The sequence below is a fragment of the Pseudoliparis swirei genome, chromosome 20, assembly GCF_029220125.1.
Source record: "Pseudoliparis swirei isolate HS2019 ecotype Mariana Trench chromosome 20, NWPU_hadal_v1, whole genome shotgun sequence".
In the NCBI taxonomy this organism is placed as follows: Eukaryota; Metazoa; Chordata; class Actinopteri; order Perciformes; family Liparidae; genus Pseudoliparis; species Pseudoliparis swirei.
This window is the reverse complement of record NC_079407.1, coordinates 12,624,558-12,762,581: the sequence shown is the minus strand read 5'-3', so window position 1 is coordinate 12,762,581 and position 138,024 is coordinate 12,624,558. Positions and strand designations below refer to the sequence as shown.

At 44.4% G+C, this 138,024-nt stretch overlaps 13 protein-coding genes, 1 long non-coding RNA gene and 5 pseudogenes across 15 annotated transcripts; 17 read left to right on the top strand and 2 right to left on the bottom strand.

Moving 5' to 3' along the window:
• Positions 1–7,882: 7,882 nt before the first annotated feature.
• On the top strand, positions 7,883–9,028 carry LOC130210778 (claudin-4-like). Its single transcript, XM_056441264.1, has one exon. It carries the CDS (start codon positions 7,977–7,979, stop codon positions 8,598–8,600), a length of 624 nt encoding a protein of 207 aa, XP_056297239.1. The 5' UTR covers positions 7,883–7,976; the 3' UTR covers positions 8,601–9,028.
• Positions 9,029–12,278: 3,250 nt separating this feature from the next.
• On the top strand, positions 12,279–14,366 carry LOC130210777 (claudin-4-like). Of its 2 annotated transcripts, XM_056441263.1 has the most exons (2): positions 12,279–12,521; positions 13,212–14,366. In XM_056441263.1, the coding sequence occupies exons 1-2, from the start codon at positions 12,429–12,431 to the stop codon at positions 13,752–13,754; spliced, it is 636 nt and encodes a 211-aa protein (XP_056297238.1). In that variant the 5' UTR covers positions 12,279–12,428; the 3' UTR covers positions 13,755–14,366. The 2 variants fall into 2 exon arrangements, with proteins under 2 accessions (XP_056297238.1, XP_056297237.1); XM_056441262.1 differs by lacking the exon at positions 12,279–12,521 and having other exon boundaries at positions 13,119–14,366.
• A 2,536-nt stretch (positions 14,367–16,902) lies between these two features.
• Positions 16,903–20,607, top strand: LOC130210940 (claudin-4-like). Its single transcript, XM_056441480.1, has 2 exons — positions 16,903–17,574; positions 19,774–20,607. The coding sequence occupies exons 1-2, from the start codon at positions 16,934–16,936 to the stop codon at positions 20,162–20,164; spliced, it is 1,032 nt and encodes a 343-aa protein (XP_056297455.1). The 5' UTR covers positions 16,903–16,933; the 3' UTR covers positions 20,165–20,607.
• A 99-nt stretch (positions 20,608–20,706) lies between these two features.
• Positions 20,707–21,808, top strand: LOC130210768 (claudin-4-like; the record flags this gene model as incomplete). Its single annotated transcript, XM_056441257.1, has 1 exon — positions 20,707–21,808. A coding segment is annotated over one exon (666 nt), but the record flags the coding sequence as incomplete, so codon positions are not given.
• Positions 21,809–22,778: 970 nt separating this feature from the next.
• cldne (claudin e) lies at positions 22,779–23,589 on the top strand. Its single transcript, XM_056441768.1, has one exon. It carries the CDS (start codon positions 22,813–22,815, stop codon positions 23,443–23,445), a length of 633 nt encoding a protein of 210 aa, XP_056297743.1. The 5' UTR covers positions 22,779–22,812; the 3' UTR covers positions 23,446–23,589.
• A 6,495-nt stretch (positions 23,590–30,084) lies between these two features.
• On the top strand, positions 30,085–31,269 carry LOC130210960 (claudin-4-like; annotated as a pseudogene).
• A 1,178-nt stretch (positions 31,270–32,447) lies between these two features.
• Positions 32,448–33,215, top strand: LOC130211134 (claudin-4-like; annotated as a pseudogene).
• Positions 33,216–33,261: 46 nt separating this feature from the next.
• On the top strand, positions 33,262–35,675 carry LOC130210972 (claudin-4-like; annotated as a pseudogene).
• A 969-nt stretch (positions 35,676–36,644) lies between these two features.
• LOC130210945 (claudin-4-like) lies at positions 36,645–37,417 on the top strand. Its single transcript, XM_056441486.1, has one exon. The coding sequence runs from the start codon at positions 36,751–36,753 to the stop codon at positions 37,411–37,413; it is 663 nt and encodes a 220-aa protein (XP_056297461.1). The 5' UTR covers positions 36,645–36,750; the 3' UTR covers positions 37,414–37,417.
• Positions 37,418–38,690: 1,273 nt separating this feature from the next.
• LOC130210872 (claudin-4-like) lies at positions 38,691–39,971 on the top strand. Its single transcript, XM_056441371.1, has one exon. It carries the CDS (start codon positions 38,696–38,698, stop codon positions 39,329–39,331), a length of 636 nt encoding a protein of 211 aa, XP_056297346.1. The 5' UTR covers positions 38,691–38,695; the 3' UTR covers positions 39,332–39,971.
• A 994-nt stretch (positions 39,972–40,965) lies between these two features.
• On the top strand, positions 40,966–42,929 carry LOC130210857 (claudin-4-like). Its single transcript, XM_056441351.1, has one exon. The coding sequence runs from the start codon at positions 41,052–41,054 to the stop codon at positions 41,679–41,681; it is 630 nt and encodes a 209-aa protein (XP_056297326.1). The 5' UTR covers positions 40,966–41,051; the 3' UTR covers positions 41,682–42,929.
• Positions 42,930–42,932: 3 nt separating this feature from the next.
• On the top strand, positions 42,933–43,756 carry LOC130210856 (claudin-4-like; annotated as a pseudogene).
• A 5,136-nt stretch (positions 43,757–48,892) lies between these two features.
• LOC130211068 (claudin-4-like) lies at positions 48,893–52,601 on the top strand. Its single transcript, XM_056441668.1, has 2 exons — positions 48,893–49,439; positions 51,321–52,601. The coding sequence occupies exons 1-2, from the start codon at positions 48,933–48,935 to the stop codon at positions 51,942–51,944; spliced, it is 1,131 nt and encodes a 376-aa protein (XP_056297643.1). The 5' UTR covers positions 48,893–48,932; the 3' UTR covers positions 51,945–52,601.
• Positions 52,602–53,555: 954 nt separating this feature from the next.
• LOC130211150 (claudin-4-like) lies at positions 53,556–54,447 on the top strand (annotated as a pseudogene).
• Positions 54,448–55,598: 1,151 nt separating this feature from the next.
• On the top strand, positions 55,599–56,842 carry LOC130210650 (claudin-4-like). Its single transcript, XM_056441119.1, has one exon. The coding sequence runs from the start codon at positions 55,628–55,630 to the stop codon at positions 56,261–56,263; it is 636 nt and encodes a 211-aa protein (XP_056297094.1). The 5' UTR covers positions 55,599–55,627; the 3' UTR covers positions 56,264–56,842.
• Positions 56,843–57,346: 504 nt separating this feature from the next.
• Positions 57,347–58,630, top strand: LOC130210649 (claudin-4-like). The gene has a single exon (XM_056441118.1). It carries the CDS (start codon positions 57,594–57,596, stop codon positions 58,455–58,457), a length of 864 nt encoding a protein of 287 aa, XP_056297093.1. The 5' UTR covers positions 57,347–57,593; the 3' UTR covers positions 58,458–58,630.
• Positions 58,631–59,729: 1,099 nt separating this feature from the next.
• On the bottom strand, positions 59,730–62,547 carry sbds (SBDS ribosome maturation factor). The gene is made up of 5 exons (XM_056440981.1): positions 62,298–62,547; positions 61,346–61,475; positions 61,062–61,262; positions 60,395–60,559; positions 59,730–60,272 (listed from the first exon to the last, which is right to left on the bottom strand). Exons 1-5 carry the CDS (start codon positions 62,423–62,425, stop codon positions 60,147–60,149), a joined length of 750 nt encoding a protein of 249 aa, XP_056296956.1. The 5' UTR covers positions 62,426–62,547; the 3' UTR covers positions 59,730–60,146.
• Positions 62,548–63,856: 1,309 nt separating this feature from the next.
• On the top strand, positions 63,857–136,714 carry tyw1 (tRNA-yW synthesizing protein 1 homolog (S. cerevisiae)). The gene is given in 17 exon segments (XM_056440550.1): positions 63,857–63,969; positions 64,203–64,330; positions 64,716–64,826; positions 65,123–65,224; positions 66,197–66,391; positions 66,570–66,836; positions 69,504–69,623; positions 75,053–75,185; positions 81,001–81,053; positions 81,148–81,266; positions 82,146–82,255; positions 89,584–89,761; positions 90,873–91,008; positions 104,362–104,472; positions 123,874–124,041; positions 136,408–136,448; positions 136,450–136,714. Coding segments are annotated over 17 exon segments (2,214 nt in total). The 5' UTR covers positions 63,857–63,905; the 3' UTR covers positions 136,628–136,714.
• Positions 73,203–106,253, bottom strand: LOC130210367 (uncharacterized). The gene is made up of 3 exons (XR_008834794.1): positions 106,185–106,253; positions 105,828–105,945; positions 73,203–73,455 (listed from the first exon to the last, which is right to left on the bottom strand). It is a non-coding gene; the product is annotated as an uncharacterized LOC130210367 (long non-coding RNA).
• Positions 136,715–138,024: the final 1,310 nt, after the last annotated feature.

Here is a 138,024-nt window from a genome sequence, read left to right as displayed (position 1 = left end):
TGAGCTAACAGGCCTCGTTGTCAGTGGACATGTTCGAAGCGTTGTCCTCATGGAGGATATATGGTTAAATATTATTTTTTTAAACTAGTTTCAAAAGCACTTGTTACTCTTGTATATCTCCATGGGATATAATATTTCACATTTCAAAAAATAAATACATACCCAGGAATTGAGATCTGTGTAACTAATCCCCTCATATGGTCATTTTTTGAGAACCTCAAAGGTTAGAGAGAATATTTAGTTTTAGGCCAAAACACAACTTTCTTCACAAATCAATATAACAAAAACTCTAAATTACTATGATTTTACTTTGTTTCATTTATATTACTGTTAAATCCTTAGCTGGAAATTCTCACATGGAAATATGAAACCAAACAAGGAAAGTGACTTGAAAAAGATACAGAAATATCCTTTTTGTTTTTACCTTAACCCAAGCTGAAATGACTTTTTATCTGAGTCAGCATCATTCTTTTAGCAACATGTGCACCAAATGAACCAAAGAATACCTCAACAGGTGGGGCTACGTGACCCTCTTGTTGCTCAACAGACAACAGCCGAGCTCTGTGTCATTCAGGCTTTCCTCTAATTAACAGAGGTCAGCTGGGGTCACCGGCCATGAGTGTCTCTGTTATCTTGTGGTTAACCCCCTCAAAAGGCACACATGTAAACACACACACACACACTCACACACTCATCCTCCCACACAAACGTAGACACACGCTCTGGAACGGAGAGCAAAATAGGAAGGAAAAGCTTTTTCAAAAACATCAGCTTTGAATAATCTCAGTTGGTTCAGCGACTATGGCTTTTTAAGAACTTAATATTCATCTCTGGTAATACATTTTTAAAGTTGAGACATGCCGTTAAAAAAAATGCTTTTACGTGATGCTCTGGTTCAAAATTGTGCACCTAATTAACAATATATGCAAAGAAAGCAGGTTGTGTGTGGAGCCACAGTTGTCTGTAGCACTTTATGGCACTACCACATTGAGCGGCCCTATCAAATGCAAAGGATTCGATTTGAATGTGTCTCGTAACTCCCGTTGCACCCCCCCCCCCCCCCCCCCCCCATCCCTACTTGTAACCAGGCGGCAACCTCTGGTTCTGCCGAGTACTGCCAATTTGGAAGTGAGTTAAAACGTTAATTCTCTCTACTGACCAGCAGGGGGCGACTCCTCTGGTGGAAAAAATAAGACCGATTCTATAGAAGTTTCTAAGAAAATAACTACTTTTCTCTTGATTTATTCCCTCAGTAAACATTTTAAATATGAGTTTATGGTCTCAATCTCTAGTTTCAAGTCTTCTTCAATACAGCGTGATTTTCATTTAGTTTATTATGACCCATTTAGAGTCAAACAGACCATAAAGCGGAGTATGCTTTAGAGCGGGCTTACTGAGAGTGACATTTCACTGCTACTACCAGAGACATATACGGGGTCTCTACGTCACTCCTCCACATTCCAAATATGGTAACTTCTGTTCACTGGTTGCAAAAAACAACAACATTGTGACGACCGTAATCCAAAATGCGACGGCAAAATCATCAGAAACGATTCATAAGATCTGTGAGGTCTATGAGGAAAGATGTTGGACATAAGACTGAAACTGTGCATTATACAATAGGTGTATGTTTTAACAGGCAGAGGGAGCCACTGTTGCATTCCCCTGTGTTGTGGTAATTATGTTCATCTGGTTTAGCAGAAACACGTTCAAATCCAAGCTCTTTAGTCATTGGTGGATGCATTTCTGATAAGCAGATAATTCATAAAACATTTTTAAAACGGTTTTCTTTTTACGAATACAAATTCAAGTTGACTCTGTTTAAATGTTCTTCCACATACTTCATGTGAGTGCTTATCCTGATCGTACTGGAGTTTATGTCTTTTTATTTGAATTAGTTTCATTATGGGAACATTGGGTGCATTTCTGGGGTACTTGCCATGCTCGCAAACTCCCAAAATGTAAGTGAGTAAGTTCGTAAATATTTAAAGTTTATTTATATTGCACTTATCACAGATAAAGTGTCACAAAGTGCAGTACAGTAGTCAATTAAATCAATCAGGCAATAATGGACCAAAACATATATCAACAGAACACAGCAGAGTACAATGCAGTAAAAGATGGTGCAATAAAATAAATAAACAAACAAACAGATAAGATTTTAAAAATGTGGCAGACTTGTCATGCTTGGTGAAAATAGCCATCTGATATGGGCGTCAAATGTGTGGTTTAAAAAATGGCTCTTGAGTTCCTACAAGAAATTCGGCAGGCGCTCTGCCTACTTACATTTTCCGCCATTTAGAATTTTGTGAAAAAGACATAATTTCATAATAATTGTTTTGTTTTTCAAATCTCATAACTTCAGAACTATTCGGAAACTGCTCCAATCTTTCAGCACTGTCGCAATAAACAGCTCACCATTCTGCAACATATACAAAAAATTCACACGCGGAGCTCGTGGTGTGTAGTTACTCTGTAATTTGCGAAATATGACTTGAAATTTCAGCAACTCAGACTCCATCTTGAGGCAACAAGCGTAACCCTAACCCAATGACTTTAGTTTCTAAAACACGCTGGTAATACCTCACTCTATCCGACACACAGAGACTGGTTCTCATTTTAGTTTGGCCCTTTGCAATTCTCTTTTCACTGACTATATGATTAGACTTTTGAATCAGGTTTTTTGTTTTGGGTATAATCGTCCTGAATTGACCTAGATTTACATTAAAATCTATAAATTCAGCAACAGCACAACCTTTCCTTTGTAAAACCTTCTGTTGAGCGTATTCTTTATGATGAGTAGCAAAGCCATGTTGAGTGCCCTGTGCAGTAACGTAACATACGTTCATGTGTGCCTGTGTACATTGCGGTGCTGTTGTGCGCATGCGCAGAATAAACGGTCAGTGTCGTCTGTCCTTTTTCTCCCGTGAATGCTAGCTACTAGGAGCTACTAGCTAACCACTTTGGTGACTCTGTAATAACGAAGAGAGCTGCAGGAATGTCTAACGCTACACCTTCCAAGTGATGATGTAAAGTAGAGACTTTTTAAAATCATATAAAACCAAACAAGACTGACATTCCTGCAAAATCATGCATTCAATTCAACTGCATGCATGATTTACGGGGAGTCAAAGCCCGCCCACATACTTCTATCTCATGCAGGCACCTGCACAGACATTTTGGGGGGCAGGTGCTCAAACCCAAAAAAAGGGCACCCAATGCCAAAAAAAATAATTCTGACAGAGTTGATGCATTAGCAGCATTACAGTGATGATGCAATACATCCTTGACCTGCGTTTCCTCTGGCAGCATCAGACCGCTAGCTTACATTTTCTTTATGAATAAAGATGAATTATTATATAGCAACAACAGTCGGCCTACAAGAGTTCTGATTGGCTAATGGGTCGTCATGCCAGCCACGTATTGCCTTCCTCGCTGGTCTGATACAGATCCGTATTGCCCTCTTACGTCATTTTCAAAATGAGCGAAATTGATAGACAACAGCCAAGAGCAGTGGTCCTCAAACTCGTGAGCGTCGCGAAGCAGGTCGGGGCGAAATTCTCACAAGAACTCAAATAAATGCCCCGTCGGAAATTAAAACACATTTGGGGGGAGTTTATGACAGAGAGAGTAACTTTTATTCTTAAATACTGATGAATGAAAAAAGTGGGCTCCAGCAAAAAGGGCACTTTTCTCATCCAGGGCAAAGGGGCTGGTGCTTGAGCACCACTAGGGCTCTATCTGTGCACGTGCCTGATCTCATGCACATGTGTGTTGTAATATATTATAGATATTATCTCTGACTAACAGGCCAGTCTTTATCCGCATCACACATGGACATGTAAGGGAGTTCAACTTCAGTTGTTTTCCTTGCAGGTGCACCTTTGAAATAGACATGTCGTCACTCGCAGAGCGCAACCTGCTGAGCATTCACCTGTCATGGGAACGGGAGCGAGTCAGACCGGTTTCCTCCAGGTGTTTACTGGAGGTTGCTGTTGCTTCACAGTGAGCTTTCCACCAGAATATTAGATTTTGATTTTGTCTCCATTCAGTGAGTTCACTCTTTGTTTTCTTTGGATTTTGTTTGTTTATACGTTTATTTCATTTTTATATCATTACAGCAGATATAATTGAAGCCCAGATGTAAAAGAACATGTAGCCTATACGGAAGTGAATTAATAAAAAGTGAAGAAGCAAAAGTTGTTCCTGTGTTTTATTTCAAAGCAAAAAAAAGCCCTGACCACTGTCTCCAACGGTGAGCACCAAAGGAGGAACTGAACGGTCTGATGAACTTGTACTTCCATTTTATGCAATATTTATGCAATGTTTTTAATAAACTGAAGGACGAAGTGTTCCTTAATGTGTTGATAAAATTATCCTTCTTCTTCAGAAAAAAAAATATTTAAAAGAGAGAGAGAGAGAGACTTTAGAGTACGTTGAAAGCACATCTTATATTCTACATCTTATCCCCTCTGACTGACCTGCACATCACTTATTTCTTCACTTTAAAAACACTTGTCACTTTAAACTTACACTTACAGTACACTGTTTAAAGTACTGTTACCTGTTAGTCTTAATTGAATATTTAATATTCTTCTAAATATGTTTAAATTCTTGCACAATGTTATCATCCAATGTTGCACCACCCACCATGACAATTTGCTTGTATGTGAAAATATACTTGGCAATAAAAGGTTCTCATTCTGATTATGATATATACTGTATATATATATATCAGTGTGGGTCATGTGTGTGTGTTAACAAATCTACAGCACTAAAATACATCCAGCAGCATAAATAGTAAAACATCGACTGGGAACCTTTTACAGATTAATAAATACTTTTACTTTTGACACTTAAATAAGTATTCTTTTTTCCCGTCCTCGTCTCTCTCTTCTATTGAAGTTTTCAGGTTTCTGTTTGTGTCATGTGATCACGCATCATGTCCAGACACGCATGAGTCACTCAGGATCGCACAACCACAATCACCTGCTTCACCTACCCAGTGAAACTGTGACTGGTACCCACCCACACACACACACACACACACACACACACACACACACACACACACAGACACACAGACACAAACACACACAAAATATTCCTCCTCTGACGCCTGAAACTACGTCAATTTTTTTATTACCCAAACAAATACTTCCTCATCATGTTTCATATGTTTGGTACAGTGAAGTAACGACAATGAACTTGTGATTTAGCTCCACATGCATAATTTTCACTTTATTGTATTCTAAAATAATAGGTTTTCTTTGTAGCTGCTCAACAGGGAGTTCCTCATCATATTTGGAGATTGGTATAATATCATATCTGTGCTGTACAGAGTTTCTTCAGATTGTACTACAACAATGAATCCATGCTCAACAGTCAACCATCAACAATATGACTCAAATCAGCGATATTGCCACTTTGTATCTTTTATACAAAGATTTGCACAACAAATAAAATCCATAAATCCACCACACAAAACTATTTTCTCTGTTCTTTCACCCAAAATATAAATGACAGAATACAAGGGAAACAAGGCAATTTAAGTATCCATTCAATGATGGAAGAACGATTTACCAAAAACAAAGGCCTTATAGTTTAAAAGCGTCTATTCATCTGATCAAACCCCCTCCTCCCCCCCCCCCATCACACACACACACCAACTTTTCGCAATAGCTACTGTATGTACTTGTAGATTGTACAAAAGAATAGCTGAAATAATGGAAAAGAAATAAAGCCAAATAAAGACACCGAACGCTTGTTTGAACTGTAGGCTGATGTTGATTTAAAAAGATCTGTTTTATTGATATTCCGGCTGATCCAGCGAGTTTTGACTGAAGGGTTGGACACCTGAGTGAGCGCCGAAGCCAGCCGTTACCCGTCAGGTCTGGGCGTGCCTCGAATGGCATGCCGACACTTGTTACCGTGGCTCCCTGCGGCCTTTTCTCACGGCTGCTGGAGTCTTTTCAGCCGCTGCTGAACACTTTGCACTGTGCAACGTGGCCTCGATGGAGGAACCTTGATGGAGGAACCTTGATGGAGGAACTCAAGGATTTCATTCACTTTCTAGCAATTTACCAAACACTGAAAGTTTGCATAATTAAAAAATGTACTTTCAATAACACGATTGTGCATAAACTTCTGCATTTGGCATGACTTTATAATTATTCAGCTGATTCAGGGGGTTGTCGGTGTGCTGAAGTTGCAGCAGCATGTATGCAAATCTTTCGAAGACATGAGACTAATCTCACCCTGAAACCATCTCTCCTCGGATTCCTAATTGTAGAAATTCCTCCCTGCCTCCCTGTGTGTGGAACCCAATCTCCACGGCCAGGCCCCGAGTAGCTTTAATGATCCTACCTCGGATAAAATAGAGGCATTATAGTCCTAACGGTGGTTTTGGCCCTTAAACACTGCCTCCATTCATTTCTGGAAGAATCTGATTTTCTCTCTCTCTCTACCTCTTTTTGCCCCCTCTCACCATTCTCTCTTTTTACAACAGTGTGTCAACAGGAATCACTTGGCCTAGAGTGTCTGCCATTTCCCCCGAACATCTCCCCTCCTGATACCTCCTGATACCTCCTCGCTGCTGCGGCGAGCTGTCGATAAATCGAGGCGGACCCCTGGACTGCAGAACGCGCTGACGGAAGGAGGCCTGCAACCCTTCGGCCTCGAAGGACTGACATCATCACAAGGTCAGCTTTATTCTCTTGGTTGTTTTCCACCACACTGCACATACTCATATCAAGCGTTGTGGACGATTGTTTTATTTTCATTATTAATGGAATTTGTATTACAAAATCTTGTTTTTGTGTTCTACAAATTACAAAAATATTTTATTTTCTTGGGCCATTGATGCTCTTCTGTTCATGTTATAATACTTTGCGAGTGAGCCGTTTAAATCAGTGTCAGATTTAACATGTCCTCGATTCTTAAATGTATAATACATGTGTTATTGGGCAGGGGGACTGAATAATAAGAGAACCATCTCAGCATTGAGCAAAGCAGCTTCATTTTATAGTTCATAGTTGATCAAAAGTAATTAAATTATTATGGATAAAACTGTTCAATATGTGTTTCCGTTTCCCTGACGTACAGCGGTAATAAAGTCGTTTCAGTAGAGGCCAAGAATCTGAGACATATTCACAATGGTGGACCTTATTAAATCCTGTGCACCACATATTTAGTCATAAGACTAAGACATATGTAATGATACTAATGTTCTTGCCCACTTATTCTGACATTTTCACTGTGTGCGATTGGTGGTCGTTTGTCTATTCCACTTTTTGTGTCAAACTGATTGAAAAAAAGCCAATGACAAGCAGAAACTGGTTCATCAGAGGGTCAAATGATGAAAAACCTTGAAAGTCTGAGAACAACTTTGCTGTGTCTCAAGTTTGAATGTTATAATACCTGCTCCATTACAGCCCGAAAATACTCCAAAAAGTAATATTTTAAGTCACTGTTACCAACGTACATCACACAAAATGTGTATTAACAAAATACCAGACCTATGAAGCAAACTGATGGCTTTTTGCAAACTAAAAGTGAAGTCAAATAGTTCAAAAGCAAAGTAGTATTTTCATTCACTGTACAGGACATAAGAGGAAACAGAAATAAAAGGACAAAAAAAGCTATCGAATGGCTTCTTTGTGGGTGCGGCTGAGGGCCTTTTTCTGCTAAACCAATTTAAATATGTGTTAGTCACAGTGTGGCTGTTCCACCTGCAAAGAAAACTGACATGATGACACATGAAGCGGGCTGGGGCGGGTAGTCGTCGCGTCACAGCTCCGTGCAACAATGTGTGTGTGTTTGTGTGAAGCCCCTCCCGACTTATGTATATAAAAGAGGCGCTCTGACCTCCCTCAGACATTGACTCTTGGGAATCTCTGGAACAAGACTTCACTGACTTCAAGCGACACCTTTGGACCTTGTTCCTTTTTTGATTTGGGACGACTTAGCAAGAAGACATGGTGTCTGCCGGCTTTCAGATGATGGGCACTGCCCTCTGCATTATTGGCTGGATCGGGGTCATCATAGTCTGCGCCCTCCCCATGTGGAAGGTGACAGCATTCATCGGCACTAGCATCATCACGGCTCAAACCACCTGGCAGGGCATCTGGATGACCTGCGTGGTCCAGAGCACGGGCCAGATGCAGTGCAAGGTCTACGACTCCATGCTGGCCCTTACCTCGGACGTCCAGGCCGCCCGCGCCCTCATGATCATCTCCATCCTGCTCGGCGTCGTAGGCATCCTTCTCGCCATCGCGGGGGGAAAGTGCACCAACTGTGTGGATGATGAGGCGCTCAAAGCCAAAATCGGCGTGGCGTCCGGTGTGATCTTCATCCTCACCGGCCTTCTGTGCCTCATCCCTGTGTGCTGGACGGCAAACACCATCGTTCAGAACTTCTACAACCCGTTGATAATGAGCTCTCAGAAGAGGGAGCTGGGAGCTGCGCTCTTCATCGGCTGGGGGGCCTCAGGCATCCTCATCCTGGGTGGAGCACTCCTCTGTGCCAACTGCCCTCCCAAGGATAAGTACTCCGCCAAGTACTCTGCTACCCGTCCAAACGCGCCCAAGGACTTTGTCTGAGGGAGTAAGAGCCAAAGAGACTGAGGGGGAAGACATGAGTCAAATGCTTTGAGGTCCATGAAATGGATTCACGTTGCATTTCAATTTCACAGGGATTTTATTGTGCTCACAGTTTAGTTTGATGCTTTCATATTGACTTACAGCACTTTAAGATGTGTCTCATCAGCGCCAACAGGGGGAGATGTGCACCACGCCCAAACCAAGTGGACCGAGTGATACACTGCTTAATCAGTGGGAGAGAGACAAGTGTAGACATCTTTGTGTGTACTTGATCCGCATTTAACTTGATTTGAATTATTGTTTTTTAAAATGTTTTTTGTTGTTGTTTTCATCCATTATGTTCCCTTTTACATATTTCATTTCAAACTGTTTATTATATGTGACTGTCTGAAACTGTAAATAAAGATTCTTTTTTTTATCAACACTGATTGATCATGCTTTGTTTTGTTCTTTTAGATTTATATATTATTAAACTGCTCCATCTAAAAGTAAACGGCGGCTTCAGAATAAGGCCGCACTCTACTATCAATTAAATCTGTGGAATATATTAAGGTAATACAAACATTCTTCATATTATCAATGTTCCCCAAAAAATAAATGGTATGTAAAGTGTAAAATAAAACCCATAATTCACTACCCTAAAAAAGAATTATTTAAAAATGTTTCTGGAGTGTAAGTAGAACAAAGAAGTGAAAAAAACTAAACTTAACTGTTAGACTATTTTAAAATACAACATATACTCATGAACTTACATGTTTCTAATAACTGAGACATTACCGGTCTAACACTGCCCCTTGCTGTAAAAAAAAAAAAAAAATACTGTAGAGCGCACCGATTCCATTTCTTGAAAAAAGTTGGTTGGCTACTCATGTTGTTTAAAAAAATGTTTTAGCTTGATCATAGTCATACTTCATACTTTTAATTCTTCATCAGTTAGAGAATAAACAGTTTGTAGACAAGGACATTTTTTCTTTTATCTGACCTTGAAGCTTTAGATTCAGGCAGGTCAGCACTACTAAAGGTCACCAGGTCTCTGTTTGTGTGTAAACTCCTCTTAGCCTAGAGGAGCTGAGGACCCCACGTAGGACATCTGACTGAAATGGACAAATAAATGCTGTTCTGGGTATAACAGGAACTTGCTTTTCAGTTAGCAATGTGGATAGAGCGCTTAAAGCGAGCCGATTGCCTTTGTTCAGCGAGAATAAGACATATTTCCCTAAAATCGCTTGGAATTATTTTTTGTAATGCATGGCTGTGTTGGGTTATGTTTTGCTGATGCTTTGTTGGAGAAGAAATTGAAGGATATCATGTGAATCTGCCAGTTGTCCTTTTCTGGAAAGCTACTCCGTTCGTCTCATGAAGCTAACGACAGCACGAGCCACAAAGCTGCCGCGTGCTCGTACCTTTTGCCGGATATTATTATTGATGATTAATCATAACGTTGTTGTTTGACTTGTGTTCAGAGCATGTACAAATAGCGTACATATTATTGTAGCCCAGGCTCTGCTGTTTAATATAAAGTGCAACATTATTTTATATGTTCATTATATTTTTTCGGGATAAGTCCTATGTTTCTCACAAGCCTAGAAGGAAACTGGCATTCATTCAAGAAAGCTGAGGGAGTTCCCTAAAAGCAGGTGACTGACGTCAATATTCTGAGAGGAGTTTTAGATCTACCTAAAGTGAACCGATTCTGAGATTCATAACCTGTAGAGCTTCTGATTGGTGTGTTAAAGCAAAGAAGGGTTGGACACCTGAGTGAGCGCCGAAGCCAGCCGTTACCCGTCAGGTCTGGGCGTGCCTCGAACGGCATGGCGACACTTGTTACCGTGGCTCCCTCCGGCCATTTCTCACGGCTGCTGGAGTCTTTTCAGCCGCTGCTGAACAAAGATTGCCCCACTGTGCAACGTGGCCTTGATGGGGGAACTCGATGGAGGAACTCGATGGGGGAACTTGAGTGCTTCATTCGTTTTCTGCCACCATTAATTACCAAACACTAAAAGTTTGCATTATTCAAACCCTTAACTCTATTCAAAAAAATTTAATTACTCAGCTGATTCAGGGGGTTGTCGGTGTGCTGAAGTTGCAGCATGTATGCAAATCTTTCGAAGACATGAGACTAATCTCACCCTGAAACCACCTAATTGTAGAAATTCCTCCCTACCTCCCTGTGTGTGGAACCCAATCTCCACGGCCAGGCCCCGAGTAGCTTTAATGATCCTACCTCGGATAAAATAGAGGCATTATAGTCCTAACGGTGGTTTTGGCCCTTAAACACTGCCTCCATTCATTTCTGGAAGAATCTGATTTTCTCTCTCTCTCTACCTCTCTTTGCCCCCTCTCACCATTCTCTCTTTTTACAACAGTGTGTCAACAGGAATCACTTGGCCTAGAGTGTCTGCCATTTCCCCCGAACATCTCCCCTCCTGATACCTCCTGATACCTCCTGATACCTCCTCGCTGCTGCGGCGAGCTGTCGATAAATCGAGGCGGACCCCTGGACTGCAGAACGCGCTGACGGGAGGAGGCCTGCAACCCTTCGGCCTCGAAGGACTGACATCATCACAAGGTCAGCTTTATTCTCTTGGTTGTTTTCCACCACACTGCACATGCTCATATCAAGCGTTGTGGACGATTGTTTTATTTTCATTATTAATGGAATTTGTATTACAAAATCTTGTTTTTGTGTTCTACAAATTACAAAAATATTTTATTTTCTTGGGCCATTGATGCTCTTCTGTTCATGTTATAATACTTTGCGAGTGAGCCTGTTTAAATCTGTGTCAGATTTAACATGTCCTCGATTCTTAAATGTATAATACATGTGTTATTGGGCAGGGGGACTGAATAATAAGAGAACCATCTCAGCATTGAGCAAAGCAGCTGCATTTTATAGTTCATAGTTTATCAAAAGTAATTAAATTATTATGGATAAAACTGTACAATATGTGTTATTACAGCGGTAATAAAGTCGTTTCAGTAGAGGCCAAGAATTTGAGACATATTCACAATGGTGGACCTCATTAAATCCTGTGCACCACATATTTAGTCATAAGACTAAGACATATGTAATGATACTAATGTTCTTGCCCACTTATTCTGATATTTTCACTGTGTGCGATTGGTGGTCGTTTGTCTATTCCACTTTTTGTGCCAAACTGATTGAAAAAAAGCCAATGACAAGCAGAAACTGGTTCATCAGAGGGTCAAATGATGAAAAACCTTGAAAGTCTGAGAACAACTTTGCTGTGTCTCAAGTTTGAATGTGACAACACCTGCTCCATTACAGCCCGAAAATACTCAAAAAAGTAATATTTTAAGTCACTGTTACCAACTTACATCACACAAAATGTATATTAACAAAATACCAGACCTATGAAGCAAACTGATGGCTTTTTGCAAACTAAAAGTGAAGTCAAATAGTTCAAAAGCAAAGTAGAATTTTCATTCACTGTACAGGACATAAGAGGAAACAGAAATAAAAGGACAAAAAAGCTATCGAATGGCTTCTTTGTGGGTGCGGCTGAGGGCCTTTTTCTGCTAAACCGATTTAAATATGTGTTAGTCACAGTGTGGCTGTTCCACCTGCAAAGAAAACTGACATGATGACACATGAGGCGGGCTGGTAGTAGTCGTCGCGTCACAGCTCCGTGCAACAATGTGTGTGTGTTTGTGTGAAGCCCCTCCCGACTTATGTATATAAAAGAGGCGCTCTGACCTCCCTCAGACATTGACTCTTGGGAATCTCTGGAACAAGACTTCACTGACTTCAAGCGACACCTTTGGACCTTGTTCCTTTTTTGATTTGGGACGACTTAGCAAGAAGACATGGTGTCTGCCGGCTTTCAGATGATGGGCACTGCCCTCTGCATTATTGGCTGGATCGGGGTCATCATAGTCTGCGCCCTCCCCATGTGGAAGGTGACAGCATTCATCGGCACTAGCATCATCACGGCTCAAACCACCTGGGAAGGCATCTGGATGACCTGCGTGGTCCAGAGCACGGGCCAGATGCAGTGTTAACTGTTCGACTATTTTAAAATACAACATATACTCATGAACTTACATGTTTCTAATAACTGAGACATTACCGGTCTAACACTGCCCCTTGCTGTACAAAAAAAAAAAAATACTGTAGAGCGCACCGATTCCATTTCTTGAAAAAAGTTGGTTGGCTACTCATGTTGTTAAAAAAAATGTTTTAGCTTGATCATAGCCATACTTTATACTTTTAATTCTTCATCAGTTAGAGAATAAACAGTTTGTAGACAACGACATTTTTTCTTTTATCTGACCTTGAAGCTTTAGATTCAGGCAGGTCAGCACTACTAAAGGTCACCAGGTCTCTGTTTGTGTGTAAACTCCTCTGAGCCAATAGGAGCTGAGGACTGAGGTACCACATACCCTCATGCCCTGTGTCCTCTTCTTCTCAGACGACAACCTATAAATACGAGCTCCACCGTCCCACTCCTTCTCTCTTCTTGGATTTTTAATGAGCGAAGATCAAAGCCCAGCAAAATGGTTTCTCAGGGGATTCAGATCATCGGCATATCGATGGCCTTGATCGGCTGGTTCATGGTCATCGTGGTGTGCGCCATGCCCATGTGGAAGGTCACCGCTTTCATCGGGGCCAACATCATCACGGCGCAGACCATCTGGCAGGGCATGTGGATGAACTGCGTGGTGCAGAGCACGGGCCAGATGCAGTGCAAGGTGTACGACTCCATGCTGGCGCTGCCCCAAGACCTGCAGGCCGGCCGCGCCATGGTCATCATCTCCATCCTGACGGGGGTCGTCGGGGTGTTCTTGTCGATCGCCGGCGGGAAATGCACCAACTGCATCGAGGATGAGCAAGCCAAGGCGAAGGCCTGCATCCTGGCTGGCGTCCTGTTCATCGTCTCGGGTCTGCTCTGTCTCATTCCCGTGTCCTGGTCCGCCAACAGCATCATCACCAACTTCTACAACCCGCTGCTCATCGAAGCCCAGCGGTACGAGCTGGGGGCGGCGCTTTATATCGGCTGGGCCGCCTCTGCACTGCTGCTTATGGGAGGGGGGCTGATGTGTTGGAACTGCCCGCCCAAACACGAGCACCCCCACTACGCGTCCAATTTCAGACACGTGAAGTCGGTCGCCACATCAAGGGAATACGTGTAAGATGGTCAGCGCATCCTGACATGGACTCTTGAGGTCACGGGAGTTGCAACCGAGGGAAATGATTTCAAAATAAATTAACGTATATTCACCGGCAATGTAGATATAGCATGAAATCACATGCTTGCCACAGGCTTGACACCTGAGCTTTGATTGCTGTTGTTGCTTTGATAGCCTGTGTGTCAAAGGGACCTTTCTCCCAGCGGACATGTCGTCTTTGTCACGCGAGTGTAGCCGACAGCACAAACAAGGACTGCATCCCGTTTGGTTGAGCCAGAGGGGCCCGGACATTGTGCCCTTTGGTTTACTGTCGCACCTTCATGGATCGGATCATCCATGTGAACTTCTCCTGCTGCAATGAGAAACCGTGTTTGCTGTGAAAACAGTCCGTCTGACACCCAAAACAGGAAGTTGGCTTTTGTCCTTGCCTGACATTGTCATTTTAAAATGGAAGAGCCTTTTAAAGGAACGTTGAATCCATGCTGTTTTGTTTTTTGACTAGGATTTAAATTATGATCATAATAATTTTTTGTAAATATTTTGTCAGTTATGATGGTAACAGGACAAAAAGGCAAACATACTACATGCAGGCATCTGTCTCAAAGAGAAGTGTCATTAAAAACTAAAACGTTTAGGTCGGGAAGAATCTATGCATTTTGTATCTGTTGTCTGCTTGTAATATTCTGGTACTGTAAATAAACTCTATACTAACTGGATGATCACTGTTTACTTGCGTCTGAGGAACGCAAAGCATGTAATAGTATCATAACGGATTAATAAAGAGGGAACAGGTCAACATGACGAGGTATGCGGAGCATTGATTAACTCGAGTTGTCATGTAGTTCCCCTGGAGACAAGTGATAGAAGATAAATCACCTCCTTAAACAATACCATTGAAGGTCGTGTGCGGTTAGAGAGGTTTAGTTTAACCTAAAGTGAACCGTCTCTGAGTTTTAACACCTGTAGAGCTTTTCATTGACGTGTTATGGCAAAGTGAACACTTTCCGTCACTGGATTTCACTGTGGAACTGATTGTTTGTGTCACATTACCTGACAAGGTGTGTGAAAGATGGAGCGGGTTTGTTTACCCGACAGAGGTATGTGCCTTAGGCTTTTGTTGTTTGTTTACACAGAGTGATGTCGTCAGTTGACTCCACTGGCTTCCTGTGTCTCATCCTTGCGGCGAGGTGATTATTATTAATACTGAAACCGAGTCCTCCTCCTCGGCTCGGAGCTTGACCGCGTCGCATCTTGATCTTGGCATGTGCCATGTTGAGGTCTGCTTGCTGTCCATGTCTTTAGCCACTTGCCAGCCTGCTGTACAGCATTCACTACATTCAGCATCAGTGACACTGGTGGAGTCCTTCCAACAAAGGAAGACCAATTTATTCTGTGTGTCTTATGTCGGATCGATTTTTGGGCACCGTGATTTTAACAGACCAGGTGTGTCTGCTTTGGTTGCATTATATTGGAATGCTGTGGTTAACAGCTTTAGTTCAATTCAATAGAATATCTTATTATCTTGAAAGAACAGAACCATCTTGAACCACACCATATATATATATACAGTTCAAAAGTTTGGGGTCATCTAGACAATTTCGTGTCTTCCATGAAAACTCACTTTTATTTATCAAATGAATTGAAAATTGAATAGAAAATATAGTCAAGACATTGACAAGGTTTGAAATAATGATTAATATTTGAAGTATTAATTTTGTTCTTCAAACTTCAAGCTCAAAGGAAGGCCAGTTGTATAGCTTATATCACCAGCATAACAGTTTTCAGCTGTGCTAACATAATTGCACAAGGGTTTTCTCATCAGATATTAGTCTTCTAAGGCGATTAGCAAACACAATGTACCATTAGAACACTGGAGTGATAGTTGATGGAAATGGGCCACTATACACCTATACGGCAAAATTATATGAATTTCAATATGCAATTATATGCAACTCATTGGTTATTTAAACTAATTTGTATCAAAAGTCCAAGTTGGTCATCATTTTATGTCAAAAAATTAAATAAATTATTGATTCGGTGGTCCGATGATTTGTATTTAATCTCAAATATAAACTAAAACTCTAAAAATAATAAAGCTTCTTTTGAGACTGATTATTTGGGAATTGAACTGACCTCTGAGAAACAGCGGGCGCTTCCAGCCACTACACCCTGAAAACACCTTGACTGTTCTTCACACCTCATACCAACGACTGACGATGATTCGGTTAGTCGCAGCGAAACAAAAGTATTTACTCAATGAAACACATTTATTTTGGTTAAATAAATCTAATCTAAATAAATCCCAATCTAATAAACATTTTGTGTTATTTTTTATTACCCATTCGTATCTAAATATCTATTTTATGATTTATTCAAGTCAAACAATATTTAAATGCTGTGTCACCTAGAAGGCTTGATCGTTTTTGAGTGTATGGAGATATTTCATTAGAAACCAGACGTTTCCACCTAGAATAGTCATTTACCACATTAACAATGTATAGTGTGTATTTTTGATTAATGTTATCTTGATTGAAAAAACAGTGCTATTCTTTGAAAAATAAAGACATTTCTAAGTGACCCCAAACTTTTGAACGGTAGTGTATATGACTCATAAATACAGAGAAGCTTTTCCTTTAAAATTGCCTCTGTTATAGCAACAGTGTAAATATGAAATGATCTTTTATGAACAATATAAACCAACTCTTAAAATAATAGCATGACCTTCACAGTGAAAAGAGATACTCTCATTATCCTTTAGTCTTCACTCTTCAGTTGCCTTAAGATGTGACTGTGATTGTAAATTAGCACATTAAAGAGGCTGATTGTGAACCATCAGCTGGTCGTAAGTTGATCATCTTTCACAGCTTTGAGTGGGTTTCAGTACCTTTTGAAGTCCCTAAATGGCTGCAACTGCATCCACATCCTTACTGCAGGAAAATCTGCATATGAGAGTGTGTTTCCCAAGGACAAAAGCAAAGCATTGTTTATAGAAATGGCTGGCACTCCTCTAGCTCAAGGAAACAGAATCTTGTTTGGCCAGAAGAACTCACCCGACGACCAGACCGCCCTCCTCCTGTGCGCTTCTCTGACAAACAAGGGAGAGAGCTGCGTCACTCCAAAAGACGACCAGACCTGTGCGCTGAAGCTCGTTTCTCTCCTGCCACAGACGAAGCCTATTCACCATGGGGAGGATTGGCAAGGAGGTGGCAGGTCAGGTCATGAGCTTCATAGGCCTCATTGGGGTCTCGGTGGCCTGTGGGATCCCCATGTGGAGAGTGACCAGCTTCGTTGGAGCCAACATCGTGACGGGCCAGAACATTTGGGACGGCCTGTGGATGAACTGCGTGATGCAGAGCACCGGGCAGATGCAGTGCAAGCTGAACGAGTCGTTGATGAGTCTGACCAGGGACCTCCAAGCCGGCCGAGCGCTGGTCATTATCTCCCTTATCTTCGGCTTCATCGGCATCATGATCACCTTCATCGGAGCCAAGTGCATGGGCTGCCTGGACAAGGATTCCTCAAAGGCCAAGGTGGTGATCATAGGCGGCTGTTTCATCATTGTGTCCGCCGTCCTCATCCTGATCCCCGTCTGTTGGTCCGCGGCCATCACCATCGCAGACTTCCAGAACCCCTTGACCATTAGTTCGCAGAAGAGGGAACTTGGAGCGTCCATCTACATTGGCTGGGCATCTGCTGCTGTTCTTCTGATCGGTGGGATCACCCTCACCACGTCCTGCCCTCCTCAAAAGAACATGTATGGATACCCAGGCTACCCACCAGCACCGATGTACCCTTACGCAGGCCCAGGGATGAACTCGGCACCGTATGTCCCAATGTATGCGCCCACATACAGCCATCCGTACACAGGCAGTGGGACATACACACCGAACAAACCGTATGGAGCACCAACCGCATACTCTGCCAGACAATTCCTCTAAAACCTGACGGGACACAAGGAGGATAAAGACTGACATTTTTGCCAGGAATGCCTGCAAATTATGATGCCCCTATAAAGTAAAATAGAATCAAAATACACATTGTATTTCTAGAGGATGGTATGTATTCCGATGCACTGTAGGGATGTATAATGAATCCACTCAAGCAAGCCCTGACTTTATTTTATGGACAGGATCAATCTGTCATGAAGTGTTTTCTGTTTTGGGATGATTATGTGCTCTAAAGTAGAAATCTTCTCACTTTATGAAGTCTTTATGTCAGATGAATAGTGTGTGAACACGGCTGTGTGCACTGAAAGTTGCATTTCTTTTTACTGTTTACAGGAAGTCACTGTCTACATATTTATTGTATTATCGTGCAGAGCGACATATGTAAATAGTGATGATTTGTGACGTTTGTTTTCTGTCAATGCATCTTTATTTTTAAAGATTTTCAATAAAATATGTGTTCTACATTAACAAATCTGTTTGTGGAGTCATTAACATATTGTTATTGTGTGTTGTGAAACATTATCTATGACATTTTATTGGGCCAGAGCCCTCCTGTGTGAGCGAGAGGCAGAAATGTTATTTAAAAAAGGCGATACAAATAGACTTCTCCAAAATATAACATGAGAACAGAGAATTTATATATAATGGTGATCAATATCAAAAGCTTATTAAAACATAAAATACACAAAGAGACACACAAAAATAAACCATGTGAAAATAAAGACAAAATACAAAAAAGAGATTATAATAATGAATTGATCCCACAGTGGGGAAATTCCTCCCTGCATTTGACCCATCCTTAGTTATGAAGGAGCAGTGGGCTGCAGTGAAGCTCCCGGAGAGCAACTGGTTCAGTGTCTTCAACATGCAGCACACCCCCGGCACGTCGCCTCCGCCGGCAACGCCGGGCAACAGCCAATCTACGACACCTGACTACTGCACCGAGCATAGATTGTTTGACTGTTTGGCTCCTCAGTGGTGGAAATGCTTCCCCACTGACATCAGGACAGCAGAAAGTCTCTACATTCTCCGTCGACACGGCCAATATCTTTTCCCACCTATCTCCGATTAAACACAGATTAAAACTTCAGTGGCACTTAGATAGTTAATTTTACTTATACTATTTATAGTCGACTAATTCGAGTGAACAGGGAAATGTGTATTCCTGTATTCTTGTGTTTGTTATCTAGGGTTGAAATGCACTTATTGTAATTCGCGGTCAAAAAGCGCCTGCTAAATGACATGTAATGTAATGTAATGGGGAGAGTGGGGATTGAATCGGCTACCTTGTGGTTACGGGACGAGCACTCTCCCCCATGAGCTGTGATTGGAAAACAACAACAACATAAATCACGGGATACTATGTCATGGTGATGATTAAACAGAGTAAAACCATAAATGGAAGTTCCTTCCGTTGACTTCTGACAACCCCGGTGATACTCGTTCCCACGTTGATTTTTGCTGAAACAAGTCATTGGAAATAATCTTCCGGGAACGTGCCCCAATCACAGGCTGGCTATTGGCAGACAGTCCTTTCAATCAGCGACGCTTTACAAGCCTCATTTACTTAGTCATTATGATGCTCATCTCATCGAAACTACTCTCTTTCACCTTACAGAAGATTTCAAGAATCTGGTTGGGCAGGTAAGTCAATCAGAAGACTGGTTTCAGGTCAGGAGGCAATGGCATTCTGACTCCACCTTCAAAACAGACATCTTTATAAACAACGGAAGCGCTCGGCGGTCTTTATTCAACACTACAACTGGAGCTGAGCTGACCTGCTCCTGAAAAAGCTCAACTCTAACCAGACCTCGACTCAAACCAGACCTCGTCATGGTGTCAATGGGACTACAAATGCTGGGCTTTGCCCTGGGCATCATTGGCTTCCTGGGGACCATCATTGTGTGCGCCCTGCCCATGTGGAAGGTCACAGCCTTCATCGGACCCAACATTGTGACGGCGCAGGTCATCTGGGAGGGCTTGTGGATGAACTGCGTGACGCAGAGCACGGGCCAGATGCAGTGCAAGATCTACGACTCCCTGCTGGCTCTGCCCGAGAACCTCCAGGCGGCCAGGGCCCTTGTGGTCATCTCCATCATCGTCTCTGCCTTTGGGGTTATCTTGGGCATTATCGGAGGCAAGTGCACCAACTTCGTGGACAACGAGCACTCCAAGGCCAAAGTGGCCATCACCGCTGGAATTGTCTTCATTTGCGCCGGCGTACTTATCCTCGTCCCCGTCTGCTGGTCCGCCAACACCATCATCAGGGATTTCTACAACCCCACCTTGATCGACTCCCAGAGGAGGGAGCTGGGAGCCGCGCTCTACATCGGCTGGGGCACAGCCGGGCTTCTCATCCTGGGTGGTGCCCTCCTCTGCAGCTCCTGCCCACGCAAAGACAGCCCAGAGTATCCAGTTAAGTACGCCGGCGCCAGGTCTGCAGCCACCAGCCGAGAATATGTCTGAGAGGTCCGTTCTCCTGAGAAAGACATTTGTATTATCTTAGATTGTATGAGAGATCCTCCTTCGTTTGTGAATTTCTGTCAGCACCACAAGTTTTTTTTCTTCTTAAAGTGAGCGAAATACTTTATTTAAGGCAAGAGGAGGTTTTTCTTGCTGAACAAGAAACTCAGTGCGAACGATGTGGTGTGAAGAAACATCTCCCAGCAGCATGCTGACTGGACTGAATGAGAGCTGTTCTCTGTGAAGCCTGTATCAAACCTATTTCTTCTTTGTAAATGAAAAATCAAAGCTGTGTTAGGACGATGTTAATGGTCAACAAGGACTATGATAGCAGGACGCTTGTACAGTACCCTTGATGTATTTACTGTATAAAATATTTTACTCATATCTTTGGTCAAATGCAATATCAAAAGACTGTTTTTATATAATAAAACATTTAAATGATATTCTATTCTCTGCCTGTTTGTTTATATTTTCTGTTGTTTACGTTCACAATTTTAATTCTAAAGCTGACAGTCTCTAGATTTACTTACAAGAAATGCTAAAACCTCGTGACGGGCCAGAACATTTGGGACAGCCTGTGGATGAACTGCGTGATGCAGAGCACCGGGCAGATGCAGTGCAAGCTGAACGAGTCGGTGATGAGTCTGACCAGGGACCTCCAAGCCGGCCGAGCGCTGGTCATTATCTCCCTTATCTTCGGCTTCATCGGCATCATGATCACCTTCATCGGAGCCAAGTGCATGGGCTGCCTGGACAAGGATTCCTCAAAGGCCAAGGTGGTGATCATGGGCGGCTGTTTCATCATTGTGTCCGCCGTCCTCATCCTGATCCCCGTCTGTTGGTCCGCGGCCATCACCATCGCAGACTTCCAGAACCCCTTGACCATTAGTTCGCAGAAGAGGGAACTTGGAGCGTCCATCTACATTGGCTGGGCATCTGCTGCTGTTCTTCTGATCGGTGGGATCACCCTCACCACGTCCTGCCCTCCTCAAAAGAACATGTATGTATACCCAGGCTACCCACCAGCACCGATGTACCCTTACGCTGGCCCAGGGATGAACCCGGCACCGTATGTCCCAATGTATGCGCCCGCATACAGCCATCCGTACACAGGCAGTGGGACATACACCGAACAAACCGTATGCAGCACCAACCGCATACTCTGCCAGACAATTCCTCTAAAACCTGACGGGACACAAGGAGGATAAAGACTGACATTTTTGCCAGGAATGCCTGCAAATTATGATGCCCCTATAAAGTAAAATAGAATCAAAATACACATTGTATTTCTAGAGGATGGTATGTATTCCGATGCACTGTAGGGATGTATAATGAATCCACTCAAGCAAGCCCTGACTTTATTTTATGGACAGGATCAATCTGTCATGAAGTGTTTTCTGTTTTGGGATGATTATGTGCTCTAAAGTAGAAATCTTCTCACTTTATGAAGTCTTTATGTCAGATGAATAGTGTGTGAACACGGCTGTGTGCACTGAAAGTTGCATTTCTTTTTACTGTTTACAGGAAGTCACTGTCTACATATTTATTGTATTATCGTGCAGAGCGACATATGTAAATAGTGATGATTTGTGACGTTTGTTTTCTGTTAATGCATCTTTATTTTTAAAGATTTTCAATGAAATATGTGTTCTACATTAACAAATCTGTTTGTGGAGTCATTAACATATTGTTATTGTGTGTTGTGAAACATTATCTATGACATTTTACTGGGCCAGAGCCCTCCTGTGTGAGCGAGAGGCAGAAATGTTATTTAAAAAAGGCGATACAAATAGACTTCTCCAAAATATAACATGAGAACAGAGAATTTATATATAATTGTGATCAATATCAAAAGCTTATTAAAACATAAAATACACAAAGAGACACACAAAAATAAACCATGTGAAAATAAAGACAAAATACAAAAAAGAGATTATAATAATGAATTGATCCCACAGTGGGGAAATTCCTCCCTGCATTTGACCCATCCTTAGTTATTAAGGAGCAGTGGGCTGCAGTGAAGCTCCCGGAGAGCAACTGGTTCAGTGTCTTCAACATGCAATAATGGGGAGAGTGGGGATTGAATCGGCTACCTTGTGGTTACGGGACGAGCACTCTCCCCCATGAGCTGTGATTGGAAAACAACAACAACATAAATCACGGGATACTATGTCATGGTGATGATTAAACAGAGGTAATGAGTAAAACCATAAATGGAGGTTCCTTCCGTTGACTTCTGACAACCCCGGTGATACTCGCTCCCACGTTGATTTTTGCTGAAACAAGTCATTGGAAATAATCTTCCGGGAACGTGCCCCAATCACAGGCTGGCTATTGGCAGACAGTCCTTTCAATCAGCGACGCTTTACAAGCCTCATTTACTTAGTCGTTATGATGCTCATCTCATCGAAACTACTCTCTTTCACCTTACAGAAGATTTCAAGAATCTGGTTGGGCAGGTAAGTCAATCAGCAGACTGGTTTCAGGTCAGGAGGCAATGGCATTCTGACTCCACCTTCAAAACAGACATCTTTATAAACAACGGAAGCGCTCGGCGGTCTTTATTCAACACTACAACTGGAGCTGAGCTGACCTGCTCCTGAAAAAGCTCAACTCTAACCAGACCTCGACTCAAACCAGACCTCGTCATGGTGTCAATGGGACGACAAATGCTGGGCTTTGCCCTGGGCATCATTGGCTTCCTGGGGACCATCATTGTGTGCGCCCTGCCCATGTGGAAGGTCACAGCCTTCATCGGAGCCAACATTGTGACGGCGCAGGTCATCTGGGAGGGCTTGTGGATGAACTGCGTGACGCAGAGCACGGGCCAGATGCAGTGCAAGATCTACGACTCCCTGCTGGCTCTGCCCGAGGACCTCCAGGCGGCCAGGGCCCTTGTGGTCATCTCCATCATCGTCGCTGCCTTTGGGGTTATCTTGGGCATTATCGGAGGCAAGTGCACCAACTTCGTGGACAACGAGCACTCCAAGGCCAAAGTGGCCATCACCGCTGGAATTGTCTTCATTTGCGCCGGCGTACTCATCCTCGTCCCCGTCTGCTGGTCCGCCAACAACATCATCAGGGATTTCTACAATCCCCTCTTGACCAACGCCCAGAGGAGGGAGCTGGGAGCCGCGCTCTACATCGGCTGGGGCACAGCCGGGCTTCTCATCCTGGGTGGCGCCCTCCTCTGCAGCTCCTGCCCACGCAAAGACAGCCCAGAGTATCCAGTCAAGTACGCCGGCGCCAGGTCTGCAGCCACCAGCCGAGAATATGTCTGAGAGGTCCGTTCTCCTGAGAAAGACATCAGAATCAGAAATCAGAATCAGAAACATGTTTATTGCCAAAGAATGTTCATATTAAAAACACAAACAAACGAGGAACTTTTTTTGGCGGAAGGTGCAAGAATCGCGCACCAATACACGGCGCCGTCATGGCGCCATCTAGGAAAGGGTGGATGAAAGATGACAGCATAACATGAGGGAAGAGAGGCGAGAAAAAGAAAAAGCCACCCCCCGACTATGCCCCTAGAGGGGTACAGTGTGGGAGCAGGAGAAATTATTATCTTAGATTGTATGAGAGATCCTTCTTCGTTTGTGAATTTCTGTCAGCACCACAAGTTTCTTTTTTTTCTTAAAGTGAGCGAAATACTTTATTTTAAGGCAAGAGGAGGTTTTTCTTGCTGAACAAGAAACTCAGTGCGAACGAACATTTCCCAGCAGCATGCTGACTGGACTGAATGAGAGCTGTTCTCTGTGAAGCCTGTATCAAACCTATTTCTTCTCTGTAAATGGAGCTGTGTTAGGACGATGTTAATGGTCAATAAGGACTATGATAGCAGGAAGCTTGTACAGTACCCTTGATGTATTTAATGTATAAAATATTTTACTCATATCTTTGGTCAAATGCAATATCAAAAGACTGTTTTTATATAATAAAACATTTAAAATGATATTCTATTCTCTGCCTGTTTGTTTATATTTTCTGTTGTTTACGTTCACAATTTTAATTCTAAAGATGACAGTCTCTAGATTTACTTACAAGAAATGCAAAAAACGACTGTGAGAATAGAAGATACAAGACATTTAGTTTTTGAGAGCTCGAATCGAGTCAGTCAGCATGGGAGCTGACAGAAAGGAAGCAGACATCTTTCTGACTGAAACTTAGTTGACGAGAAATAAAATGGTCAAAGTTCACAGATTAGGAATTTGAACGAAGTGTGTTAAAAAATGTTCTGGTGTGTCGACATCGTCATGCAGGCGTTTAACTCGTTCAACCAGTTTTACAGCGTTGAGTAGCAGCCACAACTTTGTCATAGAATCGGCGACAGTTTATTTCCACGCTGATTAAGAGCCATACCCATAATGCACCAGCATTTAAACAATGAAGACATATTTGCTTTGAATTGAGTTTGTAAAAAATGCAGAAAGCAACTGTGTCCTCATTCTTTCTTACTTCCCTCCTCAGTCTCTGGCACTGCAGGCCCAAGCACATTGGTTTCTGCTGGTACATCTTAAAGTAGACTTGCAATTGACAATAAAGGGAAATAATTAACAAGTCATTTTTAGCAAATATTAGTCAAACATGAATACATTTATACTATTCTCAGCTGTAATTATGTATCTGTGGTGCAGGGAGTATTTAAATTTTTCGGGGGGAGATTGACTAATAAAACAAACCTTTACAGATGGATCTTAATTCATGAAAACAATTCTACATTTTACTTTATGAATTGAGGTATGGGTCCTTACACAAAGTCCAGTAAAGCTGAAAGTCAGGAAGTCAACTTCATAGTCATTGTTTCACTTCAATACAATGTTTTAATGAGCGGAACATGTGTAACCCTCCATCGGGTCACTTCAACACGGGACCCTGCGTTGTATTTCGTTCTTCAGTGGATTCTCCCTTGTTTGATGTTCGGGTCTATGTGACACGTTTTCATTTTTTATCAAAAGAAAAATCCTAAGATTAAATCTATGTTTTCAAGCTTAGACTCATTTTCTATGAAGAACATGTATCAGAACACACAAACAAGAACCACGCACTGTCCAAAGGGTCCAAAGGAAATCCCCAGCATGTGGGATGCAGAAACCATGGCAGAGAACCTTTCCGTGCAACAATGTCTCTGGAAAGCTTCCATATAATTTCCAGGATTTTCCGCTTTGATAACCAAGACGACAGACCAGCTCCACGACAGAGAAACAAACGAGCTGCCATCGCTGTGGGACAAGTGGGTGGACCGCCTCCCCCGGTTTTACAACCCTGGGCTAATGCCACCATTGATGAGCAGCTGCCCCTGTAAGCAGTATATAACATCTACACCTGCAAAATATGGTATAAAGATCTGGGCTGCCTGTGATGCCACTTCCTCATATGCTTGGAACGTACACGTCTATACAGGGAAGCTCCTCAGAAGGACTCAGTGGACACAACACATACAGGAGCTCCGAAAGAGGAAGCTGACCAAGGTCTGAGCTCCCATCCCAACTGCTGACTACACAGAACAGGACGGTCAACTCTTCCATGTCTGTGTATCCTATTTGCCAAAGAAAGGCAAGAATGTGGTACTCATGAGTACACTACACAGGGATGAGAGAATATGTGCCAGGAGCATCACTCATATTTTGATTAGAATTGATTTTCTTTTAAATTACATTTTATAAAGAAAATATTTAAAAAACAATTAGCACATTAATTCATAAATTTGATCGAACAAAGGTAAAGGATTATTAAATATGCTATTTATATTGCTTTGTAATTTGGATGATGTAAACATCTGTTGAGTATTTTGACATCAAAATTGTTTGATTGTGTTGAATCACAAAAATCAAATGCAGCGGGTCCACCAGACCCCAAAACACTGGCAGAATAACAACAATATGAACACTTATTAACCATATATAGTTACGAGCAAGGGTGTCGTTCTGCCTATTTTAGGAGGGCTTCAGCGTTCTGGTTGGTACATTTAAGCTATCATCATACTTAACGATATAATCCCGGCACTCGGACCTCGGGGAGGCTGCTGTGCTGGCTTTCACACTCTGCCAAGTAACGTCTCTCATCAACAACAGCCAGGATTACAGCCAGGAGTTTAGCTCAAAGTAAATGATGCATGAAGTGAAATGGTAAGTCCAGGTAGTTACAGAATGAGGCTGTATATCTAATATATCTGTAGTGGTTAACGATTGTTTGCTGCTTACATTTAGCTTTACTTGAGGCAAATGAAAGGAATAACAGTTAGAACCTGTCACCAGTGAGCGAGAGTGTGAACGAGCAATTTAGAAATACAAGAAATAACTATCGACGTCTCTCTATTCTTAACATTAAAATATATTATTATTAGATATTTTTTCCATTGAATGGTATATTTGACACTGAATTAGTTCATCTTTATCTCATCTATCTTCATCTTTAGTGTCCAAATGAGCATTCTTCAGATTGAACCAATCTATGAACTGTCGGAAACAATGAATACCCGGGCCCCCACAAAACTGCGAGTATAAGTTGATACTGTGACCATAAAGACAAAAGTCCCCTAACCTTAAGGATGATAACAAAATAAAGGGGAACAAATAAAATCTCTGATTGACAAATTGCCTCCACACGGCTCTCAAAATAGTGATGGCTAAATCGGCGGCTAACGGTCAAACAACAGCAACAGTACTGACGGAGCTAACGGTGTTAACCTGAAAATATTTTACAGAGAAATCACAGTTAGGCGATCATGGATCAGTAGTATCACCAGTTCGATCCCCACTCTGTTGAACCATGTCAATGTGTCATTGAGCAAAACACTTAACCACAAGTTACAGAAAACCACCTGAGCAATAGGAGTATTTGTCGCAAAAATAAATGTCATTGCATGATACCCATGAAACAACTTCTGCAGAGACAACTCATTACGCTGATAATGTCAACACAGCATTACAAGGTGTTTCACCGGTTTGAAGACCCCTGATTGTTTCTGTTTATGTAAACCTAGTTTCACATTCCTAACTTGCCCTCCGCCACCAGTGAAAAAATCTCACTGAACCTGTTTTTGGATTAATGACGGTGTGCAAAGCTCCCTGTGTACTCTCAGAGTACACAATGCAACATGCATCACAGTGTAACAAAGCAGTGATTGAAAAATTGGTTTCAGTCCAATTATTTCTCATGTAGAAGGCTTTTTAAGTATGATGCACCTAATAAGAAAATATATTTACCACTTTTTAAAAAAAGAAGCTTTTAAGATTTATAATTGTGAGCAGTTGTTTATTTGTGTAACAAAGCTAAATTGAAAGCATCGCCTTCGTGAAGGTGTTTAAAAAAATATTTCGGCAGACAGATGCACATAAATAATGTGCATTATGCATTATTAGCTCTGCTAATTCAGAGCTACATGAGCGGAGGCAGACGGTTATTGTCCAACATCTTCGTTCTGTGCACAATAATATTTCAGTTTCCTCCTTCTTCTCGGAGTATGCACAGTATGTTTAGCCACCCACGGATTATGACCCTATAGGTACATGTGAGCAGGTACAAATATGTACTTAGTTGTAGAGGCAGATCCTGTCTTCTTTAGTGAATTTCTCGTCAAGCATACCACAACTTTCTTTGCTCTTTCTTAAATGGACCAAATACTTTATTTTAAGAGCAACAGACGTTTTTGAAAGCCTTGCTAACAGAGATTGAGACCATGCGAACAACATATTCCCAGCAGCATGTGACTGGACTAATGAGCTGTTCATCTTTTCAAGACTTCTGTAACAAACCATCGCTTCTGCTGTCAGTAATGGAGCAGTGTAAGGACGATGTTAATGGTCATAAGACTTGTGCATGGAGCTTGTGCTACTTGTGTCATGTCAATGTATCAGACACATGAGCTTGTTACTCTCTCTCTGGCTCAAATGACAACTGGGAGAAAGAGATCTGTTTTGATAACCATGGCAGAGAAGCATGTTAAGGATGTCACTCCTCCTGCCTGTTTCGCGACTGAGTACTGTTGTTTCACGTCACCCTTCTTGAATTCTAAAGATGACAGTCTCAGAAGTTAAACTTACAAGAAATGCAAGCGAGCCTCTGTGAGAAAGGGAGGAGATCACAGGCTTGCTTGAGCAGCATGCGCATATCTGAGCTCACCCATGTGTGAGCCCTGACAGAAAGCTGAGCGCCATCTTCTGACTGCTTGGCCTTGACGGTGAGAGCATGGTCAAAGTTCACCCAGAGGAAATGACGAAGTGTGCTGAAAATGTCTGGATGTCGACACGCGCAGGCGTAACTCTCACCGTTTTCCCAGCGCTGATGTCAGCTTTCACAACTTTGTCAAGAATCGGCCAGTTTATTTCACGCTGATTGAAGAGGCCGAGGTACGCCATAATGACCAGCATTTAAACAATGGACATATTTGCAGAAGTGTTTGTCTGAGAAACCCTTTGATGTCCTGGATTCTTTGCTGGTGTCCTCTCAGCTCTGGACTGCAGCCCACACTTGGAGCTGTTTGGTACACTGTGACTTGCACTTGACTGGAAATCAATTAACTAGTGATTTCTAGCAAATGATTGTCCATGAAGTCTTTTCACTATTCTCAGCTGCCAATTATGTATCTGTGGTAGGGAGATTTAAATTCGGGGAGGATTGACTAATAAAACCATGACCTATCAGCATGGATCTGTAGATTCACAAATACCAGTTGACAGATGTTGACTCTATGATTGAGGTATGGGTCCTTCGTAAAGTGAGTAAGCTGAGTCAAAGTCAACTTGCATATGAATATTGTATTCACTTCAATACAATGTTTAATGAGCGGATACATGCATGTAACCTCCATCGGGTCTATTCATAGCACTGCAGCCCTGCACGTTGTATTTAGAATCATTCAGTGGATTCTCACAATGTTTGAATAGTTCGGTGCTTTGACACGTTTCTCATTTTTATCTAAAAGAAACTCTATAGATTAGAATCGAAACTGTGAAATGAAGACAGATGTTGACGAGGATCAATGATTATTTCACCTTTAGGAGGAGTGAAAGATTCATGACCTCTCATGTAAAGTGACTGGACTGTCTGCCTTGGATTTGGAGGTCAGACGTTAAACCCACCCGTTGATGGTGTTAGTGAAATACATTTTCCTTTTTTCTCACTTGAACAACTCACTGCCGTCAAAAATGGGTGATTATAGATTGAATGAGACTGAATGAGACATGCATACAATTAGTTATTCAAAAGAAAATGTACGCCTACAATAATTGCTCAAATTATACGAATAACTGCTTTTTTTCTTGTTGTGAAATGTCTTTAGCTTTGGTTATGAAACAACATTTCGACATTGATTTTTGTTGTTGTTGTTGTCTAAAATATATTCTTAAATATAAAAGATTTGTGAAAAATCAAAGTGTGATAATTCTCCTGCAACACCACACAAAAATAAGTGGATTCAGCACTGAATATTAAAAGACGAAGATTAATGTCAGCAACTGTTCTTTAACAGAAGATGACACTTGATATACACATCTTTAATTTTTTTTACTTCAAATTTCTAACTTTGAATTTTGAGATACATATTTTAAAATGAAAAAAACAACAGATTGTCTTTGCCTCCAGTCGTCAGCACAACCCGATTCCTTGTCATTGTGACATACTGCAACCTTGTGGACATTTGCCTTCATGGCTAACCATCGGCCATCTTTAGCCGATGACACCGGTGACAGAAAACAACCTGAGAAGTACGGAAACGTATCTCTGCGGTTGGTGTCATCATCACATCTGATAATAATGTACCCAGTTGGCCTGCACAGACTCCTTGTGCAGCTTGTCTCTTTCTAATTCTTGAGTTTACGTCGTTCCTTCTTGTGGGTTAAAGCCATACATAAACGTGATGATGCTCCTCTTCCCCCCCGGTGTCCCCCAGGCTGTGAGAGAGTCCCCCCCCCCCCCCCGCTGTCCCATGGCTGTGCAGGAGCTGGGCATTAGCCTGTCCATGATTGGCGTCGCCGGGACCATCCTGATCTGCGCCCTGCCCATGTGGAAGGTGACGGCGTTCATCGGCACCCAGCTGGTGGTCATGCAGGTGTTCTGGGAGGGCCTGTGGATGACCTGCGTCAGCGGTACACCGCCAGATGCAGTGCAAGCTCCACGACGCCCTACTGGACCTGTCGCCGGACCTGCAGGCGGTCCGCGGCCTCATCTGCATCGGCCTGGTGCTGGGGTGCCTGGGCTTCCTGGTCTTCCTCCTGGGGGCGCGCTGCACCAACTGCCTGGGCCACCCAGCGCTCAAGGCGCGGCTGGTGCTGGGCTCCGGGGCCGTCTTCTGCCTGGCGGCACTCGTCACCGTGGTCGCCGTCTCCTGGACGGCCAACTCCGTCATCAGGGACTTCCACAACCCGCTCGTCCCCGAGGTGCTCAAGAGGGAGCTCGGGGCGGCCATATACATCGGCTTTGTCGTGTCCGGCTTGCTGTTCTGCGGGGGGGCCATACTGTGCACGAGCTGCCCGCCACGGAGGGCCGGGTTCCCCTCCGGCAGGTACATGCTGGCCAAGACACCCACGGGCAGCAGCTACGCCATCAAGAACTACGTGTGAGGGCATCGATCAAGTCCCCACTGAAGGATGCATGCATTGAACTGTATGATATGATGGGCTGTATGTAGATATTAAACAACTAAATGTGTTTGAACATATAGAAGGACTCTTACGGTGTGCTTTGCAGGTCATTCTAATATGATGTCCTTTTAGAGACTTGTGGATTATCCGTTATCCAGACCAGGTTGACCTTCCTTAAGGCCCAGAGCAGTAGGTACTGATAGAGGAGCTCTGCTGTCTCTCTTCATGGAATCCTGCATCGAGGGGCATGAGGGGAGTCCAATGTCTAAAGATCACAACACACACACACACACACACACACACACAGAGGCTTGCAGAAGAAACGACGTCATGATCTCTGCCTGCATTTGTGCGCGTATAAGCCTGGCTGGGAAACAACCGTATTTAGTATTTCCACAATTCTGTACATCCAGCACAGGTTAAATACCCTTTGAAGAGCAAAAAACGTATGAATTGAAGTTGGCGATGCATCTTGATCACATATTTTTTTCTCACTTGTATTGCTGTGTGTTGCTTCTCTTCTTAATAAACCTTCAGTTTAAGACACCGAGTCTCCCGCTGCTTCTTCAGTCTCCAGCTCATCTGCTCACAACATTTCCATCACACACAGTGTCAAGTTGAAGACCTTTACCAATTATTGTAGTAAGACACGATTATCTGACATCTTTTGAAATAACAGCCGTCTGTGAAAAAGGAATCATCCTTCAGAAAGCAGGCCAGAGGTGATTTATCCCACTGTAGCGGAGCGTGAAGCGAATCACATTAATCATGTTTGTTAAAACCTCCAAACGGAAAACATGTTTGGCGTTTTTAAAATGCTTGTGATTAGCATTTGATAATCTAGAGTGAACCAGTCTGTAAAATGGAAATGGACGTAGTCGTCGTGACCCGTTGGTTTGGGAACTGTTATGAAGCCTTGAGTTCACCGATTTGGCATCAGCATCTTAGATTACAGCCGTCGCTGTGTTGTTTTTTTGGCAACCAATAAACGGAAGAGACCATATTTGTAATGTGGAGGAGGTACAAAGAGGCGCCGTGTACAGCTCTGGTAGAGGCAGCAACCTGTCAATCAAAGTAATCCTCGCTCTGAAGCATACCCAACTTTATGGTCTGTCTGACTCTTAATGGACCATAATTTACGAAATGAACATCACGCTGTATTGAAGAAGCCTTGCAACTAGAGATTGAGACCATAAACTCATATTCACAATGTTTACTGAGGGAATAAATCAAGGGACAAGTAGAGTCATTTTTTCAAAGACTTCATTTGTCAACAAGAGCAGTCGCCCCCTGCTGGTCAGTAGAGAGAACGCACGTGTAAGACACAAGATGAATTCATAAGTTGGGTGTTGGAGCTTGTGCTCTTTAAATCATGTCCAAGTCGGCTGAACAATCAGACACAGTGGAGGCTCTGTTCTCTCTCTCTCTCTCTCTCTCCAAAACAACTGGGAGAAAGAGATTGTTTTGAAACCATGGCAGAGAAAACAGAAGGATGTCCCTCCTCCACCCAAGGCAGTGCCTCCTTTTCGCGAATGCCAAAGAACTGGTCTCCCTCCACCTTCTCTGAATAGACATGCAAAACAAACGGGTGCACACGCAAAACATACACAGAAGGTCTCAAACTAAAAGCACCCCAACCCCAACGCCTGCAGCCTCTGGTTCGGCCCGCAGAGAAGGGAGGAGGATCAGGGCAGGCCGGAGCCATGCAGCGGCAGCTGGAGCTCGCTGCCCTCGGTGTGGCCATCGCCGGGTGGCTGTGCGCCATCCTGACGCGCTGCCTGGCCCTGTGGACGGTGAGCGGCACCGTGGACAACGTCACGGCCACCCTGCCGGCCTACTGGGACGGGGTGTGGCTGGAATGGGATCACTGGGATCTGTCCCACGACGGCAGCTTACACTGCTCGTTTTACCAGTCCCTCATGTCTCTTTCCGGGAACTTTCGGACGTGGCGGGCCCTCGTCATGGCCGCCATTGGGCCGGGGTTTCGCCACGGCGATCGGAGCCACGGGGGTCGTGTGGTTCCCCGCGCGTGGCCAATTCAAAGTGTTTTCTGGCGCCCTCTTCGTCCTGTCCGGGCTCCTGCTGCTGGTTCCCACCGCCTGGACGTGCCACCACACCGGGCAGCCGCTGGAGGGCGCCGTGCTGCGGAGGGACTGGGGCCCGGCGCTGTACCTCGGGTGGATCTCCTTAGTCCTGATGGTGGCCGGGGGAGCGGTTCTCACCACCAGATGCCACACCGCGGAGAGGTCGGCAGAGCGGCCGGGGCTGGGGGGGCAGGAGGAGTCCAGTCACCCACTGAGCCGGATCAGCAGGACTGTGTTCACAAATAGCCAGTATGAGCGCAGATGCGAACCCATCTGAGGGAGGAGGGTGTGTGTGAGTGATGTGACTGGGCAATCCACATGATGGATGAATATGTGTGTATTTATTTCATGATGCACTGGTTTAACTGAGCTTGGGAGGTGAAGCAATAGCACTGTGTAACCTCCTGTGGTACGATTGGTACTATTAGTACATTAAGACACTACAGCCCTCTGATACGTTTACTTTATTAATAATTATGATTGTTACAATGTTTTAATAACGAAAACAAATGTTGATACTTAAAATCGATTTAATGATAGTCTGAAAACGCAATGGAAACAGTCATATAATGCAAACATAGAGGGGATGCGCACGAGTGAAATGAGGACAGATGTTGACGAGGATCAATGATTATTTCACCTTTAGGAGGAGTGAAAGATTCATGACCTCTCATGTAAAGTGACTTGACCGTCTGCCTTGGATTTGGAGGTCAGACGTTAAACCCACCCGTTGATGGTGTTAGTGAAATACATTTTCCTTTTTCTCACTTGAACAACTCACTGCCGTCAAAAATGGGTGATGAGAGATTGAATGAGACTGAATGAGACATGCATACAATTAGTTATTCAAAAGAAAATGTACGCCTACAATAATTGCTCAAATTATATGAATAACTGCTTTTATTCTTGTTGTGAAATGTCTTTAGCTTTGGTTATGAAACAACATTTCGACATTGATTTTTGTTGTTGTTGTCTAAAATATATTCTTAAATATAAAAGATTTGTGAAAAATCAAAGTGTGATAATTCTCCTGCAACACCACAAAAAAATAAGTGGATTCAGCACTGAATATTAAAAGACTAAGATTAATGTCAGCAACTGTTCTTTAACAGAAGATGACACTTGATATACACATCTTTCATTTTTTTAACTTCAAATTTCTAACTTTGAATTTTGAGATACATATTTTAAAATTAAAAAAACAACAGATTGTCTTTGCCTCCAGTCATCAGCACAACCCGATTCCTTGTCATTGTGACATACTGCAACCTTGTGGACATTTGCCTTCATGGCTAACCATCGGCCATCTTTAGCCGATGACACCGGTGACAGAAAACAACCTGAGAAGTACGGAAACGTATCTCTGCGGTTGGTGTCATCATCACATCTGATAATAATGTACCCAGTTGGCCTGCACAGACTCCTTGTGCAGCTTGTCTCTTTCTAATTCTTTAGTTTACGTCGTTCCTTCTTGTGGGTTAAAGCCATACATAAACGTGATGATGCTCCTCTTCCCCCTCGGTGTCCCCCAGGCTGTGAGAGAGTCCCCCCCCCCCCCCCGCTGTCCCATGGCTGTGCAGGAGCTGGGCATTAGCCTGTCCATGATTGGCGTCGCCGGGACCATCCTGATCTGCGCCTGCCCATGTGGAAGGTGACGGCGTTCATCGGCACCCAGCTGGTGGTCATGCAGGTGTTCTGGGAGGCCTGTGGATGACCTGCGTCAGCGGTACACCGCCAGATGCAGTGCAAGCTCTATGACGCCCTACTGCACCTGTCGCCGGACCTGCAGGCGGCCCGCGGCCTCAACTGCATCGGCCTGGTGCTGGGTGCCTGGGCTTCCTGGTCTTCCTCCTGGGCGCGCTGCACCAACTGCCTGGGCCACCCAGCGCTCAAGGCGCGGCTGGTGCTGGGCTTCGGGGCCGTCTTCTGCCTGGCGGCACTCGTCACCGTGGTCGCCGTCTCCTGGACGGCCAACTCCGTCATCAGGGACTTCCACAACCCGCTCGTCCCCGAGGTGCTCAAGAGGGAGCTCGGGGCGGCCATATACATCGGCTTTGTCGTGTCCGGCTTGCTGTTCTGCGGGGGGGCCATACTGTGCACGAGCTGCCCGTCACGGAGGGCCGGGTTCCCCTCCGGCAGGTACATGCTGGCCAAGACACCCACGGGCAGCAGCTACGTCATCAAGAACTACGTGTGAGGGCATCGATCAAGTCCCCACTGAAGGATGCATGCATTGAACTGTATGATATGATGCAATGGGCTGTATGTAGATATTAAACAACTAAATGTGTTTGAACATATAGAAGGACTCTTACGGTGTGCTTTGCAGGTCATTCTAATATGATGTCCTTTTAGAGACTTGTGGATTATCCGTTATCCAGACCAGGTTGACCTTCCTTAAGGCCCAGAGCAGTAGGTACTGATAGAGGAGCTCTGCTGTCTCTCTTCATGGAATCCTGCATCGAGGGGCATGAGGGGAGTCCAATGTCTAAAGATCACAACACACACACACACACAGAGGCTTGCAGAAGAAACGACGTCATGATCTCTGCCTGCATTTGTACGCGTATAAGCCTGGCTGGGAAACAACCGTATTTAGTATTTCCACAATTCTGTACATCCAGCACAGGTTAAATACCCTTTGAAGAGCAAAAAACGTATGAATTGAAGTTGGCGATGCATCTTGATCACATATTTTTTTCTCACTTGTATTGCTGTGTGTTGCTTCTCTTCTTAATAAACCTTCAGTTTAAGACACCGAGTCTCCCGCTGCTTCTTCAGTCTCCAGCTCATCTGCTCACAACATTTCCATCACACACAGTGTCAAGTTGAAGACCTTTACCAATTATTGTAGTAAGACACGATTATCTGACATCTTTTGAAATGACAGCCGTCTGTGAAAAAGGAATCCTCCTTCAGAAAGCAGGCCAGAGGTGATTTATCCCACTGTAGCGGAGCGTGAAGCGAATCACATTAATCATGTTTGTTAAAACCTCCAAACGGAAAACATGTTTGGCGTTTTTAAAATGCTTGTGATTAGCATTTGATAATCTAGAGTGAACCAGTCTGTAAAATGGAAATGGACGTAGTCGTCGTGACCCGTTGGTTTGGGAACTGTTATGAAGCCTTGAGTTCACCGATTTGGCATCAGCATCTTAGATTACAGCCGTCGCTGTGTTGTTTTTTTGGCAACCAATAAACGGAAGAGACCATATTTGTAATGTGGAGGAGGTACAAAGAGGCGCCGTGTGCAGCTCTGGTAGAGGCAGCAACCTGTCAATCAAAGTAATCCTCGCTCTGAAGCATACCCAACTTTATGGTCTGTCTGACTCTTAATGGACCATAATTTACGAAATGAACATCACGCTGTATTGAAGAAGCCTTGCAACTAGAGATTGAGACCATGAACTCATATTCACAATGTTTACTGAGGGAATAAATCAAGGGACAAGTAGAGTCATTTTTTCAAAGACTTCATTTGTCAACAAGAGCAGTCGCCCCCTGCTGGTCTGTAGAGAGAACGCACGTGTAAGACACAAGATGAATTCATAAGTTGGGTGTTGGAGCTTGTGCTCTTTAAATCATGTCCAAGTCGGCTGAACAATCAGACACAGTGGAGGCTCTGTTCTCTCTCTCTCTCTCTCTCTCCAAAACAACTGGGAGAAAGAGATTGTTTTGAAACCATGGCAGAGAAAACAGAAGGATGTCCCTCCTCCACCCAAGGCAGTGCCTCCCTTTTCGCGAATGCCAAAGAACTGGTCTCCCTCCACCCTTCTCTGAATAGACATGCAAAACAAACGGAGTGCACACGCAAAACATACACAGAAGGTCTCAAACTAAACAAAGCACCCCAACCCCAACGCCTGCAGCCTCTGGTTCGGCCCGCAGAGAAGGGGAGGAGGATCAGGGCAGGCCGGGAGCCATGCAGCGGCAGCTGGAGCTCGCTGCCCTCGGTGTGGCCCTCGCCGGGTGGCTGTGCGCCATCCTGACGCGCTGCCTGGCCCTGTGGACGGTGAGCGGCACCGTGGACAACGTCACGGCCACCCTGCCGGCCTACTGGGACGGGGTGTGGCTGGAATGGGATCACTGGGATCTGTCCCACGACGGCAGCTTACACTGCTCGTTTTACCAGTCCCTCATGTCTCTCTCCGGGAACTTTCGGACGTGGCGGGCCCTCGTCATGGCCGCCATTGGGGCCGGGGGTTTCGCCACGGCGATCGGAGCCACGGGGGTCGTGTGGTTCCCCGCGCGTGGCCAATTCAAAGTGTTTTCTGGCGCCCTCTTCGTCCTGTCCGGGCTCCTGCTGCTGGTTCCCACCGCCTGGACGTGCCACCACACCGGGCAGCCGCTCGAGGGCGCCGTGCTGCTGCGGAGGGACTGGGGCCCGGCGCTGTACCTCGGGTGGATCTCCTTAGTCCTGATGGTGGCCGGGGGAGCGGTTCTCACCACCAGATGCCACATCGCGGAGAGGCCGGCAGAGCGGCCGGGGCTGGGGGGGCAGGAGGAGTCCAGTCACCCACTCAGCCGGATCAGCAGGACTGTGTTCACAAATAGCCAGTATGAGCGCAGATGCGAACCCATCTGAGGGAGGAGGGTGTGTGAGTGATGTGACTGGGCAATCCACATGATGGATGAATATGTGTGTATTTATTTCATGATGCACTGGTTTAACTGAGCTTGGGAGGTGAAGCAATAGCACTGTATGACACTCCTGTGGTACGATTGGTACTATTAGTACATTAAGACACTACAGCCCTCTGATACGTTTACTTTATTAATAATTATGATTGTTACAATGTTTTAATAACGAAAACAAATGTTGATACTTAAAATCGATTTAATGATAGTCTGAAAACGCAATGGAAACAGTCATATAATGCAAACATAGAGGGGATGCGCACGAGTGAAATGAGGACAGATGTTGACGAGGATCAATGATTATTTCACCTTTAGGAGGAGTGAAAGATTCATGACCTCTCATGTAAAGTGACTTGACCGTCTGCCTTGGATTTGGAGGTCAGACGTTAAACCCACCCGTTGATGGTGTTAGTGAAATACATTTTCCTTTTTCTCACTTGAACAACTCACTGCCGTCAAAAATGGGTGATGAGAGATTGAATGAGACTGAATGAGACATGCATACAATTAGTTATTCAAAAGAAAATGTACGCCTACAATAATTGCTCAAATTATATGAATAACTGCTTTTATTCTTGTTGTGAAATGTCTTTAGCTTTGGTTATGAAACAACATTTCGACATTGATTTTTGTTGTTGTTGTCTAAAATATATTCTTAAATATAAAAGATTTGTGAAAAATCAAAGTGTGATAATTCTCCTGCAACACCACAAAAAAATAAGTGGATTCAGCACTGAATATTAAAAGACTAAGATTAATGTCAGCAACTGTTCTTTAACAGAAGATGACACTTGATATACACATCTTTCATTTTTTTAACTTCAAATTTCTAACTTTGAATTTTGAGATACATATTTTAAAATTAAAAAAACAACAGATTGTCTTTGCCTCCAGTCGTCAGCACAACCCGATTCCTTGTCATTGTGACATACTGCAACCTTGTGGACATTTGCCTTCATGGCTAACCATCGGCCATCTTTAGCCGATGACACCGGTGACAGAAAACAACCTGAGAAGTACGGAAACGTATCTCTGCGGTTGGTGTCATCATCACATCTGATAATAATGTACCCAGTTGGCCTGCACAGACTCCTTGTGCAGCTTGTCTCTTTCTAATTCTTTAGTTTACGTCGTTCCTTCTTGTGGGTTAAAGCCATACATAAACGTGATGATGCTCCTCTTCCCCCCCGGTGTCCCCCAGGCTGTGAGAGAGTCCCCCCCGCTGTCCCATGGCTGTGCAGGAGCTGGGCATTAGCCTGTCCATGATTGGCGTCGCCGGGACCATCCTGATCTGCGCCCTGCCCATGTGGAAGGTGACGGCGTTCATCGGCACCCAGCTGGTGGTCATGCAGGTGTTCTGGGAGGGCCTGTGGATGACCTGCGTCAGCGAGTACACCGGCCAGATGCAGTGCAAGCTCTATGACGCCCTACTGGGCCTGTCGCCGGACCTGCAGGCGGCCCGCGGCCTCATCTGCATCGGCCTGGTGCTGGGGTGCCTGGGCTTCCTGGTCTTCCTCCTGGGGGCGCGCTGCACCAACTGCCTGGGCCACCCAGCGCTCAAGGCGCGGCTGGTGCTGGGCTTCGGGGCCGTCTTCTGCCTGGCGGCACTCGTCACCGTGGTCGCCGTCTCCTGGACGGCCAACTCCGTCATCAGGGACTTCCACAACCCGCTCGTCCCCGAGGTGCTCAAGAGGGAGCTCGGGGCGGCCATATACATCGGCTTTGTCGTGTCCGGCTTGCTGTTCTGCGGGGGGGCCATACTGTGCACGAGCTGCCCGTCACGGAGGGCCGGGTTCCCCTCCGGCAGGTACATGCTGGCCAAGACACCCACGGGCAGCAGCTACGCCATCAAGAACTACGTGTGAGGGCATCGATCAAGTCCCCACTGAAGGATGCATGCATTGAACTGTATGATATGATGCAATGGGCTGTATGTAGATATTAAACAACTAAATGTGTTTGAACATATAGAAGGACTCTTACGGTGTGCTTTGCAGGTCATTCTAATATGATGTCCTTTTAGAGACTTGTGGATTATCCGTTATCCAGACCAGGTTGACCTTCCTTAAGGCCCAGAGCAGTAGGTACTGATAGAGGAGCTCTGCTGTCTCTCTTCATGGAATCCTGCATCGAGGGGCATGAGGGGAGTCCAATGTCTAAAGATCACAACACACACACACACACAGAGGCTTGCAGAAGAAACGACGTCATGATCTCTGCCTGCATTTGTACGCGTATAAGCCTGGCTGGGAAACAACCGTATTTAGTATTTCCACAATTCTGTACATCCAGCACAGGTTAAATACCCTTTGAAGAGCAAAAAACGTATGAATTGAAGTTGGCGATGCATCTTGATCACATATTTTTTTCTCACTTGTATTGCTGTGTGTTGCTTCTCTTCTTAATAAACCTTCAGTTTAAGACACCGAGTCTCCCGCTGCTTCTTCAGTCTCCAGCTCATCTGCTCACAACATTTCCATCACACACAGTGTCAAGTTGAAGACCTTTACCAATTATTGTAGTAAGACACGATTATCTGACATCTTTTGAAATGACAGCCGTCTGTGAAAAAGGAATCCTCCTTCAGAAAGCAGGCCAGAGGTGATTTATCCCACTGTAGCGGAGCGTGAAGCGAATCACATTAATCATGTTTGTTAAAACCTCCAAACGGAAAACATGTTTGGCGTTTTAAAATGCTTGTGATTAGCATTTGAGAATCTAGAGTGAACCAGTCTGTAAAATGGAAATGGACGTAGTCGTCGTGACCCGTTGGTTTGGGAACTGTTATGAAGCCTTGAGTTCACCGATATGGCATCAGCATCTTAGATTACAGCCGTCGCTGTGTTGTTTTTTTGGCAACCAATAAACGGAAGAGACCATATTTGTAATGTGGAGGAGGTACAAAGAGGCGCCGTGTACAGCTCTGGTAGAGGCAGCAACCTGTCAATCAAAGTAATCCTCGCTCTGAAGCATACCCAACTTTATGGTCTGTCTGACTCTTAATGGACCATCATTTACTAAATGAACATCACGCTGTATTGAAGAAGACTTGCAATTAGAGATTGAGACCATAAACTCATATTCACAATGTTTACTGAGGGAATAAATCAAGGGACAAGTAGAGTCATTTTTTCAAAGACTTCATTTGTCAACAAGAGCAGTCGCCCCCTGCTGGTCAGTAGAGAGAACGCACGTGTAAGACACAAGATGAATTCATAAATTGGGTGTTGGAGCTTGTGCTCTTTAAATCATGTCCAAGTCGGCTGAACAATCAGACACAGTGGAGGCTCTGTTCTCTCTCTCTCTCTCTCCAAAACAACTGGGAGAAAGAGATTGTTTTGAAACCATGGCAGAGAAAACAGAAGGATGTCCCTCCTCCACCCAAGGCAGTGCCTCCCTTTTCGCGAATGCCAAAGAACTGGTCTCCCTCCACCCTTCTCTGAATAGACATGCAAAACAAACGGAGTGCACACGCAAAACATACACAGAAGGTCTCAAACTTAACAAAGCACCCCAACCCCAACGCCTGCAGCCGCTGGTTCGGCCCGCAGAGAAGGGGAGGAGGATCAGGGCAGGCCGGGAGCCATGCAGCGGCAGCTGGAGCTCGCTGCCCTCGGTGTGGCCCTCGCCGGGTGGCTGTGCGCCATCCTGACGCGCTGCCTGGCCCTGTGGACGGTGAGCGGCACCGTGGACAACGTCACGGCCACCCTGCCGGCCTACTGGGACGGGGTGTGGCTGGAATGGGATCACTGGGATCTGTCCCACGACGGCAGCTTACACTGCTCGTTTTACCAGTCCCTCATGTCTCTCTCCGGGAACTTTCGGACGTGGCGGGCCCTCGTCATGGCCGCCATTGGGGCCGGGGGTTTCGCCACGGCGATCGGAGCCACGGGGGTCGTGTGGTTCCCCGCGCGTGGCCAATTCAAAGTGTTTTCTGGCGCCCTCTTCGTCCTGTCCGGGCTCCTGCTGCTGGTTCCCACCGCCTGGACGTGCCACCACACCGGGCAGCCGCTGGAGGGCGCCGTGCTGCTGCGGAGGGACTGGGGCCCGGCGCTGTACCTCGGGTGGATCTCCTTAGTCCTGATGGTGGCCGGGGGAGCGGTTCTCACCACCAGATGCCACATCGCGGAGAGGCCGGCAGAGCGGCCGGGGCTGGGGGGGCAGGAGGTCCAGTCACCCACTCAGCCGGATCAGCAGGACTGTGTTCACAAATAGCCAGTATGAGCGCAGATGCGAACCCATCTGAGGGAGGAGGGTGTGTGTGAGTGATGTGACTGGGCAATCCACATGATGGATGAATATGTGTGTATTTATTTCATGATGCACTGGTTTAACTGAGCTTGGGAGGTGAAGCAATAGCACTGTATGACACTCCTGTGGTACGATTGGTACTATTAGTACATTAAGACACTACAGCCCTCTGATACGTTTACTTTATTAATAATTATGATTGTTACAATGTTTTAATAACGAAAACAAATGTTGATACTTAAAATCGATTTAATGATAGTCTGAAAACGCAATGGAAACAGTCATATAATGCAAACATATAGGGGATGCGCACGAGTGAAATGAGGACAGATGTTGACGAGGATCAATGATTATTTCACCTTTAGGAGGAGTGAAAGATTCATGACCTCTCATGTAAAGTGACTTGACCGTCTGCCTTGGATTTGGAGGTCAGACGTTAAACCCACCCGTTGATGGTGTTAGTGAAATACATTTTCCTTTTTCTCACTTGAACAACTCACTGCCGTCAAAAATGGGTGATTATAGATTGAATGAGACTGAATGAGACATGCATACAATTAGTTATTCAAAAGAAAATGTACGCCTGCAATAATTGCTCAAATTATATGAATAACTGCTTTTATTCTTGTTGTGAAATGTCTTTAGCTTTGATTATGAAACAACATTTCGACATTGATTTTTGTTGTTGTCTAAAATATATTCTTAAATATAAAAGATTTGTGAAAAATCAAAGTGTGATAATTCTCCTGCAACACCACACAAAAATAAGTGGATTCAGCACTGAATATTAAAAGACGAAGATTAATGTCAGCAACTGTTCTTTAACAGAAGATGACACTTGATATACACATCTTTAATTTGTTTTACTTCAAATTTCTAACTTTGAATTTTGAGATACATATTTTAAAATGAAAAAAACAACAGATTGTCTTTGCCTCCAGTCGTCAGCACAACCCGATTCCTTGTCATTGTGACATACTGCAACCTTGTGGACATTTGCCTTCATGGCTAACCATCGGCCATCTTTAGCCGATGACACCGGTGACAGAAAACAACCTGAGAAGTACGGAAACGTATCTCTGCGGTTGGTGTCATCATCACATCTGATAATAATGTACCCAGTTGGCCTGCACAGACTCCTTGTGCAGCTTGTCTCTTTCTAATTCTTTAGTTTACGTCGTTCCTTCTTGTGGGTTAAAGCCATACATAAACGTGATGATGCTCCTCTTCCCCCTCGGTGTCCCCCAGGCTGTGAGAGAGTCCCCCCCCCCCCGCTGTCCCATGGCTGTGCAGGAGCTGGGCATTAGCCTGTCCATGATTGGCGTCGCCGGGACCATCCTGATCTGCGCCCTGCCCATGTGGAAGGTGACGGCGTTCATCGGCACCCAGCTGGTGGTCATGCAGGTGTTCTGGGAGGGCCTGTGGATGACCTGCGTCAGCGAGTACACCGGCCAGATGCAGTGCAAGCTCTATGACGCCCTACTGGACCTGTCGCCGGACCTGCAGGCGGCCCGCGGCCTCATCTGCATCGGCCTGGTGCTGGGGTGCCTGGGCTTCCTGGTCTTCCTCCTGGGGGCGCGCTGCACCAACTGCCTGGGCCACCCAGCGCTCAAGGCGCGGCTGGTGCTGGGCTTCGGGGCCGTCTTCTGCCTGGCGGCACTCGTCACCGTGGTCGCCGTCTCCTGGACGGCCAACTCCGTCATCAGGGACTTCCACAACCCGCTCGTCCCCGAGGTGCTCAAGAGGGAGCTCGGGGCGGCCATATACATCGGCTTTGTCGTGTCCGCTTGCTGTTCTGCGGGGGGACCATACTGTGCACGAGCTGCCCGCCACGGAGGGCCGGGTTCCCCTCCGGCAGGTACATGCTGGCCAAGACACCCACGGGCAGCAGCTACGCCATCAAGAACTACGTGTGAGGGCATCGATCAAGTCCCCACTGAAGGATGCATGCATTGAACTGTATGATATGATGCAATGGGCTGTATGTAGATATTAAACAACTAAATGTGTTTGAACATATAGAAGGACTCTTACGGTGTGCTTTGCAGGTCATTCTAATATGATGTCCTTTAGAGACTTGTGGATTATCCGTTATCCAGACCAGGTTGACCTTCCTTAAGGCCCAGAGCAGTAGGTACTGATAGAGGAGCTCTGCTGTCTCTTTCATGGAATCCTGCATCGAGGGGCATGAGGGGAGTCCAATGTCTAAAGATCACAACACACACACACACACAGAGGCTTGCAGAAGAAACGACGTCATGATCTCTGCCTGCATTTGTACGCGTATAAGCCTGGCTGGGAAACAACCGTATTTAGTATTTCCACAATTCTGTACATCCAGCACAGGTTAAATACCCTTTGAAGAGCAAAAAACGTATGAATTGAAGTTGGCGATGCATCTTGATCACATATTTTTTTCTCACTTGTATTGCTGTGTGTTGCTTCTCTTCTTAATAAACCTTCAGTTTAAGACACCGAGTCTCCCGCTGCTTCTTCAGTCTCCAGCTCATCTGCTCACAACATTTCCATCACACACAGTGTCAAGTTGAAGACCTTTACCAATTATTGTAGTAAGACACGATTATCTGACATCTTTTGAAATGACAGCCGTCTGTGAAAAAGGAATCCTCCTTCAGAAAGCAGGCCAGAGGTGATTTATCCCACTGTAGCGGAGCGTGAAGCGAATCACATTAATCATGTTTGTTAAAACCTCCAAACGGAAAACATGTTTGGCGTTTTTAAAATGCTTGTGATTAGCATTTGAGAATCTAGAGTGAACCAGTCTGTAAAATGGAAATGGACGTAGTCGTCGTGACCCGTTGGTTTGGGAACTGTTATGAAGCCTTGAGTTCACCGATATGGCATCAGCATCTTAGATTACAGCCGTCGCTGTGTTGTTTTTTTGGCAACCAATAAACGGAAGAGACCATATTTGTAATGTGGAGGAGGTACAAAGAGGCGCCGTGTACAGCTCTGGTAGAGGCAGCAACCTGTCAATCAAAGTAATCCTCGCTCTGAAGCATACCCAACTTTATGGTCTGTCTGACTCTTAATGGACCATCATTTACTAAATGAACATCACGCTGTATTGAAGAAGACTTGCAATTAGAGATTGAGACCATAAACTCATATTCACAATGTTTACTGAGGGAATAAATCAAGGGACAAGTAGAGTCATTTTTTCAAAGACTTCATTTGTCAACAAGAGCAGTCGCCCCCTGCTGGTCAGTAGAGAGAACGCACGTGTAAGACACAAGATGAATTCATAAATTGGGTGTTGGAGCTTGTGCTCTTTAAATCATGTCCAAGTCGGCTGAACAATCAGACACAGTGGAGGCTCTGTTCTCTCTCTCTCTCTCTCTCCAAAACAACTGGGAGAAAGAGATTGTTTTGAAACCATGGCACGTGAGAATAGAAGATACAAGACATTTAGTTTTTGAGAACTCAAATAGAGTCAGTCAGCATGGGAGCTGACAGAAAGGAAGCAGACATCTTTCTGACTGAAACTTAGTTGACGAGAAATAAAATGGTCAAAGTTCACAGATTAGGAATTTGAACGAAGTGTGTTAAAAAATGTTCAGGTGTGTCGACATCGTCATGCAGGCGTTTAACTAGTTCAACCAGTTTTACAGCGTTGAGTAGCAGCCAAAACTTTGTCATAGAATCGGCGACAGTTTATTTCCACGCTGATTAAGAGCCATACCCATAATGCACCAGCATTTAAACAATGAAGACATATTTGCTTTGAATTGAGTTTGTAAAAAATGCAGAAAGCAACTGTGTCCTCATTCTTTCTTACTTCCCTCCTCAGTCTCTGGCACTGCAGGCCCAAGCACATTGGTTTCTGCTGGTACATCTTAAAGTAGACTTGCAATTGACAATAAAGGGAAATAATTAACAAGTCATTTTTAGCAAATATTAGTCAAACATGAATACATTTATACTATTCTCAGCTGTAATTATGTATCTGTGGTGCAGGGAGTATTTAAATTTTTTGGGGGGAGATTGACTAATAAAACAAACCTTTACAGATGGATCTTAATTCATGAAAACAATTCTACATTTTACTTTATGAATTGAGGTATGGGTCCTTACACAAAGTCCAGTAAAGCTGAAAGTCAGGAAGTCAACTTCATAGTCATTGTTTCACTTCAATACAATGTTCTAATGAGCGGAACATGTGTAACCCTCCATCGGGTCACTTCAACACGGGACCCTGCCGTTTGTATTTCGTTCTTCAGTGGATTCTCCCTTGTTTGATGTTCGGGTCTATGTGACACGTTTTCATTTTTTATCAAAAGAAAAATCCTAAGATTAAATCTATGTTTTCAAGCTTAGACTCATTTTCTATGAAGAACATGTATCAGAACACACAAACAAGAACCACGCACTGTCCAAAGGGTCCAAAGGGAAATCCCCAGCATGTGGGATGCAGAAACCATGGCAGAGAACCTTTCCGTGCAACAATGTCTCTGGAAAGCTTCCATATAATTTCCAGGATTTTCCGCTTTGATAACCAAGACGACAGACCAGCTCCACGACAGAGAAACAAACGAGCTGCCATCGCTGTGGGACAAGTGGGTGGACCGCCTCCCCCGGTTTTACAACCCTGGGCTAATGCCACCATTGATGAGCAGCTGCCCCTGTAAGCAGTATATAACATCTACACCTGCAAAATATGGTATAAAGATCTGGGCTGCCTGTGATGCCACTTCCTCATATGCTTGGAACGTACACGTCTATACAGGGAAGCTCCTCAGAAGGACTCAGTGGACACAACACATACAGGAGCTCCGAAAGAGGAAGCTGACCAAGGTCTGAGCTCCCATCCCAACTGCTGACTACACAGAACAGGACGGTCAACTCTTCCATGTCTGTGTATCCTATTTGCCAAAGAAAGGCAAGAATGTGGTACTCATGAGTACACTACACAGGGATGAGAGAATATGTGGCCAGGAGCATCACTCATATTTTGATTAGAATTGATTTTCTTTTTAAATTACATTTTATAAAGAAAATATTTAAAAAACAATTAGCACATTAATTCATAAATTTGATCGAACAAAGGTAAAGGATTATTAAATATGCTATTTATATTGCTTTGTAATTTGGATGATGTAAACATCTGTTGAGTATTTTGACATCAAAATTGTTTGATTGTGTTGAATCACAAAAAATCAAAATGCAGCGGGTCCACCAGACCCCAAAACACTGGCAGAATAACAACAATATGAACACTTATTAACCATATATAGTTACGAGCAAGGGTGTCGTTCTGCCTATTTTAGGAGGGCTTCAGCGTTCTGGTTGGTACATTTTCGCTTATCATCATACTTAACGATATAATCCCCGGGCACTCGGACCTCGGGGAGGCTGCTGTGCTGGCTTTCACACTCTGCCAAGTAACGTCTCTCATCAACAACAGCCAGGATTACAGCCAGGAGTTTAGCTCAAAGTAAATGATGCATGAAGTGAAATGGTAAGTCCAGGTAGTTACAGAATGAGGCTGTATATCTAATATATCTGTAGTGGTTAACGATTGTTTGCTGCTTACATTTAGCTTTACTTGAGGCAAATGAAAGGAATAACAGTTAGAACCTGTCACCAGTGAGCGAGAGTGTGAACGAGCAATTTAGAAATACAAGAAATAACTATCGACGTCTCTCTATTCTTAACATTAAAATATATTATTATTAGATATTTTTTCCATTGAATGGTATATTTGACACTGAATTAGTTCATCTTTATCTCATCTATCTTCATCTTTAGTGTCCAAATGAGCATTCTTCAGATTGAACCAATCTATGAACTGTCGGAAACAATGAATACCCGGGGGCCCCCAAAAAACTGCGAGTATAAGTTGATACTGTGACCATAAAGACAAAAGTCCCCTAACCTTAAGGATGATAACAAAATAAAGGGGAACAAATAAAATCTCTGATTGACAAATTGCCTCCACACGGCTCTCAAAATAGTGATGTCTAAATCGGCGGCTAACGGTCAAACAACAGCAACAGTACTGACGGAGCTAACGGTGTTAACCTGAAAATATTTTACAGAGAAATCACAGTTGGGGCGACTGCGGATCAGTAGTATCACCAGTTCGATCCCCACTCTGTTGAACCATGTCAATGTGTCATTGAGCAAAACACTTAACCACAAGTTGCAGAAAACCACCTGAGCAATAGGAGTATTTGTCGCAAAAATAAATGTCATTGCATGATACCCATGAAACAACTTCTGCAGAGACAACTCATTACGCTGATAATGTCAACACAGCATTACAAGGTGTTTCACCGGTTTGAAGACCCCTGATTGTTTCTGTTTATGTAAACCTAGTTTCACATTCCTAACTTGCCCTCCGCCACCAGTGAAAAAATCTCACTGAACCTGTTTTTGGATTAATGACGGTGTGCAAAGCTCCCTGTGTACTCTCAGAGTACACAATGCAACATGCATCACAGTGTAACAAAGCAGTGATTGAAAAATTGGTTTCAGTCCAATTATTTCTCATGTAGAAGGCCTTTTTAAGTATGATGCACCTAATAAGAAAATATATTTACCACTTTTTTAAAAAAGAAGCTTTTAAGATTTATAATTGTGAGCAGTTGTTTATTTGTGTAACAAAGCTAAATTGAAAGCATCGCCTTCGTGAAGGTGTTTAAAAAAATATTTCGGCAGACAGATGCACATAAATAATGTGCATTATGCATTATTAGCTCTGCTAATTCAGAGCTACATGAGCGGAGGCAGACGGTTATTGTCCAACATCTTCGTTCTGTGCACAATAATATTTCAGTTTCCCCTCCTTCTTCTCGGAGTATGCACAGTATGTTTCACTCACGACCAGCGGTGATTTATTTTGACTTCCTCTTAAAACATGTGTCACGTCAACATCAGCGCCACTCAGACCCTCCCTTTGCCTCACATTTACACGTGACTAAATCTTGGGCCACATCCGTACTTTTCCTTGTTGAGAGTACCAACAAAACCTTTCTTTGCAACACGATCCTCATCCTCACCCAGAAGAATAAGTGGAGCCCCAACCCTTTTATTGTCCCGCACACAAAGAATCCTGCGCAGCTGGTATTCTGTGTCCTTAAAAGCTACGCTTTCACGCCTCACCTTCTTCATTGTAACTCTGCCTCAGATGAACGTAAACACCCGGATCGGCTTCAAGCATTCTCCCAGAGTCACACTCGGAGAGGGAAGGCGATGACTTCCATGGGGTTGCAGATGACGGGGTGCGCCATGGGCCTGCTTGGCTGGATCGGGGTGCTCATCGTCTGCGGCACGCCCATGTGGCGGGTCACGTCCTTCATCGGCAGCAACATAGTGACATCCCAGGTCATCTGGGAGGGCATCTGGATGAACTGCGTGGTCCAGAGCACAGGCCAGCTGCAGTGTAAGGTGTACGACTCCATGCTGGCTCTGAGCAGCGACCTGCAGGCGGCCCGGTACCTGATGGTGGTTTCCATCGTCACCGGCATCGTGGGGATCTTCATAGCGTTCTTCGGCGGGAAGTGTACCAACTTTATCCCAAACGAGAGGGCCAAGGCGAGGGCCTCTGTGGCAGCAGGCGTGTTGCTGATCATCAGCGGGCTCCTCTGCCTTATCGCCGTTTCATGGACCGCCTCCATTATCATAAGGGACTTCTACAACCCCATGCTGATGTACGCCCTGAAAAGAGAGCTGGGGGCCTCTCTGTACATCGGCTGGGGGGCCGGGGCCCTTCTGCTCTTGGGAGGAGCGCTTCTGTGTGCCGGCTGTCCCCGCAAGGAGGACAAAAACCCCTCGGTGAAGTACCTCCTGAACAATTCTGGAGGAAACGGCAAAGAGGAATCCATCTACTCGTTTATACCAAACAAGACGTATCTCAGATTTCTAAAGGGGCAAATGAGAAGTCAAATAATCTCAGGTGTTTCATCAGCGGCTGTGAAACTTGAAGAAAAAGGACCACAATGAAGGAAATACGCACTTTATAATGATTAAGATATTAAGAGAATCACTGTTTGAAGAAGCTTTCTGTCTGAGATGGCTTTGAATGTTGTTGATAATGAACATTTAGCCGGTGGTGGTTTAAATCATAAAAGCTCTGTGTTTTATATCTTTGGGAAAGTGGTTGGTTCACTTGGCACTTTGCACCTTTTTGAAACTTGTAAATCAATTTTGTTTCACAATAAATGACTTTCCATTGTAAGTGTTGTTCCCTTTCTATGCTTCCTATTTTTGTACCTTTTAAAAATTAAAAATAAAGCACCGGAGGTTACTTAAAACCAGTTCGACAGGTGCATATCTGAGATCACTATCCAGGGAACAAAGATGGTGACTCAGTGGTTTATTATCCGGTTGGCCATTGCGTGTAAAGCATGACGTGCTTTCAAACGTCAACGTTTGCAGCCTTAATAGTAAAACAACTTAACCAATACAAAAATAATATAATATGTAAGCGTTACATGCATTAAAGTAATTAAAATGGAGTTATCTCATGCAATCAGCTGCATGTCAGAGAGACAGGAGGGAGGGGCGAGTTACTCAAAGGTCTCCGGAAGAAGAGCGTTCCTGCTTCCTCGGCCGTTTGCCTTCATGCTTTTCTCCTCAGCGACTCTGTGTTGTCGTGAAACGAGTGAAATGAAGACAGATGTTGATGAGGATCAATGATTATTTCACCTTTAGGAGGAGTGAAAGATTCATGACCTCTCATGTAAAGTGACTTGACCGTCTGCCTTGGATTTGGAGGTCAGACGTTAAACCCACCCGTTGATGGTGTTAGTGACATACATTTTCCTTTTTTCTCACTTGAACAACTCACTGCGGTCAAAAATGGGTGATTATAGATTGAATGAGACTGAATGAGACATGCATACAATTAGTTATTCAAAAGAAAATGTACGCCTACAATAATTGCTCAAATTATACGAATAACTGCTTTTATTCTTGTTGTGAAATGTCTTTAGCTTTGGTTATGAAACAACATTTCGACATTGATTTTTGTTGTTGTTGTCTAAAATATATTCTTAAATATAAAAGATTTGTGAAAAATCAAAGTGTGATAATTCTCCTGCAACACCACAAAAAAATAAGTGGATTCAGCACTGAATATTAAAAGACGAAGATTAATGTCAGCATCTGTTCTTTAACAGAAGATGACACTTGATATACACATCTTTCATTTTTTTTACTTCAAATTTCAAACTTTGAATTTTGAGATACATATTTTAAAATGAAAAAAACAACAGATTGTCTTTGCCTCCAGTCGTCAGCACAACCCGATTCCTTGTCATTGTGACATACTGCAACCTTGTGGACATTTGCCTTCATGGCTAACCATCGGCCATCTTTAGCCGATGACACCGGTGACAGAAAACAACCTGAGAAGTACGGAAACGTATCTCTGCGGTTGGTGTCATCATCACATCTGATCATAATGTACCCAGTTGGCCTGCACAGACTCCTTGTGCAGCTTGTCTCTTTCTATTTCTTTAGTGTACATCGTTCCTTCTTGTGGGTTAAAGCCATACATAAACGTGATGATGCTCCTCTTCCCCCCCGGTGTCCCCCAGGCTGTGAGAGAGTCCCCCCCGCTGTCCCATGGCTGTGCAGGAGCTGGGCATTAGCCTGTCCATGATTGGCGTCGCCGGGACCATCCTGATCTGCGCCCTGCCCATGTGGAAGGTGACGGCGTTCATCGGCACCCAGCTGGTGGTCATGCAGGTGTTCTGGGAGGGCCTGTGGATGACCTGCGTCAGCGAGTACACCGGCCAGATGCAGTGCAAGCTCTATGACGCCCTACTGGACCTGTCGCCGGACCTGCAGGCGGCCCGCGGCCTCATCTGCATCGGCCTGGTGCTGGGGTGCCTGGGCTTCCTGGTCTTCCTCCTGGGGGCGCGCTGCACCAACTGCCTGGGCCACCCAGCGCTCAAGGCGCGGCTGGTGCTGGGCTCCGGGGCCGTCTTCTGCCTGGCGGCACTCGTCACCGTGGTCGCCGTCTCCTGGACGGCCAACTCCGTCATCAGGGACTTCCACAACCCGCTCGTCCCCGAGGTGCTCAAGAGGGAGCTCGGGGCGGCCATATACATCGGCTTTGTCGTGTCCGGCTTGCTGTTCTGCGGGGGGGCCATACTGTGCACGAGCTGCCCGCCACGGAGGGCCGGGTTCCCCTCCGGCAGGTACATGCTGGCCAAGACACCCACGGGCAGCAGCTACGCCATCAAGAACTACGTGTGAGGGCATCGATCAAGTCCCCACTGAAGGATGCATGCATTGAACTGTATGATATGATGGGCTGTATGTAGATATTAAACAACTAAATGTGTTTGAACATATAGAAGGACTCTTACGGTGTGCTTTGCAAGTCATTCTAATATGATGTCCTTTTAGAGACTTGTGGATTATCCGTTATCCAGACCAGGTTGACCTTCCTTAAGGCCCAGAGCAGTAGGTACTGATAGAGGAGCTCTGCTGTCTCTCTTCATGGAATCCTGCATCGAGGGGCATGAGGGGAGTCCAATGTCTAAAGATCACAACACACACACACACACACACACACACACAGAGGCTTGCAGAAGAAACGACGTCATGATCTCTGCCTGCATTTGTACGCGTATAAGCCTGGCTGGGAAACAACCGTATTTAGTATTTCCACAATTCTGTACATCCAGCACAGGTTAAATACCCTTTGAAGAGCAAAAAACGTATGAATTGAAGTTGGCGATGCATCTTGATCACATATTTTTTTCTCACTTGTATTGCTGTGTGTTGCTTCTCTTCTTAATAAACCTTCAGTTTAAGACACCGAGTCTCCCGCTGCTTCTTCAGTCTCCAGCTCATCTGCTCACAACATTTCCATCACACACAGTGTCAAGTTGAAGACCTTTACCAATTATTGTAGTAAGACACGATTATCTGACATCTTTTGAAATGACAGCCGTCTGTGAAAAAGGAATCCTCCTTCAGAAAGCAGGCCAGAGGTGATTTATCCCACTGTAGCGGAGCGTGAAGCGAATCACATTAATCATGTTTGTTAAAACCTCCAAACGGAAAACATGTTTGGCGTTTTTAAAATGCTTGTGATTAGCATTTGATAATCTAGAGTGAACCAGTCTGTAAATGGAAATGGACGTAGTCGTCGTGACCCGTTGGTTTGGGAACTGTTATGAAGCCTTGAGTTCACCGATTTGGCATCAGCATCTTAGATTACAGCCGTCGCTGTGTTGTTTTTTTGGCAACCAATAAACGGAAGAGACCATATTTGTAATGTGGAGGAGGTACAAAGAGGCGCCGTGTGCACCTCTGGTAGAGGCAGCAACCTGTCAATCAAAGTAATCCTCGCTCTGAAGCATACCCAACTTTATGGTCTGTCTGACTCTTAATGGACCATAATTTACGAAATGAACATCACGCTGTATTGAAGAAGCCTTGCAACTAGAGATTGAGACCATGAACTCATATTCACAATGTTTACTGAGGGAATAAATCAAGGGACAAGTAGAGTCATTTTTTCAAAGACTTCATTTGTCAACAAGAGCAGTCGCCCCCTGCTGGTCAGTAGAGAGAACGCACGTGTAAGACACAAGATGAATTCATAAGTTGGGTGTTGGAGCTTGTGCTCTTTAAATCATGTCCAAGTCGGCTGAACAATCAGACACAGTGGAGGCTCTGTTCTCTCTCTCTCTCTCTCTCTCCAAAACAACTGGGAGAAAGAGATTGTTTTGAAACCATGGCAGAGAAAACAGAAGGATGTCCCTCCTCCACCCAAGGCAGTGCCTCCCTTTTCGCGAATGCCAAAGAACTGGTCTCCCTCCACCCTTCTCTGAATAGACATGCAAAACAAACAGAGTACACACGCAAAACATACACAGAAGGTCTCAAACTAAACAAAGCACCCCAACCCCAACGCCTGCAGCCTCTGGTTCGGCCCGCAGAGAAGGGGAGGAGGATCAGGGCAGGCCGGGAGCCATGCAGCGGCAGCTGGAGCTCGCTGCCCTCGGTGTGGCCCTCGCCGGGTGGCTGTGCGCCATCCTGACGCGCTGCCTGGCCCTGTGGACGGTGAGCGGCACCGTGGACAACGTCACGGCCACCCTGCCGGCCTACTGGGACGGGTGTGGCTGGAATGGGATCACTGGGATCTGTCCCACGACGGCAGCTTACACTGCTCGTTTTACCAGTCCCTCATGTCTCTCTCCGAACTTTCGGACGTGGCGGGCCCTCGGCATGGCCGCCATTCGGGCCGGGGGTTTCGCCACGGCGATCGGAGCCACGGGGTCGTGTGGTTCCCCGCGTGGCCAATTCAAAGTGTTTTCTGGCGCCCTCTTCGTCCTGTCCGGGCTCCTGCTGCTGGTTCCCACCGCCTGGACGTGCCACCACACCGGGCAGCCGCTGGAGGGCGCCGTGCTGCTGCGGAGGGACTGGGGCCCGGCGCTGTACCTCGGGTGGATCTCCTTAGTCCTGATGGTGGCCGGGGGAGCGGTTCTCACCACCAGATGCCACATCGCGGAGAGGCCGGCAGAGCGGCCGGGGCTGGGGGGGCAGGAGGAGTCCAGTCACCCACTGAGCCGGATCAGCAGGACTGTGTTCACAAATAGCCAGTATGAGCGCAGATGCGAACCCATCTGAGGGAGGAGGGTGTGTGTGAGTGATGTGACTGGGCAATCCACATGATGGATGAATATGTGTGTATTTATTTCATGATGCACTGGTTTAACTGATCTTGGGAGGTGAAGCAATAGCACTGTATGACACTCCTGTGGTACGATTGGTACTATTAGTACATTAAGACACTACAGCCCTCTGATACGTTTACTTTATTAATAATTATGATTGTTACAATGTTTTAATAACGAAAACAAATGTTGAAACTTAAAATCGATTTAATGATAGTCTGAAAACGCAATGGAAACAGTCATATAATGCAAACATAGAGGGGATGCGCACGAGTGAAATGAGGACAGGCGTTGACGAAAATCAATGATTATTCCACCTTTAGGAGGAGTGAAAGATTCATGACCTCTCATGTAAAGTGACTTGACCGTCTGCCTTGGATTTGGAGGTCAGACGTTAAACCCACCCGTTGATGGTGTTCGTGAAATACATTTTCCTTTTTCTCACTTGAACAACTCACTGCCGTCAAAAATGGGTGATTAGAGATTGAATGAGACTGAATGAGACATGCATACAATTAGTTATTCAAAAGAAAATGTACGCCTACAATAATTGCTCAAATTATACGAATAACTGCTTTTTTTCTTGTTGTGAAATGTCTTTAGCTTTGATTATGAAACAACATTTCGACATTGATTTTTGTTGTTGTTGTTGTCTAAAATATATTCTTAAATATAAAAGATTTGTGAAAAATCAAAGTGTGATAATTCTCCTGCAACACCACACAAAAATAAGTGGATTCAGCACTGAATATTAAAAGACTAAGATTAATGTCAGCAACTGTTCTTTAACAGAAGATGACACTTGATATACACATCGTACATTTTTTTTACTTCAAATTTCTAACTTTGAATTTTGAGATACATATTTTAAAATGAAAAAAAACAACAGATTGTCTTTGCCTCCAGTCATCAGCACAACCCGATTCCTTGTCATTGTGACATACTGCAACCTTGTGGACATTTGCCTTCATGGCTAACCATCGGCCATCTTTAGCCGATGACACCGGTGACAGAAAACAACCTGAGAAGTACGGAAACGTATCTCTGCGGTTGGTGTCATCATCACATCTGATCATAATGTACCCAGTTGGCCTGCACAGACTCCTTGTGCAGCTTGTCTCTTTCTATTTCTTTAGTGTACATCGTTCCTTCTTGTGGGTTAAAGCCATACATAAACGTGATGATGCTCCTCTTCCCCCTCGGTGTCCCCCAGGCTGTGAGAGAGTCCCCCCCCCCCCCCGCTGTCCCATGGCTGTGCAGGAGCTGGGCATTAGCCTGTCCATGATTGGCGTCGCCGGGACCATCCTGATCTGCGCCCTGCCCATGTGGAAGGTGACGGCGTTCATCGGCACCCAGCTGGTGGTCATGCAGGTGTTCTGGGAGGGCCTGTGGATGACCTGCGTCAGCGAGTACACCGGCCAGATGCAGTGCAAGCTCTACGACGCCCTACTGGACCTGTCGCCGGACCTGCAGGCGGCCCGCGGCCTCATCTGCATCGGCCTGGTGCTGGGGTGCCTGGGCTTCCTGGTCTTCCTCCTGGGGGCGCGCTGCACCAACTGCCTGGGCCACCCAGCGCTCAAGGCGCGGCTGGTGCTGGGCTCCGGGGCCGTCTTCTGCCTGGCGGCACTCGTCACCGTGGTCGCCGTCTCCTGGACGGCCAACTCCGTCATCAGGGACTTCCACAACCCGCTCGTCCCCGAGGTGCTCAAGAGGGAGCTCGGGGCGGCCATATACATCGGCTTTGTCGTGTCCGGCTTGCTGTTCTGCAGGGGGGCCATACTGTGCACGAGCTGCCCGTCACAGAGGGCCGGGTTCCCCTCCGGCAGGTACATGCTGGCCAAGACACCCACGGGCAGCAGCTACGCCATCAAGAACTACGTGTGAGGGCATCGATCAAGTCCCCACTGAAGGATGCATGCATTGAACTGTATGATATGATGCAATGGGCTGTATGTAGATATTAAACAACTAAATGTGTTTGAACATATAGAAGGACTCTTACGGTGTGCTTTGCAGGTCATTCTAATATGATGTCCTTTTAGAGACTTGTGGATTATCCGTTATCCAGACCAGGTTGACCTTCCTTAAGGCCCAGAGCAGTAGGTACTGATAGAGGAGCTCTGCTGTCTCTCTTCATGGAATCCTGCATCGAGGGGCATGAGGGGAGTCCAATGTCTAAAGATCACAACACACACACACACACACACACACCCAGAGGCTTGCAGAAGAAACAACGTCATGATCTCTGCCTGCATTTGTACGCGTATAAGCCTGGCTGGGAAACAACCGTATTTAGTATTTCCACAATTCTGTACATCCAGCACAGGTTAAATACCCTTTGAAGAGCAAAAAACGTATGAATTGAAGTTGGCGATGCATCTTGATCACATTTTTTTTTCTCACTTGTATTGCTGTGTGTGGCTTCTCTTCTTGATTTCTTCAATAAACCTTCAGTTTAAGACACCGAGTCTCCCGCTGCTTCTTCAGTCTCCAGCTCATCTGCTCACAACATTTCCATCACACACAGTGTCAAGTTGAAGACCTTTACCAATTATTGTAGTAAGACACGATTATCTGACATCTTTTGAAATAACAGCCGTCTGTGAAAAAGGAATCATCCTTCAGAAAGCAGGCCAGAGGTGATTTATCCCACTGTAGCGGAGCGTGAAGCGAATCACATTAATCATGTTTGTTAAAACCTCCAAACGGAAAACATGTTTGGCGTTTTTAAAATGCTTGTGATTAGCATTTGAGAATCTAGAGTGAACCAGTCTGTAAAAAGGAAATGGACGTAGTCGTCGTGACCCGTTGGTTTGGGAACTGTTATGAAGCCTTGAGTTCACCGATTTGGCATCAGCATCTTAGATTACAGCCGTCGCTGTGTTGTTTTTTTGGCAACCAATAAACGGAAGAGACCATATTTGTAATGTGGAGGAGGTACAAAGAGGCGCCGTGTGCAGCTCTGGTAGAGGCAGCAACCTGTCAATCAAAGTAATCCTCGCTCTGACGCATACCCAACTTTATGGTCTGTCTGACTCTTAATGGACCATCATTTACTAAATGAACATCACGCTGTATTGAAGAAGACTTGCAACTAGAGATTGAGACCATAATTCATATTCACAATGTTTACTGAGGGACTCTCTCTCTCTCTCTCTCTCCAAAACAACTGGGAGACAGAGTGTTTTAAAACCATGGCAGAGAAAACAGAAGGATGTCCCCTCCACCCAAGGCCGTGCCTCCCTTTTCGCGAATGCCAAAAAACTTGTCTCCCTCCACCCCCTCTGTGGAGGGAGACACGTTTTTTGTGGAGGCTCCACCCTTCTCTGAACAGACACGCAAAACAAACAGAGTACACACGCAAAACATACACAGAAGGTCTCAAACTAAACAAAGCACCCCAACCCCAACGCCTGCAGCCTCTGGTTCGGCCCGCAGAGAAGGGGAGGAGGATCAGGGCAGGCCGGGAGCCATGCAGCGGCAGCTGGAGCTCGCTGCCCTCGGTGTGGCCATCGCCGGGTGGCTGTGCGCCATCCTGACGCGCTGCCTGGCCCTGTGGACGGTGAGCGGCACCGTGGACAACGTCACGGCCACCCTGCCGGCCTACTGGGACGGGGTGTGGCTGGAATGGGATCACTGGGATCTGTCCCACGACGGCAGCTTACACTGCTCTTTTTACCAGTCCCTCATGTCTCTCTCCGGGAACTTTCGGACGTGGCGGGCCCTCGTCATGGCCGCCATTGGGGCCGGGAGTTTCGCCACGGCGATCGGAGTCACGGGGGTCGTGTGGTTCCCTGCGTTTGGCCTGGTGTTTTCTGGCACCCTCTTCGTCCTGTCCGGGCTCCTGCTGCTGGTTCCCACCGCCTGGACGTGCCACCTCACCGGGCAGCCGCTGGAGGGCGCCGTGCTGCTGCGGAGGGACTGGGGCCCGGCGCTGTACCTCGGGTGGATCTCCTTAGTCCTGATGGTGGCCGGGGGAGCGGTTCTCACCACCAGATGCAGAGCGGCCGGGGCTGGGGGGGCAGGAGGAGTCCAGTCACCCACTAAGCCGGATCAGCAGGACTGTGTTGACTTTTGAAATGTCCTCACTGTGGGACGAATAAAGGTATTGTTGAGCATATTCCTTAGTAGAAAAGCCATGTTGAGTGCACTGTGCAGTAATGTAACAAGTTCATGTTTACCTGTGTAAATTGGGGTGCTGTTGTGCGCATGCGCAGAATAAACACTGCGTGAGTTCCCAGACTGAAGAGAGGTTGGTGTCTGTCCTTTTTCTCCCGTGAATGCTAGCTACTAGGAGCTACTAGATAACCACTTTGGTGACTGTAATAACGGAGAGAGCTGCAAGAATGTCTCACGCTACAGGTATATCATATATCACAAATAGCCAGTCTGAGCGCAGATGCGAGCACATCTGAGGGGGGAGAGTGTGTGTGAGTGATGTGACTGTGCAATCCACATGATGGATGAATATTAGATTAGATAATCCTTTATTAGTCCCACAATGGGGAAATTGCAGGATCACAGCAGCGGGTGCACATTAGAGCATTAATAAACATAATACAATAACAAAATTAAATGTACAGAGGAATACAACATATATATATACAAGGTAGTGATTAAAGTGAATTGTCAGCAGGTTAAAGTGATCCATATATCGATCCATAATATGTGTGTATTGTTACAATGTTTTAATAACGAAAAATGTTTTTGATACTTAAAATCGACTTAATGATAGTCTGAAAACGCAATGGAAACAGTCATAATGCAAACATAGAGGGGATGCACAATATGTAGATAATCTCATGGTATCTTGTCAGTTTTCTTTTTTTTAATGAGGGGCCATTCTTTTGCACTTTTTTAGAAATCTATTTTTAATCCTAGTTTACAGGCTATGATGTTGTGCTCGGAAAACTGTTGGTAACTATATATACACACACGTATATAATATATAGAAACATATATATATATACACACACATGCATATAAATATTCATGCCTTTGTCGTAACTCAAAAACTAACCAGAGAAACGGAGCTCATTTTGACCAATTCTATTTTTTCCAAGTTTGTTGCCATGTTGACGGAAAGAGAGGAGACGACACACCTGGATGAGATCTGCAAATTCGGTAGAGCACTTTTCCTGCTCTGTAATAACTCTCTATTCTACAGCATGTTTTCCACAAAAGGTAGAACAGATGGAAGTTATTTAAATATCACTGATCTGGATGTTCTGCCTTTTACTGGCCTTGAAGCTGCAACATATTTGGAGTTCTGTCAAACTGTGACTTCATTTTGTTTTCCAACAAACTGTGTGTGTATTAGGAAAACCACTGAGCTTACACAGAAACAAAACAATTTAGTTACATATTTATTTGCTGCAGAGCAAGCTTGTTCGTTATGACAAAATATAAGTTGTTGTTTTGAAGTATTGATCCATAAAACTGGGATTTGAGCATGACTACATGGCACACAAAGGCTGATGGAAGGCAGAAAAGTTCTGTTAATCGTACAGAAATTAACCTAAATAAATAGGTGGATGCAAAACAGAACTATTTACTGATCGGCGTGTTTGGGTATGAATGCTCAAACACACTTTCGAAAATACATTCCACCCAGCATGCAAATCTGGCAAAGTTAGACAAATCCAATACATGATAGAAACTCTGAAAAGGTAAATTAGCATGAATTTCCTTGAAAATATACTCTTTGTGCGCCGAGGTGTGGCACGTTAGTGTGGATAAGGTGCAGAGTCCCGACAGGCTGGGGTTCCTAGAATTTCTCATCTCCCTCCTCCACGTCCTTCAGATTGAGAACCTCCAGAGATCCTCGGCCTCTGGTATCACAGCGGATCAGCTCATCGATCTCCCTGAAGCAGCCGGGATCCACCAGGCACACCTGAGGAGGAGGAAGGAGGCACAGGAGAGGGAATAGAGAATGGACATGTTACAAAAAAAAAGTCGGCAGAGAAGGTCAAAAGTGTGGAGTTTAGATTATTCTCCAAGCCCCTCCCCCCTCACCATTTCCAGCTGCTCATCAAAATCTTCACTCTCCACAACCTGCAGGAGTGGTTTCAGCTTCTCCTTCAACTTCTTGGCCTCCTTGGCTGGCAGCACCAATCGCAGCCTCATGTGGGCCCTCTGGATCTCCATGGACTCCTTCAGCTGCCGGATCACTTCCAGAGCCTTGAGGGGAACAACGGGCAGGCTAGTTCGTCAGAAGTCGCGCAAAAGGAACGTCGTTTCAGATTAAAGTGAACGAGAAAAGCACCGAAGATGCAGAATGTCACGGGTTGATTTATCCTCCATACAGAACTTAGACAGCTGTTCCTTCTTTCCCAAAACCTGACCATGACCTCAACAACAACAACAATAATAATACGCTTCTGCGGAGTGTTATGTTAAATGCATCACTGCCAACTGGAAATGCAAAAGCATGTTCACACAAAGGCGCCGCTTGGTGCATTCACAAAGCTCACTTCCTGTCTACACAATGGCACACAAACACATTTATATCCTTCTGCAGATGTCCTCACATACACTTTGAAAAGAACAATACATGGTAATGCATAATTGCAAAAATAAATCTTTGCTGGGACGGCAGCTCAAATACATTCTCCGCGTTGAAACGGCCCTTTGCCTCGTCTATAAATTACGAGAAGTCTGACGGACGTATGCGGTGCCTCACCTGCTGTTTCGAGCTCTTGTTGGGCTTGACAGAGTAGTGGATGTCCTTCATCGCCGCCTCAATGAGATTGACCGTGTATGGCCTCTTGGTCTCAGGGTTGACGCATTTCTCTGCCACGATAGTCGCAATGTCCCGGAACATCGTCTCCAGCTGAGAATGCCTTTCCTTGTCTGACACTTGGAGTTCTCCCTTGGTCAGGATCTGTCAGAGGGGGGCGGAGGAGAGTGAAGGTGATTACAGCAGAGGCCTTTGGGATAATACGTGGGAAGGAAAATACTTCTTACCTCTTTACAGATTTCTGTCAGATCATCTGTCCCAAAAGACTTGGTCAAGTCATCCTTCTTCGCCACCTGCCCTTTGGACACATTAACGAAGACAGAGTGTGTCTGCAGAACCTCGTCCAGTTCTTTCTCTCTGGAAGAAAAACGCAATGTGTGGACATTCAGAGACGAACACATATGGAGTAAAATCCAGACCAATAGTTGTGTTGAAAAAAAGATTTGAACCTGAAAATTCAAGTTTTGATCTTTACCATTTAAAAATTAAACAATGTATTCAAAATAAAAATAACATGAACATTTGTTTCTTTAAAAAAAAATTAGGAGCAGATTTTATATGTTCAACTTTCAATCTTCTTTTTCCAGGTTCAGTTCTTTTTTTCATTTTCAGATCGTTTTTTTCCAGGTTCAGACTTTTGGCAGGGATCTGGCGGAGGGGGCGTGGTTTCAACTACAGGGGCGTGGTATCATGAGTGACAGCATAACAGAGAAGGCTGACGACCTGCGTCAACTACGTTGCCTTCAGGAAGCATAGGTACCGCGAGAATTATGAATCAATACTTTATAAACGCCAGATTCACGGAATTGACAGTAAACACAATTGACGCTAGTTTACAAGTTATGTTTAGCAAGTTGTTTTCAGACCATACTTAATTGGCATTGGCCTGTATTTGGCTCCCTAGACACATAGCTACAGATGTCCTCGTGAATGCATCGTTGTCACATTTTTCAATACAATGTCAACCCCTTCCATATAGATACACCGTATATAACCTAACAGCTACATCATATAGAAAATAAACGACAGCTATTGAAAATTGGTTTAAACGGTCGCCTGTAAAACCGAAACACGAGCATCGACGGACAGTGAATGTCCGTGGACTTTGAGAGACAATTCGTAGCTGTTTGGTCAAAACATGTCAACGCTTGTGAGTGTTTGACGTTGAATGTTACTCACGCTCCGGCTCGCCAGTTCACAACTTTATTCTTGTAGCAGGCAATTTCAAACCGCTTCCCTCCCTTCTTCATCCGCACCACCGCCACATTTGTCAGTCGTATTTGGTTTGTTGGCGTAAATATAGACATATTTATCTTTATCAGGACCGAGTGCTGGGTTGCAAAGCTGCTGTTCAAAGAGAAAAAATAGTATGCTTCATATAACTGCGTCGTCAGTGCGCTATCAGTGCGTTTCCATGAGTGTCCGTCGTGAAACATCGACGTCGAACATCCGTTCCGCTCCAGTTTCGTTCTGTTGATTTCAAAAAGGAATTCCATGAAAATGAAATAATTAATGAAACAATACAGTAAGGACTACTCAAGTGCATCAGGAACAGGTCCTGAAACCTGAACGTGTGATAGTATTGATGCACTCCCGGGTTCCTCTTATCGAACATTTTATTGTGTTATTGTGTTTTGGTTGTTGCTAAAAACTTGCTCCATGTGACTACACATCGTCATCACGCCGATCAGTCCGCTCTTAACAACCTTGTTGAATATTCGCTGATGCGACGGTGGTTAATAGACTAACGTTATCGTTTCTTGCGAATACGTTCACAAATTATAAAAGTGGTGTTCATGTGTAAGCAGGCACGTGCACAGATATAGCCCTAGTGGTGCTCAAGCACCAGCCCCTTTGCCCTGGATGAGAAAAGTGCCCTTTTTGCTGGAGCCCACTTTTTTCATTCATCAGTATTTAAGAATAAAAGTTACTCTCTCTGTCATAAACTCACCCCAAATGTGTTTTAATATCCGACAGGGCATTTATTTGAGTTCTTGTGAGAATTTCGCCCCGACATGCTCCGCGACGCTCACTAGTCTAGGATTTGCGTGGCCAGACTGAAAAAAATATATCATATGGCCTCTCTTGTTCAGAGGGCCGGGCCAAATGTGGAGGCGGGCCGTATTCGGCCTTAGTTTGAGGACCACTGCTCTTGGCTGTTGATGTCTATCAATATCTCTCATTTTGAAAATGACATAAGAGGGCAATACGGATCCGTATCAGACCAGCGAGGAGGGCAATACGTGGCTGGCATGAAGACCCATTAGCCAATCAGAACGCTTGTACTGTTGTTGCTCTATAATAATTAATCTTTATTCATAAAGAAAATGTAAGCTAGTGGTCTGATGCTGCCCAGAGGAAATGCAGGTCGAGGACAGCATCATCAGTGTATTGTTGCTTATGCTTCAACTCTGTCAGAATTTTTTTTTTTGGCATTGGGTGCCCTTTTTTTGGGTTTGAGCACCTGCCCCCCAAAATGTCTGTGCACGTGCCTGTGTGTAATGATATTTTTTTCTAAATATAACTCCAAATAATCCTACACTTTGTTTTTGCTACAAATCTTATTTTCTACAATAATAATTAAAAAAATGATAGCCCATGTTTGGCAAGCAAGTTTGGACAAGAGATCGATATATATGTTTTGCCACCATAGGCTACCACCGCTTTAAAAATCGCACAGACTGCGGTCACAGAGAACTACACTTCCCAGCATGCTCATTGGCTAGAGACAGGTTGCACTCAACATCAGCTGCAGAGAGGACTGTGTATTTTTCATCATTTGCGGCGATGCTGAGCGTCTTCGTGGTTGTTACGCTCTGCATAAGTCGCATGTCGGCCTCGGATAATAAAGGTGAGCTCATTTTAAATATGAACGACACAGGAAACTAATTTGGCGCTATGTTTTGGACATTGTTGTTAACATTGCTAGCTAGCATGTATTGCTAGATGACCTGAGGTCGCTGCTTTCGAGTTAGCGACATGTGCTGCGTTGCATCTGAGCTGGTGGTGAAGTTAGCTAACCGTCATTATTGATACACGTGAAAACGGAGGATTCAATAAGCTAACACCCCTTTCTCCCTTCAGTCTCACAAAATGCCCTCATTCCCAGTGAGAGCTATCTCAAGTCGGTGTGGCACAACAGGCTGTACTTGTATTCAGCCGCCGCGCTGCTCCTTGGGATCTGGTTCTCACTGAAGGTGGCTCTGAAGCAGGTGAGTTGACCGTCCTGCTAAGCTTCATGTGTTATGGGAGACATATTGTCTTGTTTGTTCCTAAGTGACTTCTTTAAACGAAGCACCTCAGTGTTCCAGGACTGCTCACGTCGACGTTACGTGGGAACACAACTATACACAGACTAACATGTATGACTCCACTCCATCAATGATCTGGTCACATGTTGCTCCCCAAAGATGCATTTCATGTCATAGTGCCAGCTTTTGCTGATGTGAAGACAACATATCCCACATATCAGTTGGATTGGAATGAATAATCAGATTCCTGTTTTCCAAACTTTCTTGGAGTGAAAGCGTTGATCTAAGATCTGAGGCAGACTTTCATTTGTTAAACTTATGTTTGTATGATTTTTATTTTTTTCAGAACAAGTCCTCCAAAGCTGAGAAGATCAGCGACCACTCTGACAGAGACACTTCGGCTGCTCACGTGTCTGGAGTAAAAATCTTCTATGGCTCGCAAACTGGAACAGCAAAGGTACAGAGACTGCTGTTTACTGAGAACATCCTCCCTCTCCACATGATGGTAACATATAGACAATCTATAATGTGCTATAATACGACGATACAGATCAACACTGGCGATGATATTCTACCTCACTATATATATTTCCTAAAGTAGACACTATTTGAAACTGCAAACAAATTTAGTAATGGAACCAACTCAAAATTTGAACATACATTTCACAAAACTAGGGGTTTCGTAATGGACTATGAAGGCGGGTGTAATACATTTGAGTGACAGGAAGTAACTGAGACTTCTCATTCGTTCAGGGCTTTGCAGAAGAGCTGTCGGAGGAGGTGCAAACATTGGGGGTGCCAGTAAAGGTGATTGACATCAGAGACTACGATCCAGACGATCAGCTTGCAGATGAGGTGAGCCCTGTCAAAAGAGAAGATGCTCTTTTTACCCTTTGCTTTGAAAAAGGTCAGAAAGATGCGTTTAGCGAAATCTGTCACTCAACTAAAATCTATAAACCCTTAAAGCTGCTCCTCTCCATGTAACCTGACAAATGATTAAGGATATTTCACAAGGCCTCATGTGTTTCAGGAATTCTGCTCGGTTGAAGAAAGATGGCTATTTTCACCAGTGCTCTCTTAATTCTGTAGCCGCAGGCACAGTGCGTTGAAAGATTTAGACTTATTTAGATTTAATCCACATTGATTTTCTCCTGTACTTCACGAGAAATGTTAGCCGTGGCGAAGGGCAGCTTCCGTGGGTAATATTTCGTCGTCTTTCCTAGAGCAACTTGTTTGCGGTGCTTTAATGGTTTGGAAGATCTGTCTTTGTTTCTTACATTTTGTTTCTCATGTACAAACCAATGCTGATTGTTTGGCATGACGCTAACGGTCGTCAAAGCTGTCATGCATTTGTGTTGTCCATGATTTGTCGTACTTTGGTCCGTGGAGAGATGCTGTGATACTTCACCACCCTGGACTTCACGCATTTCCTTTTTTACATCTGGTTCTTTGTCAGTTGAAACAATGTGCACATTTGATTTGTGACGTGAGCGGGTTAGTAAATCTAACAACTGAACTTGCTTCACCGCCATCTCATTGTCTAAAACGGATGCTCGTTCACACAATTAATGCAGCAGAGCATGTGCAGTGCTGTCTGCTTCCCTTTCTGACTTCTTTAAATATCACTCACGCAAAAAACATTTATTTATTTCCCGAGGTGCACTTTTTACTTTTTTTGCCATCAAAGAGTTTTCTACTGATGGAAACCAAAGGCCTAAAGATCAAATTGAGTTTTTCAAAGTTTCCAAGACGAAGACAACAATACGTTTCCAAATGTGTAATGAAATACTCTAACGTCATTTCTTCTTTTGGGTGGGCTCCGTTCAGTGCACCAACAAGTCGGTCTGCGTGTTTCTCGTGGCGACCTACACTGACGGACAGCCCACAGGGAACGCCGAGTGGTTCTGCAAGTGGTTGGAGGAGGCGTCGACCGACTTCAGATACGGGCAGACCTACCTCAAAGGCCTCCATTATGCGGTGTTTGGTCTTGGCAACTCGGTCTATGTTGGCCACTATAATTCGGTAAGAAATGCTCTTCATAATACGCATTATCATAAGAATGTGCATCACTGTCAAGTCACACAAAGAATATACACGGCACCGAGGTTGATGGTATATTCTGCAGCTCACCCGGTCAAGAACAGCTAGACTTTATTTCTTTAAAGCTCTATTTAACCCATGTTCCTTCATGCCTGACCAGGTGGGCACCAATGTGGACAAGTGGCTCTGGAAGCTGAGTGCGATGCGAATTATGACCAGGGGAGAGGGCGACTGTAACGTGGTGAAGAGCCGCCACGGCAGCATTCAGGCCGACTTCCTCGCCTGGAAAGTCAAGTTCCTGATCCGCCTCCAGACGCTAGTCAAGGATGAGAAGAAGAGCTGCAGCGGGAACTGTAAGACCGAAAGCTCCTGTAAGAACCAGGAGGAGGAAGAGGAGGAGATGGCGGCTTTGCAGAACAGCTCTGAGGTAACGGGAGAACTTTAATTCACTGTGAGGAAAAGCTCTTTCCCTTCCGGTGTGCTCCATGGGACCGAATTACAGAATACATGAATAAATATGTACATGAGTTAAAGGCCAGAGGCGCATTTAAAAGAGATTTTTTGCATCCGAAGAAAGAAACTGAAAATGTGTAATTAGAGTGCACCCCAAAGCTTAAATGCAAAACATTTTCATCCTGCAGAGCAAGCCTTGACGGCTTGTACATTTGCTGTTTTTAAAACCACATTTTTCTTTGTAACCAGGGAACGGAAGTGAGGTAGAGATGCCGTATACGGCTCTGGTAGCAGCAGCGAGCTGTCAATCAGAACGTAGCTCCACCCTAAAGCATACTCTGCTTTATGGTCTGTTTGACTCTAAATGGACCATCATTTACTAAATGAACATCATTCTGGATTGAAGAAGACTTGAAAGTAGAGCTTCCATCCATCCATTCTCATCCACTTATTCCGGGGTCGTGTTGTGGGGGCAGCAGACCCAGCAGGCTGACCCAGACTTCCCTCTCACCCGCAACATGTTCCAGCTCATCCTGGTGGATCCCGAGACGTTCCCAGGCCAGCCGGGAGATGTAATCCCTCCTGCGTGTCATGGGTCTTGCCCGGGACTCCTCCCAGTTGGACGTGCCTGGAAAACCTCTAACGGGAGGCGTCCAGGAGGCATCCGAATCAGATGCATGAACAACCTCAGCTGACTCCTTTCGACGCGAAGAAGTAGTGACGCAACTCCAATTCCCTCCTGATGTCTGAGCTCCGTACCTTATCTCTAAGGCTGAGCCCGGCCACCCTACGGAGGAAACTCATTTTGGCCGCTTGTATTCGCGACCTCGTTCTTTCGGTCACTACCCACAGTTTGTGACCATAGGTGAGGGTTGGAACGTCGACCGACCAGTACATTGAGAGCTTTGCCTTTCGGCTCAGCTCCTCTTCACCAAGGCGGCCCGGTGCAGCGCCTGTTTCACTGCTGCAGCCGCACCGATCCGCCTGTCGATCTCCCGCTCCATCTTACCCTCACTCGTGACCAAGACCCCGAGATACTTTAACTCCTTCGCTTGGGGTAGGCACTCTGTCCCCAGCTGGAGGGAGCAATCCACCGGTTTCCGGCAGAGCACCATGGCCTCAGATTTGGAGGTGCTGACTCTCATCCCCGTCACTTCACACTTGGCTGCAAAACGCCCCAATGAATGCCGGAGGCCACAGAAAGCAGAGATTGGGACCATCAATTAATTTTACAATATTTACTGAAAAGTAATTAAAGAGTGAAGTGCTCCTTTTCTCAGACTTCTATACAATCAAGACTTTTTGTTGCAATCATCTCCCCCTGCTGGCCAGTAGAGAGACTGCAGGATTGAAACACTTTGAACCGGAGGTTGCCGCCTCGAAAACTCTGTAAAACTCGCCTTGTCCATGTTCTTTTGGGACAATGACGCTGTCTAAAACGTCCCTCCTTGCGTGCTCCTATGCTCGTTACAATTCACAAAATGTTTAAAGTTCAGTGCACAGATGTGAGAGGACACTTCCTGTGTTAACCGAAGAACCGGATGAGCTTGACTTTATCACGACACAAAAAACAATAACCATGTCAACACGAGATAACAGACGGCTGCGGCATCACTTTTGTTTGTCCATATTTTGCACTCCTGCATTGTGACTTAAATTCTGATCAGGATGACAAGTGTTGCTCTCGGTTTATCAGGTGTTTTTATTTTAATTTTTAAAAAAAAGTATGTTTGCAGCGCTAGATTTTCACAGTATTATAAATGTTCTGCACATGAAATGTGTCATCGCTGTCGCAATCCATCATGTCAAAATACAAACATTTCAGTTTTTTCCCCCCTTCCTCCACCGATCACTAAATTCACCCCTTCGACAACGAAGTTTGATCAGTTGTCTGCCAATCGCAAGGTCGGCGGTTCAATCCGCACCTCCTCCTGTCCACATGTCGGAGTTGTCCTCCAGGGTGAGGCGGTTCTTCCCCAATGGTAGTGGTACCTCGCACGGTAACAGCTTTCATGTGCATCTCAACACACATACACACACACACACACACACACACACAAGACCGGTTGTCATGGCACTGAGCACTAATTGCAACCATTGCAGAGGTGATATTTAACCGGAAACCGAGAGTATCGGAAAGCTGTGGCGGCCATCATCGGGCTGAATCTACTCTCTGTATCACATTTCCTCCTGCTGCCACCCATGTGGTTGGGATCTTCGCCACCGGGCTAGCGGCGTGATGAAGACATCCTTAGTCAACATGCATATGCAAGGTTCCCTGAATACCTGGACATTTTCATTCATACATGTTCCAGATCATATATTATAGATGTTCAAATGGTACTTTCCCATAAGCACATGTACAATAAATGCGTTTCATTTAGAGCACCACATTTTTTCTTTCTCTTCCGGTACTCGTCTCGAAGGCTTTTTGTTTAGATGCCTGTAATAAAGTACGATGTGATTTTCTTGCTGAACAAAACATGACGTATCATAAACTTTTTTTCTGCAATAAGCCAATGGAAAAATCCTGTTTTTTGTTTTCTCTTCAGGGAACCAGTGTGATGCTGAAATTGACGCTACGCTTGTTCTTTTATTTCCCACATGTCTGTTTTTCCTTGTCTCCCCTTTCTTTCTTCAGGAGGAGCTGGTGGAGTCCAGCAGTGATGATGAGTCTGGCCTGCAAGATGAGAACACGTCTGGTTCAGTGGTTGACATGGAGGATCTGGGCAACATCATGAGCAGTGCCAAGAGATCAAAGGTCAGACTCTGTCCGCCGCAACTGATGTATAACCTTCTACATAATCCATGATGCTGAGGCAACAGCACAGAGAGAAATAAGACTTTCAGAAGTCTGTACGGTTTGATTTACTTTACTTGGCTGCTCGCTCCACAATATCACAGTTAGGTTGTTGAATAATTTAAAGCTGGCGCTCCTCGTCATTGAGCAGGTTTATTTTCAGACTTTTCCTGTGGTCTACGATCGGGCACCAACGAGGCATTGAGCCTCCACCCACTCGGATCAAAGGAGACACGGAGGTGTCACTGACGGAGTAGTGGCAGATGGGTTGATAGACACCAGACCCACGGCAGGCGAGAAGCGGGTGCTTGCGTAAAGGGCCAGGACGCCCACTTCACAGACTTGTGAGGGCCGTGTGACTCAAGAGAAAGCGATGGAAGGGAAGGGAGAGGCTTCGTCGGTCTCCTTCATAGGTAGTGCAAGGCCTGAGGGGCAGAGAAGATGGCATGCAGGTAGTCCGTGTGCAGAGTGTTGTGGAGAAAGTCCTCTTGTGTAAAATCAGTGAAAATGAGTGTTGCATTCCAAAATACAATGATGTCACGACAACACCCCGTGGTTGTCATACATATGGCATAAAAGCCTGTGACTATTAATGCAATGAAAGGAAAAACAAATCTTTCCCCAGTTTGGTGATTTTCTCCTTAATGCTCCTGTTTAACAACAATGCCAAATATTGTTTATGTTATAGTTCATTCAGAGACATCAAGGTGCTCGGTACCCGTCAGTTATTTCTGCCGCAGTGGAGAAAGACGGGTCTTCTTTAACCCTTGTGTTGCCTTAGGGTCATTTTGACCCGAATCAATATTACACCCTCCCCCCGCCTTTGGGTCATTTTGACCCGATTCAATGTTTCACCCTCCTGTTACCTTTATATTTACTAACATATTTTACCCTTTGGGTTCAATTTGACGCCAGCAATTAAAACCTCCAGAAAATTATTAGAATTAATATTGTTTTCCAAGTTTAAGTGTGAGGCACTTTATTTTTGTTTGTTAACTACCGAAAGAACACCGACATTAAACATTGAATGGGGTCAAATTAATCCTAAAGCGGGGGGAGGGTGTAATATTGATTCGGGTCAAAATGACCCTAAGGCAACACAAGGGTTAAAAAAAAAAAAAAAAAAACAAGTGTTTTGTTCTATTTACTTACGAGGAAGCCGTGTGTTTCCTCCCCGTCATTTCTTTCCCCTGAGGATGCTTACATTTATTCTTGTAAAAGCGAAACTCGGGTACCAACATGTGCTCTCAGGGGCCACCTCCTCTCGTAAAGTTTTAAGGATGCTCATTCGCTGCTGTGACTTGTATCGGATGTCTCTCCGTGGTAACAAGTTGTTTTTATTTTTTCATAATTTGGTCACACAAGAGCAGGCAGTGCGAGCTGTAATTAGTTTGTAGATTAAACATTTGCCAAGAGACAGGAGAAGTATTTAGCCGAGCTGCATATTAAGTGCCGACAAGGAAATTCCCCTGATTCCAATATGTTCGTTGGCTAATTCACAGCGTGGAGCCACATCTGTTTTGCCGTTAATGAGCTGAATATGCTCCAGTTTTTTCCATTTCTTTCTCATGTGTAATTTGCTCCGGGCGTTGCAGTACTACAACAAGGAGCTGCGGCTCATCCGTACAGAGTTGACGGCGGGAGCTGGCTGGCTTGTGTTCGACCACTAGATGATGGCAGAGACTCTCGGCTGCAGGCAGCTGACGGCTCATCTTTGCCACACTGCCGGTTTTAATCCCCAAGCAAATATTTGGGTGAACACCAGCTGATTTTGTCACCAGAGTCTGCGTTCAAGTGCTTTCAGTCTTTTTAAGTGTGTTGCCCAAGATTATGTCTCTGTGTGAGGAAATATCGATCTACTCAAGCATTGTGATGTTATGCAGTGTTTATTTCATATGCAGAGACTTGTGGCTCAGGTTGCACTGAGAAAAAGGGGCGATGATGTCCGATACCTCGGGAACACCTCCGGAGATTCTTCAAATTTGGTCCACCTGGACTCCAGGTTGAACCGAATAAAAGTTTGAGGGCATTAACATTCATAACTGCAGTTCGCCTTTGAGCCACATGAGGGAACCATAATGCTCGTGTTCTGATATGCATAGCCGATTTATTTTACTGACTAGAATATGAAAGGCTAGCGTGCATTCTGCTGATGTATTTCACTGATGAGAGAAAAGAATGTGAGAGCCAGTGAACTCCACCTGAATTGATTAGTTTGCTCATTTAATCTAAAATATGTAACTTGTCTGTTTTTAATGACACAAACGATGTTTTGATTTAGTCTGGTATTTCTCTTCTCAATGGCTGCTTTACCCAATAAAGATTATTTAATGTGATGTGGAAACGGCTATCCATGCACACATTTGCTCTTCTCACGATTTATAGTTGAGGCCTTTTGTGAACTGGGTCACTGGTTTGCCAAGTGGATCCTCAGAAAACAATAGTTCTGACTTTATTTCTCACATTTTAAACAACTTTTCAGTAATGAGGATGACTGGGTTGCTGCTAAACCTGATGATTATAATGATGCTGTGACTGGCTGATCGCACTCTGTTTGTATTGCCCAGTCCATCAGGCTTCGACTACAGTTCTACTCGTGTGCTGGCAAGTGCCAACCAACTTCATTTCCGTTGTTTCTCTTAATGATTTTGCACAAACATTTGTTGCATCTGAACTTTGTCCCAGGAGGTGTCCGTTTCATGCCGTTGAGATGGTTGCCAGATCAAAGTTGGTGAGATCGTTAACCCGAGTGGCCACACAGATTTCCTGGGCTAGGTGTTTGATGTTTTCAGCTCTGTGTCCAGAGGGAGGAAGCGGAGATTAACTACTGACTGAAAGTCGTGTTGCCTCATCGAGTGTCAAATGATTGAAGTCTTCTACCTATGTCTTTTGAATGCCAAATATGTGACCAATAAAGGGGTTGTCAAGTTACATACCGACAACATATCTGCAATATCGGACCAGATAAATAGATAAAATGTTTCAGCAATGCCACCCCTCAGACATGTTTTAAGTCTCAAAACACTGATCTGTGTCTGCTTCCACAAAACAAGTTTCATTATGCATTTTTTTCTTGTTTCTGAAAGATATTTCCCCTTCAGTTGGTTGGAACCTCACCGCTTGATGCCATTTCAATGATTTGGCTGTCCTTGACCCCCCCCCCCAAATGTGTTGGCTAACGCGTGTAATCCTGTCGACTAATTGAGTAGTTGATTTAATCGACGACTCTGCAAAAATGTAGTTTCTCCTCAAATATCACACAAAGGCACCATTTTAAATCTGTGTTTACCAGACATAAATATAGATGAATGAATAAATAAGAAACGTTTCTTGGAAATGAGTCATTTGGCATAAAAAAAGAAAGAAGGCATCAAAACAAACTTATGAAATCTTTGTTGCTAAGGCCACAAACGAGGCAGAGATAAATTGGGGCTAATCTCTCGTTCTACCCGATGCGCCGCTTCTGTGCTCTCCTTCATCGGCTCGCCTTCATCGGCCCGCTTGCATCAGCACCCCATGTAGGGTCATGGTTCCAGAGCACAACACGGGGCCGAGAGATGTCCCAGTTCTGTTAGTGCAGACGGGCTCGGGTCTGTGAGTGGACGTCTGTGAGCTCTCAAGCGACGGGGCGAAAGCTGAGCAGCGGGGACCGGAGAGGACGGCCAGACGAATGGCCGGTGGCCGCCACGGGGACAGGTTGTTGCCCCGTTGGCTGTGCGGTGCGTCTGCTGTTCGAATCGTGCACAAACGAGGAGGAAACGAAGGATTGGCAGAACTTAGTCTTCTGCTGTGTCTGAAACGGCATAAATGAACATTTCAGAAACTATTTTATTGCCAAGTATGTTACACACAACACATTTTGCTTGTTGATTGATATGTGACAATAAACAGGGCAATCCTAAAATAGATCATTTGAAAATGTACAATAAGAGTTAATAAACAATTTTGATATTAGGGAATTACTATTGCACCAAGCTGCAAACAGCTGTTTGATGCCAAATACAATAAGTTAATCAAACAACTAAAAAATGACATGGCACGTTGGCAAATCCTTCCTCTCATTGTTTGGTAGAGCAGAGACGGCCAATGAATGTGTTGTGTGTGTTGGATGTTCGTGTATGTGGGGATTGGCATTAGTACTCGCTGTGGGCTGAATTATGGATACTGATAGTACCTACTTTTGGATGTGTGCTGTATGTATTGTTTATTTATTTGGATGTCAAGGATGGCTCTGTTTTGATGAAAAGGCACACAAAAAAATTGATAAACAAATTAAGTTGCATTTAAAACAACAATGTTACAAGTGTCCAAGTTGGTGCCTGATGGGACCTGCCAGAAGGAATGGACTCAAAATGTTTGTGTCCAGGGTGAGAGCAGTCGGCAATAATGTTTCCTGCCCGCCTCAGGGTCCTGGAGGAGAACAAGTCATGGAGGGAAGGCAGATTGCACCCAATCGCCCTCTCAGCAGAGCGGATGGTGTCTCCAGCAGTGGCTGCAGACACTGATGGAGGAGCGGAGGATGGTATCAACGCCGACGGTGTAGAAGTGCACTATTCTGGTCTTTGGCAGGTTGAACTTCTTCAGCTACCGACTGGAAGTAATATTTACATACCAATGCTGTACACTGCAATAATGTAGCCCTCAGATGAAGAAAGTTGTTGGTATTACGGCCAACAATTGTCGTCTTGTTATGCTGTAGAGCTTGTGTTGCGTTTCCATGGTGCCCTGAATGGCCCTAAACCCAGACAACCCTGCACCTTCCCAACGCAATGATGTTCCTCTGGTTGACAAAGGGTCGTGTCATGCAGTGGTCATGTGGCACACAACGTCATACGAGGACTGCAGAATCTTTCATCTTCAGTCAAATCCAGCATCAAACAAAGGAGCTGCTTTTAACTTTTTAAAGTGGTGAGCATCAAATCATGTGGCAAGCAAGTCACCGCGTATTCTAACTGGCTTTTTAAGGATGGCTGTTTTCTACTGGTTCAGTATAAAAAGATCTGTGCACGGTGCTGTTTTCTGTGGCAATCTCTTCATTCCACTCACTCCCATCATGCATCCTGCAGCAGTTTAATCAGTATCAACACTTCAGGACTTCAAGTGGCATGTGATGAATCGGCAGGCGGCACAATGTCATACCACCTGATGACTTTGTCTATTTGAGTCGTTTGATTTCTCACAAATTCACTAAAAGTTGGCACATTGGTGCAATATAATGCCTAATTCTACTATTCAAACACTTAATTAGAAAACACTTTTTTGTTTGCTGAAACGCATCTTTGTGTTCTAAAAAAAAGAAGACATTCTTTTGTATTAATTACAACATCAGTTAATTATTTTATAGTTCGTCACGTAAACCGTACGTGAGTCTGAGTTCTGTGTCTCCACAGAGCAAAGAGGAGGCTGGAGCAGACGGCCAGATGGTGAAGCTGTCCAAGGTGAAAGGAAAGAGGAAGATTGACGATGAGGGGGAAAGAAGGGAGATGATCACCCCGGCCCTGAGGAAAGCACTGACCAAACAAGGTAAGGCAAATGGAGATTTGAATTCTGTTTTTTTCTTTTGGAGAAGATAAAAAAAGTCGTGAGTTTACAAGAAAATACAAAAAATTCTATGTGATCGTTTTGGGTGATTTTATGACTGACTGAAGTGCAACGCTTTCTGGCCATTTCCAATAGAACATCTGCTGGTGTCACCGGTTACTCTGGATAATATATTCATATTATCAAGCTGCACTGCTTTGCAGTGAAAGAATAAATATAAATCACATTACAGACCAGCTGCTCGTCAGCATGTCCTTAACCTTTCTGTTTCCACATGGGGCAGCAAAGTTGTTATTCACTTTAAAACGTGAGTTGCGAGTCACGTCGTCTTTTTTCAAACTTCAGCATTAAATCTTACTGACGACACACACTGAAATCTAGGAGAGATGTCAATTTATTCACATTTTTAATAAAAAAAAATCTTCTTTATTCAAATGCTGTTTTTAAACATTACACTGAGCGGTGTGACATGCAGCAGAGGCTGCGTTCACACTGCAGGACACAATCTTATTTCCTTCTTGTGGCCAATATGTGACTTTCAGAACGCGTGAACAGCGGCGGGTCTGCTTATTATGATCGATTACATTTTCAATTTGTATTTGCAGTGCAACCTCAGTTAGAACGACGCAGTTCTGCTCTAGAAGTCACTCCATTCACGTCTCAATCCCAACCTCTCCTGTGTCTGACTCCACACACACAACTCTATACAGAAGTAGCAGCCTTTGCTCCATGGAAATAAATGAATCCTTAGTCACTGCTTTCAGTGGCCCTCCAAGAACCAAAAACATGTACGCCGACAGCCAAAACAAGAAATCTGAGCAAACGATCTGACTTGAGCACGTTGGCCTGCAGTGTGAACTTGGCCAAACGGCCCATGTCGTAATCGAACGTGGGACATTGCAGTTCTCTGGTATGCGCTGTAACCACATGGTACCAGGTCGCTCCACGGGTCTCCAATGCTAACAAACAGCTGCTCGGACCTTGTGCTGCGACCATGGAAACGCAACACAAGGTCTAACACAACATTCAAACACATAAAGTCAGGTCAATTTTATTTATATTGGTCAATATTACAGATTTACCTCAGGTGCTTTTTAGTCTATATACAGCATAGGACACACACTTAAATAGAAAAATAATAAAATAAACAAAAGAAATCCCTGTTTAAATCCCTTCCAATTCAAAATAAATAAACAACAATATAACAAAGAATTGAAGAAACTCCAGTAAACACATCTCTCCTCCTCGGACTGAGGAGAGCTGTGTACCGAATAGACCGACGTGATAAAATGACAATATCAACAATCCACATGACAAGACGACACGTAGATGTGAGCGTGAATGAAAAGGATAATCCAGGAGGAGGTCGTGCAGCTTCCAGGTCAATCGGCTGCTGAAGCTGCAGTTCTTGTTCCAGCCTGTAATGCCTGTGAAAATTGGGATATTTTAAAGTGTAGTGTCTCCGTGTAGGCGGTCGCCTCCCATAAAGCCTCAGAGTCTCTCTTGTTCACTATTTCGTCTCAATTTGGTCCGTTCACCAGCGTGACACAGGCCAGACATGTTCAGCCAGTTAACCCCCGCTGTTGGCTGACACAACTCTCTATAAATAAGACTCTGAGCAGGACTTCACTTCATCGAGCCAAATGTTGACCGGCTTCATGGCCTCTGTGCTGGCAACAGTCAGCCCATTTGTTTCATGTGCAATGAAAGATTGAAGGATGAAAGTTGTTCTCTTGGGCCTTGGAAGGCTGCATTTCCTACATAGCCCTTTTTCCCCCTTGCATGACATGGATGCAGCGGTCATCGAGACTCTTGTGTAATGTCCGAGAACATTTGAAGAGAATGCTGCACATTTATCAAAATAGTTTGCTGGGACTGGGATGAAATCTGTTTGTTTGTATTTGTGATGATGAAGAGATGTCCGTTTGAAATGGCCATGGTAACGGGTTGGAGCGCATGTATCTCGTCAATTATAATCTATCGTAATTGTAAATTATCAATGGTGAGGGGCACATCTAAATTTAATTTAAGTGAATTTTCGTCAGAATATATTCACATAGGCCGGTCACATTCACTACTTTTGTTGGACCATATATTTTCCCAGAGATGATTGAGATAAACAATATTGTCAGTTTAGGACTGTTTTATGCCATTGACGGTAATTGTCGAGGTCAGCAGAAACAATTGAGGTGAATAACATCATTATTGTGACAGGCCCACTCTAACAGAAACGGGTCCTTACCCACAAGCTTTCTATGTGAACGGGTCTGCAGCACTAGCTTGAAACGGAGAACTAAGGTCCTCTTTGAAGAGTTGGTCAAGAAGCCGGTAGTCACTCATACAATCAGTGGAAGCTGTGTCGGAACACCTGCAGTGAATTTCTTCAAATCTGGCACAAACGTCCACCTGGAGCTCAAAAGATGAACTGACACAAATGTGTGGTCAAAAGTCAGAAAACGCATCTTTAAAAACAATGTTTTCACCATGCGTGCCCCGATCCTTCAGCAGATGCCATTTCTCAGAGACAACATTAACAGGGGAGATAAAAAGACATTATTCAGGGCTCCAGACTAACTTTTTTAACTAGGAGCACAGTCGCTCCTAACTTAAAATGTTAGGGGCGCAAGCAGAAAATTTAGGGGCGCACTTTTTCCTGGGTCAAAATGGGTCTTGGGTGGTCCCAAAAAACCTTCTATTCATGCAGTCGAGCTATTGAGTGCGTGATCAGCAGCTGGCCGCTCTGCCGTGATACGCGCACACAGGTGAGCACACCTCCTTGAAACATACTATTGAGAACATATTCGCTGACATGAACCTGATGAACACAGTTATTTTTTGTTTTTTCAACGCAGACTTTTTTTTGCCTTAGGCGCCGGGATTTGTCATAGGCGCCGAAAACGACTTAGGCGCCCAAATTTTCTCTGCAGGAAAAACCCTGACACACTATAAATCGACTTGCAAAGTTTTCCCATCATTTACTGTATTACTGATAAATAATTTGACAATATACAATCTTATGCCTGTTTGCCTTCATGAACTGCAAAACATTCACAACAGAGAACTCTTCAGAAGTTACTGTATTGAGTTTAAACATATTTGAAGAGAAAACATACCTTGAGCATGTGCATGTTGCACTTCGATGTGGCCAATCAAAACATTTGTTGGTTTCTAGAGATGCACCGATCAGGTTTTTGGTGCCGATCACCGATCACTGAAATCAGTATCTGCCGATCCGATAATACCAATCACCGATCACGGTGTTGATTGAAGCATTCTATTTATTGTGTAGCATTATTGCCTAGGACTATGAGGAAATACATATATAAAGCAACTCAAACATTAAAGAAATTACCGATTTCTTTAAACATTTAGAACTTTTACTTTGAAAAATTTCCTAATTGATACATTAAAATTGTTTGATTGCTATTGTAGGGGATTTCAGATATGTATGGAACACATCTGCATCATTCATTTCCTGGAACTCTTGGGGAAATCTATATACAGGACTTTTCTTAACATACAAAAGACTGACTAATTTTTATAAACTCTTCCTTGGTCCAGTAAAAATGTTTTAATGTTAGCATAATTTAAGCTAAATCTCAGAAACTATCTATAAAGATACAACATCAGTTCATTGTTTACTTTTAAATGGTAGTGTATGATTTGTCGACATCTTATTTTGATAAACGGATGTTGTTTCACGTGGTTCTTTCCGCTAACTTTGCAAAACCGGATGTTGTCACTTAAATCCTTCCGCTAACGTTATCAAAACCCTCGCGCGCTCCAGATCGAATGCGTTTACCGTGAGCATCAGTCTATAAGGGCTCAGACATGTGAGAGTCGGCTGAGTTGACCCAGAGATTCAACTCGGGGGACGGGGACGCCGCTCGGTGGTGAGGATCCCCTCTGACCTCTCACTCTGCGGCCCTCGCCCTCGTTGTGTCTCCGCTGCGGTGCGCCTCTTTTCACACATTAGCCGCCCCCCCCCCCCACACACACACACAGGCCTGCCTTCTTCTTCGGTTTTCGTCTCCTTTCTTCTTCTTCTGGAGTTAATGTCGGTTAGCAAACCAGTCATTCAGGCATTACCGCTAACTATAGTGGGCTGAAGTGTAGAACAAGTTTGTAAACAACAAAAATATTTAATAAGAAAAAAAAGAAATCTGCTAATTTACTGGTCAAGCATGCGCGAGTTGATGAAAAATTTACTCGCACTGTGTCTAATTTTAGGCGCAAAATGCGACCATTTGGTCGCAGTCTGGAGCCCTGTTATTTGTTTGTCTTGTCTCCAACCCCCCCCCCCTCCCCCCCCTCCCCCCCCCTTGTCACCTTGGCCAGAGCCACTCCCCTCACTTATTGAAGGACATGGAGGCATTGGAAATCGCTTTCCCCGAACAAACATGAGAGGGAAACGTTTGTTATTATTAATGCTTGAGGGCTCGATCACACCAGATGCGACTTTTAAAAGCGCAGCCGCACCAAAAACGCCTTGGCAAAACAGCGCTGTGCGCCTGTGGAGCGGACCTGCGTGCGCAACCAACCATTGATTTTGTGTTCAAGATATTTAAAAAAAATAAAGGAAAGAGTACGGCAAATACCACCATCTATTCCATGAATTGTGTCTCCATGGCGAGGCTTTCAGTTGCACTTCCTGAGCAGGAGTCAGTTTAAGTCGTGTTTCCATTTAGAATTATAAAGCTCCTCGCCATTAAATGCCGCTAATATGAGGTTCTCGTCGGGAAAACAGGAAGGAAAGCCCGCCTCCTGCTTGATCCGATTGGCTGCATTGGCCGAGTGTGACATTGATGAGCTGTGCGCCTCCGCGCCTCGCGTCTAAAGTTGAGAATATTTTAATTTATGACCGCGCCTGAAAAACGCAAGAAAACCGCGCCGCGTAGCGTTTAAAAGGCGCGTCTGAAAGTCGCGCCGTACCATAGGGAACCAATGGTTTTGCGGGCGATGCGTTTTTGAGAGGCGTCTGGTGTGATCGTGCCCTAAATATACCGCCGGCGGGTCCACTACCCTACCGTGGTTTCCACAGTCGTGTTGGCCTGGGAGTGTATATATATATATTTTTGCAGTTTCTGGAAGCAAGGTTCGTGGAGGACGTGGGCTCGCAAGGGCCTTTTTTATTTTGGGGTGGAAAAACAATTTTCTCCATTCCGCCTTGATGAATGGCATTTGTATTCGACTCATCCAGCCTCAAACTGACACTAGTATTCTGCTGGCTTTTTGATTGGATATTTAAGCTCCGCGGATTTAACGGCCAAAAGGCTGCACAATAAAGAGCTTCCACCGAGTTCCGCATCATTTCTGTTCAGTCGCCGTTTGGCTTAAACGGCAAGTCTCTTTGTTGGGTCTTTAAAAAAAATTTAAAAAAAGAAGATCCCTTCTTGATTCCCCCTGGAAGCCATTCCCAATACAAAGTTCCAGATTTAAGTGATACATATGAAGCTCTTTGACAGACATCACAGAGGAGGATGTGGCATTAGGGCCGTGGCGGTACGAGAGGATAGAGGCAGACCTGAGAAGTACTGTATCCTCCCTTCTGTGCCGACAGCAGCATCTGAAACGCCACCCTCTGCTCCTTACTGCTGACGTGCCCTTGAGTGGCTTTGCTGGAGATGGTCAGTAGTCCCAGAGGACTGTGACTGAATGGGACTTTGAGCGTTTAGCTTATGAACCCCGCTCGGACGGCATGGGATCCCCACCTCTTTCTGAGTTCATTATCTGGCCTGTGTGGCTCAGAGAGGTTTTTACTGCTCTTCTCACGTTTCTTTCTTTCTCTCTCCTCCAGGCTACAAACTCATTGGAAGTCACTCGGGAGTGAAGCTTTGCCGGTGGTCTAAGGTAACAGACTAGTCGATAAAGCGCTCGACACTTTAAAACTTTCTTTAACCAAATGCAGAAATGACGTGACAGGTGTTTGTTTTCTGTTGATCAGTCCATGTTGCGGGGGAGAGGCGGCTGCTACAAGCACACCTTCTATGGCATTGAGTCCCACCGCTGCATGGAGACCACCCCGAGCCTCGCCTGTGCCAACAAGTGTGTCTTCTGCTGGAGGTACGTACCTGACACATATTGTATATAAACAAACCCCTTTCACAGGAATGAAACAGAGTTTGGTGTACGGAAAAGCACCACGTCTCGCTTAGATTGAGAAAAGAATAATCTTTTGGGGAAAAACATGCTTCAAAGATATTATTTGTAAAAATGACATCTCTCACATGACCGTACTTCACAGTAGCCTTCGGGGTACTCACACCCCCAGAGGAGACCTGGCTCAGATCAAATGAATAGTCAGACCTAAGATGGCAGTTTCAATTCATCTGTTGCCCAAAGCCGTCTGGTTCATGACAATCAAGTAAGATTTGCTATGAATTCTGGGTAAATTAAGACAGCCCAGCAACTGCATCAGATCACTCGGCTCAGATCTGATTGCATAATTGAGGCCGACCCGAACACTGCAAACCAGTCTGAAACCTCTAACTGGCCCAAGATGTATTTTACAATATTCAAGCAGAGTCCAGTTTTCAAGAGGAATATGATTTGATTGTACAGCTGCAAAGTGGGTGAGCTCAAGTGTTTAGTACTTTAGTGTTCGTGCAATCAGCTACACCACGTACCGAGCTGGCAATGGGCCATATTTCTGGGGTTCTGCGGGCCGATATGCGGGCCAAGACACTTGCGACTTCCGACTGGCTTGTTTTACGAGTAGCCAGTTTACAAGCTAATTTAACACCAGTAAAAAAGGGACCTTATCATCAGACAATAGCCGGCAGGATCCCAGATTACATTTTGCTCTCCACGTAGATTGTTTTCCTGTGTTACACCAAAGCTGTTTGTAGAGATTCAGTTACTGCTGATGGAAATGAACAACTGTGGCATCGGGTACTGTATATCTGCCGTTACACCTTATCCGTTTACTGCGTGCCCCAACAGACATCACACCAACCCTGTGGGCACAGAGTGGCGCTGGAAAACGGACCCCGCCGAGAAGATCCTGCAGGACGCCTTGGAGAAGCACCAGGGCATGATTCGACAGTTCAGAGGTTCGTTTTTTTAGAAGCGTTTTCTTCTGCTCCGCCTCTCGGCATATCTCTTTTCTCTAGCCATGTGTTTATCTGTGACATTGATTTTTTGGGCTCCATTTGTTCTTGCGTGGCATTAAGGACTCTTTTCTCTGGCTGCCACCAGCATTAGCTGAGGACGGCTAGTTTGATTCCCAAAGCTCAGTCAGAACAGTTGAGTGATCATCCTCTGAAAGAAAATCTGCTTGGGAATACTCAGCGGCTTTAGGGAATGTTGTCAAAACGTGGTGGCGACACAGTAATTAGACTTTTTTTAAAGCATTATTGGAAATCATTAGTTTTATTTATTTCAAATTGATTAAAAAAAATCTGAACAAGATCTTCACTGCAGTGAATCTTTATAGTTCTCATTGATTAATCTATTCATTGCAAGTGTGCTACAAGATTGGCAACAATTGTTTTTTGCCTCAACATGACAGCAAACCGGCGGCTTGCAGCGAGCGGCGCTGCAGGGCTAACGTCTCTGCAAGGCTGTGGCGACTGATAGATTTGAGCATTTGCATTTATTTGTCTTGTTGTAAACCTGCGCAAAGGGTTATTTATCTTTTAAAAGGCATGTTTAAATCTGGTCACTTACAGCATGACCAGATTTAAACTCGCTCATCGTTATTTTATTTAGAGCTCTTTTAATTTTGAGTTCCTTTCACTTAGAAATCCGCCGCTTCACATGTGTGACTGTACCTCACAGCGAAAGTTATCTTAAGGCCTGGCTTGATCCTGTGACCTTGCAGTCAGAAAGCTGCCGCCAACCTCAAAGTGACTGCTGAACCTCTCACAAAACAGAGAAGCAATTGTACTCTGGAAATAATACAGATGTCGAAAGCTTGTGAGGCATAAAAAGGGCTTCTATATAGATAATATCATTCTCAGAGCAGAATAACAATTTATTATAATCATGGAATCATTATATCCTGGAAAATGTAATTTCCTGATATTATAATGGAGCAATAGTGCACATAAGCCTATGTTGACAGGAAGCTGGCTTTTAGTTACTTAAAGTGAAAGGAAGAAGTAACAAACGAGATTACAGCTGAGGCGTTCTTCGGTGAAATGAAAAAAAGACATTTTTGGATGCTTTTACAAAAAATCGCATGAGGCATCCTGCAGCGGCAGACACCATTTACCACTGACTGTGAGGCGTTTTTTTAAATATGTCTAGTGCAATGAACAATCCAGACAATGCCTCTGAACACCCACAGTGTAGTTAAACAGCCCACAGCACTGAAACGGCTTTCCTCAGGGTTACGAATGACCTGCTGATGACAGCCGATGCAGGATCATCCTCACTCCTCATCCTCCTGGACTTGACTGCTGCATTTGACACAATGGATCATACTCTCCTCCAGGCTCTTAGAGCGCCTCTCCACCACTGTGTTGGACTATCAGACTCTGCACTCAAGTGGTTTGAGTCTTACCTTTCTAGCAGAACTGAATATGTCTCACTGGGAAGATGCAAGTCCAGACTGCTCACCGTCTCCTTTGGTGTTCCGCAAGGGTCGGTCCTCGGCCCCCTCCTAATCATTATTTACATGCTCCCCCTTGGTAGTGTCATCAGCAGACATAGGATATCCTTCCACTGTTATGCTGACGATACACAGCTTTACATAAAAACTGCCCCTCTGCAGCCCTTTCATGTCTCACCGCTTGTCTTGGAGAGATACAGGCATGGATGAGCAACAACTTTCTCCAGCTATACAGTAGCAAAACTGAAGCCCTCCTTCTTGGCACTCCACAGCCAGTTCAGTAATCCTCCATAACTCATCTCACCTTCGACGGTCAGGTCATACCCCTCTCCTCCAGTCACTAATCTGGGAGTTAGGTTTGATTCTCACCTGACCTTTAATGACCAAATAAAACACCTGTGCAAAACCTCCTTTTATCATCTCAAAAATATCTCCAAACTCCGCCCCACTTTATCCACAGATGCAGAGAAGCTCGTCTCCACATTTATCTACTCTAGACTGGACTACTGTAACTCCCTCTTCACTGGCATCACTGGCAAGAACATCCCAAAAACTGCAATTTATCCAAAACAGCGCTGCCAGGATCCTGATGAGAGTCCGGAAGTATGAGCACATAACACCCGTTCTCCACTGGCTCCCTGTCTCATTCCGGATTAACTACAAAGTCCTACTACTCACCCATGAATGCAGAAATGGACATGCACCTCCCTACCTACAAGAACTCATTACACTCCAAACCTCCAACCGCACCCGCAGCTCGCTCCTTTTTTTATTATAGTTTTAATGTACTGGCTCTGTGGCACGCTGAGATTCTTGGATGAAGAGTGCCTGTACAAATGGAATCCATTATTATTCTTATTAAACAGGTTGGTGTCCTGACAATCTTTTGGTCTTTTGGAAATCTCAAGTAGCATCTTATTTCCCTCAGATCATTGGTAACTAAATACATTTGAAGTCATTTAGCTCCGGTTATCCAGCAACATCTGCCACAGAAAGCCCGCCTTTTCAATTTATCCGATTAAACAATTGGTAACAACACCAATGACCTCTTTTCTGCTCCGAGTTTATTTATTCTCTCAACTTCAACCAGTGTTGAGGGCGCTCCATACAGAAATGTGACTCTCTCTGCAACGCAAAAGCAAGGCTGCAGTCTGATCAGGCATTTTACATTCATCAATACTGAGGGCATGATGCAGTGAATGCTCTTCAGCTGGCCATTAACTCAAACCGAGTGGGTGCTCTCGACAGTGCGCTGAAATTTGCATGAGCTTACTTTGTCGGCATATTTGCATGTATGCTGGAAGAAGCTTTCACGTTCTAACTTTCGCCGCAAAATCATCTTACGAATGAAACATTTTGTCCTGCAATTCTCTCGGCTACAACACAGGACCTTTTCTTTTTCTTTGTTTTTGTTTAAGAATCCCTTCAGTTCCGCATAGTGCTTCTATCCAAGCACCCGCATCCCCGTTTAATATCACCACGTGAACACATGCATCGCTGCCAAGCATTACCTCTTGGAAGAGTTCGCCGTGTCTCCCTAACACGCAATACACAATTTAAAAAAGGACGAGAGTGTTTTAAAGCGGGGATAATGATGTCTGCATCATCTTCTGTGATGTCGAAGGTCTTTGTTATAAGTTCTCTTCACTTGATCCCCATGATGTCACAGAGGCCCAAAGCCCTCGAACAAGGGAGGACATTGTGTGAGAATGTGATGGAATTTCTCATGACTAATTCCATAAGATGTATACATTTAAGCTTTCACACATTTGACGCACGCTCTTCTCAGCTGCTTGTTGGGAACAGAGTTCACTGGGATTCCGCTTCAGGGACAGTTTGACTTCGCAGCTGTTTCCAGATTTGATTTGTCCTTGAAAGAAAGACAACATGATAACAGACACACGTATCATCAATAATTCATAGATGGTTCTCTGAAGCATATGAAGGCATCAGTCCAAAGATCCACCTGATTAGGATTCACTGCATCTGATATTAATTTAGATGGCATCTGCTGTAGCGAGAACAATATCGCATTAAATTCCCATGACGGCGTATACAACTTTTTCTCCCTAAGCTTTCACTATTTGTTCATTCCCTGTCCATCAGATTTAAGCCATGTCAGACAACATTTTATACTTCATACCGTTTGCAGAAAGCAAGCTCCTAATGGTCTGTTTCACTGATACTCGCATCATGTCTCTGACTTCTTCATCTCGCAGGTGGTTGTGTTCATAGTGTGGGGATTTCTTCAACTCTGTGAAGATGCAGTTATAAAACCTTTCGGGTTTGCAGTTGAGATGAAAATGAACGCAGGGTTTGGAAGCTGGGTGTTGTCCGAGTAAGGGCACGATTTGGTGTCGGAGCCCGTGTGATCTCATTGCTAAGTGCTCTCTAGTTTATGTCAAGTTTTTAAAAAAACTGTTTGTGGCCTTTGGTCGAGATCCAAGTGTAGACTTTCTTCAATTGGACATTAATGGGCGTAACTATAACTAAAGAGAGGTCGAGAAATCAATTTAATTGATGGCAGCCATTGATGCTGATACCTAAGGTGTGTACTGTGCTCTTCTTATCGGGGATTATTCAACTCTTACTGTAAATAATTTGTTCATCAATACACGTTCCTGCAAACTTGTCACCTTTCGGTGAAATTCACCGTTTTGAAATCAAAATAGGTCATCCAAGTGAATCGTGTAGATCCGAAGAGTTTTTGTTTGGAAGGGGTCAACTGGCCGGCCGGCGTTTATGAGATTGGAGTGAGACACGGAGAAAATGTGAAGTGGTGCTCTTCGCAATAAAACTTCTTTGATGGGACGTGTCGCGTCTCGGCCAATCAGCGTTCAGATGTCGACAGCGTTTAGGGGGTTTAGGTTAGCTTGAATGTCAGCCCGCTACATCTGCTGCTGTCACGCTGCACGGTGTAGCGATACCAACAAAGAACCCGTACGTTAAGCACGATATGATTTAGCATATTTGGTGTATCAATACTTCATTAAAAGAGCGCGCGATCAGAGCGCACGCGCTGCTCTGTGTCAAGCTGTCTGCACGCATTGCGCTGCGCACACCGAGTGCCGTCAAGTGGCGGAGCTTTTGAGACTTAAAGTCTTCAGCTTTAAAAAAAAGAAGAAAAAGATGATTCCAGAAGTGAAATGTTTCAGTTCTTTGTCTCCAAGGCAGACAGTCTGTAAAGTTCTGTAACTCTACAGCTGCTCATCCTGATGAACTCTGTATCATCTGGTCAGATACTGACTAAAGGCCTCATAGTGTATAATCAATGCTATGATGGAACCATGTAGTTTCATTAATATCTGGCTGTATTAATACTAATAATACTGCCATTTGTTAAGTGTTGAAAAAGTTGGTAAAAAGTGAACCATACAGATGTTTTATTTATTATTATTATGGAAAAATTTACCAGTATCGTATTTATGGTATCATATTGTTTTTATGGTATTGTATCAAATTCTGGTATCATGATATTTATGGCAGGTATCGTATAGAAGTTATAATGTTGGTGACAGCCAGGTAGAGGCAGAACAGACTCAGGAACAGAGTCATGGCTCAGCAGAGCTCACGAGTCCTTGTTGTTCAGGCCAAAGAAAGGGAAGTTGGTTTATGAATGACTTTAACCATAGGATATATAATGACAACGCATATTTTTTATTACTATCATTATATCATTAATAATATTTCTACTTCTTACATTTTGTTGTAAAACGACCAAAGTTCAGCTAAAAATATTATTAGATAAATCAATTAGTTGCTTAAGAGAAGAAAAAAGAGAAAAATTGTTGATAATTTAACTTTAAATAATTAAAAAAACATGTTATGGTTCCAGCTTCTTAAATTTGAAGATGTGCTGCTTTTCCATCTTTCCTAATTTGAATGATTTTTAAATAGTGTTATACTTGTGTTCGCCAGTAGGGGGCAGTAGCGGGTTTTGCCATGACTGGTGCCGTAATTATTGTCTTAAACAAACAAGTTAGACCAGCGTAACACAGACAGTGACGCAGCTGTTGATGCGAGTCTCTTGGTGTTTACAGGTGAGAAACATACATAAGCACCACAGGGCTCTCAAGTCTCACGCATCTTAATGCTTGAATGGGATGGAGCAAAATGCTGATGGAAATCTCACGCTTGCCTGTCTTCAAAACTTGAGAGCCCTGGCACCATATATATATATCTGTATGTTATGTTCGCTCGCTTTTATATTTTGACAGTTATTAACTGTAGAAGTTAAAGTGAAGACAGTTAATTAAGGCTAGCGCCGTTTAGCTAGCGTTTTAGCACCATTGTACAATGTCTGCTGGCCTGAGAATTACATTGTTCCATGAAAGATTAGATAGTTACATGTTGTGTCTCGTGACAGATATAAACAGTAGTATGCACACACATAAGTACATATATACATACACAACATGTCCATGCCTATAAAGTTTAAACAGGTTTCCTGGTGGAAGTCACTTCTTGTCTGCCTTCGATCTCCGTGACCTTGTCCGTCACCATGGAAACATTGTCACATGACATGTATGCACTCTGGTTCTGTGCTGTGACGTCGCTAGTGACGTCACAGCACAGAACCAGAGTCTGTATATAGAGTGATTTCCAGCAGGAATTCAGTGTGTGAATCTCACAGAAACCCCCCCACCCCTTCTCCATTCAGCCACTTCCCGGGGTGGGGGCCTCTGATGAGACATCACAGACAGGGTGGGTGGGAAGGTTTATTATATATTATTGGTTGTTGGATAAAAGAGGAACAAAAGGAAATAATTTAGAAATTAAAAAAGTGTTCAAGTGCACAAAATTCAGGAAGTTACTTGATTTGTAAAATAGTGTAACTTGGGACTTGTTAACCTGTGATTGTCGCTCAAGTGGGCCGTAGAGATTTCTCTGAATGGGCCTCGCTCCTATTCACACCTGGGCCCATGCAAAATAAATATTACTGAATATTTCAAGGTGTGGCGACTATATATATATATATATATATATATATATATACACAGGGGTGCACATAGCTTTTTCAGTGAGTTACTCAGGTGAGTACCGGGAGATGGTGTTTGGTACTCCATATGTAGCGTCAGCTTTTGTGCCGTTCACCTACGGGGCGGTGGGGGGGTGCGCAAGTGACTTTTTTTCCGCCCGATGTGCGCGCACACGTAGAGACAGAATGACATGCTGCTGTGTAGAGACGATCAATATCAGATCGGTCAAGTACGCAAAGGCGCGAAGTAACACAAGTGGCATTACGCATTGTTGATTATTTTCGCCCATGTGTACCAGTTATGTGCACCCCTGTATATACACAACTATTATATTCTTATTAGAAGGGTTTGTGGGCACTGACTAAGTCAGAGCAGAGGACCCCCACCCCGTTGGCAGCTTTTTCACCTCTCATGAGTTTGCAGGTATGAATACAGTAATCTAAAAGTTGAAATGCAATAAACCTACCACATTTTCCCGTAATATATGAATTTCTGCTGAGCATATGTTTACAGCACCGAATAGTCTCTGCTGGTAGATATCTGGAAAATTGGGTCAGAGCCCCTCCAAGTGTAAAAGACGGAGAGACTGGGCTTTGAGCCTGACTCCCAAGGCTAAAAGGCTTTCACAGTTTCTCCTCTCCTCCACTCATTTGTCATGAGCTCCACACGTCTGTCCTGTAACGACTGAGTTAAACCTCACTTCAAAGCCCGACCTCATGCTGTTTCTTCCCGTTTTATAATTTGTTGTTCTACCTCCTTGTTGTTGGGAGATTGTTGATCAGGTCAAAGGTGGAATCGGCACGGCAAACTCTAATCTATTAAGCCGCTGACCTCTCTTCACCTCCAGGTGTCCCCGGAGTACAACCGGAGCGGTACGAGGAGGGCCTGGCTGTCAAGCACTGTGCCCTCTCCCTGGTGGGTGAGCCCATCATGTACCCTGAAATCAACACCTTCATCCGCCTCCTCCACTCCCACCGCATCTCCAGCTTCCTGGTCACCAACGCTCAGTTCCCTGAGGAAATCAGGTAGGGGCAGAAACAGACTTGCACAACTTGTTGTGTTGCTGTTCCTTTCTTCTCCTCATACACATTCCAGACAATCTGTTCTGGCTCATTTATGTTTCTGTCGTGCATTTTGCCTTTGCAAGCTCTTTTCTTTGAAGTCTGGGGGGGATGAATTGTATGTTCTAAAGGAGTGCATCACAGCAACAAGGACCAAAGCATCAGTCTCTTCAAATTCCTTTTAACAAGGAAAGGTTTTGTCTGAGGAAACGTACTGAAGTGACCTGAGTGTCATCTTATAATAGATAGATACTCAGAAGAAGGGGTAAGGCGAGTGAAGATACAGAGAGAGGTGGAGCTAGAGTAGGTGGATGTAGAGTGGGAGAAGAGGTGTTGTAAGCTCGAGCGTAGGGTTTGACCAGGGATGTGTGTGTGTGTATATATATATATATATAAATAAATAAATGCATGGGAGTTTTGAGTCCACACCGACAGTATAGCGATGGTTTGAGTAGACCCTCCTCAAAGTATCTTCTATGCAACAGGGGTAGGGTATGCGACCCCTGACTAGAACACTGAGAAGGGGGGCTAAATATAGAGATTGAGAAGTAGAAAGAGCTGCATAACCATACTTTCTGCATAACTACTCATTTGGTTAGTTGTTTGTCTTTGCATCTTTACATAATTGCCCCTCTTGGACAGAAATTTCTTATCGCTCGTCGACAGACACATGAAAGGGGAGTTTTCTACATTTCTGGTTCTCCTCTGCTGCGTCCTCTGCTCTTTCAATCACATATTGAAGAGAAGCACTGGGGTTTTCACTCTGCCTCATTCTGCCCTAATTTGTCTGATTTTGTTGCACGAAGCACAACAACATAGTGTTTGTTGTTGCATGTAAATGACTGGGACAACTGAGAGCTTACGATACGCTACTGTGTTGAGAGTACGGAAAGTTATTGATGACATTGGGGGGTGACTAGCTTCTTACATTTTAAATCTACTCTTTTTGCTTTCCTTTTGTCCTGTTTCTTAAATGCTGTCACGGTTTCGTACTACCTTTCCTCACAAGGTTCCCTTCCCTCTCAAACTGTATCCTTCTGATCCTTATGTCGGTTCCATATTTTCTCATTTCCAGGACCCTGGTTCCAGTCACCCAGTTGTATGTCAGTGTGGACGCCAGCACCAGAGACAGCCTGAAGAAGATCGACCGACCGCTCTTCAAGGACTTCTGGCCCCGCTTCCTGGACAGCCTCAGGGCCCTGGGAGAGAAGGTGAGCTGCTCACTAAGCTCATTAGAAAGACAAAAAGAGGTGAGAGGTGGAGCGAGCTGCTGCTCAAAATGCTCGGTGCAATTTACCTGCAAGAGGAAGGTTCAACGGTTGCAAAATGCTGGAGCTGCACATTTATGTCTGGACCACGCAGACGACCACGATTCAAGATTCAAGATGTTTTATTTGTCACATACACACACAGGGTGTGCAGTGAAATGAAAGTGGCAATGCTCAGCAGGAATGTGCAAGGGCAACAAGTACACACTATTTACAATAAAAAACAACACAATATTTACAGTGTGTGTGTGTGTGTGTGTGTGTGTGTGTGTGTGTGTGTGTGTGTGTGTGTGTGTGTGTGTGTGTGTGTGTGTGTGTGTGTGTGTGTGTGTGTGTGTGTGTGTGTGTGTGTGTGTGTGTGTGTGTGTGTGTGCCTAAGAGGGGCAGTTGTGTGGGTCTATGTGGGGGTCCTGGTGAGGTCGGAGTTCACAGTCCTGATGGCCTGAGGAAAGAAACTCCGTCTCAGTCTCTCTGTTCTTGCAGCGTGACTACGGAGGCGCCTGCCTGACCGCAGCAGCTGAAACAGTCTGTTGTTGGGGTGGTGAGGATCCTTCATGATCCTGCCGGCTCTGGTTCTGCACCTCCTGGTGTACAAGTCCTGCAGGGTGGGGAGTGTAGTTCCAATAGTGCGTTCAGCCGAACGCACTACTCTCTGCAGAGCCTTCCTGTCCTGAGCGGAGCAGTTGCCAAACCAGGCTGTGATGCTTCCTGTCAGGACGCTCTCTACAGCTCCAGAGTAGAAGGACTGAAGGATCCTCTGGGAAACTTTAAATTTCCTCAGCTGCCTGAGGTGGTAGAGGCGCTGCCTTGCCTTTCTCACCAGAGTGTCTGTGTTCGTTGACCATGTCAGATCCTCGGTGATGTGGACTCCCAGGTATTTATACCCGCTCACCCTCCCCACAGTAGTCCGTTAATCCCCAGTGGTGAGTACGTCCTCTGTTGTTGTACCCTCCTAAAGTCCACAATCAGCTCCTTAGTTTTGGTGACATTCATGATGAGGCTGTTGTCCTGGCACCAGAGTGACAGATCAGCAACTTCCTCCAGGTAGGCCTTCTCCGTTGTCGGAGATCAGGCCCACCACCACTGTGTCATCCGCAAACTTGATGATGGTGTTGGAGCTGAACCTGGCCACACAGTCATGTGTGTACAGGGAGTACAGTAGGGGCTGAGGACGCAACCCTGGGGGGATCCTGTGTTCAGGGTGAGGGGTTTGGAGGTGTGTCTGCCCACCCTGACCACCTGTGGCCTGGCGGTCAGGAAGTCCAGGATCCAAGCACACAGGGGGGTGTTCAGTCCCAGCTCAATCAGCTTGCCGCCAGTCTGGAGGGACTATGGTGTTGAAAGCTGAACTATAATCAATGAACAGCAGTCTCACATAGTCCCCCCTCTGGCTGGCCAGATGGGAGAGTGTGGTGCGGAGTACCTGGATGACTGCATCATCCGTGGATCTGTTTGGGCGATAAGCAAACTGCAGCGGGTCCATGGAGGAAGGAGGAAGGCGCAGATGTAGTCCTTTATCAGCCTCTCAAAGCATTTCATGACCACCGAGGTGAGGGCCACCGGTCGGTAGTCATTCATACATGCTGGAGAAGCATTCTTGGGCACAGGGACAATAGTGGATCTCTTGAAGCAGGCGGGGACCACGGACTCAGCCAGGAGAGGTTGAATATTGTGGTGAACACTGGAGCTAGCTGGTTAGCACAGGTCTTCAGTACTCGCCCAGATATGCCATCTGGACCTGCAGCTTTCCTGGTGTTCACCCTCAACAGAGCCCTCCTCACACTGTGCTCGGTCACAGAGAGTGTGTGTTCATCCCCAGCGGTAGAACTCACCTCGGCTACGCTTAACGGTGTTGTTGTTAGCCGGCGAGCTAGCGCTGTTGTTGCTAGCCTCAAACCGTGCATAAAATGAGTTCAGGTCGTCCGCTAGGGATGCGTCGGCACTCACCATAGCGCGGGTCTGCTCTGGTAGTCTGTGATAGTCCGTAGCCCCTGCCATAGGCGCCTGGTGTCGCGCTGCTCCATCTGTGATTCCACTCTGTCTCGGTACCTCCTCTTGGCCTCCTTCACCGCCTCCTCAGTCCATAGACCGCTGCCTTGTACTCGTCCATGTTGCGGATACAAGACCGGAGTTATAGGCAGCAACGGGCGTTCACAGCTTCACGGATGGATCTATCAACCCACGGCTTTTGGTTAGGAAAGACCCTAACTTTTACCGTGGGGACGATGGTGTCGCTAAGCGTTGCTATGAGGCTCATTGCTACTTCATAAACCGCTGGCGTCACTGGAACTGGATTGGATCATGTCCCAGTCGACGACGCAGAGCGTCCTGTAGCTCAGCCTCTGATTGGTCAGACCACCGCTACGTTCCTCGTCACTACCGCTTCCCGCGATCTTTTCGGTACTCCGGAAGCAGAAAAATGGCGGCATGGTCTGATTTCCTAACGGAGGGAGAGAGACAGCCTTGTAGCCTCTCTTGAATGGCGTATAGCAGTGGTCCAACGTTCTTTCCTCTGGTAGCACACGTAATGTGCTGGTGAAAGTTCGGCATGACTTTTTAGGTTCGCCTATTAAAGTCCCCAGCCACCACCACAGCCGCGTCGGGATACTTGTTCTGATGCCGACATAACACATCATGTAGGTCCGATAGTGCTACGTCGGTGTCCGCTTGTGGTGGAATGTAGACGGCTGTGGTGATGACCGAGCTGAACTCCCGGGAAGGTAGAATGGACGGCATGAGATCGTCAGATGTTCCAGGTTCGAGCAGGAGCGAGAAAGAGTCTTAATGTCCTTGGGATCGCACCATGTTGTTAGTCATGAAGCAAACCCCTCCACCCTTAGATTTACCAGACTCTTCCGTTCTGTCTGCACGGAAAACAGAGAAGGACTCGGTTGGGCATATGACTCGATCCGCACCAGCGGGTCAGCCATGTTTCCGTCAGACAAAAGATGTTACAGTCCCTCATGTCCCGTTGGAATCTGATCCTTGCCCTAACATCATCCATCTTATTTTCCAGAGACTGGACGTTAGCAAGAAGGATGCTGGGCAGAGGTGGACGGTGGGCTTGAACTCTCAGTCTGTTCGAATTCCGCTCCGTTTCCTCGATGTTTTCGTCGTCCCCGTAGTAGCGGCTCCACTGTTGTTGTTGTGGTTCGCTCATTACAATCTCTGCCGCCACGCTGGATCGATGGAAAAAGTGGACAAAAACCCTTGTTTTGCGCAAAAGTTTATGTCCAAAAGTGTGCTGCGGTCGTATGTTGTTAGTGCCGATGTGTTTGTGGCAAAGAAAACATTAAAAATAAACACAAAAACTAAAAGAGCGCACAATCTCCGCGGAGCTACCTCGACGGCGTCTGGACACAGCCGCGCCATGTGCTGTATGGTGTGGCTAGAGTCACACTTTGTGACTGCACACATCCTTCAGTTGCCTTGCTCATTTGATTTCTTCAAGTTTGCCGTCGGCTTCAAAATCAGAATTAACAATATATAGGTAACGTGTAATCAGCATGTTTTTATAATAACATTGGACTTGTTTGTTGATTTTAAGAGGTTGAAATATATACCGTACAACAAAATTAAGCAAGCAGCATTTGTTTGTTTTTGTGTCTGGCAGGTGAGGCATAAAAGCTCATGACTCTGATATGTAACGGTCTATAAAATTGGTCCGGTCCAGTAAATATGTCTGATTCACTTCAAACTGAGAGGACTGCAGTGCATCATGGTTTGCCGTCACAATCATTGGAGGAGAGGCGTACAGCCTCCAGCAGCGTGCACTTATTGGTATCAAATTCACGTAGATTCCATTGGGTTTTGGTCATTTCTTCGACACGCTGAGAATGTGTTTGAGGGTCTGGGGTGCAATGTTAAGAAGCTTTTCAGTGGTGGAAGAAGTTTCCCATATCATCCTCAGGTGGAAAGCATGTTTTTGATATTCTTTGCTACTGTATTCCCTCGTGGTCTTTTTTGTTTTCATGGTTTCTCGTTCTCTCTGCCCACCGAGGAGTGAATGCTCCGTCTCGGCACTGGCTTTGTTTGAGAGATTCTGTTGTGTACAGTCGTTGGAGAGCAGAGGAGGGGTGCTGCTCACCACCAGAGTTTCTGATTTAAGGCGCAAGTTAGTTCTGATTAAAAAATAAATAATAATAAAGAGAACACACAAAAAAACAATTCCAACCAAACCTCTAAGTTCAGAGGATTGGTGCCCGGTGATGTTTTCAAACTCATTTACACCATATGCCACATCAGCATCATGTGTGAGTGGAACTACTCCCGAACATAGTGTTGAATAACTGTCTTTGCATTTGATTAGGGTTCATTCAAGTGTAAAAAATAGTGTACATGAATTTATATAAATGTAAAATGTAAGGAAATGTCTATAACATAAATCCATTTAAGTTAATTATATTTATTATAACCCACATTACTATATCAAAGAATGTCGCGGGCCACATCAGACGACATGTCATCTGATGTGGCCCGCTTGTGTTTGACACCTGTGCTCTATATCAACGGACGATCTTCCCAACACAAATTAATTCCTTGATAAATTGTGTATAGAAATATGCAAGTGTGGTGATTTCTAACAAATGTGGCCTCTTATCTCCAACCCGCTGTCAGACTGTTGGACTTGGCAGATTCTTACCTCCTGTGCAGACTCTACTTTTTGTTCAGAGCAGCTGATGAAAAGGCTGATTGAGTCCTCCAAGAAGGCGCAGATTGAGATATCCTCTGTCCTCACCAAATGTCCATGCGATTCACGGCAAGATGGTGAATGACGGAGCAGATCAAGCCTGGGACACTTTAAACGGTGGCTTTTTGTAGGGACTATTTCAGTTCGGCTTTATACTGCACTGCCGCCGCCACTGGAATAATTAAAATATCCAGAGGTGTACATTTCTTAATTGTGTAAAAGGGCATCCAATAACCCTCCGTGGCATTGCCATCATTTATGAGCAGAGGCCAAGTCCAGTATCGCAGCCTGAATCTTGCCGCCAGACCCCATGTTTTAATATGTATCCTAAAAGAGGGAGGGGGGGGAAAATAAAATGCCCGGGTGCACTGGCAAATTGACCTTGAAAAAGACACTGACCGTGAAGTTTCTCGGACGGGAACCTCTATGATAGGGATGCACCGATCTGATCGGCGCCGATCCATATCGGCCGATATTCCCATTATCGGTTTTGATCGGCGTTCTCAAAACGGCCGATCAGATGACGTAACATCTGCGAGAACTATCAGACGTTTCAATCGCCGCGCACCGCAACGGAGACGATGCGGTGCGCGATGAAACGAACGCAAGTGAGAGGTCCACGAGGATCCTCACGCGCGGCGGCGTCCGTCCCCCGAGTTGAATCTCTGGGTCAACTCAGCCGACTCTCACATGTCTGCCCCTAGAGACTGATGCTCACGGTAAACGCATTCGATCGGGAGCGCGCGAGGGTTTTGATAAAGTTAGCGGAAGGATTTAAGTGACAACATCCGGTTTTGCAAAGTTAGCGGAAAGAACCACGTGAAACAACATCCGTTTATCAAAATAAGATGTCGACAAATCATATACTAACATATAAAATAGGGCTGTGAAACGATTAAAATTTTTAATCAGGTTAATCACAGGTTTCTGTGGATTAATCATGATTAATCCCATATATACATTCAGGGTTTTTCCTGGGTCAAAATGGGTCTTCGGTGCTCCCAAAAAAAATGTTTCTGTTCGTTGAGTGAGTGATCAGCAGCTGGCCGCTCGGTCCATTCGCGCACCTCACAGTTGCGTATTGATCAGACAAGAAGACACGCTTATCAACTCCAGTGTTTCCCCTCCTATTATAACAGGGGGAATCTCCACCCGTCACCCTGTAATTTTCGTCTACCCCCCACACCCGTCAACAATTCTCGGCTCGCGCGACCGACATATTGAACACCCCTGCATTAAAACATTAAAGAGCCGAGAGTTTTTTTCAGCGTGAGAAATACGATGTGTGGCGGGAGTGCGTGAGTTAAGACCGAAATGCGTGAGTCTCACGCTCAATGCGTGACACTTGAGAGCCCTGCATTGCTCACCAGTGCGCACGCCAGCATCGGAGCTCTGCCGCGCGAGCCGAGAGAAGAGTTGTTGACTGCAAGTGACTTTTTTTCGTCCCGATGTGTGCGCACACGCCGGCATCCGAGCTCTGCGGCGAGCGAGACGGAGATCGGAGTCGTGTTAACGCGACACTAGAGACAGAATGACATGCTGCTGGAGAGACGACCAACAACAGACGGATTGGAAGCTCATTCTGCGTATGCGTTAAATGCGTTTAAAAAAAAACTAGTTAAACCTGTAATTTAATTCACTGAGTTAACGCGTTATTTTTCACAGCACTAATATAAAAGTAAACAATGAACTGATTTTGTATCTTTATAGATCGTTTCTGAGATTTAGCTTAAATTATGCTAACATTAAAACATTTTTACTATACCATGGAAGAGTTTATAAAAATAAATCCGACTTTTGTATGTTAAAAAAAGTCCTGTAAATAGATTTCTCCAAGAGTTCCAGGAAATGAATAATGCAGATGTGTTCCATACATATCTGAAATCCCCTACAATAGCAATCAAACAATTTTAATGCATCAATTAGGAAATTTTTCAAAGTAAAAGTCCTAAATGTTTAAAGAAATCGGTAATTTCTTTAATGTTTGAGGTGCTTTATATATGTATTTCCTCATAGTCCTAGGCAATAATGCTACACAATAAATAGAATGCTTCAATCGACACCGTGATCGGTGATCGGGATTATCGGATCGGCAGGTACTGATTTCAGTGATTGGTGATCGACACCAAAAACCTGATCGGTGCATCTCTACTTTATGACACATATCTGTAATGGGCCGGCTTCCTCTTGTTAAACGCGTTCGCACACTATGGACACATTAATCACCGCTCAGCTCGAGGTGTCGGGAGAGGCGGTGGATCGTTGGGCTCTTGAGCACAATTTTTCCCACTCAACCAACTAGCAAACATCAATGTGAGGTAGAGGTAGCTACAGGCGTGAGCAGAAGAACAGGGCCACGTGGCTCTATTACTCCATGGCATTTTAATGAACTCTACCGTTGACATTTATGTCAGTGTTGCATCACATCCGGTAAAATATGATGGTTATCCCAGTAAAGGATGCAGTCATCTGAGTTTTATAGACCATAAACGGTTTGCACACAGCCTCCTGAATCTCAACTATGACTGTCCTATTACATTTTTAATCGGCAATAACATTTGTTGATTTCTCTCTCCATGTTTATATCTCCATTTAGATAATCCGTGTAATGTAGGATATTGGTGATTCCCTCTAAGTGACTTAAGGTCCATCCAGTCAAGTGGACGGAGAAGTCACTTTAGCCCACCGGGACATTCCTCGCGTGCTGGAATCTCATTGTGTTAAATAATGCATCGCAGTCTGACGGTTTAAGGAGCCGTCCATCTTAAGAATTGCTTGGAGTGAGGGGGAGAGGGGGGAATGTAGAAAGGCTGTTTATATAATAGACAGATTCATGCCAGAGGGTGGATTTCTCTGTAATTGATCCTTGGATAATTAAAAGTTAAATAAAAAGATGTTTAATAATAAAATGCTGTTGCATACCACATGTACAGAGGAGGATGACGCCACGTTTACAAACTCCTCATTGCAAAAATGTCAGCGACGACCTTCATGTGCACGGATATTAGTCATCTGCTACCGAAGCATTAGCATACCTGCAAACTTGTCACCTTTCGGTGAAATTCACCGTTTTGAAATCAAAACAGGTCATCCAAGTGAATCGTGTAGATCCGAAGAGTTTTTGTTTTGGGGTGGGAGGGGGGGGTCAACTGGCCGGCCGGCATTTATGAGATTGGAGTGAGACACGGAGAAAATGCGATGTGGTGATCTTCGCAATAAAACTTCTTTGATGGGACGTGTCGCGTCTTGGCCAATCAGCGTTTAGGGTGTTTAGGTTAGCTTGAATGTCAGCCCGCTACATCTGCTGCTGTCACGCTGCACGGTGTAGCGATACTAACAAAGAACCCGTACGTTAAGCACGATATGATTTAGCATATTTGTTGTATCGATACTTCATTAAAAGAGCGATCAGAGCGCACGCGCTGCTCCGTGTCAAGCTGTCTGCACGCATTGCGCTGCGCACACAGCGAGTGCCGTCAAGTGGCGGAGCTTTTGAGACTTAAAGTCTTCAGCTTTAAAAAAAGAAGAAGAAAAAGATGATTCCAGAAGTGAAATGTTTCAGTTCTTTGTCTCCAAGGCAGACAGTCTGTAAAGTTATGTAACTCTACAGCTGCTCATCCTGATGAACTCTGTATCATCTGGTCAGATACTGACTAAAGGCCTCACAGTGTATAATCAATGCTATGATGGAACCATGTAGTTTCATTAATATCTGGCTGTATTAATACTAATAATACTGCCATTTGTTAAGTGTTGAAAAAGTTGGTAAAAAGTGAACCATACAGATGTTTTATTTATTACTATTATAGAAAAATGTATATCTCACGCACTCCCGCCACACATCGAATTCCTCACGCTGAAAAAACCTCTCGGCTATTTAATGCTTGAATGCAGGGGTGCTCAATACGCCGATCGATTGTTCCGCTGCAGAGCTCCGACGCCGGTCTGCGCGCATTGGGATGGAGCAAAAAAATAGTCACTAGCACCCCCCAACTCTTTTCGGCTCGATGCCGGCGCGCGCAACGGTCAGCTGTATCGGGTGCTGATGGAAATCTCACGCTTGCCTGTCTTCAAAACTTGAGAGCCCTGGCACCATATATATATATCTGTATGTTATGTTCGCTCGCTTTTATATTTTGACAGTTATTAACTGTAGAAGTTAAAGTGAAGACAGTTAATTAAGGCTAGCGCCGTTTAGCTAGCGGATGCTAATCGTGCGCTAGCGTTTTAGCACCATTGTACAATGTCTGCTGGCCTGAGAATTACATTGTTCCATGAAAGATTAGATAGTTACATGTTGTGTCTCGTGACAGATATAAACAGTAGTATGCACACATAAGTACATATATACATACACAACATGTCCATGCCTATAAAGTTTAAACAGGTTTCCTGGTGGAAGTCACTTCTTGTCAGTGCGTTCGATCTCCGTGACCTTGTCCGTCACCATGGAAACATTGTCACATGACATGTAAGGACTCTGGTTCTGTGCTGTGACGTCGCTAGTGACGTCACGGAGCACCGAACCAGAGTCTGTATATAGAGTGATTTCCAGCAGGAATTCAGTGTGAATCTCACAGAAACCCCCCCACCCCTTCTCCATTCAGCCACTTCCCGGGGTGGGGGCCTCTGATGGGAAATCACAGACAGGGTGGGTGGGAAGGTTTATTATATATTATTGGTTATTGGATAAAAGAGGAACAAAAGGAATTAATTTCTAAAATAATTTAGAAATTAAAAAAGTGTTCAAGTGCACAAAATTCAGGAAGTTACTTGATTTGTAAAATAGTGTAACTTGGGACTTGTTAACCTGTGTGATTGTCGCTCAAGTCGGCCGTAGAGATTTCTCTGAATGGGCCTCGCTCCTATTCACACCTGGGCCCACGCAAAATAAATATTACTGAATATTTCAAGGTGTGGTGACCATATATATATATATATACACATCTATTATATTCTTATTAGAAGGGTTTGTGGGCACTGACTTAGGCAGAGGACCCCCACCCCGTTGTCAGCTTTTTCACCCCTCATGAGTTTGCAGGTATGCATTATACAGGTGGTTTTCTCTGGACTCTTCCTGGCATAACACAATTAATTATGATTTTTATAATGTTATTGGATCTATTTATTTGTGTGACATGTTTAAAGAGGAAAGAGTTGAATAGCAGTTTTGGCTTTTGGCCCTTAAATTGGGAAAGAGCTCATTGTGGATCCCAGCTAGATATGAGCTCTTAATAATGACGTCTGTCACTTGATACTAGTCCATGTGTGGACAGCCTTGGTTTATTCTAAAGAGTATCTTCATAACCATGGCATGTTTGAGTGGATGGAATGGTTTAAATGTTGTTTCTTTGGGTCAATATAGTTTTATGACCAAAGGTTTTACATTGAATCCACTCGGGCCATAAGATCAGGTGATAAGCGTTCTTAATAATTGGCCTTAATAAAGGTTGTTGTACGTATACAAGGCATTCTGACTATTGTTTCCTTGTGTGCCACTTTCGCGCTTCCAAAAATAGACTTTCCCTTTCTGCCCTCCCCCTCCCCTCCATGTCTCCTCATCCAAAGTCTTCATTTCACAGTGGGCTCTATCTCCATCCTTTCCTCAGCGCTCATCCCTCTCTGTTCTCCCCCACCTGGCCTCTGCCGACAGTGCACAGGGAGGATTGATGGAGTTGTGCCTCAGTGTCTGATTTGGAACAGAAGCAGCCTCACCTCCCTGCTTCCACTGGCCAATTATCTCCCCTCCTACTGGGCAGAGAGGACCTCGTGTTCCAAAATAACCTTTACGGTGAGAGCACGAGGAAAGGAGCCAAAGACTCCTCGCTCTTCTCTCGTCTACTCCTTTCTTTGTATTGCCTTTTTCTGTCATCTCTGTCTTTCCCTGTCTTTTTTCCCCTCAATCACATTCTCAATAATCCTTTTTTCTCCCCTGTTGTACACGGAGAACAATCGCCAGAGTCTCTGAGCTGCGAGCATGGATCTTTAGAGAGTTAACTGAGCACCAGATCACATCTGCTTGAAAATCAGTATATATTTGCCAATACGTCGTAAAATCTGCTATATTTTTCTACTTATATTTATGTTAATATTTCTTCTACAATATTTGCGTCAGTATGTGGTCGCAATGTCATTTTAAAATCTAAAAACAGCATTTTCAGAGACGTGGTGGACCTGCATATTGTAGCCTGTATATTTGATGTGGTTCCACAGCCTTACCTGAGGGGGCTGGTACCTCTTTATTTATTTATTTTAATACCCTGCTTCCGTCCCTGTTCACCCGCCAACGATGCTGTGGAGTTGCAGTGTTCTGCAGATGAGAGTTGGGACATTTTTGACAACTTTTGTACCGGGATTTAAAAAATCATTGGAAATGTAATTGGAAAAAGTGTCACAGGTTAGAAGAAAAAAAAGAGGCGTGCATTGATCTTAATCCTTCAGAGCAACATGGGAAATCCTTAACATGTACAACCGACAGAGGACGGAAAGCGACGGGTTGACGGGACAGAGGAGCTGCTGTGTTGCTTGTGGAGGACAGATGTTGCCTGACAGACAGATGTTGGTGGCAACAAACGGTGGCGAGCAAAATTGTGCAACAGCCGCGATTTGACATTGTTTTAACAGATAGTTACTATTTGAACGACTGACACTTTAAAAAAAATATTGTGTTTGTTGAATTGTTGCAGCTGAAACCACCTCATCCTAACCGGCTAACGCAGGGGTGGGCAAACTTTTTGACTCGCGGGCCACATTCGGTTCTAAAATGTGACAGAGGGGCCGGGCCAGGAGCATTTGGACACGCAATGTAATTTTTTTAACCTGGAGATTGCGTCTGTTTTTTATACATTTCAATTTAAGGTGCAAAGTTAAAGTAATCAACATTTACTGGAAAGAGATCAATGGAATCACTTTCAACATTCAAAACAAATTACCCAATGAAATACTCAAGCTCAATAATTTCTAATTGTTTTAAACCCCGCAAAATAATGGACGGATTGTCCTGAGAGATAGACTGTATTAAATATCCTGCCTGCAGCAGAAACTAGAAAGGGGTCTTTAAAGTGAGGGCGATGTGCGGCGTCATCTGGTCAGCATGTGTATGAACCAGTCACAAACAGACTGACAGCGCTTTACTCGAGAAAATATGACCCTAAAGCTGACAATTGAAGTTCTATTTTTTTAAATTATTCATATCTCTTCTGAAAACACACCTGTACTCATGTGGACCAACTATTTTGGTGTTTGAAATTGGTTTACCAAAGGTCATAGGTTCACAAAAGCAGTGAACTATCTGAATACAATGCTAGATACATGTAATTGCACCTGTCCATCCTGGAGAGGGATCCTCCTCTGTTCTCTCCTGAAGGGTTCTTCCCTTTTCCCCCCTGAAGGGTTATTTGGGAGTTGTTCCTGATCCGATGTGAGGTCAAAGGTCAGGGATGTCTATGTGTACAGATTGTAAAGCACTCCGAGACAAATTTGTAATTTGTGAAATTGGGCTCTACAAATAAACAGAATTGTATTACCGTTTTTTGAGTAAAAAGGATGTGTCTGTCACACATTCACCAAAATGATAAAGATGGGACTGAGAAATGACTTCATATTGCAGATAAAGTTTCATGGGGTGTGTGCAAATAAAAAATGACCATTACATTTTTTTTATTTTTATAAATATGTATTGTACATAATAATAAAAAAATATCTACATTATATACATGTTGAGAAATAGAAAACAGAACACAACTATTGACTATTTACAATATGGCTTCACTATAATAACATCGTCATCGTGTCACGAGACCTCTCTGCTGGCCGGGCAGGTGGAGCTGCAGGCTGCGCTGCAGACGCTGGTGAATCCTCTCTGTAAAATACAAGACTAGTCAACACCGCGCACAAGTTACGGACACCGGGACGGACACCGTGACACGTAACGTGTAGTAAAGACTCTTACCCGGTCCAAGTGGATCTCTTCTGGCTGCGTGTTCCTCCTCGTGGCTCTGCAGCTCCTCCAGGCTCCGCGCTGCTCGCCAAAATCACTGCGGCTGTTTCTAAATGAGCCCCATCTGTGTGGTGGGAGGTCCTTTGTGATTTACTGAGTGTTCATTGGTTGGTTTTTTTCGAGAAATTTTGACAGACAAACGGATTGACAAATCACGGTGAAGGGTTTCGTGTGACGAGTTCTTTCCGCGCCAACGCACACCGGAAGTAAACAAAGTCGCGATTTGGACAAGTTCGGCGGGCCGGATTAAAAAGCCTAACGGGCCGGATGTGGCCCGCGGACCGTAGTTTGCCCATCGCTGGGCTAACGCCTAGCTGTTCTAGCTCCTCATCTAATTCTGGTTTCGATAACGGTGAATAACATCTCTGCGAGTTCAGCTTTAACAATATTGGGCAACAATTGGAACGTTCTATAAAAGTCGAGACAGAAGTGTTGCACCAAAGTGTTGCTGGCTCACGCTGGCATTGGGCTTCATGTGTAAATGGATGCATGAGATGTCTTTGTTGGATGTGGTTTTTTAAGGCCTATATTTACACCTATAATACATTAAATGTGCACCGCCCCATTTCTACAACATTCGCTCGTTTCTTTCCTCCTTCCCATCCAGAGACAGAGGACGGTGTACAGACTGACGCTGGTGAAGGCCTGGAACGTGGAGGAGATGCTGTCCTACTCGGAGCTCATTGCTTTGGGCCAGCCGGACTTCATTGAGGTCAAGGTAGGGTTCAGCGGCACAGACTTTACATCTGATTGTGTTCTCTATCTCTGTGTCATTTATGTATTCGTACATTTCACAGTGCAATTATTGTCTTTATCATTGTGCCAGACCTTCACATGTTCTCCTCCTCAATGAGTTTTCATAAAACAAACCAGCCAGTATCACTGCAACGTTCTGTGCAAGAGGAAATCGTATATCTCCCACCGCACAGACATAATCTGCAGTTTCTTAAATCAACCAAGTTATAACATGATGTAAGGGACTTCCCTTCTCTCAGGAATATAGTGTTTAATGTATTCCTGGCTGGAAGGAAGAGAGGAAAATGAAATGTCAGTTCAGTGAGAAACCTCTTTGTAGAATATTAATTTGGCCAATGAGCGAACCTAAATATTTGAAATATATATATATGGCTCCGACTGAGAGTCAACGTGATGTTTGTTCTTTTACATTTTTTGAAATGATGGATTCAGTTCCTATTTTGGTCGTTATCTGAACCTTTTGTTATTTAAGAAATTCAAGGCACTTGAGTGCAAGCAAATTTGCGTTTGTCTAACTTTGTGAATTATTGACGTTGCTCGTAAATACTGTGTTCTATGAGTGGGAGTAAGTTTCTGGTCTCTGTTGGTGAGGGATTCGCCGCTTACACTCGTGGTCTTTTTGATTCTTGGCAGCACCGTTTCTCTGTACGACCTCTGGCGTCTGAGAATAATGCAACAAATGGAGCGTGTGTGTGTGTGTGTGTGTGTGTGTGTGTAATTCTCAGATGTGTTATGTGGTAGCAATTGTAAATAGAAATTCATAGACAAAAAGAGGTTAATTAGTTCATGGCAAAATACCAGCTGGATCATTACTGAAAACACCCTCAAAGTCCTAAAACCGGGTCTTTAGGAGAGTGGGAACCCTGCAGCGACAGGAACATCGTCTCATCCTGATCCGATGTGAGGTCCTGGGACAGGGATGCCGTATGTGTACAGATTGTAAAGCCCTCTGAGGAAAATTAGTATTTTGTGATAATGGGCAATACAAAATAAAACTGAATTGAATTGAATCCTAGTCCTATCCGTTGTAGAGGCCCTAACATTTTTTACTGCAAATATTGAAGCCACTAAGGGGTGAACGAGGAAACGCGTTCGGACGCGTGTTCTGCCACAAATAAATCGGTTGTCTACTGCTCTGTGTCTTTTTTCTGTGCTTTTAATCCATAGCGTGACATCGTAGCTTAACATTCTTGAACGTCCTATACAATGCTAATACCTTACAGTGTTTCCCCTAGGTTTACAGCTTCAGGGGGGCGGGACTAGTGCCGCTAGCCATGTTGGTGCCCTAAGCTTAACTTAACACCGCGGTGTGCTCACCTGTGTGCGCGCATCTCGGCTGAGCGAGGCGCGCGCCGGCATCGGAGCGCTCCCGCGCGAGAGCCGAGAAGAGTTGACGGGGGGAGGAGGTGGTGACTTCAATAGTAGGGCCGCCACCCTGTTATAATGGTAGGGGAAACACTGCCTTATGTTCTGGACAGCACAACACAAGATCACCCCCGACACGACCACGGTCAAAAACTATTTGGTGACCATCCACCCACCCACCTGTTCTCATTAGCAGACACCTATATGTCCTTTAATGGCACTGTGCCAGCCTGTGTTCTCATGTAGTAAGTGCATGTCCCGAATCACTCGGTGTTTCCCTCAAAGATATAAGAAAGCATAAAAACCTACATTTTGGCTCCAACATCCGTCTCTCCATGTCCAGACGATTGAGACTGGACCTGCCTGTGTTGTGTAGAGCTGCTTCTTATCCTCCTGGTGCGACTGCTGCATTCGGGTCTCATTGGTGCTTTGTATTATGTCGCAGCTCTCCCAATGCATGGTTACAAGGGTTGCACAACGAAATTCAGAGTGTAGTCCTATTTCGCCACATAAGAAAAACAGCTAAATATAAACTGTTATGAGGAGGATAGAGCCAGAGGAAAAAAGCTGTTTTGAAGTCTGGTGTCACGGCAGCTGATACAATATTTATGTTTGTAGTGGGTCCCGGGTTTTCTTTATTATTATTTTTATGAGCTTGTCTCTGAGCTGTGGGCATTCAGGGCCGATATCGCTGCTACGACTGGTGATAACTGGACTTTTTTCTATTCGTTTAAAGCACTTTGTTGATGGTGCTGTTCTTTTATATTGATTGGAGTACACTGCAACACAATCAAGCTGGGAACTTTAGTTCTTTTCTTTGGTCGTCTGTATCGCCGTCTCCATGCACATACTTGACATCTGCTTTCTGAGAACAAAACGATGAGACTTAATTATACGGTTTCATTTCTATTTCATTGGAAATATGCATTTAATCAGGAGACAGATTATAATTTTTGACATTTATTTTCCTAAAAGCAGCAAGAGCAACTTGTTAATGTGCTCCCCCGTCTCTGTTCTTTCCCTCTGGTGTTGCAGCATGGTGCTGATGCTGCACAAATAACAGCACACCAGAAGTAGTTATGACCCAACTTATTTTGTGGCTGGTGTGTAGGCGTGTACATGACTGGAAGTAATAATGTTGCTTCTTGCAGCCTATTGATTGAACTGTTCACACTAGACACTTTAGCACCATCTGCAGATCATCCGTTGGCCAGCGCTGCAGTAAACAAACCCGCAGACCAGGGAAGATGAAATGCACTCGCTTCAGCTCACAGATTCAAATGATTAATTTGTCGGGATCCGAGCGGGGTTTCCTTCATCTTTAGGTTATTGCTTAACCTTGGAAGATGTATCAGTTTTTGCATCAACTCTGGCCTGTTTACCTCTGACTGTCAACCCCTATGTATCTGTGACATAGCTCCACATTTCAAATGTTTTTAATGTAATCTAAACCTCACATTCGGAAGATTGTGCTTCGTCCTTCAGTTAATTTCATAATTAAAATGTGGCCGTCTGAGGCCCGCTCTGTTAAGGGAGCTAAGAAAGTAGGGCGTGAAATATTTTATTATTGGAAATCCAAGTCAGATAACAGCAATCATAGATCTCATCAATTGGAATGTGTGTGGCCTCTGAACATGTTAAAATGTTATCATATATTTGAATATGACTTAAATAAATCTGGCTTGCATTTAAATGGTGAGTATTACCATGAAACCGGTTGGTTATTAGATTATTGTTTACAAGAAAACAAAGAAATCAAACCTCAATAACCATGCATGCATAAAATAGATCAGGAACTCTGCTTGGCCTGCCAGTTGGCTGGTCCCTGGCCAGGTTGGTTTCCCCGTTACTGAGCTTGAACTATCTTGAATTTGCTTTGTGGAACCGAATCGACTGAAAACGAGTCAGACTTATTGGGTGAACTTGCTTCATGCAACGTTCCCCTGGTGCTCCAACAGTTGATCAGTGCATAAAGGAGACGGACAGCCACACGCTCAGAGCACCATTTATTTCCCCATTTACTACAAAAAGGGTATAAGACGTGTGTGTGTGTGTGTGTGTGTGTGTGTGTGTGTGTGTGTGTGTGTGTGTGTGTGTGTGTGTGTGTGTGTGTGTGTGTGTGTGTGTGTGTGTGTGTGTGTGTGTGTGTGTGTGTGTGTGTGTGTGTGTGTGTGTGTGTGTGTGTGTGTGTGTGTGTGTGTGTGTGTGAGATCTGGAGACGAGCACACAAAGCCTTACAAAGGGTCCTGTTTGTAAGGCTTCAGATTCACACAGCCAGCAGATGGAGGAGTACATCCTCGCTGGTCCTCAAGTACCTCCAGCTCACTCTCTCCCAAGAGTTTCTTATTCATGTGCTTTATTTCCCATGTTGTTGTGTCTAACAAACTAATGGGAAAAACCTTTTTAGAAAATGGGTTTAGTATTGAGTGATCCCGCTGCAGAAAGCAGCCCCTTTGCTCCCTCCGGTCCGTTTCTAGTCGTCGGTCTTGCTCAAGGTACCTGTCCTTCCACATTGTGGAAATCAGCTCACATATAAAACAACATTTGAGCCCGTCGGTGGCAAAAGCAAAAACTTAGAGTGGAGGCTCAGTGACAGTGAGAGTTGGATTGTTCTGCAGTCGGCCTGGCGGCTGCTGACTGCAGCGTTAACTGGGACACACACACATGGGAAAGCTAGGAAACTACCAGTGACCCTTTTACTTGTTTCATCTTTCATTCTTTAATTTTAAAGCCCAATATAGAATATTCAGAGCATTAATAACATAATATTAAACGACTAAATACCATGGACTATGTAAAAGAAGTGGACGTAGTCATCGGGACTTCCTCCATTGGTTTGTGGACCTCCGTTATGAAGCCTCCAGTTCGTTGATTTCGCCGACGCCATCTTGGATTGCGGCCGTCGCCATGTTTCTGCAACCGATTGAGGGAAGTGAAATGGATTATTATATACTGAATAAACATCATGCTGTATTGAAGAAGATTGAGCCCATAAACTCATGTTTACAATGTTACTGAAGGAATAAATTGAGAGAAGTACTTCTCATGACTTCTTTTTGCAACCAGAGGAGCTTCCCCTGCTGGTCAGTGGAGAGAATTCAAGTGTGAAGGCAGCTCCACAACAGCGTTACTCTCCAGAACGGGAGGCTGCCGCGTGGGAAAGACAGTGCAGTAATGTCAACATGAGCAGAGAATGAAGTGTTCCTCCCTCTGAGAGAAAATATGAATCTTGGATCTTGCACCTTTTACTTCTGTCTGTGTAGTGAAGTGATTCCTCTTCGTTTACTTCCCCCTATCTTTCGCTCTTTGCCTCGGATCCTTTTTACTATGTTTTTTAAATCGTCTTTTGCAATCAATTTTGTCATGCTTTGTAAATGTCAATTTTCTTTACTGCAATCTGTGCAAACATTAATTTGACCAGCTGTGTCTCAATTAAATGATTCCCAGCTCTGTCTCCTCGCTTTCTTCCCTCTACATTTAGCTCATCTGTCTTACTTACATCGTCTGCTTCATTGCTACATTAAATAATCAACAACTCGCTCAAGGAAAGGTATAGTTTTATGGCGGGGTTTATGATGTACTGTTAATGGCTCGGGGGGGGAAAAAAACTCTCTTCTGGGTCCAAGTTGCTCACTGATACTTCGATGGCGTTTCTATTTATGGTTTCTCGCAGAGTGCGTATTGATCCACAAGGCATTTTGTTAAATCATGGCGGGCACAACACTAACGAGACAGCCGGGAGCGGTGCATTGGACATACCATCACATGTGTCCACACAGGAACTCAGATGGTAATGTACGTTAAGCTGGATTCACATTTTCACCTTTTTGTTCATGCATTGCTTCACTTTGTTTGACACAGAACAAGAACCAAACACATCAATCTGTGACATGCAGAAAACCCCCCAAAGAAACTATGAACGACAAAGACACCGCTGTTGTCGATCAACATATTCAATAGTTCTGCTAATCAACTAATTACAAGTCATTTATCTGTGCTGAACATTTTCTGGTTCCATCGTTTCCAATGTAAAGACGTGCCGCTTCCCTCCCTTTACATCATGAAGTTGGTGTCAGAGAATCAGACAAAAAAGTGACATAGGTCACCACAATAAGTTGATCAATAAGATTATGTTTTATGTGAATGTCAGCACTAGCTGAGTTGACGTTAGCTTCTACATTCTGGGCAATAACTCAAAGGGTGTTTTTCAATGGAGTCTGGTGACTGTAAACATTTTCGCAAATCTACAATGTATATATCAGGCATGAGAATCCCTCACCTTTCGGCGAAATTCGCCGTTTTGAAACCAAAATAGGTGACTGACGTGAATCGTGTAGATCCGAAGAGTTTTTGTTTTGGGGGAAGGGGGGGGGGTCAATTGGCGGGCCGGCGTTTATGAGATTGGAGTGGGACACGGAGAAAATGTGGAGTGGTGCTTTTCGCAATAGAACATCTTTGATGGGCACGTGTCGCGTCTCGGCCAATCAGCGTCAAGATGTCTTCAGCGTTTGGTGGTTTAGGTTAGCTTGAATGTTAGCCCGCTATCTGCTGCTGTCTCGCTGCACGGTGTAGCGATCCTAACAAAGTACCCGTACGTTAAGAGCGATGTGATTTAGCATATTTTTAGTATCATACTTCATTAAAAGAGCGATCAGAGCGCACGCGCTGCTCCGTGTCGAGCTGTCTGCGCACACTACGCAGCGAGTGCCGTTAAGTGGCGGAATTTTCGGCTTTAAAAATAAAAATTAAAAAAGATGCCATAAGTGAAATGTTTAAGTTCAGTCTGTAAAGTTCTGTTACTGTAACTCTCCAGCTGCTCATCCTGATGAACTCTGTATCATCTGGTCAGATACAGACTAACAGTCTCATAGTGATAATCAATGCTATGATGGCTCCATGTAGTTTCATTAATATCTTGTAGGCTCATACTAATATTACTGCCATTTGTTAAGTGTTGAAAAAGTTGGTAAAAAGTGAACCATACAGATATTTTATTTATTACTATTATAGATAAATATACCAGGATCGTATTTATGGTACTGTTTTATGGTATTGTATCAGTATCATGATATTTATGGCAGGTATGGCATAGATTAGAACATACGTGTCAAACTCGTGGCCCGCCACGTCATTTTATGTGACGGCATTCTTGTGTCCTTAAGATTCACTTGTTGGTTCATAATTGACTGTAAAAGGGAATATTACTAAATAGTTGTGTTGTGCATACTGTGATATTCAAACTGCAACATCTTTTCATTAAATACATTTGAGAAGTTAAAAATATCCCTCGATTTAGGTCTCAGCTTGTCATTCAGGGGTGATAGTGCGTCCCAAAGCCAAACCAGTGGAGAACCACTGCCCAAACCAGTGGAGAACCACTGCCCAGACCAGTGGAGAACCACCTGTCTCAACTGTGACAAAGATTTTAACAAAGTTAATGTAATAATGTTTGTTTGATCTTTGATAAAGTAATGTGGGTTAAAATAAATATAATTAAATAGATGTATTGTATAATATTAAATACATTTGCATATATAGTTATACATTTATATAAGTACACCTAAATAAACAAACAAATGCAAAGACAGTTATTTAACAATATGTTCTGGAGTAGTTAGAATTATACCGTGTTAGTGACAACTGCCCTTTGAGGGCAGCCATGAGGCGGATGTGGCCCTCGGTGAAAATGAGTTTGACACCCCTGGATTAGAAGATCGTGACAACCAGGTAGAGGCAGAACAGACTCAAGGAACAGACTCAAGGCTCAGCAGAGCACAAGACTTGAAGACTTGTTCACGCCAAAAAAAAGGAAGTTGGTTCATGAATGACTATATTATATACAATATTACTATTATTATAGGGCCCACTGACTTGGTGTCAGAATGGAGGAACTATAGATTATCATACAACGTCCAACATCGATGTTCGTGGAAGTCACCAGCACCACCCCCGCGCGCGCCTATCCTTCTCACCTTTTTCACCCCTGACCCGTTTTCATGCCTGATATATATGTATGTATATATATATGTGTATGTATATAGATATTATATGTGTACAGGGCTCCAGACTGCGACCAAATGGTCGCATTTTGCGCCTAAAATTAGACACAGTGCGAGTAAATTTTTCATCAACTCGCGCATGCGCGACCAGTAAATTAGCAGATTTCTTTTTTTTGTTATTAAATATTTTTGTTGCTGACAAACTTGTTCTACACTTCAGCCCACTATAGTTAGCGGTAATGCCTGAATGACTGGTTTGCTAACCGACATTAACTCCAGAAGAAGAAGAAAGGAGACGAAAACCGAAGAAGAAGGCTGGCCTGTGTGTGTGTGTGGGGGGGCTAATGTGTGAAAAGAGGCGCACCGCAGCGGAGACACAACGAGGGCGTTGGCCGCAGAGTGAGAGGTCAGAGGGGATCCTCACCACCGAGCGGCGTCCCCGTCCCCCGAGTTGAATCTCTGGGTCGACTCAGCCGACTCTCACATGTCTGAGCCGCTATAGACTGATGCTCACGCTAAACACATTCCATCGGGAGCGCGCGAGGATTTTGATAAAGTTAGCGGAAGGATTTAAGTGACAACATCCGGTTTTGCAAAGTTAGCGGAAAGAACCACGTGAAACAACATCCGTTTATCAAAATAAGATGTCGACAAATCATATACGAACATATAAAAGTAAACAATGAACTGATGTATCTTTATAAATCGTTTCTGAGATTTAGCTTAAATTATGCTAACATTCAAACATTTTTACTGGACCAAGGAAGAGTTTATAAAAATTAGTCAGACTTTTGTATGTTAAGAAAAGTCCTGTATATAGATTTCCCCAAGAGTTCCAGGAAATGAATGATGCAGATGTGTTCCATACATATCTGAAATCTTTAGCTCACAATAGCAATCAAACAATTTTAATGTATCAATTAGGATATTTTTCAAAGTAAAAGTCCGAAATGTTTAAAGAAATCGGTAATTTCTTTAATGTTTGAGTTGCTTTATATATGTATTTCCTCATAGTCCTCATAGCAATAATGCTACACAATAAATAGAATGCTTCAATCGACACCGTGATCGGTGATCGGTATTATCGGATCGGCAGATACTGATTTCAGTGATCGGTGATCGGTATTATCGGTGATCGGCAGATACTGATATCAGTGATCGGCACCAAAAACCTGATCGGTGCATCTCTAGAAACCAACAAATGTTTTGATTGGCCACATCGAAGTGCAACATGCACATGCTCACGGTATGTTTTCCCTTAAAATATGTTTGAACTCAATACAGTAACTTCTGAAGAGTTCTCTGTTGTGAATGTTTTGCAGTTCGTGAAGGCAAACAGGCATAATATTGTATATTGTCAAATTATTTATCAGTAATACAGTAAAAATGATGGAAAACTTGCAAGTCGATTTATAGTGTGTCAGGGTTTTCCTGCAGAGAAAATTAAGCTGGCCTAAGCCGTTTCGAGCACCTAAGGCAAAAAAAGGATGAAAATTACAGAGTGGCGGGTGGAGATTTCACCCTGTTCTAATGGTAGGGGAAACACTGGAGTTGATAAGCGTGTCTTCTTGTCTGATCAATACACAACTGTGAGGTGCGTGAATGGACTGAGCGGCCAGCTGCTGATCACTCACTCAACAGCTCGACTTGCATGAATAGCCGGTGCGCGCGCAGCGCGCAAAAACATTTTTTGGGGAGCACTGAAGACCCATTTTGACCCAGGAAAAACCCTGTAAGTGCGCCCCTAAATTTTCTGCTTGCGCCCCTAAAATTTTAAGTTAGGGGCCACTGTGCTCCTAGTAAAAAAAGTTAGTCTGGAGCCCTGGTGTATGTATATAGATATCCGTATATGTGTATATATATTCATATATATGACTATATATATATATAGTTATATATATATATATAGTTTTGTGGCAGGTTAATGCAGTCTAAAACTGCAATTAGTTGTTGTGAGTCTCTTTTTGAGAGCAGGATGCACTCGGGCTCTGAGTTGCCAGTCTGGAGACGAGCACACAAAGCCTTACAAAGGGTCCTGTTTGTAAGGCTTCAGATTCACACAGCCAGCAGATGGAGGAGTACATCCTCGCTGATCCTCAAGTACCTCCAGCTCACTCTCTCCAAAGAGTTTCTTATTCATGTGCTTTATTTCCCATGTTGTTGTGTCTAACAAACTAATGGGAAAAACCTTTTTAGAAAATGGGTTTAGTATTGAGTGATCCCGCTGCAGAAAGCAGCCCCTTTGCTCCATCCGGTCCGTTTCTAGTCGTCGGTCTTGCTCAAGGTACCTGTCCTTCCACATTGTGGAAATCAGCTCACATATAAAACAACATTTGAGCCCGTCGGTGGCAAAAGCAAAAACTTAGTGGAGGCTCAGTGACAGTGAGAGTTGGATTGCTCTGCAGTCGGCTTGGCGGCTGCTGACTGCAGCGTTAACTGGGACACACACATGGGAAAGCTAGGAAACTACCAGTGACCCTTTTACTTGTTTTATCTTTTATTCTTTAATTTTAAAGCCCAATATAGAATATTCAGAGCATTAATAACATAATATTAAACGACTAAAGACCATGGACTATGTATAAGAAGTGGACGTAGTCATCGGGACTTCCTCCATTGGTTTGTGGACCTCCGTTATGAAGCCTCCAGTTCTGACTTTAAAGATAAAAATGTATACGGGCTTTAGTGCCCCCTCTGAAAGGCTGTTTGAGGGCAGTAAGTAAAACATCAACTATATGTTATCTACTGCTATATTTTGAGTTATTTAGCTGTTATGGCTATCTTCAAAACCTCTCAACTCCATTGGCAAAAACATTAATTTTACGTCACAGGACTCGGGAGTTGCTGCTCTGCCTCAATCGATCGATATATGGATAAATGAATGTATCGTCATGCAGAAACCGAAGTTTGGTATAATGTGCGAAAACAAATTTGGAACGGCAAAACTTCTGAACTTCCACCAAAATTTGAATGTTTAAATATGAATACATAAGGAACCATACTGGAGAGCTGCATAATTATCTAAAAATAAATGTACCCACCCATCAATCTGTTTTTCATGTATCTGACCTTTCATAGACGGAAAATTTAATTTAAGAGATTAACAACATTGGTTTCAGAGCTCCTCGCTCTACTTTCACGCAGATGATCATTTGGCGATGGTCCAGCAATGCGTTTCATATTTCATATTTCATACCCACCTTTCGGCCTGGCATTTGTCCAAAACACAGGTCTCCAGTTGGGAAAGATGATTGTCCATCTTCATAAATAATATTTAGCGTTTAATTTCCCCAAAGTCTGACCTTTAGGACGGTGAACATCACAGTGAAATCTTCCTCTAATCTTGACAATCAATTCCTTAATTAGTCTCACTGGCAACGGATAACGGGTCGCTGTCGGGCTGAGGTCGCTCTCTTGTCTTTGATCTGTAAATGATGATCGCCATGGTCCTCTTATACCTCTGGCCTCCTCCCTTGTTACTGCCTCCTGCCTGTGAGCAGCGCAGCGTCCTTTACTGGACAGAGGACCCCCTCTGGCTGCCCAGCTTTGGGGGCGCGATCGACTGCAGCGTCGTCGGCTCAGTAATTGCTGCGTCCCAGGACGGACCGGTGGCACGGTGACGGAGGGAGTCGCTCCATCATGTCACCAGCTAACAAATGAGCCGTGACTGATGGGAGCCCAGGGCATTAGCGGCAGCTCTGTGGAATGGCTTGGATGGAAATATTCTCTTGCTTCAGAGACGCAACATCATGGGAACACGTTGATGTATCTCAGAAAGGCAGAAATTGAATCATAGATTATTCCAGATACAAATTCACTGACATCTTTGTTCTTAACTAACCGACTCTAGGAAGAATATTTTTCTTTGATAGATCAAAGGCCGGCTATTAGAGACTTACAAACTATTATAAAATCCCATCAAAGCTAATGTAGGAATGCTAAAATATAGGATATTAGATCTCCTTGGTTTAGTTAAACAGTCATCTGCTGTGTTTTAAATTAGCTGGGGGTAACTGTAATACCCACGGCCAGAAAGCAAGGAATTGTATCTGATCATTTGGTGTGAAAATGAAAGCATCGGAAAAGGCAACAAATAAGGTATATTTTTGGCAATTGTCTTAATTGTTGTTTCAGTTTATTCTTGGCATTTGAATCATTTTTTGCAAAATCTTGCACAATGTTGCAAGTGGGCTTCTCCTAACTTTGTCGACAGATGGGTACGAAATAAAAACCAAGCGTATCAATAAGTTGTTGGCGCTACAGCCAAAGACTGTGACTAACCATCTCGAGAAAATGAGAGTTGATTTTGTAGCAAGCAGACAAGTAGAATTCATGTCATGTGACCAGGCGTCAGGTCACTTTGATGGTCCGCTCCAGATTTATACAGGTATCGATCAATTAATCGACTTTCCTGCTCCAAACTGTCGTTAGTATATCGACCTTCAAAAATCTGCTGTTGGTCAAGCTCTTCCACCCACCTACCCACCTATCTACCTACCTACCTACCTACCTACATCTCTCTCTACCTATCCAGGGTAGGACATTTCCATATTTTTTCGGGGGCAATTTTTTTTGACTGAAATCGAAGGGCATTTACAAAGAAATTGGGGGCACTTTTTGAAATAGCATTTAACCTTTGTTCAAAAATAATAAATGCCAATAAGATAGATAGATAGATAGATATGTACTTTATTAATCCCCAAGGGGAAATTTGTCGTAACAGTAGCAGCACCAATAAACTAAACACACAAGAATAAAATATAAAAAACAGTGATGAAAGATAAAGATGTATACAAGAAGTATACAAAGTAAAATATAAAATATATATGTATCTATACAACATATATGCATACACAATACACAATACAATACTAATGGAATATGCCTACTATGAACTATTCATACACTCTGTCATATTCATTGAATGTATTTTAACTCTAAATCTGTCCTTCTGTACACATTACATCTATTGCATCTGTCCATCCTGGAGAGGGATCCTCCTCTGTTGCTCTCCTGAAGGTTTCTTACCTTTTTTTCCCCCTGAAGGGTTATTTGGGAGTTTTTCCTGGTCCGATGTGAGGTTTTGGGGCAGGGATGTCTATATGTACAGATTGTAAAGCACTCCGAGACAAATTTGTAATTTGTGAAATTGGGCTATACAAATAAACTGAATTGAATTGAATTAATGACAAATTAAATTAAATATAAAAATATTAAATATAGACAGTGCAAAATGTAAGTAAGTAAGTAATTTATTTTCCATAAGTACATATATAACGTGTACATACTGACAAACATTAACAGAAAAAATGTACGAATGGAGGACCGTCCAAAGACCGAGGTCTGTAGGCTCCTCTGAGATGAGGAGTTGGACGGCACCTCCCCTAACCCTTTAACCCCCCCCCCCTCCCAACTACTACAGGCACACAGACAGTACACACACATATGGATGAAAACATAAAATGTCGTACAAGCAACAACAACAAAACCAAAACAAGAAAAAGTAAAAGAAAACCAAAAGAAAGAGACAAAGTAAAAATAATAATAAAAGACAAATGTGAACTACTGATAACTTAGAAAAAAATAATAATATCACGAACATAAAATTATGTATGTACATTTTATTTTAAATATTTTTCCTCTATTGTACTGTGCCGCCAGGCTGTATTATCAATATAATAACTTTCAAGATGAAGTGAGATGGCGTTTAAGTCGAGAACCAAATGCCTTGGTGCTGGAGTATGCTGCAAAGTGTGTGTATTTGTGTAGTGTAAATGAAAATGAAGTGTGTGTGTATGTATGTAGTGTAAGTAAATGAAATGTGTGAAGAGCAGATCAACATCAATAAGACTATTCGGCAGTCGTTTACAGATTCAAAGTGTTTTCTTAGATTGTTTTGAACAAAAAACAAACAAAACATAAATCAGGCAATCATATTCAATTGTATTATTTCTTTGTGGTTATTTATTAGTACATTTTTTTAAACAACTATTAACAATTTTAAATTTGTTTGTTTTTTTGATAAATAAAAATTCTATTTCTTGACACAGGTAATACAGATGGGACACACAGAACAAAAACAAAACGCTATTAAATTATCATAATTATTAAAGGAAATTATGGAGGTGTTTTTTTTGCCCCTCTCCGAGTGATATTAGGGGCTATCTATCTCTATTAGGGATGCTAATTTCATCTTTTTATTTCACGATAATCGACCCCTCGAGGATTAGTGTGCATGCTGGGGTTGAACAAGCCACCCAGAGAACCGATAAACAAACATCTATAATTTATTGCCAGCTGCAGTGTATGAGCTGTGGTGCGAAATAAACGCGATGAGGAAACTCAAATGTCTTTGAATAGTTTATTTACGGACACTGAATGGATAGAGCTCATTGCCCACGGATGGTTTCGGAGGTCTGAGTAAGTCAAGAGTATAAATGTTTCAACCAGTTCACTCGTACTGTTGTGGACACATGGACACTTTCCCAATCAGTCTCCAGCACGACACATTTCCCTATATACAGGACTGTCTCAGAAAATTAGAATATTGTGATAAAGTTCTTTATTTTCTGTAATGCAATTAAAAAATTATTAAATATTAAAAGAATAAAAGGCTTGCAATATTTCAGTTGATTTGTAATGAATCCAGAATGGATGACATTTTTGTTTTTTTAATTGCATTACAGAAAATAAAGAACTTTATCACAATATTCTAATTTTCTGAGACAGTCCTGTATATATATATACGTTGGATTGACAATGCTGTGCATGTATTCATCGAGCTGAAGTGTTGGTCTGTAAATGTGATGCATTGCTTGTGGATGTGTTTGTCCCGTCACCAGCAGCAGTAACCTTTGTCGCAGACCCATTCATTATCAGTGTGTCATCCTACGTGGTGGAACCCATTCATCCTGTGTGATTTACTGATATGTGCTTAATCATGTCGGTGTCCAATCAATACCCCTTACCTGCCACTGGTCTCGCACTCGCCCAGGAAGGAAATGGATCACCGAAAGCGGAGAGAGGGATACGTTGTTGGGCAAAGGGATCCATTTGGTCAAACGCACACAGCTTTATTTTGTATACAGTGATTAAATTCCCTTAAAGGCGAAACACGTAGGTTATTCATGCACAAGTGAAAGGCTTTTACTCCTCCCCGATCTTTTCCCATCTCCTCCTATCGCTCACTCCCCATTCCTGTGATGCAATATAGTTGATCGCTATTCAGCGTTGGCCCCGGGGCAAGGCTGATAACGCCAAGGTGCCCTCATCAATTCTGTCCTGCAACACCCCCCTTTCCTCTCCTCCGCTCAACCCCCTGAGGATGCGCTTTGCTCTGTTTGTGCTACGTTTCCTGCCGCGCGGTGCATTCACAAGCAGCTCCTGCAAGGCGGCTGCAGAGATCCCCCTTTGGCCAATCAGTGGACGGCTCCAATAGAGGCCAATGGAAGACTGTTTTTGTGTGATCTGCCACAGAGGAAAGCCAGTAAGTGGACAAAAGGAGGAGTGAGTTTTGTTCTGGTTTCCTCAGACAAACCACAGTCATGGTTATATAGTCCAGATGTTGGAGCCCCACAGGGAACTGTTCTGTCTCCCTTCCTCTTCACACCAGTGACTTCCAGTACAACACGGAGTCATGCCATCTGCAGAAGTACTCTGATGACTCTGCAGTGGTCGGGTGTATGAGGGATGGACGGGAGGAGGAGTACAGGGCAGTGGTGAGTGACTTTGTAAAGTGGGCCGATGAGAACCACCTGCGGCTGAACGTGGCCAAGACCAGAGAGATGGTGGTGGACTTCAGGAGGAAGGCGACAGCTCCTCCACCTCTGAGTGTCCTGGGAGTGGACGTGGACATGGTGGAGGAGTACAAGTACCTGGGCGTCTCCATCGACAGCCGACTGATGAGGCCAACATCAACGCTGTGTACAAGAAGGGGATGAGTCAACTCTTTTTCCTGAGAAAGCTTCGATCCTTCAACGTGTGCAGCGAGATGCTGGAGTTATTCTACCAGTCGGTTGTGGCCAGTGTGCTGCACTTCGCCATTGTCTGCTGGGGGAGCAGCATCGGAGCCGGTGACACCAGCCGTCTTAACAAACTGGTTAGGAAGGCTGGCTCCATCATCGGCTGCCAGCTGGAGCACCTGGAACAGGTGGTGGAGAGGAGGACGTTGAAGAAACTTGTGTCCATATTGGACAACCCGGACCACCCTCTCCACCACCTCCTACAGGGACAGAGGAGGACTTTCTCCAGACGTCTCCTCACGCTCCGCTGCCACAAGGACAGATACAGGAGAACATTCCTGCCGGCGGCTATGAGGCTCTATAACAGATCACCTCTTGCCAGATCATAGTGCAATAACTGTAATAATAACTTCATATCCACACTATGTTGATCTGCACTTCACACATTTCATTTACTTACACTACACACATACACACACATTTCATTTTCATTTACACTACACACATACACGCACTTTGCATTTTGCACACTCTGTCTCTATTTAATATTTTTATATTTAATTTAATTTTACACTGCAGTCATTAGTATTGTATTGTGTATGCATATATGTTGTATATATACATATATATTTTGCTTTGTATACTTATTGTATACATCTATATCTTTCACTTGTATACATCTATATCTTTCATCCCTGTATTTTATTTTTTTATTCTCGTGTGTTTAGTTTATTGGTGCTGCTACTGTGACGAAAAATTTCCCCTTGGGGATTAATAAAGTACATATCTATCTATCTATTTATTACCTTCACATTGAAAATGCCTGAAGGTTATGTTTTGATCGCCATTTATTTATTTATTTATTTGTATGCGTGTTATTCGCAAAACTCAAAAAGTATTGAACCGAATCGCATGAAATTAGGTGGGATGATTGTTTATTATCCGGGGACCAGTTGATGAGATTTTGGGATCGATCGGGTCAAAGGTCAAAGGTCATGAACAGGTCAAAATCTTTCGCAGAACTCAAAAAGTATTGAACCGAATCGCATGAAATTTGGTGGGATGATTGTTTATTATCTGGGGACCAGTTGATTAGATTTTGGGATCGATCGGGTCAAAGGTCAAGGTCAAAGGTCATGAACAGGTCAAAATGTTCTTGAATCTCATGAAATTTGGTGGGATGATTGGTTATTATCCGGAGACCATTTGATTAGATTTTGGGAACAATCGGGTCAAAGGTCAAGGTCATGGAAAGGTCAAACTCTTTTTTTACCATAGCACAATACATTTTTGTCCAATTGGCATGCAACTAATGCCAAAATGTTCATAATTCAATGCCCAATCTTGTGATATGCGAAGGTATGCGCTCTACCGAGTGCCCATTCTAGTTATTAATGCAGGACACTGTTCTCAACAGTCAGATTGGTGGAGTTGTGATATCTGGAGACATTCTCTTTTTTTCATCAGTTCAGCTTCCCAGAGTGTAATGGAGAGCAAACTAGAGATAATAATGCTCATGGGTGAAGTGGGAAGATCCACAGGTTCTCTCTTTGTGTAGCCTCTTCGAACTCTTTTAACCATCTAAAAAAAAAGAAGCATGTAAATAAATGAAGCAGAATTTTATGTTTCTTTTCTGTATGTTTTTGACTAATTTACATTATTGTAATTTAGCATTTAAAAAAATAAACTGCTCTCAGCAACCTGCACAGTAACTATCCAGTTATGATAGCATCTCAGTGCAATTCTAATAGGCTAATTGGTCATATAACCTCCGGACTTTGACCGGTTTTTACCAACGATCATCCCGAAGCGAGCCTGGCATATGAAGCGGAGCGTGGAGCTGTGCAGCCGAGTCCTGAGCGGCTCACTGACGCTCACGCAGGTTTCTCTACATCCACTGCACCGAGGTTTTGGTTTGCTTTAGACATTACGCAGGAACGAGAAGGACCGAAGGGAGAATGGCCAAATGTTGACCATCATTATCATGCTCACAAACATGTTCTTCCTCAAACATGCAGCCACTCGCATCAAACACACACACACACACACACACACACACACACACACACACACACACACACACACACACACACACACAGAGAAATGGTTCCTCTTGTTTCTCTTCCATGAGCTCGCTGGGTGAGGATCAGACTGTTTTCCGGCCAACACTTCAGAGAATTACGGTTGCACTGTAGCAGCAGCTGCTGCCTCGGCTCCATTACAGCACGCTGACTGTGTGTGTGTGTGTGTGTGTGTGTGTGTGTGTGTGTGTGTGTGTGTGTGTGTGTGTGTGTGTGTGTGTGTGTGTGTGTGTGTGTGTGTGTGTGTGTGTGTGTGTGTGTGTGTGTGTGCATAAAGAGACTTGTTAGCAAATGCTGAAGTGAATAAAACAACTTGGAATTATTTCTAAATTCGACATATGTGGCATCAGATGCATCCGCCCGTTCGACAGTATTGTTGGTGTGCTATTCAGGGTCAAATATCCTCAAAGGTTCGAGCAATAGGATTTTTTGTTTAGGGACTGAGGCTTCTAAATGTTGGTGGTTTATCAGGGGGGTGAAGACAGCCGCGGGGTTGTGGGTTCGATCCCGTTCGATCCCCCGCTCCCATTAGTAAGTGTCCTTGAGCAAGGCAGGCAAGGCACTGAACCTTCGGGCGCTTCACGCAGCCCACTGCTCCTTAATAACTAAGGATGGGTTAAATGCAGAGAACTAATTTCCCCTTGGGGATTAATAAAAGTGTATATTCTATTCTATAACGTGATTCATATTGTCAGCCCATAGAAAAGAAAGCGCTACAGGGATGGCGTGTGTGGTGTTTGGTTCTGTCACGCATCTGTTGCGTTACAAGCAGGCGACAAGTGCACCTGGTGTGCGCCTCTTTTGCATAATGACAAACGCTGCTTGATTATCGGAGGGTGCTGGTGTCGTGCCTCCTGCAGAGTCCTTCACTTCATACAGAGCCGGCATCAAAGGCTTCCCGGCCGCCTCGCACCTTTCAGCTGCCCAGCGGCCGTGCCTCTGCCACGGGGAGCTGTTGTTCTCCTGGCCCGCCGCACGGCTTGTATCCACGGCCGCTATTGATCAGAAAACACTCAGCGCCCAGTGCGATTCATTTGTAGGGCCGAGGCCAGATGGTTTAGCGCTTCCTACTCCATTTCTCACACCCGCTGAATGGGAAGATATATGTCAACGCTCAAGCTGCTGCTCTGTGTGTGTGAAGCCTTACGTCAATCATATTTATATATAGATATATTCATACGTACTGTAACCAAAGTTAAATCCCATATGTTCATTCGTGTGTTTGACATGTATTGCTATGCTATTAGGTTTGATGTCTCAAAATGTATAAAAGTAACTGTTGTCTATGATGCTCAAAGTGAAAGTTTTAAATATACACTCCTGTACAAAAGTTTGGGGTCACTTAGAAATGTCTTTATTTTTCAAAGAAAAGCACTGTTTTTTCAATAAAGATAACATTAATCAAAAATACACTCTATACATTGTTAATGTGGTAAATGACTATTCTAGGTGGAAACGTCTGGTTTCTAATGAAATATCTCCAGAGGTGTATAGAGGCCCATTTCCATCAACTATCACTCCAGTGTTCTAATGGTACATTGTGTTTGCTAATCGCCTTAGAAGACTAATGGATGATTAGAAAACCCTTGTGCAATTATGTTAGCACAGCTGAAAACAGTTATGCTGGTGATATAAGCTATACAACTGGCCTTCCTTTGAGCTTGAAGTTTGAAGAACAAAATTAATACTTCAAATATGAATCATTATTTCTAACCTTGTCAATGTCTTGACTATATTTTCTATTCAATTTTCAATTCATTTGATAAATAAAAGTGAGTTTTCATGGAAGACACGAAATTGTCTGGATGACCCCAAACTTTTGAACGGTAGTGTACATGATATAAATGTTCTAATCAGGCCCAATAGTCCAGTTCTCGTGAGGCGCGTTCGCACAAGAGAATGAATTTTGTGCTTTTGTCTCTGATGTGTGTGTGTGTGTGTGTGTGTGCGTGTGCAGGGAGTGACGTACTGCGGCGACAGCGGCGCCAGCAGTCTGACCATGGCGAACGTCCCCTGGCACCAGGAAGTGGTCGCCTTCGTCCAGCAGCTGGCCGACATGCTGCCTCAGTACGAGATCGCCTGCGAGCACGAGCACTCCAACTGTTTGCTCATCGCGCACACCAAGGTCAGTTAGCTCCACATCACCAACTATCTGCACCCTCAACCACTAACCAGTGAGTCCTGACCGCAGCACTCCTCTCTTGGGTTTTCATCGCTCCACAAACTATTCCTGACTCAAGAAGCAATACACTGGCCAAGGAAACGAGGCGATATGCACATCAGCCGGGCTGATGGCATCAGCAATATGGCCATCCGCACAAACACCTGCTCAGTTATGACTCTATGCTAAAGGAAATCTTGGAGCTGCAGTGATTCACACTTTAACATTCTTTTTACATTCTGTTGACATATTTTTATTGACCGTTTAATAGCGTCATTGACTGCTGTCACTACACTTAACTTAAGGATTCAGCAACTTCTTCCGTTATGACTCTTGTTCACGGATTATGATTACAAACCGTTCTTCTGTTTCTAAGACTCGTTTTACTCTTAATGTCAAGGAGTACATTTAGCCTAGACTAAATATTTGTGATCTCATTACTAGGGATGCACCGATCTGATCGGCGCCGATCCATCTCGGCCGATATTCCCATTATCGGTTTTGATCGGCGTTCTCAAAACGGCCGATCAAAACGGCCGATCAGATGACGTAACATCTGCGAGAAAAACTATCGGAGATGTTTCAATCGCCGCGCATCGCAACGGAGACGATGCGCCCGGCGAGGGCCGCAGAGTGAGAGGTCCACGAGGGGATCCTCACGCACCGAGCGGCGTCCCCGTCCCCCGAGTTGAATCTCTGGGTCAACTCAGCCGACTCTCACATGTCTGCCCCTATAGACTGATGCTCACGGTAAACACATTCGATCTGGAGCGCGAGAGGGTTTTGATAAAGTTAGCGGAAGGATTTATGTGACAACATCCGGTTTTGCAAAGTTAGCGGAAAGAACCACGTGAAACAACATCCGTTTTTCAAAATAAGATGTCGACAAATCATACACTAAGATATAAAAGTAAACAATGAACTGATTTTGTATCTTTATAGATAGTTTCTGAGATTTAGCTTAAATTATGCTCACATTAAAACATTTGTACTGTACCAAGGAAGAGTTGATAAAAATAAGTCAGACTTTTGTATGTTAAGAAAAGTCCTGTATATAGATTTCCCCAAGAGTTCCAGGAAATGAATGATGCAGATGTTTCCATACATATCTGAAATCCCCTACAATAGCAATCAAACAATTTTAATGTATCAATTAGGACATTTTTCAAAGTAAAAGATGTAAGAAATCGGTAATTTCTTTAATGTTTGAGTTGCTTTATATATGTATTTCCTCATAGTCCTAGGCAATAATGCTGCACAATAAATAGAATGCTTCAATCGACACCGTGATCGGTGACCGGTATTATCGGCTCGGCAGATACTGATTTCAGTGATCGGTGATTGGCACCAAAAAACCTGATCGGTGCATCTCTACTCATTACCCTCTACTTGAACCGGAAACTGCACCACTATAAAAAAATTCAAAATGGCTGCCGAGGGTAGGTGTGCTTTGTCAGGCTCCACAGCTATCCTTTTATTCAACATTTTAACACAGTTTTTATTTGTCTTAACTGATAATTTTCAACACAAAAGCTTTAAACCAAGGAACTACTCGGCCAAAAGACAACAACCCCCCAAAAGGTACGGAGAAAATGGACATGTTTATGTCGCATTGCTTTGCCTGTGGTTGCTGATTGCTCCACCTGTTCAAGGTCTTTGTTTGGCTAGAAATCAAACAAATTCTCTTGGACACTTTGCACCTTTGAATAGTGCACCAAGATTAATATACTTTGGACATGGACATTTAACTATACACTTAACATTCTGGCAGGCAAAATACTTACTTGGAAATTCTAATTTAAAGATAAATCACCGATCAAGAGAAGCAAATGGTATGTCCACAAACCTTGCTACTCTTTGCTCTTAAGTGGGGACATACAGCTGAACCCTGGTCCATTAGTGAACCTTAATATAGATCAAAATGATGCTCTGTCTTGGCATGTTTTTACTAGAAGGGTTGAACCAGCAGATGATCTCCCCTTGGGACTGCTGGCTGCTGAGATGCAACCAAGCAGTAGTGGTTTAACTTTTCAGCCACTGGATGAGATAAGCCAAGTGTCTGCCTCCACCAGGCCAGGCCCCAGTAGCAACAGGCTTAATATCGCCAATGTGAACATCAGACCAGGCCCAGGCCCCAGTTATAAACCTAGCTGTTACTAACCATCAGCTGGCCGACCACCTATCATCTGGTAGCAACCGGTCTGTTACCACCAACCTAGCTACTTTAGGGCCTGAACCAAGCTCCAGTCACAGTAGTGGGCAAGATACCATCAGGCTAGGCCTCTCATCTATCATCAAGCCGGGCTCAGGCCCTAGCGGCAGCAGCAGCAGCCCACCCACCACCAAGCCGGGCCTAGGCCCCAGCGGCAGCAGCAGCAGCCCACCCACCACCAAGCCGGGCCTAGGCCCCAGCGGCAGCAGCAGCAGCCCATCCACCACCAGGCCGGGCTCAGGCCCCAGCGGCAGTGGCACCGACAGCGGTCCATCTACCACCGGGCCGGGCTCGGGCCCCAGTGGCAGCAGCAGCAGCCCATCCACCATCAAGCCGGGCTTAGGCCCCAGCGGCAGTGGCACCGACAGCAGTCCATCTACCACCGGGCCGGGCTCGGGCCCCAGTGGCAGCAGCGGCGGCCCATCCACCATCAAGCCGGGCTTAGGCCCCAGTGGCAGCGGCACCGATAGCAGTCCATCCACCATCAGGCCGGGCTCGGGCCCCAGCGGCAGCAGCAGCAGCCCATCCACCACCAGGCCGGGCTCAGGCCCCAGCGGCAGCAGCGGCGGCCCATCCACCATCAAGCCGGGCTAGCCCCTTAGTCCCGGCAGCGGTACCGACAGCAGTCCATCGACCACCAGGCCGGGCTCGGGCCCTAGCGGCAGCAGTAGCAGCCCATTCACCATCAGGCCGGGCTCAGGCCCCAGCGGCAGCGGCAGCAGCCCATTCACCATCAGGCCGGGCTCAGCGGCAGCAGCAGCAGCCCATCCACCACCGGGCCGGGCTCAGGCCCCAGTGGCAGCAGTCGCAGCCCATCCACCATCAAGCCTGGCTTAGGCCCCAGCGGCAGCAGCAGCAGCCCATCCACCACCGGGCCGGGCTCAGGCCCCAGTGGCAGCAGTCGCAGCCCATCCACCATCAAGCCGGGCTTAGGCCCCAGTGGCAGTGGCACCGACAGCAGTCCATCTACCACCAGGCCGGGCTCAGGCCCTAGCAGCAGCAGCGGCAGCAGCAGCCCATCCACCATCGAGCCGGGCTTGGCCCCAGCGGCAGCGGCACCGACAGCACCATTTACCACCAGGCCGTGCTCAGGCCCTAGCAGCAGCTGCAGTGGCCCATCCACCATTAGGCCGGGCTCAGGCCCCAGCGGCGGCAGCAGCGGCCCATCCAACATCAGGCCGGGCCTAGGCCCCAGTGGCAGGAGGCCCCCAGCAACATCAGCAGCTGAGATCCACACGCCAGGCTTGCACGTGAGAAAGCAGAGGCTCTTTCGTCTCTTACAAACTGTTAATCATGCTAAAATCCTGTGGGACCCGACTGTGAAACCTAGGGGTCTATGGGGGGCACCTCAACATCAGAAGCCTTACTGGTAAGAGCAGCCAAATATCCCATCTTCTGTCTGACTCAAACCTGGACTTCCTCTGTCTAACTGAGACTTGGTTGAAGGAAACAGCTCCCATGACATATTTACGATGCCAGATTATCAGTGTTTTAGACAAGATAGACCAGATGGAAGGGGGGGTGGTGTGCTTCTTTATGTAAGAGACAACATCAGATGTGAACGTGTGACCTACAACGCCGGTAGCATGCTGGAATACGTTGGTGTTTAAATTATCCTGTCCCAACAAATGTCTTTTAATATCATAGGTATCTATAGACCCCCATCTGCCACCGATGCTTTATGATCAATTTGAAGCCACCCTGAAAGAATGTAATCTGAATAAGGAACTAATCTTGATGGGTGACTTCAACGTGAATTGGGAGGACAAATCCAAGAGAAAAAAGTTAAAAATGATTACTGATAAATTCCACCTGGAACAAATAGTCAACGGTCCGACGAGAATAACAAAAAGCTCTAGCACGCAGATCGATCTGATGTTCTCCAACAAGACAGAAAGAATAATTAAACACTATAACTTAATTACCGGTCTGTCCGACCACAACCTTACCTTATGTGCAAGAAAACTGACCAAAATAGGTTTAGCAATATTACAACAAAAAGGAAGATCATTCAGTGTATTCCCAGAGCTAAACAGGACCAATTTGCTACCGAAATTACCACCCTAAATTGGGATGACTTGCTGTCCTCTGATGATCTGGCAGCTGGATGTGACATGTTCACTCACAGAATTAATTCTGTGAGGGAAAGATTTACTGTAAGGTTAAAGACCAAAAAGAAAAAGAGAAATAATTTACCCTGGTTAAATGGTCAAGTATGGAAGCTTATGAAATCTAGAGATGCTGCACTGAGGAAGGCTGTTAAGACCAGGAGAGACACTGACATCCTTCTATATAAAGGTCTTAGAAACAAAGTCACTCAGGAGCTGAGACAAGCTAAATCTAACTTGTATCTTGGTATACTGCATGAAGCGAAAGGGAACAGTAAACTAATTTGGAAGAATATAGATAATCTTACAAGGAGGGACTCAAAATTCTCAGGTGATCTTAAAGTCAAAATACATGGAGAGATAATTGAAGACCATCGCACGGTTGCCAATGTTTTTAATAACTTTTTTCTTGACTCTGTAAACGAGCTGACGAAAGGCTTCATGAAGCAGGACCTGGTCATCCGTCCAACTGACTACACAAAGCAGGCTTTCACATTGTTTGAAACAAGTGAGGTCCAGGTACGCAAAATAATTAGCTCCATGAAAAACTCTAAAAGTAGAGATATGTTCCTATTCGATACTGCGCTCATCAAAGCACACAAAGATCTTCTAGCTGCCCCTATTGCACATTTGATCAATCTGTCTCTTAAACACTGTACTTTCCTGATGTTTGAAATGTGCTATTGTGACGCCTATCCATAAGTCTGGAGACCGCTTTGATGCCTGTAACTATAGACCGATAAGTATACTGCCTATACTCTCTGGTTGTTGAAAAGTGGTCGCTGACCAGCTGACCACTTTATGAACTCAGGTGAGTTTGGGCTGCATCGATGCAGTTCGGTTTCAGAGCGAATCATTCTACTGAAACTGCAACTTTGCTTTTTGTAGAACATATCAAATCCAGGCTTGATAAGGAAGCTATAGCTGGTGCTGTGTTTTAGATCTGAGCAAAGCTTTCGACACAGTGAACCATGCTGTTATGCTGTCAAAATTGTCTCATTTTAATTTTTCAAACACAGCACTGGCATGGATGTCTTCATACTTATCTAATAGGAGGCAATGTGTTAAAGTGGGTGTTACTCTGTCTAGTGTCATGAACTGTACAATGGGTGTCCCACAAGGGTCCGTGTTGGGGCCGCTATTATTTAGCATGTATATAACGATCTCCCACAGCACTGTCCTCAAGACATCCATCTTCAGATGTATGCTGATGACACTGTTGTGTGGACTTATGCAGCAACAGCCGCGCTAGCAGCTGTTAAGTTAACAGCTGCATTGGAGACTATCACAAAATGGCTAGAAGAGTCAGGCCTAAGTCTCAATGTATCTAAGACAAAAGCTATGTTCTTCCACAAGAAACACAGGAAGATGGCTCCAACAGCGGACATCTTGATCAAAGGTGTCAAGGTTGACGTAGTCTCCGACTTTAAATATCTTGGTGTGGTATTAGACCCCAATTTAAACTTTAAGAGCCATGTAAATTAACATAGTTAATTTCAGACACATCAGAAACTGTCTCTCCTTAGAAGCAGCTAAGATATTTATGCACGCTATGATTCTCTCCCACATGACATACTGTATCACATGCTGGGGACAAGCTAGTGAATCAGATGTAAGACCTCTTGCTTCCCTGTATAAACAAACCCTGAAAACTTTAGACAAAAAGCCTATGCGTTTCCACCACTGTAAGATACTCGAGAAACACAGGCTACTGAGCTTCGAACACCTTAGACAACTAGCAGACTCATGTATGGTCTATAAAATCATTAATGGGTTGGCACCTCCACCACTGTGTGACTTTGTACATATTCGTCCTACAAATTCCATCAGAGCTACAAGAACAGTGTCAGTACTTGATTGCGTTAAACCGTTCCGCTACACTGTGTTTGGACAGTCATCTTTTTCTGTAAAAGCAATAACTCAGTCTGCCAGAAAAGATGAGGAGGTGCAGTTCAATTGTCACTTTCAAAGCTCACCTGAAAGGACAGTTGCTAGCGAGTCAATCATGTTCCCATTTTCAGTAGGGTACCCTTAATGGGGGGGCGGCATGACGATAATCAACCTCTGGGGCCTCCGGCCCCTGTGTAAATAGGCTCATTGACCGTAGGGGTTTTTTATTTCTATTTTATTTTTAATGTTATCGTACGTATTTCATTGTATTGTTCTACATTGTATGTTTTATTTGTATTGTTTTATATTGTATGTACAAGGGACTGGAGGTGTAAAATAGCAAAAGCTATAACCTAGTGCAATGCATCTTTTCTCTTCGGAGACTAATGTTTTTTTGTACGTTGTCCCTGAAATAAACTTCTAAAAATAAAAATAAATATAATAGAACAAGAAGTTGTGATGTTAAAGTGACGGTGTGTACTGTCCACTCTCTGAGCTGACAGTATTTGGTGCAGCTTACGTTCAGTTATCTCCGTTGTCAGTTGGCTCCGTCGTGGAGCATCCCTTCACACGCCATGATGAATGATGTGGTGATTGGCATCGTTTTTTATTCTGCAGCAGCTCTTTTCAGACAGGCGCACACATCCTTCATCTCCATTTTCTTTCAGACAGGAGAGAGAGAGAAGCCATGTAATGTTCATTGTTTAGTTTTCTACCGAACCGTGGAAAAGCGAAGCTTATGTTTTTCCTTAAAACGCTGCACGCATTACTTTGAGAAGCAAAAACGTCACAAAACTCTTCAAGCGTTTTCACAGGAGTTTGAAAAGTCTAATTTAGAAATGACAATGTCTTATCACGGACCTTCTTTATTTATATTCGGTGCAGAAGTTTTATTCAAACGGCAATGTTTAGACCTGCAGTTCAAAGGCCTCATCGCAGAAAAATATTGTTGTATGTGAAAAATATTGAAGAAAAATATAGTTGTATATGTGTTGTTTTCTTTCTTAATTGTCTTAGGCTTACAGACCTACCAGCAGTGCTGCCATTCTTTTTATTTTTTATTTAGGACTAATTTAGGATCCCTCATTTGGGAAATACCTTAATTAGGATGGTTCTGTCATCGCTAAATGACCGTGTTAAAATGAGATGTGATTATACATCCTGAACGCAGTTAGGAAACATGTTTTCCGTAATAAACGAACTAAACTAACATAAGGTCACCCTGAACTCTGATGAGATGGGATTTCAGACGACGGCGGTTTCTGCAACGAGGCCCCTTGTGGTGCAGATAAACGGACATGGAGGCCAGCGTATTAATGCCAACAGCAATCATCATAATCCTCACTGCCGTTACCTTCTGGACAACACACACACACACCTGAGAGAAGAAGTGTTACAAATCCAGTTGTTCCTCACAGATCAACAAGGATACCCGATCAATATTTCACAGAATTCATTTTCTCCGTCCTCTTCTGTCTCCCCTTTTCATCCCTCCATCCTTCTCTCACCATCACAATAACACCGGTGGCCATGTTTGCAGCTGCTGTAGGCACCAAGACTCATTTGCACTCCAATTAATTTGTACCTCCTCGCCCCCAACATGTCGGCGTGTATGTGTGTGTATATACAGTGCATCCGGAAAGTATTCACAGCGCTTCACTTTTTCCACATTTTGTTATGTTACAGCCTTATTCCAAAATGGATTAAATTCATTATTTTCCTCAACATTCTACACACAAAAACCCATAATGACAAAGTGAAAACTTTTTTGCAAATTTTTGCAAATCTGTTAAAAATAAAGAACGAAAACATAACCTGTACATAAGTATTCACAGCCTTTGCCATGACACTCAAAATGTAGCTCAGGTGCATCCTGTTTCCACTGATCATCCTTGAGATGTTTGATTGGAGTCCACCTGTGCTAAATTCAGTTGATTGGACATGATTGAGAAAGGCACACACCTGTCTATATAAGGTATCACAGTTGACAGTGCATATCAGAGCATAAACCAAGCCATGAAGTTCAAGGAATTATCTATAGACCTCCGAGACAGAATTGTATCGAGGCACAGATCTGGCGACGGGTACAGAAAGATTTCTGCAGCATGTAAAGTCCCAATGAGCACAGTGGCCTCCATCATCCGGACATGGAAGAAGTTTGGAACCACCAGGACTCTTCCTAGAGTTGGCCGCCCAGCCAGACTGAGCGATCAGGGGAGAAGGGCCTTATGGTGTGTTCGAAATTTCGACGCGCGTCGAGATTACATGCAAAGTCAATGCACAGCTGCGTAGAAGCTGCGTATTTTCCAGCGAGCAGCACGAACAGAGGGTTTGTCGCGGGGCAAACTGAGCGAACAGACGCAGCTCGTCGACGCGCGAGTTGAAATTTCCCAACTCCGGCAGCAAAAACGCGTGAGTCATAGTTGCGTCAGCCAATCAGCGTTGAGCAGCTCCGCTCGTCATCGTCCTGCCGGTTTAGAAAGTGGAGGAAAAGATTATTGTCGCCGTCTGTGGGCACCCCGAACTTTATGACACGACTCTTTTTACTTTCCGAAACCGTAGCTATAAAGATGAAGCGTGGAAGAAGGTCGGAGAAGCTATTTGCTGTACTTTACTATGAACCAACCGCCGGCATATGTTTTCATGGCAGAGAAGATCTGCCGCCGGAGGTGGAAAAGTCTCAGAGACACGTATCAAAGAGAGAAGAAGAGAGAGAGCAGCGAGAAGCGCAGTGGGAGTGCAGCTCAGTCCACTAAAAAGTGGAAGTACTCTGCGGTCGCGACGCGTCTGGTCTGAACACACTTTTTTTCGACGCGCGTCGAGACTGCTGCGTCCGGTGTGAACGCACCATAAGTCAGGGAGGTGACCAGGAACCCGATGGTCACTGACAGAGCTCCAGCGTTGTTCTATGAAGAGAGGAGAACCTTCCAGAAGGACAACCATCTCTGCAGCACTCCACAAATCAGGCCTGTTTGGTAGAGTGGCCAGACGGAAGCCACTCCTCAGTAAAAAGCACACGACAGCCCGCTGAGAGTTTGCAAAAAAGCACCTGAAGGACTCTCAGACCATGAGAAACTAAATTCTCTGGTCTGATGAAACAGATTGAACTCTTTGGCCTGAATGCCAAGCGTCATGTCTGGAGGAAACCAGGCACTGCTCATCACCTGGCCAATACCATCCCTACAGTGAAGCATGGTGGTGGCAGCATCATGCTGTGGGGATGTTTTTCAGCGGGAGGAACTGGGAGATAAGTCAGGATTGAGGGAAAGATGAATGCAGCAACGTACAGAGACATCCTGGATGAAAACATGCTCCAAAGCGCTCTGGACCTCAGCCTGGGGCGACGGTTCATCTTCCAACAGGACAACGACCCGAAGCACACAGCCGAGATAACAAAGGAGTGGCTTCGGGACAACTCTGTGAATGTTCTGGAGTGGCCCAGCCAGAGCCCTGACTTGAACCCGATTGAACATCTCTGGAGAGATCTGAAAATGGCTGTGCACCGACGCTCCCCATCCAACCTGATGGAACTTGAGAGGTTCTGCAAAGAAGAATGGGAGAAACTGCCCAGAAATAGGTGGGCCACGCTTGTGGAATCATACCCAAGAAGACTTGAGGCTGTAATTGCTGCCAAAGGTGCTTCAACAAAGTATTGAGCAAAGGCTGTGAATACTTATGTACATGTTATGTTTTCCTTCTTTATTTTTAATAAATGTGCAAAAATTTGCAAAAAACAGTTTTCACTTTGTCATTATGGGGTTTTGTGTGTAGAATGTTGAGGAAAATAATGAATTTAATCCATTTTGGAATAAGGCTGTAACATAACAAAATGTGGAAAAAATGAAGCAGTGAATACTTTCCGGATGCACTGTATATATATATATGCGCTCTCATTCTCTTCACATCTTTCCACTTCCTGCTTTCGATTGCAAATGTAAGCGCTTGCTACTCAGAAGCAGCATCTACCTGCCTTCAACGAACTGCTGGAGAAGTGTGTGTGTGTGTGTGTGTGTGTGTGTGTGTGTGTGTGTGTGTGTGTGTGTGTGTGTGTGTGTGTGTGTGTGTGTGTGTGTGTGTGTGTGTGTGTGTGTGTGTGTGTGTGGCCAGGGAATCTCTGAGATCAAATTGAGCCGTCTCTCGTGGTCAAATCGGCCCAGGTAGCGCTGAGGGGGGGGGCCACGTCTTCTAAAGTAAAGTGTTAAAGGTTATATACATAATACATTGAAATAACATGAAGTATGTTTGTTTTTGAACCTGTCCAAAGTGCCACAGCCAACGAGCTTCTGACGACAGCCGCAACTCACTGATTGTTTTCATGAGTGATCATGTTTGGTCGATAAAATAGTGAAAGATGTCCATCGCAGTTTCTCATAGTCCAAAGGAATGTCTTTAAATATCTTGTTTTAATGGTCCCAAACCAAAAGATAATTCGTCTAGAAAACAGTAAAAAAGCAGGAAAGCTGGAGCTTTTGAGCGTCACCGCTTCTTACTACAATGTAGGAGCATTCATTACTTTAAACTAATCGCCAATGCTGCCTTCATAGTTGCACGGGGAAATGTAAATTAAGCCTACAATTTGTTTTCCGTCATCACTTTGCCGACAACGCTGTAGTATTTTTCACCAAATGGGGGATATTGTAACCGCCAGAGAAGTCCCTACAGAGCAAATCTCCGAGTGACTAGTTTCATTTCCGACCGAGAAGAGATGTGTGGAAGTACTGCACAGCTCATGATCAACGCACACACACGAGGGCGCCCCCTGCGGCGCTCGGAGGGGAAGCCATCATCGGCGATCGGCTCCGCGAGTGAAAACAACAGGCCGCCGTGTTCTCATCCCAGACGGCACAGCTTTGCTTTGTTGCCTAGAGACTCAAATTGTTTGCCAAGATTCCGGCCAAACAAATATCTTCCCTTCTCATGACTAGAAACATGATCTAACCACCACACACACACACCCTCTTTCTCAGGCCTCATTAGCAATGCAGTGGGTCGCTGCTCTAACGCCTCGACTCCCTCGGGGCGGACCGCCACCTTCGGATACATTTTGCGTAATTTTGAGCTGCTGCTTTTCTAAAAAACGTTGAGTGATGTAATGCCTGCCAGATCAGAGTATTTTAAGGAAGCCACTTTGTGTACACGTCCAGGCCAGAGCAGCCACGGACCCTTAACATGCAAAACGCTGAGAGCTCAACAGTCGTCCCCGAGAGACGACGACATTTTGCACCCAGTCGCAAATGTTATTAACAAACTGCACGGAGGATTAAAGTCATCGAGGACGATTGTAACGATGAGTTTGCTGCACGCCGCCGGACTCTGAGAGGAAAAGGTTGTGTTGTATGTCACGCCCGCTTTGCTTGCCCTCCGTTGCTTCTCAGTCCATCTGCGAAGGAATCATGGCATTGTATCAACTGGGAGGCACAGTTGCATGCTGGGAAAACAGGACATGCTCTCCACCCCAGTTTGGGAGCAGAAGCAGGATTAGAGAGGCAGAATGAGTCAAAATCTCAAGCTCCTCGCTCTCTCTCTCTCTCTCTCACTCGCCCCCTCTCTCTCTATGTGCCTTTCATAAACAAACGCACTCTTCGGCTCCTTCTGTCCATTTTTTTCCGTCTGTTTAGCGAGATGGACGGCTAGTCGGCAGTGATTGATAAAAGGAGAGATCTGAGGAGGAGAGAGAATATGGAGTTGGTGGATCCGCAACCATTTAAAGAATAAACCATCGGCGGGCGTCGGATTGAAGAGCGAGCACTGTGGGCCTCTGAGCTCACATCTTTAGATCATGCGACATGAGCAATACTTCCCTCAGCGCTGGTCCATTTATTTCTTCCTCTGTATCTGAGCATGATGTTTTGCATCCATTCGTGTAAAATGTGCGGCTTTATTTGCACTTCAAAAGTTTTTTCCGATCAAAGCTACGACGAGAAACTTTAATTGTGTGGTGATTTTGGCGACCCCTGTGAACGAAAGTGGTAGTGCTCCCAAGCACCAGAGTCCCTTCATAAAACCTTGTTTCACTGAAGCAGGTGTCGTTTCAATACAGTTTTCCAATGCAATACTTAAACATGTACATTTGAATGATATATATAATTTGTTTATAATCTATCGTCTGTGTGCTGTCAGTTCAAGGTGGATGGCAAGTGGTGGACGTGGATCGACTACGAGCTTCCAGGACCTGGTCCAGGTGCAAGGGGAGAGCGGGGGCCAGCGGGGCTTCTCGGCCCTGGACTACATGGCCCAGACTCCCGACTGGGCTCTGTTCGGAGCCAACGAGCAAGGCTTCGACCCCACCGACACGCGCTTCCAGCGGCGCAACAAGACCAAAGACATTTCAGGATGCTGATCGATGTGAGAGGGAGGGAGGCCGAAGAAGCAGGATTAATCTCGATAGCAAAACAAATGACATCTTAAAATTAGTGTTCGATGTTTATCCTCGTGGAGTTTTCCTGTCACCGACGGCTTTTACTGTCCTTCGCCGCCCTCACTCTCACTCAAACTCTTGGTCCCGCTTTTCGTTTCTCTCCAACTTGTTGTTTTATTGGCTTGATAAACCAAAAGGTAATTTTCTAGACATTCCCCCTTCACATTCACTTTAAGTGCTTCTTTTACTTCCTATATGTACCTTTTGATACTCGCCTCTTTCTTACTTTTTTTTTGAAGTTGCTCATTATAAATGTCAACAGCTTTGATCCGTAGAACCATCTGGCAGCACTTGGGAGGGTTTACACGGTCAACGTTGAACCTGGGAGTTGTTTCCATCATCATCATCATCATCGTTTCTGGCTTTTTTCTTAATCAAGTTTGGAGTTGTGCAGCTGACACTATTGGCACATAAGGAGTATCTCTGCCTCCACACGTCGTCTCTGGGAGCGACGCGTTCCCAGACGTCCTCCTCCTCGTTGGGGCTGCGGTTGTATTCTCTTGGTCGGTGAGAGGAAAGGCTCCTCGGCTCGCGGGAGAGTCGGCTTCTCGTCGCTCGTCTCTTTGTGCTATTTTTATTTATCTTTTCATGCACTGTGGCACATTCCCAGCAGTGTTTGACAGAATGTCAGTCTGATGTAGATAATTGGCGTAAAAGTGAACAATGTTTAAAGAAATGTAAAAAGTCATAAAATAGCTTTTTGAATAACTTCATATCAAAAATATGAGAACATATTGGATACAACCGTTTCTGGTTTCGCAGTATTTGAGAGAAACTGCCAGTGGATGACATAGTTCAACAAGCACCATCTAATATAATAAAGTAGGAAGAGCCACTAAAAGGGATCATATTTTTCTCAGTTTGGTATTGCAGTTTGAGAAAGAATAAAGTAACATTCATCCTGAAGATGACCATATTCTCAGGTAATGTCAGGTCTCATATCTCAATACGTCTCCCAGCTCTTGGGCACAGAGATGAATAAACTCCGAACGCACTGCACATCTGAGACGATTCATCCATCTCCCAAATGTCTGCAGTGCAGGATCAGGTATGAAGAAAAGCATTGTGGGGGAAGCTGTGGCATCATCATGCACGCCAGAATAAAGCCTTTACTGATATTTGACTAAATACAGATTTTAAGAGCTTAATTTCTTTCTTTTTTACTTGAATGTACATTAAGATGTGATCGTTTACGGGCGTTTTTGATTTGTTTAATTTGAGTCTGAATCCAGATGAATGTTTAAGTTTGTGTTGGTTTCTCCTCCCTGTTGGGAGAAACAGCAGGTGGGGATCCATCGCCATAATAAAAGATGTGGATT

Coding starts and splice junctions, on each gene's coding strand:
- LOC130210857 (XM_056441351.1), top strand. CDS start 41,052: ATGCAGCGGCAGCTGGAGCTCGCTGCCCTCGGTGTGGCCCTCGCCGGG.
- LOC130210872 (XM_056441371.1), top strand. CDS start 38,696: ATGGCTGTGCAGGAGCTGGGCATTAGCCTGTCCATGATTGGCGTCGCC.
- LOC130210940 (XM_056441480.1), top strand. CDS start 16,934: ATGGGGAGGATTGGCAAGGAGGTGGCAGGTCAGGTCATGAGCTTCATA. Junction 17,575..19,773: donor CCAGGGATGAACTCGGCACC/GTATGTCCCAAT, acceptor CCAGGCGGCCAG/GGCCCTTGTGGTCATCTCCA.
- LOC130210649 (XM_056441118.1), top strand. CDS start 57,594: ATGTCCCCTCCACCCAAGGCCGTGCCTCCCTTTTCGCGAATGCCAAAA.
- LOC130210650 (XM_056441119.1), top strand. CDS start 55,628: ATGGCTGTGCAGGAGCTGGGCATTAGCCTGTCCATGATTGGCGTCGCC.
- LOC130210945 (XM_056441486.1), top strand. CDS start 36,751: ATGCAGCGGCAGCTGGAGCTCGCTGCCCTCGGTGTGGCCCTCGCCGGG.
- sbds (XM_056440981.1), bottom strand. CDS start 62,425: ATGTCTATATTTACGCCAACAAACCAAATACGACTGACAAATGTGGCG. Junction 60,560..61,061: donor ACAAGAGCTCGAAACAGCAG/GTGAGGCACCGC, acceptor GTTCCCCTCAAG/GCTCTGGAAGTGATCCGGCA. Junction 60,273..60,394: donor TTGATGAGCAGCTGGAAATG/GTGAGGGGGGAG, acceptor CCTCCTCCTCAG/GTGTGCCTGGTGGATCCCGG.
- LOC130210778 (XM_056441264.1), top strand. CDS start 7,977: ATGGTGTCTGCCGGCTTTCAGATGATGGGCACTGCCCTCTGCATTATT.
- cldne (XM_056441768.1), top strand. CDS start 22,813: ATGGTGTCAATGGGACGACAAATGCTGGGCTTTGCCCTGGGCATCATT.
- LOC130210777 (XM_056441263.1), top strand. CDS start 12,429: ATGGTGTCTGCCGGCTTTCAGATGATGGGCACTGCCCTCTGCATTATT. Junction 12,522..13,211: donor GCGCCCTCCCCATGTGGAAG/GTGACAGCATTC, acceptor CCCATGTGGAAG/GTCACCGCTTTCATCGGGGC.
- LOC130211068 (XM_056441668.1), top strand. CDS start 48,933: ATGACTTCCATGGGGTTGCAGATGACGGGGTGCGCCATGGGCCTGCTT. Junction 49,440..51,320: donor CTCTGTACATCGGCTGGGGG/GCCGGGGCCCTT, acceptor ATGGCTGTGCAG/GAGCTGGGCATTAGCCTGTC.